At 30.7% G+C, this 128637-nt stretch overlaps 12 protein-coding genes and 1 long non-coding RNA gene across 17 annotated transcripts; 7 read left to right on the top strand and 6 right to left on the bottom strand.

The window, feature by feature from the left end:
- Nucleotides 1–14168: 14168 nt before the first annotated feature.
- On the top strand, nt 14169–45615 carry LOC103574537 (protein amalgam). The gene is made up of 9 exons (XM_008554004.2): nt 14169–15495; nt 32328–32437; nt 34874–35240; nt 37376–37552; nt 41264–41419; nt 42026–42164; nt 43503–43651; nt 43816–43851; nt 44061–45615. Exons 1-9 carry the CDS (start codon nt 15330–15332, stop codon nt 44177–44179), a joined length of 1419 nt encoding a protein of 472 aa, XP_008552226.1. The 5' UTR covers nt 14169–15329; the 3' UTR covers nt 44180–45615.
- Nucleotides 45616–47616: 2001 nt separating this feature from the next.
- LOC103574535 (ring canal kelch homolog) lies at nt 47617–51092 on the top strand. The gene is made up of 4 exons (XM_008554003.3): nt 47617–48147; nt 48726–48872; nt 49149–49553; nt 49746–51092. The coding sequence occupies exons 1-4, from the start codon at nt 48074–48076 to the stop codon at nt 50986–50988; spliced, it is 1869 nt and encodes a 622-aa protein (XP_008552225.1). The 5' UTR covers nt 47617–48073; the 3' UTR covers nt 50989–51092.
- Nucleotides 50992–53843, top strand: LOC103574583 (probable cyclin-dependent serine/threonine-protein kinase DDB_G0292550; the record flags this gene model as incomplete). Its single annotated transcript, XM_008554058.2, has 1 exon — nt 50992–53843. A coding segment is annotated over one exon (1800 nt), but the record flags the coding sequence as incomplete, so codon positions are not given.
- Nucleotides 53844–57909: 4066 nt separating this feature from the next.
- LOC103574534 (protein spaetzle 3) lies at nt 57910–69172 on the top strand. 2 transcript variants are annotated; one of them, XM_008554002.2, is made up of 7 exons: nt 57910–58645; nt 60049–60944; nt 63273–63513; nt 67589–67713; nt 67795–68064; nt 68351–68490; nt 68580–69172. In XM_008554002.2, the coding sequence occupies exons 2-7, from the start codon at nt 60394–60396 to the stop codon at nt 68813–68815; spliced, it is 1563 nt and encodes a 520-aa protein (XP_008552224.1). In that variant the 5' UTR covers nt 57910–58645; nt 60049–60393; the 3' UTR covers nt 68816–69172. The 2 variants fall into 2 exon arrangements, with proteins under 2 accessions (XP_008552224.1, XP_008552223.1); XM_008554001.2 differs by having other exon boundaries at nt 57917–58645; nt 68351–68476; nt 68554–69172.
- LOC128667425 (uncharacterized) lies at nt 61349–62429 on the bottom strand. The gene is made up of 2 exons (XR_008403387.1): nt 61889–62429; nt 61349–61400 (listed from the first exon to the last, which is right to left on the bottom strand). It is a non-coding gene; the product is annotated as an uncharacterized LOC128667425 (long non-coding RNA).
- A 2239-nt stretch (nt 69173–71411) lies between the features above and the next one.
- On the bottom strand, nt 71412–75478 carry LOC103574533 (uncharacterized). Its single transcript, XM_008554000.2, has 3 exons — nt 75159–75478; nt 73385–73558; nt 71412–72512 (listed from the first exon to the last, which is right to left on the bottom strand). The coding sequence occupies exons 1-3, from the start codon at nt 75217–75219 to the stop codon at nt 72265–72267; spliced, it is 483 nt and encodes a 160-aa protein (XP_008552222.1). The 5' UTR covers nt 75220–75478; the 3' UTR covers nt 71412–72264.
- A 1267-nt stretch (nt 75479–76745) lies between these two features.
- On the bottom strand, nt 76746–80066 carry LOC103574532 (uncharacterized). Of its 2 annotated transcripts, none has more exons than XM_008553999.3 (3): nt 79903–80066; nt 79611–79772; nt 76746–78051 (listed from the first exon to the last, which is right to left on the bottom strand). In XM_008553999.3, the coding sequence occupies exons 1-3, from the start codon at nt 79946–79948 to the stop codon at nt 77831–77833; spliced, it is 429 nt and encodes a 142-aa protein (XP_008552221.3). In that variant the 5' UTR covers nt 79949–80066; the 3' UTR covers nt 76746–77830. The 2 variants fall into 2 exon arrangements, with proteins under 2 accessions (XP_008552221.3, XP_053593423.1); XM_053737448.1 differs by having other exon boundaries at nt 79611–79775.
- Nucleotides 80067–80379: 313 nt separating this feature from the next.
- LOC103574531 (uncharacterized) lies at nt 80380–85395 on the bottom strand. The gene is made up of 3 exons (XM_008553997.3): nt 85209–85395; nt 82229–82483; nt 80380–81929 (listed from the first exon to the last, which is right to left on the bottom strand). Exons 1-3 carry the CDS (start codon nt 85273–85275, stop codon nt 81688–81690), a joined length of 564 nt encoding a protein of 187 aa, XP_008552219.1. The 5' UTR covers nt 85276–85395; the 3' UTR covers nt 80380–81687.
- A 9743-nt stretch (nt 85396–95138) lies between these two features.
- LOC103574529 (uncharacterized) lies at nt 95139–98502 on the top strand. The gene is made up of 4 exons (XM_008553994.2): nt 95139–95327; nt 95413–95471; nt 96730–96900; nt 96984–98502. The coding sequence occupies exons 2-4, from the start codon at nt 95420–95422 to the stop codon at nt 97199–97201; spliced, it is 441 nt and encodes a 146-aa protein (XP_008552216.1). The 5' UTR covers nt 95139–95327; nt 95413–95419; the 3' UTR covers nt 97202–98502.
- Nucleotides 98503–103035: 4533 nt separating this feature from the next.
- On the bottom strand, nt 103036–106781 carry LOC103574527 (T-cell activation inhibitor, mitochondrial). Of its 3 annotated transcripts, XM_008553993.2 has the most exons (9): nt 106198–106781; nt 106013–106127; nt 105372–105498; nt 105116–105272; nt 104733–105045; nt 104361–104461; nt 104153–104314; nt 103949–104080; nt 103036–103862 (listed from the first exon to the last, which is right to left on the bottom strand). In XM_008553993.2, the coding sequence occupies exons 1-9, from the start codon at nt 106218–106220 to the stop codon at nt 103628–103630; spliced, it is 1365 nt and encodes a 454-aa protein (XP_008552215.1). In that variant the 5' UTR covers nt 106221–106781; the 3' UTR covers nt 103036–103627. The 3 variants fall into 3 exon arrangements, with proteins under 3 accessions (XP_008552215.1, XP_008552214.1, XP_008552213.1); XM_008553992.2 differs by having other exon boundaries at nt 104153–104296; nt 105116–105498; XM_008553991.2 differs by having other exon boundaries at nt 105116–105498.
- A 12419-nt stretch (nt 106782–119200) lies between these two features.
- On the bottom strand, nt 119201–120330 carry LOC103574526 (endocuticle structural glycoprotein ABD-4). Its single transcript, XM_008553990.1, has 2 exons — nt 120287–120330; nt 119201–119778 (listed from the first exon to the last, which is right to left on the bottom strand). Exons 1-2 carry the CDS (start codon nt 120296–120298, stop codon nt 119299–119301), a joined length of 492 nt encoding a protein of 163 aa, XP_008552212.1. The 5' UTR covers nt 120299–120330; the 3' UTR covers nt 119201–119298.
- Nucleotides 120331–121457: 1127 nt separating this feature from the next.
- Nucleotides 121458–122151, top strand: LOC103574525 (endocuticle structural glycoprotein ABD-4). Its single transcript, XM_008553989.2, has 2 exons — nt 121458–121537; nt 121687–122151. The coding sequence occupies exons 1-2, from the start codon at nt 121526–121528 to the stop codon at nt 122065–122067; spliced, it is 393 nt and encodes a 130-aa protein (XP_008552211.1). The 5' UTR covers nt 121458–121525; the 3' UTR covers nt 122068–122151.
- Nucleotides 122152–125270: 3119 nt separating this feature from the next.
- On the top strand, nt 125271–127123 carry LOC103574579 (endocuticle structural glycoprotein SgAbd-1-like). The gene is made up of 3 exons (XM_008554055.1): nt 125271–125340; nt 125435–125571; nt 126835–127123. The coding sequence occupies exons 1-3, from the start codon at nt 125329–125331 to the stop codon at nt 127121–127123; spliced, it is 438 nt and encodes a 145-aa protein (XP_008552277.1). The 5' UTR covers nt 125271–125328.
- Nucleotides 127124–128637: the final 1514 nt, after the last annotated feature.

Here is a 128637-nt window from a genome sequence, read left to right on the forward strand (position 1 = left end):
GAATTATAAGGAATAAAAATGAAAAAAATCGAGAAAGAGGAGGAAGAAAAAAATTATTGTTAGAGAAAGATGAAAACTGAAGCATAATAGCGAGATGGAGAAAGTAGATGAGATATATATATATATATATATATGTCTCGGCTGGATTGAAAAGTTTTCTTTCATCGCGACTCTGTATAGGTGTAGGAGTAAAGGAAAATTGAGATTTCTCTTTTATTACTTCAACTCAAGTGTCACGACTAATAAAAGTAATCAAAAATTTATTTTTTAACAAATAACATTCCTCTGTATCGATTATAAGAAATTAAACAAAATAAATAAATCAACTAAGAGCTTTAGTTTATATGAACAAAAGAAGGAAGAAAAGACGAAATACTTTGACAAATATATTTTTCACGCGATGAGTTGCTGAAGAGTTTCCCCTCAACTTTTTTTTGATTTTTCGTCAAGAGTATACGAAACTTTATAAAGTTTTAATGCCATCTGGTTCTTCCGATAATTTCGAATCACTTGCAAGTTTTACTTTTCCTTTTTTACATTTTATTTTTATTTTAACTCTAAAACGTACACTCGAGTTTTCAGAATCGATTCGCCGACATTTTATTGCTTTTCAGAGTAAATGAACTACGATAAAACGACTAACGTCTATACTTCATTATATACGCTAACAGTATTTTTAAAACTTTTTTTTATTTACAGATTGCAATACTATCAGATTATACGAAAAAATAAAAAAAAATTTATATGTATTAAAATATTATCGTGGATTTAAATTTGAATATTTATAAAATTATTATCCAACTTATTTTAATCATAAGGGATATAGTTACCAAACATATGACACATAAGCAGCTTTAAATATTACGTAAGCCGATATAGTAATATTTTTTTTTTGCTACTATCGAAGACGTTGATTTTTTTTAGAGATTTTGTTGCTGAAAAAAAAAATTGCGGTGTAAATAATAAAAGAGAAGTCTCGATGCGAATAGATATTGAATCCGATTCCAGATATTCGAGTTGATTTAAATAAAAAAATGAAGAATTAATAAGACTACTAATTAATGCACATATCGAGTCCGGATTGCAATGAATAAAATTTAAATGATATTTAAAATTCATGACGGTATTGAAGCTACGAAGTATCCAATTTCTGCTAATAATTTGACACTTCAGATAAAATTGCAGTTATTAGTCATGGGATAATATTGGATCTTTCTGATATTTTATTGAATGGAAAACCTAAATTGAATTAAGTCAAAATTTATATGAGATAAATATAGCCGAGTGTAATTTTACTTAATAATTAATTTATGTATTATCATTGATTTTCTATAGGAGGGTACAGCCCATTAGGTCACCAAAAAATTTTTTCTTTTATGGTTTTCAATTCTAATTTATTAGTTTTGAAATTATTTCAAATAACTTTGATGTGTCTGGAAATTATTTATAGAATTTTTTTTTCGAAAATTTATTATTTTCGATATTCCTTTTCAAAATAGACTCAAAATCGTATACTATACCATAATTACTATATAAATCGCGTTTTTATTTACAAATACTTTTTAAAATTAGCGAACACGGAGTAAATCCGGAGTAAATGCGTCGCGGATGACTGTTTATCTATTTAATTCTCTTGGAGTGAAATTTACTTCCAAGAGTTTAATTAAATATTGAAAATTCGCTTCGGAGTAGAATTCACTTCTAAAAGATGTTTAATTTAATGTTAAATCTCTGAAGTGGAGTGGAATAAAATTCAGATCACTCCGAAATCTCTCAGCTGAAAAATCAAGCTCTCTATTTACTCCATACGTAGAGTCATTTTTTTTAAAACTCCGGAACTACGAGTTTAAATAAAACCCGAATTCACTCCGAATTTTTTCCAGTGTACTGTCATTTTGATCAAAAATTTTTTCCACCGGTAATTGAAAATTTTCTTTTTTGACAACAGTAGATAGTACATAATTTAGTGTATTGAGAATGAAAAGCATGAATTTTCTTTTTGATAGATTATTATGCTGTCATTACTATTATTATCATTGAATTATCAATAATTTTATTATTGAAACATCAAACACATGACACCAGCTCGTGAAACTCACGATTTCACCGGCTCTATTTACATAACTGTCAGTTGTCCATTTTAATTACTGACTTTAGGTAATTTTTATTACTCCACAACTTTTATAAACTAAATTAGTAACAGCACTGACAGTTAACAATTAGTTAATAGTTTTCAAAGCTTTTTTACTAATCTCCATTGCTTTATCGTAATAGCTACTGCATCCTGTGAAATGCAATCGAAATAATTCAAAAATGATCCATAAATAATTTTGAATTTTTGATCACATTATGAAAGTTAATCTATACTTTAATAAAATTTTTATGGCCGAGCTTGGTATTTTTAGTATGAAATTGATATAATGGCCTGATAAACAATAACCTGGAGCGAAATATAAAACAGATTTGAATAAAATAAAATAAATAATAATATATATTGTTATTATTTTTTATTATAATCCAAATATCATGTTTTGACTTGTCATTTTTTAGCTGGTAGTACATACAATTTAAATCCTCATAGTTTCAACCAAATATTATCCTAAAGTCGGAGCAAATACAGCTTGAAAGTGGTCGGTGGGAAGAAAATCAAGTGAAAGAGATGGAGGAGAGACAGAGGATGGAAAACGTAAGAGAGAGAAAGAGAGTAAAAGCTTATGCTCGAGGAAGCCGCGCCTCGATTCCTCATGTAAATTGTGTCGTTTCCGGTTGACGGATCACAGCCAGCCGGAGGGAAATATATAGTACTATAGACATAGACATAGATGACACAGCAGCAGAAGCACCAGCAGTGGCAGTAGCGGCAGCAGGAGCATGAAGAGAAGGAGGTAAAAGAGAAAGAGAAAAGAATGAACGGTGGGTTGGTGGCTCTTCGCGAGTATTTCAAGTCTTCCAGTGTCTCCACCTTTTCAACCCCTCTTTCACTCTCTGTCAACTCTCTGTTCGTCTGTTCTTCTTATATATCTCTCTGGCATCACTGAGACGTACTTTCAATCGATGCATCCTCTGTGTGTATGGGGGAGCAGGGTGTGGGGGCTGGGGGTGTTTCTTTTTATCCTCAGTAATCACTCGATCGATATCCTCTCACACTGCCGCCCGGCGAGTGCAATGAGAAGCAAAAAAAAACGAAAAGCAAAATAATAGAGGAAGAAAGAAAAAATGTAAAGGAAAAATAAAAAAGAAGAATGTAAAAAAGGTAAACGATGATGACGACGACAAGCAAGAGACGGCTCGCCGGCATGGCCAACAGTAAAGAGACGAATTCATTGGCAGGTGCGCAGCTGGCTCTCGGAGCTCTCTTTCTCCGGCTTTTTTTATTTTTTAATATATATATATATATATATATATATATATATATATATATATATGTAGCTCTATAATTTTTCTCTTTTCCTATTATGTATCCCGTCTGGCCGATGAAAAGAACGCCATTTCATTTCTCAAAACAACGAATTTCTCCATTCAGGCTGTCCAAAAAATTAACAAAAAAATAAATGCTACAGAAAAATTTTAATAATAAAGAGAAATATAAAATAAAATGATTGAGGGATTGCCGAGACAAAAATATCCTGGTGGAACGTAACTCTGCTGGAATAAAAGATTTTTCAATTTTTTTTTTTTTTTTGTCAAAGTTGAATTTTTTTTTTTTTTTTCGGTGACAAAAAAATTTTCTATAACAATAATAAGACAGAAGAATTTTTGGTAAAAAATTTGATTTTGTTTGGACAAGCTCGAATCAGAAATATTTTTAAAATAATAATAAATTTAAAACAAAAGAAAAATTTAAAAAAAATGATTCTCTGTAGTGAAAAAAAATTCTTCAACTTTTTATTGAAAATATCTCTGTTATTAATTAAAATTATTAAAAAAATAAATTTTATTTTTAATATTTTTTTCTTTAATTAAATGAATCTCTGGGATGATATATCCGTAATACCGCAAATGCTTAATTAATCCGTTCAACTGAATAAATACTCATCTCATCAGACGCAATGGAAATCACGAATGGAGCCTATATATTTCTGCTGCCGCAATATAAATTTCCTCTTTTAAATAGAAAATAATAATAAATATCTGTATGAAAAGTTCTATCCCCGCAATTACTTGAGCTATCAACAAAAACCAAACTAAAAAGTTGAAAAAAGTAAAATTAAATCACATTCCGAACTAATAACGTAAAAGAAATGAAATCATGAATTATCCCGCCGCGACAGAGAAACGACCCGGCACGTGATATATAGTCAACAGAATTGGATAAAAGGACGTCGTAGACTAAAGCGAACAAACATCCGTACGACGCAAAACAACCTGGCTCACCTATACCTATTACTATACCTACTTTTGGATGTGAGCGGGAAATGCTCAACTGAAATGTATAGACGTAAGGCACGAAGAAGTTGCTCTGGAAAAGTTTCTTCAAGAGTTTGTCTCCGGTCTTGGTCTTGGTCTTGGTCTTGGTCTTGGTCTTGGTCTTGGTTTTCTTGCCGCATCTACCAACAACGATTTATCCAACTTTTCACGAGGCTACGATATCGTCACGCGATCCGCACCAGTCTATCTATTCATCTTCAACTCGTCCGCGTATACTCTCTCTCTCCCTCTATATATATATTTATATACAAACCAAATTAAACCAACTTTACTTGTACCTTTACATCTACACGTTAACTCAAATTTAAATCTATATAGTATAGATGCAATAATACAAAATCAATCCGACAATTTACTTCAATACACAACGAACCTGGTATACAAACCAATACTATATATATAAGGGTAAGTATAGCCTACAGTGTACACATATACTATGACACTTAAATCCCGTTGACTACTATGTGATACGACGAAAACCGGTAACACATGCCCGCGGCGATGTTTTGTCCGATCGAAGCGCAAAGATAACACCGGCAACAACAACGACCTCTTGTCCACACGCCAAATCACATCTCTCCGGCTGCACACGCATATCCACCTCATTAAATATACAACTAAACCATTGGAGCATATCCCAAGTTGTTACGAAACCGCCGGATGCTGGGTACTCGTGATAATATAGGCGACAGATATTAGAGGCAGGACACAAAAGACCCAGAGATGATACAGGAGATATGAGTGGATGTTAAAAAAAAAAGAAAAAAAAAATGAAAAAAAAAATACGAGTCGAGAGGACGAGACATATAATAAGAGTGCACAATATGGCTAATGCCTGACATAAAAGTCCTTCATTCCCCTCAATTGCGCGCACTTGACTCTCTTTTACATTTTCTATACTCACAACCCCGTACTCCACACTATTTATATTTACTTTTTTTTGTTTATACAGCAATATCCCATCCCACGTCATGACCGACACACGGATCCCCGCATAAAGCGTGACTTCCAGTCTTTTTATTATGAGTTTTCCCATCGACTCGCTTTGTCCCCCGTTACGCTTGCCCATTCTGTTGCCTCATTTTATTTTAAGCCTTTTTTGCGTCATTACTACCTCATGCAAACTTTCTCCTCCTCATTGTCTCTCTTATCCTCCTGAATCCTCGTTTTGTTTTACTTCTCTCTTTATATCTCTTTAGCTCTCTTTTATACTCATTCGCTACTCTTCTCTTCTCAGCCCTCGAGCTATATGCACATTTAATTTTTTTCCACACCACTCTCTTAGCCCACTGGCATTCTCTCCTTCATACTATTTTACTACTACTAGAGCTTACTATCCCTCTTTAGCGCTCGTTTTACGATTTAATCTCATCTACATATCGGAATATCTCTCGCGCCGGATTCAAAGCTAAATTGAGATCTGAGGGTGACACACTCCAAGATAATATCAAGTGGTGAGAGTTGAATCACTGAAGAAAGAGGGATAGCCGTTGCTGAGACCGAGACCAAGAAGGCGACGAAGCAGGACTGAGGGCTGGATGATGACAGAGGGTGCGGTCGAGCTGAATACGGGGCTCAGATTACTTTTCCTAATAATTTTAGTGTCCTCAAGCTATATAATCGTAATAGGGGAGTATCTACGTAACAATATAGGTATTGTAGGTATATATAATATACTTGAACGCCAACGGACGTAGGGTAGCAGTCACCAGTGGGTGATGATCGCCCGGGTGTGCTCTAATTTCACCAGTCCAACTGCAGCGACACTGCAGCAAAAGAAGCTACTGGTGATACGTGGTCAGGTGGGCGGTTTATATTGACGTCAGCGTTAACTGCCGTTTAAAATGAATTTAAAATAATAATAATAATAAAAAAATAGAAAACAATTAGCACTAAGTCGCGCATTACTTTATAAATGTAAGAACAATGTTGATGATGATCAAGCAGCTTTAAAGCTGAAATTAAGAGTCCCGATGTTATAATAAAATCCTCTTATACTTTGGTCATTTTTATTTTTTATTACCACTTTAGCCCTTTATGTTCTTTAATATCTTTATCCTGAATTGGATAAATGGAGAAATGGGTATGGACGTAAAAAGTAGTGGAATGTTGAAAAACGTATATGTAGACAGATGGAGGTAGAGACGGAGATAGAGGTAGAGGTAGAGACAAAAGGGTGAAGTGAAGTGAAGAGGAAATTTCTTTTATTTAAACTCGCGCGCATTTAGCTAAATTACATTTATAGGATAAAATCACATCTATTGAACGCGACACGCGTGAAATTAACGGCTAAATTAACGTTTTTTTTAGATTAGTACTGTACTAATGATTACATTAGTAATAATTGTTAATACTGATAATAATTATTTATAACTTAAATTAATTACTACTTAAAATTTCTTTATAAAAGTAAAAATGGTTTTTTTAATTTAACTATTTATTTTAAAAAATAACTCAATTATCTTGCAACACGTAAGTAATTAAAAATAGTTTTTGAAAAGAAATAATTGGAAAATAAATAAAGCTTGATGATTTTTTTCTAAAAATAACTCGAGTTGAAAAATAAAATAAAATTTAAGTCTTGATCCTGGAGACCAGACCAGACGCTATAATTATTCATTTACAGATGAAGCTTCTTTACTTATTCTCAAAGCGAATTGTTTTACACAGCAAATGGTATCCACTTAAATACATAATAATGTGTACAAAGATTTCATCTCATAAAACTTATTTAGCAAATTAGCAACTGGGAGCAGTATAATAAATTAAATTTATAAAAAAAATAATTAAAAAAATAACATTGCTTTGTAGTTATACATGTATTTATGCATATTCGAGTATAATTAAGTATAAGAGTTGATTATGTATATACACCTGTTAACTTCTTTAAAGAAAAAGTTTATCCAAGCAATTAGATTATTCGATGGTGAAGCAGCAACTGCCTCTGCCTTCTCTTTTACCTCGTCTTTGCTACCTCATTCCATAGCTCAGGCAACTTGCTTCTAATTACGTCACTTTGACCTTATTGAAATTTCAGACTTCATACACCTATTTATCGCAAAGCATCAGAGATTCCGTTAGCTCTACCAAAGTCGCTTAACTGACAAAAAAATAACAACAGTAAAAAAAAAAAATGTATTAAATTGTATACTAAAAACTAAAAAAAATTACAGTAAAACGTGAAATTTTCGAAATTCACTCGCTTCGCCCAGTCATTCGTTTCTTCTTGAGAAACGTTGTCTCCTACATAATTGCTCACGTAGACACGATTGCACGCGACTCTAATGCCCAATTAAATGTCTCGTATCTTTCTTAACTTTTCATTCTGCTTCGTCTCGAGTCCGGTCTCATCTCCCTCGGTCTCTATTTTTTTTTTTTTTTGACTTTTCAATTCTCTTTTCAATCCTTTTTAACTCATAACCCCTTTTACTATCCACATAATAAGCTCACTTTAATAACCCGACTATCTCATCACACGTATTTCGTCAGAAAGCTCCGCGTCAACATTAATTACGTACATAATTAAATCTGTAAAATGTTATGTTCATACTAGTAGATAATCCGACATCATACTGCGTTGTGTATATCAATTTCCAAACAGAATATTCGATTATATATATGTATATTTATATATGTCTATGTACAGCAAAGTGTACTTGAATGTATAATTTGTCGGTACAAGTTGGTGCTTCCCATACACTGGTACATACTCTGCTAACTAGCATCATCCCTTGGCAACTCAAACCCTAAACCCTTTCCTCTCATCCCATCGAATCCAATCCCATTTCATTCTCTTAACTCATTCCATTCCATCGTAGTCGTAATCGTGGTGCTAGTAGCCGTGGTAGTATCAGTAGTAGTCGTCGTCGTCGCCGTAGTCTCACGAGCCGTCTAATCCTCCTTCAGGTGGCACTAGGTATATACTAGGATGTCGTAAAGCTTGGTAGTTTGTTGGTCATGGTTCGCGATCTCACGGAAGGTCGGTCGAAGCGTGACGTTACCCTCTTGTCGTTCCCTCACTTCGTGTTCTCTATCTATGTACTCTTCTCCACGAGTACTCTTCCATTCTAGGTACACTTGTGTGTATACACAATATCTATCTGTATATATTTATATCTACATACTCTGTAGGATGAATATAACAAGACTTGTGTGTCGCTTAGTAGAGTAAGTAGGTGTATGCACAGCCTCGCGTTAAATCCGTACTCAAACCCCTTGGATTCTAGTTCGGGACGCTGACGCCAGACGCTACAGTATATCCAGTCAAGTCTTGTGACTTAGACTTGACTGGCTTCGAGACTACAAGCTACAAGCTACAAGACTCGAAACGACTTCCAAGCTCACTACTACCTTGCAACACTGCTGTGATGTCACTAAGAAATGGAACTGTGTGGTAGAGCAACCTCGAGGCTACAGGCAACTCTCACTAACGCCACAAAGACTCTATTTATTATTCCACTCTGTCGTTTCAGTTGCGATCAATCGGGCCCTGGAGAAACGACGTCAGATGGAAAAATACTCCGTGAGTGAGCCAGTGAGCTCTATGCTGATATAACGGCCCGTTTATAGTCAGACTTGTTAGGTTTTGGTGTTTCATGTTTGTATATATGGGGCTTTTACATATTGAGTGTGAAGATCTATAGATGGCTTTTATGCTCGACAGCTTGCATCCTATCAAAGACTACTGGTGATATATATTTATGCAGCAGTTGAAGAGAGACAAGCTCAAGACTATTGGATTACAGTTGACAGGATATATAATGCAGGCAACCTATCAATTTCAATTACCAAACTTCTCATTGTTGTTAAGTCAATAATAGTGTTGTAAATGTCACCCGGATACAATTGATTTTATATTACAACTGATGGGAACATGTATATGCATTACGTAATATATTTATTGATGTATTCAATATACTTAATTAATAAAGTTTATTCAAGTGAAATATTAAAATGATAGATTTGAAGCTTTATATTTTATCGAAAACCATTTCCGGTGTTTGATAAATTTTTGAAGTCAATTTATATTCAAAAGTATTGGAATAATATCGAGCAGTACTGCTAGAATTATAATATCTTGATTATTATTCATTAACGTCTGATTTTTCAATCCCGATTAAGTAACTTTTAAAAAATTTAAGTGATTCTGGTGACCAAATATGATTTAAATTATTTATATAACTGATTTACTTATAAGAAATATTATTTTCGTAAAAAAACTTAAGATTTCATGGTAGAGCGACTGAGGTAATGTTTAGTTATTTATAGAATGTCTATTGCAAAATTTTTGACCCAAATTTGAAGACTTATAAGTAAATTTTCTATCAAAGCGTAATATAACCACGACTGATAAATTTTTAATTTTTCTGAAAGATCGAAAGATATTAAAAATTTTAATCTATTTAATAGCGTATCGAACTACTTGCCTTAGTTGCTGTTACTGTAAAAGGTATTAGCCGGAAAAAGTATAAAGCAATAAAAAATAAGATGTCGTGATATAAATTTAACTGGATTGACTGTCTAAATCACAGGGAAAAGCTTTAGGACAACAAAGAGATTTCATTGTGGTTTAAAAGTAGAGGTTGGAAAAAAAGGTGGGTTGGAAAACGAGCACAGCATTACCATCGTATCTCCTAAAGGCGTGTTAAACTAAGACGCCGTAATACAAAGCGATATTGAATGAAGAGGGACAAGAAACCACAGGATAGAGAGCAAAAGCGATAGCAAGGAAGTTTGTGCAAAGCCAGGGCGATCGGCGAGGGCCACAGAGCGGAATTAGTATCGATAGACCGCGAAACTACTTCAGCGGCTTTGTAGAGCTTCCATCTTTGCTCTCCGTCCCGCGGCACCCGGTCTCAACTCGAAAGAGAATGAACGAGTGAGTGAACAAGCTGCAGAAGAGAGCCGAGCCTGAGGGTGCCGAGGTTGATTCACGAGCGCCGTCTTCCGTTTCCCGTTCAACTCCCGTTTATATTCTCACCAGCTCCGCTAAAGTAAAGGGACTTACACACTTGCAGATTCACATAGATCCTACACATTTACATTTATATTTACATATACATATGAACACATTCCCCATAAATACAGGCGTCTTTCCCAACGGAGGAAGGAAGGAAAAGGAAAACTCGTTATTGGTAAGTTGGGTGGTGCACTAAACTAAGTAGCTGGATGTTTAATGCTGCGTTTTCCTCTGACGAGGATGAGGTTTTCATCCATTTATTGTTGGTATATTCTGCGAGATTATAAAGACGACTCACAAGTAGAATAAGGGGACAATAGAGTGTAGAAAATTAAACAGCGTTAATTCAAAATAAATAGCTACTTAAATATAGTGAAATAATAATAGTACTAGTAGGAGAAATAATTTTAAACACTCGATTCCCACATTGAGATCAACGTAAACTTACATCGATAATAGAATTACAAATTTATTGTCTTCAATAGTCTTATACACACTCGTACATGTACATTCTACAATAGTCTTACACAGACGATATATACAAGAGCTAAGACATCGAAACAATACAACTGGGGAGGTACCGAAACAGCGGTAGCACATGCAGCTGCTACGATATCAGTGGGTTTGGGTTCGAGGTTCGTAGTTCGGGTTCGAGTTCAACTCGTGTGTATCTTCAATATATATATACATATATATACAGGTATACAGAGAACTGAGTTGAATGTTCCGGTCGGAAAGGGTCTGGCAATTACGATTCTAACAGCGCTTCGCAGTGACCCAACTACTCGAGTTACTCCGCGTCGAATACGACCGTGATACAACTACAGAATTTTCAGTGTATGTTTTGGATGCACATACACATGTATATACTCTAGTCATGGATGTGTATCACAACTTATATGTATTTGTACATTAATAGATGGCATGTGTGTACAACAATAGTAGAAGAGAGATATTGTTTGTGGAAAAGGAGGGTGTGCGTGGTGGACAGCAAAAGCGAAGAGAAGAGTATCCCACTCGGACACGAGCAATCGGGTTGCTTAATGCCACGTATCGACAATGGAATTTCAAATCCGTACATAGGCTTGGAGCTAGGCGACACGTAGGAATCCACAAGAGGACACGTAGAAGTTGGAACTCTGATCGTGTGCTCACAGTCCCTACTGCTGGTCACTGTCGCTGCAGAGCTTATGGATTACGATGAGTACTCTATAGGATTTGAGGACTCGATTTATATGGATATACATGTATATCTATCTACAGATAGATGAAGTATTTCCACAGGAATTTAGTGTGTCGAGTAGCCTGTACAGTGTACGTAGGATTTCTGTTGGGAATTGGAATCGAAATGGATGATTATCTCCAATGTCCACTCTCTGATCTTACGTTCTCGGTAATACTCTGTTCGGCTGAGTATTATGGTAGTCGTGATAATGATGATGATGAGTGGTGTGAGTTGTGATAGATTTTGTGGGAATTAATGGGTATAATGCCATAAAGTAACAGTCGAGTTGAGTGATAATAGAGTCAAGTGAAGTGAGTAAAGTGCGCGAGTGAGTGAGTGAGTAAGTAAGTGAGTGAGTGAGTGAGTGAGTCGTTACTCGTTCGTGCTCAATCTCTTGGACAAGTCAATCTATTTGGGATCGACGTGAACCCGGATACGGGACTGCCAGTCACGACTTCCTTCCTGTCCTCCGGTTCAGTACCAGAACGACAGGATTCAGAGCAAATGAAATAGCGAATGAGTGAAAAAGAGAGAAAGAGGAAGGAAGTAAGCTGGCTAGATGGAGAATGGACTTGCATCTTGGACACAACGAGTTTTACTAAATATATGTGTGTGTGATCGTATGAATGTAGATCGTTAAAGTCAACGCTGCACATTTGCTCGGTGGTTGTGCGATGCTTCGGCGTTACCACAATGACAGGACAACCAGCGAGAGTGTCCTTGATATTCCGGTGAGCAAAAGCATCCGTGTTCGCTCATCCGACGAGTGAAGCTGCTACTGCTGCTGCTTCTACGATCCTTGACGCCAGCGTTATAAACGTGTAACTTTTGCGGTGGGTATTCTACTGCTGCTGCTGGTGTTAGTGGTAGTCACAATAGTAGTGGTGATAGTGGTGCTGCTGGTGGTGGTAATGGCGGTAACGGTGAATTCTCGGCCGCTGCTCGGAGAGATATTCATGAATCTAAATTTTTGCTTTTACTAATTTAACCGAGGAGATGAGTGACTCAGACGTCGGGGGAAATGAATGGCTGTGTCCTGGACGAGAAACCCCGCTAAAGCTGTAAAATGAAAAAAAAAAAAAAAAACACATTTTATAAAGATGGAGATTAAGATTGTGATAGATAAAATTAGGAATAGGTATAAGGATAAAAATAAGAAAACGAAGAAGATAGAGTAAAAGAAGAATAAGTAAAAGTAAGAAAAACTTTTAGATAAAAGTAAACCAAGTAAACGTTTCTAATCCGTGTAAATTCCAAGAATAATTCCCCCGGGAGCATCTCGAACATCATTCTACCTTTCTTTATTTTCCTATTTTTCTCTCCTCTTTATCCAGGATTTGTAGCCGAGACGACGTTAACTCGCGCGGCCGATCGTCAGCCGCGTGTAAGTAAAAATCTCTTACCGCATTGGGTATATGTGTGGGCTAGAAGCTCTTCTCGTACTGGGCCCGCAAAAGTAAACCAAGTAAACGTTTCTAATCCGTGTAAACTCGGAATAATTCCCGAGGGATCTACGTCATCGTACAGCGGTTCTTTCTCTCAACGTTTTACTCTGTAGAAGTCTCCAAGGGAATTTTAACCTGCCGATCCTCGATTTAATTTAGAGTAGTCGTTTAGGGACGTAGGGACGAAAAAAGGCCTTCAGGTTACGTTTATCCCTGTCTTTTTATTTTTTTTACTTTCACTATAGTATAATATATCTAGATCTATACATCCATATCCTCGATCGTCTCTCTTCTTACATATATATATATATATATATATTCTCTCTTCGGATGTTCCAAACGCTCAACTCCTCACGACCCGGCGTGTCTGTGCGTTGTAACGAAACTTGTTACGGCAGAGAAGAGATTTGTGAACCTGAGAGGAGGCAGCGGTGCCCGGGCATCAGGGCACCATTCCGGGCGCACGCGCTCTTTTCTCTCCTTCTCTTTCATTCTCGTATGTACATACAATATCACCATCGTTTTAGTAGTATTAGTACAGTAGTAGTCAGCCGTAGTAGTAATAGTAGTAGTATTAGTAGTAGTATTAGTAGTAGTAGTTGTGTAGCGATAGTTGTTAGTATGTAGTAGTGGTTACCGTCGCAAACGTCCAGCGAGAGTTGCTGTGGGTGATAGAGCAAGAGAAACAGACAGCAAGTGGATGCACTGAGTGTGAACGAGTCTGACGCTAAAGCGGTACTACTACTGGCATTAGATAGAGCGAGAGCATCAGTAGCGTGAGCTTTACTGGCGGGACCCAAGAGCTTGGAAGAAGATGAGAGTAAGTTGTCTGAGTGAGTGTATGTGTGTGTGTGCTTTGGGGATGCAAGCAAGACAGATGCTGGTGTTGGCGGATAAGAGGGGGAACGCCAAAGGGGATGGATAGAAGAGTAAAGAGAGCTGGTGGTGCCGTCGAGCGATTCGCAGGGGACACAAGGGAGTGGGAATGACAGACGAACGAAAGCGCGAGGCGAGTGGGATCTAGGGTGGGAGACGCACGGGCATCCTCTCTCTGTACTGCGAGGGTTTCCAGGCAGCGGCAGTCCACGGCCCGGGACAGCGGAACCAGGACCAAGCCTGGCTACTGCGACCAAGTTGTTACCGACACGAGTGTGATTGATACGCGGGTTGTCGGTGGCGCTCACCACGCACATTTTTCACTTAAAAATTAATTTTATTGTTATTTAACTATCATTTCATTTAAGTTTTTTTATTGTGTTTTCAAAGGATTTTTTTTTCACATGTGGGTTCTGTGTGATGCCAAAAATTGATGGATTAATATAGTTTTTAAATTATTTTTTTCGTATGGTTATTTTTTAAATTTCTTTCGTCAAGACGTTGGATGTACGAAAAATGAAAAAAAATAGAGCTTTAGTTGGCGGGAAAAAATAAATAGACGGGATGTAGTAGGTTAAAAAAAAATTGATAGTTACATCCCGTGGGACGTTAGGCAGTGCGGAAGCGTGGATATTATTTGAGTTTTAAAAAAAGTGCGGAAAAGTTCAGCCCGGAAGAGAGTCTGTAAGAACTGGGAAAAATATATGTATAGACACACATAGATATGAGAATAAGAGATAAAATAAAAATAAAAAAACTGTAGTAAGAAAAAAGCAAGAGGGTGGATAAGAAATAAAGGGTAAGAAGGTGGCTGAAGGGTTTGAGAAAAGAGCAAGCGGTGTAAGATCAAGCAAAAGTGTAGAAAGCGATCAGAGAACATGAGAGACGTGGATACGATCATCACGAGCTGCGGGCGCACGTGCGCCCCACGAGGAAGTTACTACTACGAGTTGTCGAGGCATCGCTTCATCCGCATTAGAGTGTAGTCAAGCCCCCGAGGTTTCACTCGTTTGTCGAGCGTGCAATTTAAATGATTTCATCATTTATATTTTTACTACCCTTATCAGTGTCATTGTTATTATTTTCATCACCACCGTCTTTGTTTTCTCGCACAAGAGGTTACAGTAATCGTTATTCTCCCACTAAAATTGCAACCCTCTTGTCACCGTATCCCGTCACAGGCTTTTGGTTAATTGTCATCAACAAGTCTCTCTGCTTTTGACGACTAAACAAAAAGCTCCTGAGAAAAAGTCATAGTTTATATTCAAATTAAAGAAACAATTGGGGTGCAATCACGACTATAATTATTACTATCATAATCATAAGTCATTAGAAATTGAAACTAAATATATATATAAATATATATTTTCTACAATCGGTGGAAAAGTGGCTTTTAATGCACGGACAAGGGATGAGAGACATTCGCCGCGAGGCAGGATTACCGCCGGTCAACAAGACACTCAACGCCGCGGTATTACTCAGACGATCCTTTTGTGTCCTTGTACTTGGCCTTATCGGACAAGCCATCGGATATGGAAGCTCCAAAACCCATCCGTATCAAGGTAAATCTACGTAACTTTACTCTGTAGTTTAAATTATAATCCATTCTACTTTTAATAAATTTTTTCTTTTTTAAATAAGTGTATTTTTCTTTTTACAAACACTTCCTCGCGAAATTTTTTCTCGTGCTTCTTCTGCTAACTTCTTCGAGATTTTTTTTTTCTATCTCATTATTCCGGTAACTAGATGAATGAGTTCCCTTTCAACGGCACTCGCGCGCAAAGTCTTTTTTCCATTTGGATATAGAGATTTATATATTTTTTCCGAATAGATATAGGCAGAGGAGTGTAAGAAAGAGTGAGCGAGAGATAAAGACAATGTCATTAATTTTTAATGATCTTTCCAGCAGGATGATAGCGATGCTTTATATTCTATGTTGGTATAGTATCCGAGCGATTCAAACCAGTGAATTAACCCGGTAACATTATAATTATAAATCCACTAAAATTATCCGTCAGATAAAGCTTTTTTATGTAATTCATATTATGTAACTTTATATCTTGATATACTTTCATACGCAGATATTATAATATTACGATGATAATAATAATAGTAATTACTATTATCGTGATGTGTATTTTTTCTTTCTTTCATTATTTTTACGCTGGGGTAAAAAGTTGTTGGAATATAAACCGGAGGAGGGGAGGGGTATGCTTGGAATTTAGATGATATTAAAAGTGGATTGGATCTTCGTCTCTCGTTGGTTGGTTGTCGTAATTTGTTTTTGCTTTTTTTTTTTTTCCACTTTTATATTTTTCACTCCCCACGGGTTACACGCTACATTACGTCGACGAATCGTAACTGAAGGGATCGTCAAAAAATAAAACATATCCTCGATTTTTTTTTTTTTTCACCCAACTTTTTTTCTTTCCCTTTTTCGGGATTTTTATTTTTATATAAGGTATTATATATTCCGATACCAATAGAATTTTATAAATTAAATTTATCCCTCGATATTTGTCGCCGACTATTTTTATTTCCACATAAATTTCATAACAGAAAAATCACGAACTAATTTTATATTTTTATTTTCACGTCCAGATTTTTTGTTACTTTTTTTTTTATATTTTTATCTTCCTTCACACTTAATTACCGTTTAATACATTATTTTATCGAGCTAATGGCTCATCAATATTATTTTTTATCAGTTGGATCTTAATTTTATTTCGATAATAATAATAAAAATAAATGAATCTAATTAACATTTTCAAATTTATTCCTCACAACAAGTCGAGTTATTATGACAATAATCATAATTATGATTGTAATAACAATAATAATAATAATAAACATGATTTCGTTGTTAACTAGATTACATATAATGCGAATAATAATCGTATTGTATATGTAATAACAGTAGCCGCTATAATTTATCTCATCACGAAGAAGAATAATTTTGAATTATGTTTATTTACAAAGCTCATTATGTTTTCAATTTAATAGTAAAACTTTTCACCCAATACCTTCTATATACAATTATAAAACCAATTGTGATATTTAACTGTCATATTTACGATATCTCACAATGTACACAGTAACAAAATATTGTGACTGTATTAAGTATTTTGTGTTGATTGTTTCGTGCTTGATCAACACATGTCACTGTGTTATTGGAAAATTAACATGAAATTTGTGTTAAAAAAACAATGGATAGTCACAGAAAATAATGTCAATTTTACTAAAAAATTTATGAGTGTAAATGTAGCAGACATCAGACAAATTTAAAATTATAAAAATATAGAGTAAATAATTGATAAAATAAAATTTCGAAAAAATCCGCATTTACGAAATTTTGAAATCAGTGCATTTTTTATAAATATTATTTTGTTAATTATTTATTTATTATTTTAAATTTTTCTGATGTCTGCTATATTCATACTCATAAAAAATTTGATTATTTACTGAGTCTGTGGTAATTCCAAGCAGTGTAGGTGTTGAAATTTTCGGTGTTGGAAATATTTAACATTGTGAATATTTTTACTCACTCGATCACTGCAGTTAAAGTGTATTTATTAATTAATTGAATTATTGGTGATTGAAATGATGGAAGTAAAATTGTGTAACTTTTAAATAAATTACGTACTCTCTAAAAATGAATCGAATTAGTGAATATTCCTTGGAAACCAGCTACAAATATACTATTGGTTAAATTAGTGGTATTCTTATAGCTGTGAAAATAGCGCCTATCCACGGATTCGCAGTGAATTTCACTAATTTATTTTTAGAGGGTATAACACAAAAATTTTTTTTCAATAAGTACATAGCAAAATTCATTTTTACACCAAAATTTTCGACAGCACGCAGATAATTTTTGAGTGAAAATTGTCCATAAAGTTTGGTACTTTACGAACATGTAGTCAGTAACAAATTTTTTACTATGTTGTTAGTAGAAATTGCATTTTATTTATATGCTATAAAGTAATATATTTCACAATGTGCATGAAAAAAATTTATATTTTCACTACATATCCTCAAAGTATCAAACTTTTTGGATAATTTTTACTAAAGCGTACGGTACAAAGGGAATGTAAAAGTTTACATTTTTTGTGTCGTCACTGACATCCAAAAAGTGTTGAATTTACTTCTCATAATACCCGAATTTCATGCTGAAATTTTAACACTGATTTTGTATTTAAATTAAACACAAATAGTCTGTGTTAAAAAATAACACAAATATTGTGTGGGCGGTTTATAACAAACAGATTGTTTTGACTTTAACACAATATTTATTACTGTGTATTATTACTTCTACAATTTTATAATATTTTGCAACTTTTTCTACCAGATATTGATGACGTATTCTCTTTTAAAGTTATTCAAAATAAATTATTGATCGCTACATTTAAACAAAGTAATCCGTGAAGCTAAAAAATTAATGAGATGAACTTTTAATTTATTGAACGCTGAAATAGAAGAAAATTATTTAAATTTTATTTAAAAAACCATTTCTATAAAATGTATGAAGACGTAGACAACTAAAAAGTGAAAATTATTAATTAATTGGAGACGTGATTTTCGGAATAGCGGTTAAGTGGTAAGATAATCCCTTTTAATATAATGACACTCATTCTAACTAATAACTCGTAGCTCGAAAAAGATAATATCATTTAATTAGTGAATACTTGTGTGTGCTTATGTGGCCAGTCATTTATTCCTCTTCTATAAAAAAAAGTTTACTTTTTTTTTCGTAATTCCACATTTAATAATGTGTTATTGCAGATGACCTATGTTCACTCGAATAAATCGGGAAGTGGAGAGAAAAATTATCTCCGTTAGTTCGTATGAAATAGAATGAAAGATGGAATTTTCTATGATTTTTTTTTTCACACATTAGAATTATTCACCCCAACGACTATTTATTGCGATTATTATTATAATTTATTAATGGAATTTGTGTAAGAAAAAACACTTTTAGTAAAAGAGAAGACTAATTAAATAAAAAAAATCGTGAAAAAATTGTAGTAATTTTTGAAAATTGAAAAAAAAATTGTGCAACGTCACTAGATAATTTTTGCGTTATTACTAATTTAAAAATTTACTTAAGGCTAGATAATTAAAAGAGAAATAATTAACTAATCGCACTGGGAACTTAGTTGATATGATTGTTACTTAAATTTTCAAAAATTTTTCAATTCATTTTTTCTGAATTTTTATTTTTTTAAGGCTCTGGTATTTTTTAATGATAATTTTTTTATCATTAAAAAACAAGTATTGAAACAAGGCTTGAAATAGATCGTCAGCATACAGAGATTTATTATTCTATTAATTATTGATAGACTGCTACTAAAACAAGATACTACAAATTATCGGTTTCGTTGATAAGTATTATGCTAACTGTTCAATTAACAGTACTTGCTTTTATATTACCCCTATTTAGTATTGCAACAATACTCATAATTTAGTAATAAGCTGTACTTAACATACTAATTGCTGTAATACCTCTTTATATTTCATATTACAATAGGTTTGTGGGATTGAAATTTTTTTTTTTTAATATTTTTAAGGCAATAGTAATATTTTATATGAAGCTTAAAAGTTGTAATGATGACAAAAATTGATGAAAGAAAAGGATTTGAAACAAAACGGTGGTGATGTATTCCAAATAATTTTTGCAAACAAACGTCAGTTATTGTCAAATATTTTAATTGGGAAAGTAATTAGTATTTTAATATTTTAATAATTTATAAATGCATATTTTTTACCTTTGTTATCAAAACTACAATTCAAAATTTCGACTGAAAATTAGTTATAGATTAAAAAATAAAATATGAATCAACTCAATTACGAATAATTTATCAATGGTACAACTAGAAATGTAATTAGAATTTCAAACCTCAGAGCATAATTAGTTTGTCATTTACTAAAATAGGGTTTCGGCAGGAGAGCTGTCGAGTGTTTAAATATTTGTTATTTATATTGAATATATAAACTGTCTGGGTAAGTTTGAACTCTCAAATTTGAATGTTTAATTTGCAAGTTTAGATTTTTCGACTAGATACTAATTTACTAAAGTATAATTATAGTAAAATTATGAAAACTTTTATATGTCGTTTCGAATAATTGAATACTTGTAGCAAGTAACTGTCAAAGTATTTAAATATTTTTTATTTTGGTATTGTAGTAACGTTTACTTGATTTGTAGGAATTTGGATAAGAAAGTTTTTTAATTTAATTGACAATAAAAAATATGTTATTTTGGAATCATAAACCGAAATAAATGAATTGATATAGAGATCTTTCAATTGTCAGATATAAATTAATTTTCGTGTCTATTCAAATCTATTCAGATCCGTGCAAATTTTCCCAGATTTTACATTTTCGTTTATCAGGATTCGAAATTTCTTTGAAATTTATAATTTGAAAGTTTACATTTTAGCTGTAGCCTACGAATATCTCCACAAGTCGAAATAAAATAAAATTAAATCTAGGTAAGTCCACAAGAAATCCGAAATTTCAAATCTTTATTATTTTCCCAAGCATATTTTAAGTTTCTCGTGAACTGAAAAACTTTTTATATAACACGAAAATGTAGATACTTATAAATAGTGATCTGAAAGTCTTAATTTCAGAAGAAGAGAAACAAAGTCATGTCACACAAATACGAATGGAATTATTTCGTTAAGATTTCTATTTTAGTCCAATCTCCCGATAATTGAACTTTCAATAAAAAAATTAGGTTAAATTGTATAAAAACACTGCTAAAAATCGTGAATGAATCTGGAGTAAATACAGATTTTATTTATCCGAGTTCATTCCGTTACTCGGACTTCCGGAGTTTGAAAATAAATAACCCCCACATATTGAATAATTAGGGAGTTTTTTTTTCAGTCGATTGATTTCGACGTGATCTGGATTTTATTTAAATCCGCATTCATTCCGATTCGGAATTTTAATATTAAAGTAAACTCCAATTTAGAGTGAATTTCACTCCAAAGAGATTAAATAAAACACACAGTCATCTACTCTGCATGTACTCTGCAATTTTTTTACAAATAAATTTTTTACAGTATATAAACTGTCAAACTGAGACTCAGGGAAATTACATTAATGATAGAACATTAAAAGTCTATTTCTTTAACTTCGTAAGCGTGAAAGTTTATATTATCAGCCGCTCATAATTAATTATTAAAAATTATTTGCTGTTACTATTAGAAAAGAAGCTCGTAAATATTTCTATACTCAATATAAATGTCAAAATGTAAAGGATCTAACCTCACTATATAATAATATTTTTTTTTTTTTATTACCAATATCTTTTAAAAATCCGCGTCGGAGTGAAATTGACTCCGAGGAATTAAGTAAATAAAAAATCATCCAGCCCGCGTTCATGTCGGATTTATTCTGGAAATTTTTAAGTATACCATGTATGTGGCCTCTTTAAGTGTCTAAGTTATTAGACTGTTGTACATAAAATATACTCTGAGATAATTCCTTACATTAAATTTATAATATGAGTTACCACAATGAAAGTTAACGTGTTTTATTATTTCTTATTTGCGAAAGCTACTATAATCTCGAGAAACTTCATAAATGTACTGAAAATATTTCTCATACGTAATTAAAATGGAGAGAATTTGTATATATACTATACATTGGCCGCAACTTTGGTAATTATACTGATACAAGGTTCATATCATATTGTAACGATACTCGACATACAATATCAGCCATATCCTTTCATCTCTTTACACATATTCGAACGCTTAATGAAACACAATGCAAGAGTCATAAAATATAAATCTGATCGGATGTATCAAATTTAAACATGAGACATATTTATTTACAAATAATTATCATTGCTATCAAAATATGTTAATATAAATTTAATTATTATTAAGTATCATAAAACAAATATATCATTAACCTAATTAATGTATAATTGAGGGGTGTTTTCATTTTACTGACTGAAAATCAATTTATTATTCGATTATTTTCCAATCGTCTAAAAGTTAATACATGAATAAGTTTCGAATAATTTTAAAAATAGTTTAAGGTTCAGCTATAGTTCAATAGTATTTTTCTGAAAAAATTTTTTATTGGTTTAATACTTCGGAAAACATTTTTTTTGCAACATTTTTTTTTCTCTCTGTGCAAATGAAGTGGATGCAGCCCGGGCTAGAATTTTTTAATGAACTAAAAACTGTGATTATTTTTTTTTTCTTTTACGTCGACGTCGAGAAATGGCCTACAAAATTTTTTATTTGTTAAAGTAGATTTTTTTTTTTGTCAATAACGGAATTATTCTAGTTTAGAATATAGCTACAAGTGTTTTAAACATAAATTAATTTTTTTGTTTTCGTTTTTGACAATTTGCGCTGGATAACGCGCGTTTTCATCCCCGACAAAATATCCTCCGACAAAATATCTCCCGACAAATTATCTTTCGATAAAATTTCCACAATTTTTCTGAAAATCTGGGACTTTAAATAAGTAGTTATTTTTTATTTATAAATTCCCACAATTTTCCTGAAAAACAAGCACCCAAATTAATTGTGAATAGTATAAATAAACACTTAAATTTTGTCGGAGATATTATGTCCGTAGATATTTTGTCAGGAGATTTTTTGTCGTAGGATTTTTCGTCGCGGGATGAAAACGCGCGGAACCTATGCGCTGACCCAGGTAGCACACTTGCCTTTGTGACATCTATAAGATATCAGTTTTTAGGCAACTTTTTGACTTGTCGATAAGGCATCAATATGTTGACAAAACGATCGGAAATTTATGTCACCGAAAAAATACCTACTTAAAAGACTTAACACAAGTGACGACAAAAAGTAAATTACAAATAGTGGTAAAATAAGTCATCTAAACGATTTTTGAATTGACATGAGACAGGAAAAACAACACAGCTCGTCTCTGTCTTCGGAACCAACATTTCCATGTCTTATTCATACCAAAAAAGATGACTTTGAGACAAAACAAAAATTTGTCTTGTCCATTTAAAAGACATCTTTAAGACATCTTAAAGTTGACTCTGCTACTTGGGGAGGTCGACGAGATAGCCTAAACCGCTTTTATATTTTTAAGAAAGGGTACACCGACACTTAACTTCAATAATAAATTATTATTACGTTATACAATATTTGAAAATTAGTTTATTAATTAAAATTAAGTGAAACTCGTTAAGTGAATACTAAATTTCACCAGTACACGCGAAGTAATTTGTTATGATTTAAAAATTTAAAAAAAATATTCATTTTCGTTAATTCTACAGTCAGTTATTTTATAGTATAATTATTTCAAGCTCAATTACGTGCACATCTCTTGACGTTGGGCTTAATAAAATAGTGAAACGATGTGTGGAGTAGCACTTTGATGATGACAACTCACTAATTCCATCACACTGTATATACATTTGAATATATTATAATATACAATATAAATATACATATAAAAATAACTTCAACACAATATAGTAAAGTAAGAATTAAAGCAGATGCCTGGTAAAATGTTTAATTACGTCGACTATTTTCGGTAAAAATACAGAGAATAACTTGACGAGCTAACGATTATCGAATGAGGTCGACGAGGTTTTTTCTCCACCTGTTTTATTTTTGCTTCATTTATTTATTAAATCTCCGGGTTTTATTCAGAAAAAAACTAAAAAATATAACTGAGTGAGTATACAGACTTAAGAAGGATTCTGACCCAACGTTGTCGTAGTAGTCGGTATCGTTTACAAAAAAACGGTTTGATGCGGGCACACTAATGGGTTAAATTCGTTTCCTGGGGAAAACCCCATTTCGTTAGAGTCTCCGTTAGGGGACGCGAAACTAATGGAAAGGTGGTGGTGTTGTACTAAAAGTCCCACTGGGGTTTCTCTTTTTTTCTCTCTCCTTCTCATTCTTATTCTCATTCTCGGTCTCTTTATAATTTTTTATACACACTTACCCTTTTTTTCTCATCTCTGTTTTATATACGTATCTGTTTCTCTTCTGTTTCGACGTTACTTTTCCACCTTTTCTATATAATCCCAGTATCTTTACTTCTGTCAGTATACCCTTTTTTACTTAATTTTATTTTTTTCTCTACATCCTTTCGATTTCACTGCTGAAGGGGTTGGCTTTAAAGAGCGTTCTTTAGTTAATACCCAAGACGACATTCGTTGTTACATTCACTGACGCTAAGTGGACGAAATTACACGAATAAAAGCAAACAAAATTATGTCAAAGTCAAAGGGATGATATTAAAAATAAAAATGAAAATAATAATAATAATAATGGTAAATATAAGAAGGCTAAAAATTGGAGATCAAAAGATTCATTTGCAGTACGTAGAAAAGTTACGGAAAATTTACGTCATATTTTAAAGCATGTATTTGTGGGTATTATAATTTATTAATGAGTACTTTACCATTACACACTCGTATACAAAGACACGGCATATATGTGTATAAATTTATATATATGTATGTAGATGCAAATATATGTGGGTGACATTTTAAAAAATATGAAAAGGGAATACATCTCTTTCAATTAAATGTGTGAAAAAAATCATTGCGATACATAACGCGCTAACTATGCTACATTTTTTTTTTTTTTTTTTTTTTTCATAATTATTGCGCTACATGCATTTATAAATTAATTTTTAATGGATTTGTAAAAATTATTCACGTAAAATATTCGTTATTTAATTTATATTCTGAATTTAATTGATTAAAACTTGATGATAATAATTTTAAAAATTATGAGAGAAAAAAAAATAAAAAACGTCAGAGAGAATCGGATTATTATAATGGATGCTCTCATTTGTCGGAACAAAAGCTGATAATTTCACTTAACATCAAAGGATAATTTTTTTTTTTGCGATTACTTGACTTTTTATTTAAAAAAAAAAATTTTAATTGTTTATATTGTTTAATTTATTTATTTATCTATTCAATGGATTAATCGCAAGCAATGGTATGTGGAGTTAATGAAATTTAATTTGCTGCCGAATATTCGGACAAATGAATAAATACACTTTTTTATCAGTAGTCATGAAATAAAGTTGGTACTTGTTGTATAATTTCAATTTTTTAAATTAAAAACATATTTTGGATTTAATGAATAAATATTGACTGTAATGAATTTTAATATTGAAAAATTTAATTAATAAAATTTTTTTTTTCAATTTATTTTTAATTTGTAACAAATTCCGTATTCAGTAAAACGATTTAATATCGATGAACAAAAAATTATTTTATTTTTTTTTCTTTATAAAGTAGATAAAAATTTAATTGCGTACCTGATGTTTAATCAACTCGACAATATAGTGTATAAAATAAAGAATGTAAAGTAAAAATTCAATAGACATGAAGGAGGCACTTTTCTATAATGAGTTTGTATGTAATTCTCATCGGCTTTTAAATTTCGTGCTAACGATTTCAAAATTATCTTTTATCTAATTCAAGTAATTAAAAAAAAAAAAAACATAATTACTGTAAAATTTGTTGATTTTTTATAATGATGTAAGGTAAGAGACCCAGTACCTGATCACTCATATATTTATTTATATATATATATATATATATATATTTCCGAAATTTTACTAAGTATAGATGTATAAATAAATGAAAGATCGGGTAGTAGGTCTTTTACCTCATTGGTGACATTTCGGAAAAGAATTTCTACATCATCCAATCACAATAGCGATTGCGACATCAAAGCTACTATTAATTAGGATATTCTCTTAAAAACCTGTGGAGTTTAATCCGTTTTTCATCGACCTGATCAAAGTGTAATAATGATGAATATATATACTGTGTAAAAAAATTTTCGGAATGAACGTGAATTGAAACCAGAGTGAATGTGAAGTGGACGACTGTGTATTTATTTAATCCCCTTGAAATTAAGTTAACTCCGAAGAGGAATTAATTGTAATATTGAAATACCGGTTTGGAGTGAAATCAACATACAAGGAGTTTATTTTAATATTAAAACTCCGAATTGGAATGAATGTGAATTCAAATAAAATTCAGATCACCAAATTCCCTCCCGATTGTTTGCGGTGTAGATATTAATTAATTAAAAAATTTATTGGTAATTAATTAAAATTGAGCTCTGTCCGAAAATTTCATAATTAATTAACACAGGTAGATTTTACGTAATTAAAAAAATAATTACTATAATTTTTTTATGCGAAATAAAAATTAAAATGAATACCATGAAAAAATAAATAAATAAAAAAAAAAAAACGTGTAGTAAATTCAGTGTACGCGTCAGTATTTTTTTCGAGAAGCGGAACAAATTGTTTCCGGTGCGTAAACGCCTGCCGCGGATTTTACTGCGGAATTCCTGTCTCTCACGTTTTACTCACTGCTCAACAAACTCACGTGTCGACTGCAAAAAAAAAAAAATAAATAATAATAAAAATAAAAATATAAAAATAAACTACACAATTTTATTTTTATTTTTCATTGTGCTCTATTCTGCAGCTGAGTCCCTGTAGACGTGTCCGTTTTACAACGTTCTTTAATTAAAGACAATATGACGTCATTATACAAAAAATATATAACAAAGCGTTGAATTCGTACTTTCCACAAACTCCATTGTAAGATATATATATACATATATATATATATATATATATATATATATATATATATATATATATATATATATATATATATATATATACTCATATATTTAAATATATAGGATATAACTGCAAAGCGACTAATCAAAGTTTTAACTCTCAGATAAAAATAAATTGCCAAGTAAAAAAAATGATAATTAGTTTTATCTTACTACGTAGTTTGTTATTTATGTACTTGATATTAATTTAACAAATTTTTAAAAAACAAATTTCTGCATTTAATTTCATTTAAAAAAAAAAAATACTTTATTATTTTTTAATTAAATTTTTTTTTAAACCAAAGCTTTGCCAGATATTAAATATTTTTTTTACTGCAGTTGCAGTAATAAATATCTTTAAAATAAAGTGTCTCAAATGCTTATAAGCTCAAACACTTTTAAACTATTATTAAATTAAACATTTGACAAACAGTGAAATTGATGAAAAATAAAATAAGCTTATTTATTTATATAAAATCCTTTGAACTCGGTTCATTCCACTACTGCGACTCCGTTTATTATATTTATTCAATAATCTCACCAGAGAATATATTAAGCAATAATAAAAAATGCTCCCAGAAGTATTACTCGAGTTTACAGAGAGCCAATTAAAGCGAACTGAAGAAAGACAGAGAAATGACAAAGAACTAGACGGGAAACTATGGGAAAACGAACCGACACATAAATAACAAAAAACAAAATGAAAAAAGTAAGCAAAGCTTTTAAAGCAATTACAGAGTAAAGTTGTAACGAGAGTATTATGTTAGTGGTGAAGTAGAAAAGCCGCAGTCTATTTACGTAAGATGAAAGGCGATGGAATCAAATGGCTTCCGCTGACTATTTTGTTAGATTTCATTGTTTTTACGGTTGAGCTCGAAGTAGTCGCCAAGTACAAAATTAACGGAAAACCTGTTGCCATTTCATCAAAATGCAATGTTTTATTTTATTTACTTCCTCTTCTTTTCATATTTTTTTTTTCTCATTCATAAAATTTTATTCATTCCGAAATTCCATAAATTCTATTCGTACAAACATTCATTAAAAATGACAAATATTTAGTTCTTAGTAATCGATCCAACATCTAGTTGATGTATATCTTTGTGTAATATATTTTAAGTGACATATTATCATAATGATATATAAGTTTAAGTCCTGCACGCAACAGTGCAACACAAATTTAGTTCAACAGAACATACTAGATCTAAAATAACAGCTAACCATTAAAACTTACCAACTTTATGGTAATAATAATAATCATAACAATAATATTAAAAATGAAAATATTAATGATGATTAAAACAATAACAATCCAAGCATAGATGTTTGATAAAAAATTTAAGCGAATGCATTATCACGATAAGTCGCTATTAAATTTAGAGGCTATATTTATATTGCAAACATTTTAAATGTTGTATCAGTAGGTTTTGCATTGAAAGTATAACGTCTGAGTAAAATAAATATGTACAGCGGGAAAAGAAAATAAAGTTCTAGTATATATATTGTATATATAGATGAGTTGGAAGAACAAACAAAAAGATAATCGATCAGTTTCAAAAGAACTGACGTTTCAGTTGTGCAAAAAATATATGAAATGTGGAATAAAGACGTTGAAGATCGCTGAAGTAGAGCTTATAACTTATAATGATAATAATAATAATAACGGTAATGATAATAATAAAAGGTAGAGAATAAAAATGAGTATAATAAAAGCTTTTAGGCTTTCTTGAGAATAGAATTGTATATCTTACGCATATGTATATTTTCCTTTATGGACCTGAGTTATCGAGGGATTTATCGGTTTTATGACTTAGATGCCTCGGTAAGTCTTATAGAATATAAAAGGATTTATCGTTAAATCTCAGATATCCTTTTGTATAGTAAATTCACGAGTATTCTAGGATCTAGTATTCCGCTACGCCAGTGCTATACTCTCTCGATCTTTATATTGTATAAGTCCTGAGTAGTAAAGGCTACAGTTACGTACAGTAGATTGTTTGAACATATATATATATATACATATATATGCTTGGCGTTTGCTCTGTGTATCAACCCTTTGCAACGAAGAACTGCGAGGTGCGTCGATGCACGAATAGAGTCATATATATACACGTCGGGTATAAAATATATAATGGTGTAGATGGTGAAGATAGAGGAATAGAAAGCTAGAGTTGAAAGAAATAGTGAGATCGATCGAGGCCACTGGAATCTGAAAAATACTCCCAAAAGGGAATTTTTACCTCTTTTTTTTTTTTATACTTTTTTATTTCTTTTGCTCTTTCTCGTTCAGCGTTTCTTTCTGGTAAAGCATATATATATATATATTATACTGACACGTGCATTTACACCTATTCATTCTTTCAACGGCACAACCACTACTACACTTACAACTACATACTGTGTGTACTTTTATGTACATTTCTTCATCCGATATCCTGTGGTTTTTTCCTTTTTATTCTATATCTAGTGTGTTAGCGCGAGAGTATACTGTAGCGTAGTAATAGTTGTGTAGCGAACTCGCGAAATCTGCGGCATTAAGAATTTTTACTCACGAGTACTACTGAGAGTAGTGTAGTAAATACATATGTTGAAACGAGACGTAAAAAAAAAAATATTAAAAAATATGTAAAAAAAAAAATAATAGCAATAATAGAAATAGTAGCGTAGTGCTCTGTAGTGTGGTTTGACGTAGTGAGTGAGATGAATGCAATGGAAAGCTGGAAGAGAAAGGAGTTGTTGAAATATTGGTATAGAATGGTGGGTAAAAATAAAAACAACAACGAAAAAAATAGTTTTACGTAACGTTTCTCGCAAGAGTTATTCTCGACGTTATCCCGTTGATTTTTCGAACCGGAAAACTCACGGCACTTTTGACAATATGGCGAAAATCCTTTTCCATCGGTGAGTTTAAACCTTTTTTGACGAGATTATACTTGTGTAAAGTATGTGTAGCTGCCGATATTATTTTTTTGTTTTTTTAACAAAATTTTTTTTTTTTTCGTGAGACCAATATGTAACGATTTGAATAAAAAAAATAAATTGATAAACGTTAAAATAAGGCTTTGGAGTATAAAAATAAAGCTAACAGAGTATGTGTCACGCATTAGATTAATTGGCGACGCGATGGATGTATACTATTAAAAACGGCTAAAAATAAGTTAAAAAATTTTATAAAATATTTTTTTTGTGACAAGTGTCACGAAAAAATAAACTGCTATTTTTTTTCCTTTGTCATAAAAAAATTTTTTCATGTTCTATCAATACAAAAACTTTTATAAATATTTAAAGAATCAAGTTTCCACAAACGATTTTTATCACCGTAATATAGAGTAAAAATGTACATTAGTTTTATTAATTTTATTGATCAGAAATAAAAAAAAAATCTTTTCTTTTCGATTTGATCCATTATTATTAATTTTAAAACTTCTTTGCTCCACCAAGCCTAATGACGTGTAAAAATGTATAAAATATAAATATTAATGCATATAAATTTAAAAGTAATGAAATGCTGTGTTAAGTGATGCTTAAGTGATTGATTTTTATCGAGATGACATTAAGCGCACGAGAGAGTGAGAGGGAGAGAAAGAGAAAGAGAGATAGAATGAGAGAATCTCAGAGAAGTCTCGTAGGTACATTATTGTTTCTGTCCAATCCTGTGCATCAACGGGAAAGTTTTATTCCCCCGGCGATTTGTCGTCCGCGAAGCTATCTCGGTCGAGCTAGGCAACGTTAAACCCCTGCACCGAGGCAATTTGGATATTGCTCGTTCTCGGATTTAAGCCGTGCTGTCACTCGTAGCTCGAGGCATGCCTGGTATGCTTCGTGATGGGTAGGTTATAGAACAGTAAAGCATACACAGTGTATACGTGTGAGTATGCATGTATAGAGATGGCGCATGAGGGTTAGAGAGCATCAGGAGCACCAGTACTGGTAGAGTACCGGTAGGTAGTAGGATGAGCAAAAGGATGGGTCGAATGAGGTAGCAGTGGATAAAGAGAAGGAGGAGTGAGAGGCACAGAATACCAACGACTGCCACCACCAACATCGTCCCAAGGGTATGAGAAAGTCGAGGATCGACCGAACGAGCAAATTAATGCAGAAGATGGAATATCGCGCGCGAGAGCTAAGTGTGGGGAATGTCAACGATGCTTCTCTGAGCATTGCTATTTCCCAGGATTTATAAAGCACCCTCGCTCGTATATTAGTGATAAAAAAAATATCATCACATTCTCGACAGAAAAAATAAATACAAATAAAAAGTTTGCTGTTTTATTTTATTTTTATTTTTGTTTGCATTAGAATTTTATTTTACTGTTTTATTTATTTTTGCACAGTCACTTGACTATTTCCCAAATGGCCATTCGCACCTCGCGTCCACATCAATTCCTGCGTAATCGCTCTCAGTCCATGGACTTTTGGATATTGATTGCTGTAATTCATTATTAATCTGCAACCACAGGTGTACAATGTTCATTCACACCAGTTTCATTACTCCCATATTTTACTTTTGAATAAATTTGAATTTGTCCCTGCGTATGTATACTGTTAATACAATTCTGTATTTATAGACATTAAATTTTAAATCAACTAGGCGACAGCGCACTATATTCGTACTTTAATCGATAGATTTGCATAATATATTATTTATGTATTATAAATAAAGTATTTATTTGCATTGCCAGGAAGTTAAGGTAAAGATGTCATAGCTAAAACCGTACTTTCAGTAGCTTTTGATTACAAGTCGATCGGATATTTTCTTATTCTATTCTCAGATTTATTAAGAACAAACACGTCCCTGTCATTTATCCCAAGAATTAATGCTCTTAATGATCGTTCCAATATTGGTGTTATTGATTTAGTGATGAATTAATAAAAATATGTCTTAAATATAATGTATGTCAATTTTGAATATTATTATTACTGTCCATTAAATTCGTTGATAAAATCTATTGATATTAATATATACTACAATAATATGTTTGTCCCACGGAAGATTTGTAGTATTTTATTATAAATATAAATTGACAGATAAAAATTCGGACGATCAAGATAATTTATAATTTTAAAAATGTATTTTTTTTCGATATTTCACTCACCGTTTCGTCCATTTCAGAGTATTGTAAATATTTACATTGATAAATGTTTACATATAAAATCACACATAAAAGATTTATAAACATGTATATATTTTTATCCAAAACATATGAGGCATTTATAAGACGAATGGTTAAAAAAAATGTGACATATTTTTTTAATATATTATTCTAAAGCCCTAATACATTAAAAAAAAAAAAAAAAGAACATTTTTCATTCTAAATATAAATATTATTCTTTTCATTTAAAAATAATTCTACAGGATAAAGTTTACCCCTCGTAGCTTTCATACCCTATTTTTATACTAATTGAATACCAGAAATACCAGACTTATTGCATTGAATATAAACTTAATAGCTCATTCATCAGAACATCAACGTTCATTCAGACTAGAATACCATAGAAATGTATAATCCACCATAAAGATATAAAGAGATATTAGACTTATTCTATAACCAATTAAATTTTTTAATAAACAGACCAACAAACGGACGAACAAATATTTTTAAAGCTCTTTCTAGATCATTTAATTAATAAAAAAAATATTCGGCTCACTAATCCCCTGTAAGTCCGTCTAAATAAAATCTAAAAGCTCTCTTTGAACTGAGGAAAAAAGTTATACAAAAATAAACAGAAATAAAGTAAAAACTGGGACAAGAATAAATCGAGTGATTTGTTATTTTTAGAGACATTCACTTCGGGTCCAGCGTTCGTCCGGCCCGTCGGCAATCAGACAGCAGCAATTGGACGTGAAGCTGTGTTTTCTTGTTACGTCCGTAACATCGGAAAATACAAGGTAAGAAAGTTTAAAAATAAAACTAAGACTAAAAAGATGGTCATCAAAACTAAAAGATAAAAACAAAAGAAAATAAAAATACGGGAGTAAAAAATAATAACAAAAAAGAAGTTACTCGACATGAGACATTTCACTCCTTCATCATTTGTCCGAACGACAAGTGATGCCGGGGGCGTTGAAAGAATCCATTATTCCTACTCACAGGCCCGCAAGGTGATACGCTTGGAAAACAAATAAAACCCCTTTTCTTCATCCTTACATCCACAAGATAGCCATCGGGTTAACTCACCTTTGGTCTCTTTTTTTCGCCACCATGCTGCTATACTATCATTGTTCCTTCTTACGTCATTCACAAACCTTCACCACCCGCAACAACAACAACACCACTTCTCACACCTTTCATTCACTCGGTCTTCAACAATCCTTCTATGAAATAGTCACGTTTTACGTAAACACGCTCTTATACCGTCAAAGTGTAAAGTGTCTTGTTCACTGTCCCGAAAATAATCTCTTGTATGTATGATAATAATAATAATAGAAATAATTTTATATTATGCACTTATTATTAACAAACATTTACTCTCTTAATAGATAGCAATTATAATAGTATCAGCTGTGTTATTTCTCGATTGTTATATTCATCAAATATTAGGGTGAATAAAACACGAGAGAGTATATAAGCGAGTAATTAATTATTATGGATTTAATTATCAGACAGCCAATTACCAAGCGCTATTCATTTTCATCTACTCCAAACAAAGCCGTGATCAATTTATAAATATTTTTAGATGAAATTTTTTTTTTCAAAGCACGAGGGTACTCCAGAAAAATTTCACTTACACACTAAAAAATCGGGAGTGATTACGAATTTTATGTCAGTCCGAATTCGCTCTGTCCACCAGAGTTTCAGAGTTTTAAAAAAAATCACTCCGCATTCGAAGTTTTAATATTAAAATTAAACCCCCTGAGTGAATTTCACTCCAAGCGGATTAAATAAATAAACAGTAACCCGCTACGCATTCACTCTGGCTTTAATTTACGTTCACCAAAAATTTTTCATAGTGTAATGAACGAATCTACAAGAGTTTTTAATATTTCTAATAAAAATAGTTTTTTACAGAACGCGATGATGTAACACGAAAAAAATCTTTTTTTAATTGCAACTTATTTACGTGCCACTGCTTCCTGTGTTTCAACAATATCTTTCAAAATACTACTAAAAATAAAATTTCAATAATTATTATTAAATAATGAACAAAAAATCATTATCAACAACAATAATAATAATAGTACTTTAGTGAAATATTATAGTTAATAGCATTTTCAACTCTTTCCTGTCATGCATTTGATATTTTAATAGCAAACACCTCGAGCTAATTTAGTACACAAATAACTCTCATAAAATAATAACAAGAATAATGAAATAATCAATTAAAGTTTGAGTAATTAAATGAAATAAAGCATCTACATCACATTATATCTTAAACTAAAATGCCATTGTAACTTGCACGGTATAACTTTGAATTTACGTAATTGCAATCATCTATTTGCAATCAAATTGTATGCAAAGGAGTCACGGAGAGCAGTAAGAGAGTAAGAGATGTGTCTACTATATATATGTATATATATATGAATAAATATAGATATAATAACAGTACCTGTATATATGCGCGAGTAGTAAGAGGAACCGAGAACTGTGTAAATCGGATTAATTGTAGATTATTGGGTGAATGACGAGTTTCGCGGTGAAACACGTTGTATTGAGTAATTCAATAGCAGCACATTTCCACCTAGAGACATTATGGATAGAGTATGAGCATCACGTATACGTATACCCTATATATCTAATATGTATGGATGTATGTGTGAGTATGTATATATACCACATAATATACATAACAAATCCGTAAGCAATGTAATGCGGTGTTGAGGGAAATCAGTACAAGTGAATGTGTCTGCTTTGCCTCGAAGCTGGCCTATATCACTACCAGCACTGGCTTTCTCACCGATTGTCGTTGCATATCAAGCTAAATGGAAGATTGTCATGCTAAAAAGTCTTCTCATCACATCCACCCTACACCTATTTACATATATATTTACATATATACACATAAAAAATAAAATATGTGTGGGTATAAAAAATATATGCTCTGTATATACAAGCTAGCGAGTTAGCAGTTTTTTATTTTATTTATTTTTTTTTTTTAATTAAAAATTTCCCGACGATATTTAATTAAATAGTGCGGTAACTTTTTAGTTTTCTGTACATATTTGGCTTGTAAAACATACGTATGTAGATGTGGATACACGATACTCGGGGCAATGGATAAAAAAGTTATTAATATAATATCGTTAATAAATAAATAGCGGAAGGCGTTTCTTGTATGAAAGAGGAGATGAAAATAATAAATTAATGGTCGGTGTGGTTATTTTTAGGTAGGATGGCTGCGAGCGTCTGACCAAACTGTTCTCTCGTTGAACACACGAATCGTGACCCACAATAACCGTATCGCAGTTTCTTATGAAGCTGGTGGTTGTGCTGGCACGTCCAATGGTATCTCTATGGGTTCTGGAAACACGGGTAGTATTGCCAGTGGTAGCAGTGGATCGGTACCAGTAATAGCGGCAGCAGTAGCCGTACCAGTTCATGGCGTGATTGGGAGCAATCAGGTGATAGACGAGGGCGTCAACTGCACGTGGCGGTTGCATATTCGGCATCTGAAAAAGGCTGACGAGGGATGCTATATGTGTCAAATCAATACATCACCTATGATCTCTGAACTCGGATGTTTATCTATTTTAGGTAAGAAATATTACTGACAAACAAAGACAATCAATCTTTTGTTTTGCTTTATCTAATTTATCATGATTTATTGCGTTTTCTATAAAAACTTTTTAAGAGGAAAATAATACTTTGAGGGATAAATCATGTTTCTGATTCCATAATGGACGATAATTAATTATACGTCCTTTAGAAGGTTTTTTTTTCCTGTCAATTTTAACTTCAGGTACAAATGCAAAAAATTTATTACTTTTTAAATTATAGATAAAACCAAATTTTTTTAATTTATCAACTACTCTAGCTCTCTCTCTCTCTCTCTCTATATATATATATATATGCATATTTATATACCATTATCAATTTTATGTATGTATAAAAACAAATAGATTTTATGATGTGCCCTTATGACCTCTGGCTCTATCTGCTCTACCTTTATAACATCAGCAACGCAGAAAAAAAAAATGATAAAAGAAACAAAGGATGTAATTTTTGAGTAGATAAAATTTTTATGATACACTGAAAAGCAATTTAAAATTTTATGGCTATTGATTTTTGGTTGAATCAAGTTTGAAAAGGAATTTCAGAAATTACAGACCTGGGCAAATATAAAACATTGACAGATTTTATGTGATTCGGACTGAGAGTATCCGCATATATGCATAGCGGTTACTCTCCCGCTTTATATATAGTACTAGAAATTCCAATATATGGTATCCTGTGAGATGGGTAAAGAGAGTGAGTGAGCATGAACCGCATGAACGTGCAATGAGTTGGTAAGCAAAGGTGTAGAATGAGACAAAATACGAAGAGTGGAGTAGAGAGTAGAGAGAAGAGAGGATCTACTATGGAATAGTATGATGTAGATATAAAGGGGGTGCTGCCGTCGAAGCGAATCTGCGAGTCACATTGATTGGCTTCGAGTCTTCTCGGCAAATCTCACCAAACAAATATACCCCCCCCCCCCATCCACTCGGTATATATATGTACATTGATGTACATCTGTAAACGTCCACAGAAGCATCTCATTCAGACCAAATCTGCGCAGTGAGAGTAGAAAGTATGCTACTGCTGATGGTAATATGGAATATTTTTTTTGATTGCTATGTCCTTTATGACCAAACTTTTTTATTGCTTATACAGGAAAAAAGGATTCATTGGCGGAAGAAAATTATTCATTACGAAATGAAAACAAAAATTTTCTTAGGACTAGAAAAAATTTCTTATTGCTCGAGAAAATTTTCGTTTCCAATTCATAAGCAAAAAATACTTTTTTTTCACATCGAGATGAACACTTTTGGATTTTCCAACATTTTTTTTCTGTTGATACTTTTAAAATCAAAGAGAATAAAATATATTTCAATAGGTATACTTTTATTTTAATAAATGTATGGGATTTAAAACTATCCATAAATATTTATGTGGTTTTATTTGATATTGATGTATGAATATTTTTTAATAAATAAAATTTCACATTACCGACAAATGAACTTTGGATACTGTATATTTGTTTGGCACGTATTTACCGTTAATTTTCAGTATTGGATTTAATATTGAATAGTACCACACATTTGTACATGTGCATATCCTTGTACATATATATATATATTCGATAATAATAAACAGAGTCCATACTACCATCATTTCCTGGTATTTAAATTTTTTGCATTTATATTATTAGATTATTTAAAGCAAATGAATAATTACATTGATTACATACAACTCTAAATAAATACAAAATCTCTTTACATTTGTATATCCATATGCATATTTTAATACCTCACATGATCGTCATGAATTTTAAATAAAAATAATCTATTCAGATTCAAATATTTATTTCACAATTTTAATAATTCCTCAAAAGCTGAAGTGCCGCGGAATAAATATTTCAATTAAAATGGAAGTATAGAGTAATTTATTATTTGTATAAACGATTGTGATTAATGAGCAGTGGGATATTTTAGAATTAAAAATAATGCCTACATTCATATGCACATTTGAAAAGGTATTATTCATAATACGAATGTCATGTGTCATGCGATGTGTTCATTTGTCTGACAATGGACATAAAATTGAAATTAAAAGAAAAAAGTAAATAAATACAATAATGATATATTATCAAGTAAATTATCTTATCAGTACTGTTGCAATGATTGCAGTTCCACCGGACATTGTTTATGGGGACGAAACGAGCAAGGACTTGTCAGTATCGGAGGGCGAAAACGTCACGCTCAATTGTCAAGCCACAGGGACACCAAAGCCGAGAGTTTCTTGGCGACGGGAGGACGGGCAGCACATCCTCATCAGGAATTCGACCTCGTTCTCGAGTTCCTACAGTTCGTATCTATTGTCTGTCTACTATATACACAGAGCGTATACCCTGTTCCCTACACCCTTCATCCTACAAATTTCTATATACTACTCATCTGGCTGCACGAAATTTCTACATCAACTAAGCCCCAGTCCAAATCCAAACCCAAACCAGAAATAGAGACAGATAGCGAGAGGAAAGGAGATAGCAGGAGTAAGAAGATTCAAATCTCTAGCTTTTCAGCCCTTGATTCCCACTCCAAAACATCGAACAACCCACCGCGTGTTATATTCCAGGTTTACCCCCGTGAGATTTCTAGACGACGGACTAGTAATTTTCGCTTGTCAACAGCGAATCAAATCCCACTACGGGATCGCTATTTTACGACTTACCCATAAGCTTTAGCTCCTTTCCTCCTTTCCTCCTTCTCTTTCTTGAGCTCTCTCGCCTTATTTTCTGGCTCCTACATCATTTGGCATCCCGTTACTCGCATCACTACTACTGTTACTACCTACTATACGGCCTCATTCTTCAGCAGTTTGATCTCCTCGTGTCGCGTCTTTACTCTTTGCTCTATTCTACTTGTCTCCGTATATATAATCGAGCATCCTGTTCATACCGCGTGTGCCACGTCGACAATCTCGCTCCATGACTCTCTGGAGTCTCTGCTCTGGCTTCCCAAATGGACCCTCTGCATGCACAATTTTCACCGAGACATTATCGTTATTTTATGGCTGACACGAGACACAAGGATCGTTATATATTTCATTAATGCACATGATGTAGGAAGAGATATATATATTAGTGGTGCCAAAGTTGCCACTCTTGGAACATTTTTCATTTCATTTAAAACATTAAATACTTAAAGCCCCAGTAGTTATTTTATGGTGGTTTTTTTTTTCTTTATTCCGTGGTCTTAAAATGAGATGTGTAATTTACTCCACGGAACGTATTAAAAATTTAAATTGAGTCTTGGCAGAAAATGTAACACACATCTCATGTTGAGAAAATTTAACCGGAAATATACATATGTATATACATGTACATATATACTTAAATATATATATGATAAAAACTCGTCCTGTGTGAATTTTCAGAGTCACTTTGAACTTCTGGACGATTCGCGGTGAGTTTGGGTGCGAACTGCTGCGGAATACCGTCAAGTTGAGAGCGCGGAAAAGTTAAAAAAAATAATATTAAAAGGGGTTGAAGTAAAAAAATAAAGAAAAGAAATAAAATAAAACAAAGCAAAAAGAAAAAGTCGATTGTGAGGAAAAAAATAAAAAGACGAAGCAGCAGCAGCGTGTGCCAGAGCGTCGTCGTTCCCGCTGACTCATCGAGCATGCACGGCACGGAAAACCCCGTGCGGTTCCTCTACCGCCGTAGATTTCTCTCTCGTATTCGCCGAGAATAATCGTCGGGAGATCGGTACCACCAGAGGTGTGCACATACATACACACACACATACATTTCCACGTTACACACGTATACATAAACACACACCTTGTCTATTAACAGTACCGCACCATTCGTACTGCACCATTCGTGTCCAGTATACACATAGCATCCATACCTGTATTTATCGACCTGAATTTATATATTATATTTTTCTCGCTCATCCCCAATCTACACTCCACATCCCTGGGCTTTCTTCTTGTTTTATAAAGAAAAAAAAATAATAACGACAAAGACAATGACAAAGGCAAAGACGACGAACAAAGAAAAGAAATGGCGTTACCGTTATTGAAGACTCTCGATTGAATAATCCTCAGCAGTCTGGTCGTGCACAGCCAACTACTACGACACCTTCGACATTTTCATCGCCCGAGCCATTCTCTTTCTTTACTATTTTCTTCTTTGTCTTGCTTCCACTTTTTCTATTTCTCGCTCTCTTGAGATAATTGAAAACAAAAGGACGCGGTGAAGTTGAAGATTTAAAAATAAAATCAAGATTAACTCTCTACACTCGATAAATACCCTCTCCCCTTCTACAAAGTCGAGTTCACTTGGTACAGATAGCTGGGATATCTTTACAAATGACATAAAAATAAATGAAAAACCGGGCGAAGTAATGCAAAACAACTGAAGCGTAGACGAATTGCAATGTGGGTTCTTATTATATATATATATATATATAAGAAAGTACGATGGGGGTGTAGGCCATAGTCTAGAGTTTAGCAGAAGTCTTTTCGTAATAAGGTATATACATAAAGTGTACTGGTACGTATATATAGATGTGCATACCAGTACAGAAGTAGTATTACATAGTGAGGAGAGTAGATATAACGAGGAACGCGGATGTTGTGAAGTAACCAGTTTCTCTTTGAACAGAAGTTTAGTAAAGAGGAAGCTCCTTATAGGCTGCCTTCCTTCGCCTCCTTGTTCGCCGGCCCAAACGGATTCACTGCGCCCAAACTACTTTACTCTATATCTCCTCCTCTTTCTCTCCTTCTCCTTCTTCTTCTTCTTCTTCTTCTTAGTCTCGGTCTTCATCTTCATCTTCGTCTATCTACTCCCAGCACATGGTCTTTATCCTCAGTATCCTGTACGTGCATGTATACGATCGCCAAGTTTACAGTCGGGGAAAAGTTGGATGTGGAACAACCAAGTAGGAGTAATAGTGGTCTTACTAGATAGTGTTTGGTCGTTGACGTCCACTAGCGAGGGAAAAAATGGGGTGGGAGGGTAAAAAAGGGCTGATAAAAAGGGAAGGAGAGTAGTATATAACATAGAAATACATAGACACGTTGAGTATAAGTAAAGCCAAGTTAACTTTGAATTTGTTTTCGACTACTGCTGTGTACATCCAGCCAGCTCTTATTTGGCGTTTGCCTTTACTTACAGTTTCACTCGGGACTGCAACTTACGTAGTGCTTGTACTTATTCCTCGGTTTGTTTATCTTGATCGATCTTTCACGCGAGTCTTGTACTCAACTGAGGCCGAAATAACACTGCCACCGAGTATTACGCTTCAGCATCAACACTGAGCTCTATAGATGTATGTATGTATGTATGTATGTATAAGTATACGAGATGAGTAAGTGAACAAGCGGTGAAGTGAAGGAAGTTTAAAGTAGAAAAAAAAAGAACCTGGAGATAACGAGAAAACAGCTCATGGGTAAAAAATAGTTTGAAACTCGTTAACCGACGCATATTTATTTTAAAATTTTTTAGTTTAGTTTTATTTGTTTTGTATAGACGATACGGTATAAAAGACACGCGTTTATGCAAATGAACAAAGTGTACAGAAATAAAATGTATTTTGAAGGATGTTGGGTATTGAAAAAGACGAGAAGATTTAAACGTTTGTTTGAATATCATATTTCTTTGCCACCGATACGGTTGTACTTTATATATATCTATATATATATATTTTTTTTTAATTTATTTGTGTCGTTGAAGAAAAAAAAAATTAACTGTACACTTTTCCGTACTCAAATTGCTGCTACTGCATTTTCCCAGAGTACGAGAGACACTACTGCTCTGCTCAAGTGTTTCGAAAAGTTTGCGCTAACTCGATACACAACTGTTGACGCTCTGACTGATTCTTTTTTTGCTTTTGAGACCTTTGCTCTTGAGATTCTTGGGTTAATAAAAATAAAATAGTTTACAATAACAATAATAATGACGTTGAAATTGAAATAAAATATAATAAAAAATATATAGAATAAATTTATCGCGGATTAAAGTCGACAAGTACGTACTTGTATTGATAATAATCTTGACTGTGTGCTAGGTGGAAAAAGCTACAATTTTCAAAAAGTTGAAATTTACAATGAGTCAAAGCTGCATTTTTATCGAGTGGATAGACAGCAAATGGGTGTTTATATGTGTATTGCAACCAATGATGTTCCACCTACTGTCAGCAAACGTGTCGCACTCGAAGTAAATTGTGAGTTGATTTTTATTTCCAATTATTTTTATTTTTCCAATTCACTCTATTTATATTTGCACAAGTTTATAGTGACTATTTTTTTATCTCCTTCAAGTATCATTTAGTTTTTTGTTCCGAAATTTTTATTTTTATTAACGTATGTTTTATTCAAAAATAATTAATATAAAATACCTTTTTAAAAATATAATTCTATTCTTTTCACTTTGACCTTTCTAAAGGTATATTAACTGACGTTACTAAATCATCATATTTAGAAGCTTTAATATTTATCGAAATACTGTCTCTAAATGTCAGTTAATTTTGATAATATAAAAAAAAAATCATACTTAATTCTACTTAATTAAAATAAGAGAAGTGACTTAATGAGAGCACACTAATAAATTTAGAAAAATTAAATTCAAATAACTTTTAACATTTAATTGACTTAATGTAACGATGATGTCAATAGCAGTCAAATAAATATTTGACGATATGAATTTCATGTACTGACTTATTATTATCACTATTATTATACTTTTGGAAAGGTTAATTTAAACGCCCGAGTCGTTGTTCTTCAATTATATTCTATCTATTTCTCATCTCGGGGGGGATTCTGTTATACAGTTGCACCGACGGTGCAAGTTCGGAGCCAGCTGTTGGGAGCACCATTGGGTACTCGAGTGCAATTGGACTGCTCTATCGAGGCACATCCTAATACGATAAACTTTTGGGAGAGAAACCGAACGGAAATGCTGGTCGACGGGTGAGATGTGCAGCTTTCTGTGTTAACTTTAGATTTATTTATTTGTCTTTAAAACTCTTTAATTATTTGTCTTGATATATAACTGCTTGTTCAAATATTTTTTGAGCTTCGAGTATTTTATTCTATTTATTTATCGTTTATCAAAATTAACTTGCTTTTATCATAAAATACTCGTTTTAATTTCAACACTTTCTGCTGCACTTAAATTGGAGATGTAAAGAAAAATGTAACATTTTTTTTTTTTTTTTTTTTTTTTTTTTTTTTTTTTGTTGAGAAGATATTGGATACTTTAAAGTAGTACCCATATGTGTATAAATCTTTTATAAAAGTAGGTCTATTCAAAAGTTATGTGTGTTAAACTGTTGAAGTTAAAACTTGTTCAAAAATGTGATATGTACTTACGACAAGAAGCTGTTAGTATTCCTATCGACACTTTCTTACTTTATTTCATTTTTGTTTTTATGATAAAAAGAAAAAAAAATTTCGTAGACTAGATTTACAAAAAAAAAAATTTTAGCTATTAATTTTTTTTTTTAACTGAGTACTTTCTTACACTGTAAAAAGTCAGGAGTGATTACAGATTTTATTTAAAATCGAATTCTCTCCGTCACTCGGGGTTTTGAAGTTTTTTCAAAAAAATCATTCCGCATACGGAGTAAATAGGGAGTGTCTTTTCAGCGAAGGGATTTCGGAGTAGTCTGAATTTTATTTAGATTCGCATTCACTCCGATTCGGAGTTTTAATATTAAAATAAACTTCCCTTAGAGTAAATTTCACTCCGAGAGGATTAAATAAATAGTCATCCGCTGCGCATTCACTCCGTATTTAATCCGCATTCACTTCAAATTTTTCACAGTATATAATATTGTCAATAAACATGGCGAAAAAACCAGACAATTTTTTTTTTAGTTGCTTAAATTTTTGTTAAATTATAAAGAAATAAATTGTTTCCATTTGTCAGAGTTCACAAATTTTTCTCGAAATTCTAATTAAAAAAAAAATGAAAATAAAAAAAATTTTTGCAGTGACAATTAAAATTTTTTTTCTTTACTTCAAACATAAACGTAAATTAAAGGATTCACGTAATCAGGATAAAAAAGTTAAATTTTTTTCTTAGCCTCCTCATTTTCCCGGGCTCTCCCTTATTACTGGCTTTCAGATTTGACTTACTGATTTTTAAAATATAATTTAACTGGATATATTTGTAAGCCCAGTTAGTAAAAAATCAATAGAGATTCTTTCTCTTAAATCTGTTGAATGCCACCGAAAACATTAACGGCATAATAAATTCAAATAAATTTAAATTTAAAAACTAACATAACAATTGATTTTAAATAGGCCAAAGTACGAAATCCATGAAGAACGTTCTGGCTACCAAGTAGTAATAGCACTTGTGATAAAAAAATTTACCGAGCAAGATGTGGGTACTTACGTCTGCATTGCTTCGAACATTTTAGGAAAAGCCGAGGGTACTTCAAGACTCTACAGTAAGTATTATTAATAACCCACCGGTAAGCATCCAACCGTCCAACCAACGTACCAACAAACTTACCAACTAACTAACTAACCCTCTCATATACACATACTTAATTCCACTTACTCATTTAACACCTGAATAAAATAAATCCATTGACAAAATAATATTTTTCAGAAATAAATCTCACCGACGACGTGTCAATTATCGGCGGTAAGTACTCAAAAAATAAATGGATATTTTATCTTCCCTTTCCACCCTCTATTTGAATAAAAGCAAACAAACAAACAGACAAACAAGTAAATAAATAAACCTCTTTCAAATGATCGTATCAGAGTATAAAAAAATGTAACGATAAAAAGAACAGTAGAGTGAAAGTAAAAAAAGAAATATTTTTGTTTACAATATTGTTGTTGTATCAGGATTGGCAGAGGCAGCTCGTGGCTCGAGATCATCATCGAACACACGGCCAAGCAGCCTGTTCTTTATATCACTCGGAGCGATATCACTATTCTCCCATGGCCTCTGTTCGCTGCGGTGAACAGAGTACAGTAGCAGTCAACCTTTATTATCCTGATGAAAGTGTGTGTACGGCTGGGGTGCATATCGCGCTAAAACAACGGCCGACTGATCAACCACCGAGTGAGCGAGCGAGGGAATAAACCAACCAACGAGTAAGTCAGCAAGCTCCAAGCTACACTGACTCTACATCAAGAGTATGCACCACAAACCAGCTACTCGTCTACTCATCTACTCATCTACCGCAGATAGTAGCTGCTCTCATACATATATGCAGCATCCACTGTAGAGAAAACAAAACAGTTGTGTGCCAAAGATCGATCGGAGCCTCATCATAATCATCGAGGTTCCTCTCTCGTGCACCACCACCAGCATCCCTTTCAATCAATCGGCATTATATGTATCTCGCCTGTGCTTCGCGCCTTTTTTCTCATCTCATCTATGCCTCTCTTTACGTTACCTATCATCATTAGACACACGCACGTGTTAACACACGCGAATCTATTTATAAATCTCCCATTGATTGCCGTCACACTTTATCAACAAAGATTTAAAAAAAAAAACGTTATCGACATCAGCATGTGCCAAAGAATAAATAAATAATTAAATAATAATAATAATAATAATAATAATAATAATAATAATTGAAAGACAAAGGATAGAAATTATTTCATATCACGAGACGTATCTTTTTTAAAACATATCGTTTGTTTTACAAAGTGAGTAAATAAATAAAATTATATTATGTTAAATAAATGGTATAATGGATCCTCTTTAACAATCGGTTTATACGGGAGTACATAATAAATATTAAATGATAAAAGTGGTGGTCGGTTTGCTCAGAACTTACGATCCCAGAGGATTGCATTTGTTAGAATAATTTTACGTGCGATTTAACGTTAATACCAAAGCCGCGGAAGTTTATTTGTAGCCGCAATATAAGCTATCGCAATGTAAAAGCGACACATTTTATTAATGTACGTTAGAGTTGGAGAGGACAATATGTATATGTTGCTGTGTAATTTAATCGTATGGATCTGTATTTATGTATGTAAAAATTTTGAATGTTTGTGTTGTATAAGTGTGTGTATATATATACATATATAATATATAAAATTATTTTACGTTGTATGCATAATAGTATTGTTTGTATATTTATTGAGCAGAAAACTCCATTACAACGTTATGTTATTTTTCTGTGTTGTATGCTCGAGTATAGTCAACTGATGAACTTTCATATGTACATATATATATATCAACATATATATGTATTGATGTTCCGTTTAAACATTGAGATATCAGCTCTCTATTTTATTTTCGCTTGCCCAGTGTTCGGCATACGATGCACTCGACTGATACTATCAAACTGAATAAAAAAACTAAAATAAATATATAATATACAATAAAGTGAAATAAAATGGAATAATAATAATAAAAAATGAATAATATAATAGAATATGGCTCTGCCTTTGTAAGTGATGCTTCGTTTTGAAATAAAAAATAATAAATTAATTAAATTTAATTTATTGAATAATTTTAGTTTTAATAATAATGATAATAATAATATAAGTATATTTATTAATGTATGTAAAAGAATAAAATAATAAATATAAAAACTAACGAGAGGATAGGTATGATAATTAGAATTAAAATCGATGGTAAGAAAAATTAAAAATTTTGAGATAAAAATAAAATAACGAGAGTATGTTTATATATGTGTATATATATCAGGGTGGGCCCAAAAAAAAAATAATTTTTTTTTTTAGTTTCCGTGTATTGTTAATATTAAGAGGTGGGTTTTCGTGATTTTTGATTCTCCATTTAAATAACGCGGAAAAAAAATTCAATTTTGGAATTTTATAGCTCGGAAATGGCTCATTGTAAAGTTAAGCTCAGGATATATTTTTGTAGAGAATTAAACGCTCTACAAAAAATGTCTCTTATAATTTTTTGATAAATCCATCTGTTTAAAAGTTATCGGAGCTCAACGTTAAATTTTGAGATCTTTTTACTTTCCTGGCTAAACTATCAGACTTATTACAAAATGTCATATAAACTTTTTTGTAGACAATTTTATTCTCTACAAATTATTTTCAGTAAAGTTTTTCCAAATTCCGCATTGTTTTCTAGTTATTTTCATTTTAATGTCAAGCTCTTGAAATCGATCAGAACTACTTTTTTAAGAGCTTGAGATTAAAATTGTTTTTTTTTTTTTGGGCCCACCCTAATATATATGCATAGTATGTATATGCATTTGTCGCTTCTTTGGCTTTATTACGTACGTACCATAAGGTACATCTTTTCTTATCGATCGTTGTAATTTAGGTAAAAAATATAAAATAAGTAAGAGAAAATAAAATAATAAGAGTATTTAATTAAAAAATAATAAAAAAGGGAGAGAATGATAATTCAAAAAATAAAAACAAAATAAATCTACTTTTTCCACTGAAAATTTGTGCAACGTTAATTGCGGGTAAACGTAGAATGAGAGGAAAATGTGCCGGAGGAGCAAAAGAATAATAAAAAAATTATAAGTAAAAAATAATAATAATAAATATGATTATAAAGAAAAAAAAAAATTTTGTTTCTACGAAGTGGAAATTTGGGCGGCGAATATTTTATTGGTTATTTTCTTCAATATAAATAATTAAAATGGACGTCTATCATTTGAGAAAATTTTCAAATTATTAATTGCTGTTATTGTTAATTATAAATTTGTTATTTTGTAATTTAAAAATATTCAATTATTTATTGGTTTGCGACAATATAACGAACAAAAATAATTATAATAATAATAATAATATTAATATTTAAATAATAAACAAGACAATGAATTTATTTAAAAAACTCCCACCCTTTTTTATTTTTACATAAACATATTTAATTAACTTGTTAAATAATTATTTGTTCAGTCTACATTGTAAAGGTAAGCAAATATTATTCTATACTAGAAAAAAAAATAAATCTTATAAAAATGAAAAATATACTCCAAGTTGTAATTTAATTTTCGTTTCGAGTCATACTGTTTATTTTTAATTAAACCCACGTTTAATTAATTAATTAATATCTATTTAGTTTCGCAATTGCACAAATGAAATTTTGAAAAAAAAGTGGAAAAATTAATTAATTAAGAAAGTATTTAAAAATTAATGATGAGACCGGAAATTTAAATAATTTTAAATCAGGGTCCTGCGAATCTGCAGCTCTGATTGCGGATCCTTTTGAATAAAAAGGATCTCGAGGGTTTTTGTTGTTTGCTCAGTTGGTAAAACAAATTGAGATCTTGTAGATCATAAAATGGGAACCACTAGAGACATCTAGTTGTGGGTGAAAACTATTACGTGGAAACAAGAATTTTCTGCAGATGTCAATGAAAAAACGGAGTCATGAACAGCTGTACAAATTCTACACACACATATATACATATATATATATATATATAATATTTGTAGTGAATCTGTCTGTCGTTCAGAAAACATAATAAACTTTTGTTGTTACAAACTCTAGTCTTTTATTACTCTACGTTATTAATAAACTTAGTTATTAAAATTTTTTCTCATGCTGTTATTACTGTCATTATATTGTAATAATAATAATAAAAGTAATTATTATTAGTTTTCACGTGATTCGCAAACTAAAATAAATGTCATCGTCAGTGCCAGTGTTAAATTTTATCAAACAAAGTGAATAAATAAATAAACATTTTAAAAAATTAATCAATTTATCTGACCTAAAATTAAGTAAATACTTAAATTATGGAGTACGTCATGTTATTAAAAATATATAAAAAAAATACTGTAGATAATAATAATAATAATAATAATAATAATAATAATAATAATAGTAAATAATTGTTTTATCAATGACGTCTTTATTATATTTAATATAACAATTATTTATTAACTGATTTATTAAAATGGAGCAAAACTCTGGACCGAATCAGAGTCAATCTACTAATAACTCCAATAATGATTCTGACAATGTTGGAAGGTACGAATATAAATAAATATTTTAATAAATAATTTATTATTTTTTTGATTCAAAATGTCGTAACTTATTTGTAGTATTTGTAGTAATTTATTAAATCATTGTTTAATTAATTGAAATTTTAATGCTATAAATATTTTATATTTTTTATATTGGAATAGAAATTTCTTGTCATTTCATTAATTATTTAATCATTAGTGTATTGACTTAATAAAAAGTTTAAAGATATTATTTCTGAATGTTATTATCAATAATCAATTGCTAATAAAAAAAAGTTAATTATAAATGTAAATTAAAAAAAATAACTCATTGATAAATTTATGTAGAGTTTATTGAGATGCAATTAATCGATAAAGTAAATTTATTTAACAAAAATTAAGGACCGAAGATAAAATAAATTATTAAAAATATATTTAAAAAGCAATTAAATTAATCTCATTGATAATAATTATCAGTTAATTAATACGTATATACACAAAAATAAAAATCTGCAATAACAATTATTAAATTAATTAAATATTTTTTTTTCTTTATGTAAGCATTTAATATTAATTAAAAATTAATTAATTAATTAATTGCAGTTGCCTGTTACTACGATATGCGAGCCAAAATTCACTCGACGAAAGTTCACAAAAGCATATTCCCAGGGAAAGTGGTAAAGATAAACCACCTTATCGTAATCATCATCATACAAACCGAGCTTTTGACGTGATAAACGCTATGAGAAAGTAAAGAAAATTTTATTTACGTATTACCATTATCTTTATTATAACTGTTATCTTTATTATCAGTAATGCATAATTCATAACAAGTTAATTAAAAAAAAAAAAAAAAAAAAGATTTTATTTGTTGATCGTATCATCGAAAATTACCTATTACTTATTTATTTTAAAATCCAATACGGTGTTGTGTTTTATCTATCTGCGATTAAATACTTGTACAATCAGTTATTGATTAATCAGCATTTAAAATGAAACTGTTATTGTCATTATATTATTCAACAGACAAAACCTTCTGTGCGATGTGATACTGGAAGCTGATGGTGGTAACGACGTACCTGCTCACAAAATGGTACTGGCGGCTTGCAGCCCCTATTTTTACGCCATGTTCACCAGCTTTGAGGAACGCGACCAGCGGCGTATTAAATTGCAAGGAGTTGATCACGCAGCCCTGGAATTACTTGTTGATTATGTTTATTCGGCTGAGGTCCATGTTACTGAAGAAAATGTCCAAGTTTTATTACCGGCAGCTAATCTACTCCAGCTGACTGATGTACGGGATGCATGTTGCGATTTTTTACAAGCGCAATTACATCCATCCAACTGCTTAGGAATTCGCGCATTTGCTGATCTTCATGGCTGCTTAGAACTATTGGTGCACGCTGACAGTTATATTGAACAACATTTCTCGTAAGAATTTATTTTATTTATCTAATGGATTAAAATTTTTTTTTTATTCATTCTTGCGTTCTTTTAGATTCATTTTTTGGTCCAAAAGCCTTTTTTTTATGATCGGTCATTAGAAACCATTCCATTGAAATTTTCTGTATCATAAATTACTATTAGTTTAATTGATACTTATATTTATATTTTTGTTTTTAGGGAAGTTGTTGAAGGTGAAGAATTTTCAACGCTGGCACCTCAACAAGTTGCTAAACTAATTTGCAGCGATCGACTTTCTGTACCGTCAGAAGAAAAAGTATTTGAGTGCGTAATATCTTGGGTTCATTCTGATTTAGAGAAACGTCAAAACTACCTTGCGCAGTTGATGGAACATGTGCGTTTGCCTCTTTTATCTCAAGACTACCTGGTCCAGCGAGTCGAAGAAGAGCCGCTTTTGAAAGCAAATCTTCAGTGTAAAGATTTTTTAATAGAGGCATTAAAGTATCACTTACTTAAGGGCGAGCAAAAGTCGTTATTTAAGACGCCACGGACAAAACCGCGGCAGCCGCGGGGTCTGCCAAAAGTTCTATTAGTAGTGGGTGGACAAGCGCCCAAAGCGATACGGAGTGTAGAGTGTTACGACTTTAAGGAAGAAAAGTGGTATCAGGTAGCGGAGTTACCTACACGACGATGTCGGGCTGGGATGTCAGTTCTAAATGGACGAGTGTATGCCGTAGGAGGGTTTAATGGCTCTCTCAGAGTACGCACAGTGGACGTTTACGACGGGACAGCGGATCAGTGGTCAGCATGTGCCGGAATGGAAGCACGTCGTTCAACTCTGGGCGTTGCAGTCCTCGGTAATTGCATCTATGCCGTAGGTGGTTTTGATGGCACAACTGGATTAAATTCAGCCGAAGTTTACGACCCACGTACCCACGAGTGGCGCATAATATCGTCAATGGGCACCCGACGTAGCAGTGTCGGTGTGGGAGTCGTTAAAAATTTACTATACGCCGTCGGGGGTTACGACGGTGTCTCTCGACAATGTTTGTCGAGTGTAGAATGTTATAATCCGGAAAAAGATAAATGGAAACCAGTTGCTGAGATGTCTGCGCGTCGCAGTGGTGCGGGCGTTGGAGTCTTGGATGGTATTCTGTATGCAGTCGGTGGTCATGATGGTCCACTAGTTCGTAAAAGCGTCGAAGCCTACAACCCGGAGACGAATCAATGGACGGCAATCGCTGACATGGCTCTGTGTCGACGCAACGCGGGCGTTGTTACTCTAAATGGTCTACTGTACGTCGTAGGTGGGGATGACGGGACATCTAATTTAGCTTCAGTTGAAGTCTACTGTCCACGGACGAACACCTGGACTACTCTGCCAAGTTGCATGAATATCGGACGCAGTTATGCGGGAGTTGCTATTATTGATAAGCCACAAATACTGGCGACGACATTGTGAGGTTTACAAACCGCTGGGCATGCGAAAGATCAACAGAACGTTAACAGCAGTGCGTCTTTGGACGCTGAATCGTCAGTTGAAGCCGTGCCCAGCGGTCCTAATGCTCCAGCTCAAGGCCAAGTTGCTGCTGATCAAGTGGCACGTTATCGAGCGGGACACGATTGCGAAGGCTCGAGGTGTGTTTGCCAGCGTTACGAAAACGGAGAACTTGCGGTCGTCGCTATGGGACGAATGAATCGTAATCCAAATAATAATAACAACAATAACAATCAAGAACAACGAGATGATTATCAAAATTTACGTATTTATCAGTATCCAAATAATCGCGTATATCAAAACAGACCAGCTAATTTGAATCCGCATTATCAAAATCCAATCGACTTGGTAAGAATACACGAACGTAATCACGGATCTCAGGAAAATATTTATGAACGATTAGACAATGATGAGGACGATGACAATAATAATGATAATAATGAAGCGGACCCTAATGAAAGAGAGGCAGTTGTTGTGAGAAATGAACCAAATGATCAGAATGAACGTGATCATATGTACGAACGCATCGATAATCGTCCCTGGTATCGCGGGGGTGGTTGCGGGAACAACCATCACCATCGTGCGCCAAATAATTTTCCGGCATCGTCAGTGTTTTGGAATGCGATTGAGAGAAACGCTAATCGTTATGACCCACGTGATATTTATTCTTCTAACAACGCATACTTAAACCGTCTAAGTTTGTCGCGCAACTGTTTCTCGACAGACAACGTAGCGATGGCGGCCAACGGCGGCCGTTATGTTTATCATCTGGGTCACAACTGTATGTGTCAATTTTGCACGAGACTGCCATTTATACGCTATCACATGTGTCAGCAGTGCAGCAGTAGTTTTCACGACAGACTGAGATGTTACGACGAATCGGGAAATCCTGCGGGAGCTTCTGGCACCTCGAGAAACTACATCTATCAAGTATCAAGAAGCTGTCGCTGTGCTTACTGTCGCGGTGGGGATTATTCGTACTCAAGATTTCCCATCAGTGCAGCTAGTCGTCTCGTTGATTCACTGAGACGTGATTGTCATCATTGTGGCAGAAATCCTGCGCAGTGTAATTGCCGAAATAGATTATTAACAACAGCAGCAGCTACTTCGAATTCGGCTATTTATATTGGTAGGATTGATAGAATTGGATTTGTAAAGACAGTTAATAACCCGTTGTATGCCAATCCAATGATTTATGTCGGGAGGATTGATAGATCATTAGCTAACCAAGATACAGGTAATGAAGATCCGTCGACTTCGGCTTCTGCTGCTACTGCTGCTGCTGGGGGTGCAGCGGCAAGTGGAAGTGGAAGTGGAGCTGAAGGTAATGATAGAAATTTAAATCAACCTGGACCATCAAATCAAGCTAATGACAATGGAGATAATGCTGCTAATAGGCAACATACATGTGATGATTCTTGTATTCGTAATAATTCAAACAATGCTTCGGGTATTTGTCAATTTATTAACAGAAATGAAAGATCCAATACCGAGTGCAATAGCAGCAGAGTTTCTTATCATTGGTGGTTTGTCAACAGGTGGTTACCACCTTGGGGATCGCAAAATGATAGAAACTCAGATACTGGTTCTACTTCCAATGGTAATTCTGGTACTAGTACTGCAGGTACTAATGCCGGTCCAAGTACCAGTGCCGGTGGCTCTGGAGGAACAAGTAGTGCTAGTGCTAGTGCTAGTACCAGTAGTGCCAGCGCTTCCCGAGTTGAGGAACCAAGAGATCCTCGGGGTAGTGACAGTGATGAACCTTAAATTGAAATCTATTCAATGCGGTCGGTCGTAAAAAAAGTTTAATATCGAACTGGGGAAGTAAAATGAAATTTCTTAAAGCAGCTACGGATAAATCATTCCAGTTATTTTTTTGTATGATATTTTAAGCGGTTGAGGATTATGGAAAGGAATGAAAAGGGCAAAAGGAACAAGAAGAAACAACTTTTTCTTCAATCGGATAATCATTATTGAAATCTACGAAATCAATTTTCGAAGACAGCTTTTGGAAATAGAAGCTTTGTGTTAAGATAAGAATTAAGAAATAAAAAATATTTTAATAATAACACATTATTCATTATTTTTTTAAAAAACAAAATTTTAAATATTACTATTTAAAATTATAATTATTTCTCGCTTGATTACTTTATCAGTGATGTGAATTATTAATTTAATTTTAAATAAATAATTAAATAACGAATTCAGCCGCAGGTTCGCTAATTTTGTAATTAATTAGTCCATAATTAATTAGCTAGTTAATTAATAGTGTTACACTTTATTGTGATTCGGATAAGTTTTTAAAAATGACACTACTGTAAAAAATATGCGGAGTGAACGCAAATTAAATCCGGATTAGAAATTAAATCCAGACCACTCCGCTGAAAAAACAAACTCCAAGTTTACTCCGTATGTGGAGTGATTTTTTTAAAATACTCTGTGACTCCGAGTAACTGGATTTAAATGAAATATGCAATCACTCCCGATTTTTTACAGTGCATTGTCTATCAAAAGCAATTTATTTTAAATTTAAATTAATTAAAGACTGTCTAAAGTATAATTAGGATATCAACAGATTAATATTCAGTTAAGATAATAAATGATATCAATAATCATTTATAGTTATAACAAAGTAGCATTTGTACATATAGATAATAAATTTACTTATGATGATTAATATCAATTGACAATATTATTGGTAGTTATGATAATAACTATAAACCAATTAAATAATTTTCATTGGATCCATTATGATCAGTATTAGATTTAAATTAATTTACAAAAATTAAATGTCTTAATTAATTAATTAAATAATTATAAGTGGCTGTGTATGAATATGTATACTTTTTTTTCTATAAATGTTGCGTAAAATAAAATTGTGTAGGTGTGGAAAAAATTTATGAATAAAGTAATGAAATTAAAATTTATGGAAGTTATTTAATATACTGGGGCATAATATATATACCGAATTTATCATTACGAAGTTATGTATGCATAAATATGTGATTCAGTAATTAAGTAATTGAATAGTATAGTTGAACTGAGATACTGGAGTAGATCGTTTTAAAGTTTAATTATTCACGTATGTAAGCTTGCTTTTGACGTGCGAAATTAGTTTACTTATCAAGTTCATTAAATCTATCACGGTCTTAAATAATAAAGGCTATTTATGGCATGCTAATTACTAATAATTTAGTTTACTGTTTTTCGATTTAATAATTAATAATTATTATAAACTCATAGCATAATAATTCACAAAGGCGACTAATGAAAAGATATCTATTAAATTATTAATTCAAATTTTATTTATTTATTTTTTAAACTTCCCGCTAAAAAGATTTAAAATTTAAAAACAAAGGAAGTTGTTGGTACCGGTTTGACTATCGAAAATCGAGTTTTTATCAGATCTCGACGTTGAGGTCCTAGGAAACTTTTCTGGCTATTTTTTGAAAGACGTTCGCCCGCGTGTGTGTGTATGTATGTGTGCGTGTGTATGTGTTTATGTAAACTTTTTTTGTCTGATGATATTTTTATCAGAAGACTTGCCTGATACTTGAGGCCTCCAAACATCCCACGGACACCTTAATTTTGATCAGGATTCCCGTCTTTGAAATTCTATTAAACTTCTACAGATAATCTAGACTCAGCTCTCTGAGTTTGAAAACAGCGGGAAGTTTTGGGGTTTTCCCTTAGGGTCAACCGTTTTTCAAATTTTTTTTCTGTTGGCATCATTAAATTCCTTTCTTATTAAATTACCATCGTAAAAAAATTATTCGATGTTAGAAATAAATATCTGAGATGAATATTCAGCGAAATCTAATTATGAGTGATTGAAAAAAAAAATTAATTATTTACTTGCATAAAATAAATTCATAATTATAGAAATTTACCTACGAATCAGAGGTCAAATGATTATTTTTAACATTTTATTAAAAGTGTTGAAAATAAATTTCCGAGAAAAATTTCGAAAAATATAATTTTTCAATAATAATTTCCGGCCACCTCTGTACATAAAAAATCAAATTGATAATTAATTTTATGATTATTACGTATTATTAATTTTTTATTTTACCAACAAAAAAAAATAATAAATCATTACGATATTTTTCTATCGACGAATGTCGTTTCTTATATCAATCGTCCGTATATATTATCGCTTGAATAGTCCACAATAATGAGTATTTGTATATAAAAAATTTAATACCGATTGAAATAAAAAATTAATAACATATAAAATATAAAATTTAAATATCAGCAATAGTTTGAATCTTAAATTTCATTCCACTTCTCTTGTCACATATTACACTTTCACCAGATATAAATCAACGTAATAGTTCGAACGTACATTTACATCTAGCTTTATCTGAACCTTTTGGCTATTCACACTCACAAGTATCGTGTGTGTATATTTTCTCGCATACAAATATGTCTATATATGTATATATCAATTCAAACATCGCAAGAATGTGTCTACACAAATCCGTCATTTACATATTATTCTAATGCCTAAAAACCGTTGACTACTTATGTAATATAGACAAATTATATATATGTATATATATCTATATATATGCCTGAGATTCATCCATATGTATTATGCACAATATAACACCCTCTACCATTAGAGAATTCTCATATGACATTAGGCAACGCTTAATTTCTATTCACCTTCAGTTTTATTACTTTTTTCTCACTTTCAGTTCTATTATCCTCAGAACAAATAAAACAAATTAATTTCTCAATAAATGTAAACTTAAAATAATAAAAATTCAATGGATGGTTAAAATATTTCAAGCGTACGCTGTAAAAAATTTTGAATCCCCGGGTTGTGTCAATGATTTGGTGTTAAAATTTTCAACACTGTCGGTGTGAAAGTTACACGATAGACGGTGTTGAATTTTTTATCTATGTAACACCACCAATGGTGTAAGTTTAAAAGTTATTTAAAGTTTTCAATTCATTTGACTCCACGCTGTCAAAAATTTTGGTGTAAAAATGGCCGCCGAGAACTTTGCACCCCCGAGTAGTGTAAAATAACGGCGTAAAAAAGCCTTGGTGTACATTCGTGTAATTTGAACATGGTGTATTCTAGTTTTTTTACACCATTTCGTGTTACTCATTACAATTTTGATTAATGAGCAACAAATAATCACCGAAAATTTTTAACTACTTAATCAATAACTATATTAATTTTTGCGCATTTACACGGTTGACGGTGTACAAATTTTAAATTTGCACCTCTTTAATTTGACACGATATTTGATGTAATTTTCACACCGTCATTTACATGACACCGATTCCAAAAATTTTTTACTTTCAAAGTTTTTTTTTAAATTTTTACTTCAAAATAATCCACATTGATAATAATATCGATAAGTTACAGCTGTACCCTATATATTATTTGATAATTTTTAACTGCAGATTATATTATTGTAAAATATTGCGGTTAATAACACCGAACGGTGTTAAAGAAAACATTAATTCTGCATTAAAAGTACACCGCTTGAAATTTCACAGCGAGTAGACCGTATTTAGTTATCGGTAACTATTTTCACACCAAAAATTGTTGACAGTGCACTCGACATATAAATTTTATAAAAGTGCAATAAATGGATTATTTTTTTTTTATTTATAATTCCAATATAAATTTTAAGATGTTGAAGAATGCCTTAAATGCTTAACCAGTGAATCACTGGTATATGTAAGAGAATTAGACACGTGTGACGTTAAGAAATTATGAAATCTCTAGAAACTCGTTTGGTCTACAAGTGATATAAAGAGAGCAATTATTTATTTGCAAAAAATGTATCAAGAATGGAACCTTGTCTTATTAAATAAATATCACGAGTTAATAAGACTATTGTGTTATATTGGTGTATTGTATTGTATTGTACTGAACAAGTGGTATATAACAAGTTACGGTTGAATTATTATCAGCCGGGGTTGCTATATTAATTGACATAAAGACAGTACATAAAACCAGTAATAAGAATTAATTAATTTCCAATCCTCAGGTATATGCCAAGTCTCCGATCTTGTTTATCTCGAGCATATAATAGTTTTATTTTTATCTTGCTTTAAATAATAAACTCCACCCGCTGATCGACAATCGATTGTGAGCCCCCGACAGTCTTATCTCGAGCCACTCTCCACTCTCCACACCCTACACTCAGCACTCAACACTCCGAACTCCATACTCTTTATAAACATAATATAACATTCAACCGGATCTACTTTCATTTCTTTTATTTTCTTTTAGAAATAAAAAGCTTTCATGTCGAGGACACGCACGCACGTTTTGCGACTATGTTCGGCACGTTTATTTTTTTTTTTTTTTATAATTTTTTCATTTACTTCTGACAAACCCAAAGGAATTAGGTAAGTGATTAAAGGTGAGTGAAGTGAATTAGTCTTGCTATTATTATTTCAAAAGTACATTTGTTATACTTGTCACTATTATTAATTTATATTATAGCCTTTATTTTTATTCACCATGTCAATGATTGATTTTTATATTTATTTATCATGATCGATATACATCTATAATGATCAGTTTATAAAACCATTAATTTATTTAAATTATTATTATTAAATAAAAATAATAATTTATCATTTTATTAATAAAAAAAAAAAAAATTGGCATCCGATATTTGAAACCACGTATGAATCTTGTCGTTCTCATACATTTCCTTTTGTTAAATTTATATCATATTTATCATGACTAACCACATACATAAAAAAATTTATAACGGAAATCCTTTTACATAAATCATTCGATTTATTTTTCTAATAAATGACAAATATTTATTTATGTACTTTTTTTTATATATTTAATGAAATTTCATAATCGAAACGAGATTCTCAGATACTAATGAAGCTGCATACCTTCGGTATGGCAAAAAAATTTTAATTAATATCGAGTAAATACAGTAGCGCAATGTAATTAAATTTGAACAAACGAAAGAGGAGATTCTGTAGGCACTGGGCTGTTAAGTAGGGATTGGTAAGCTGGAGGGGCCGAGAGTGAGAAGTTTTAACTAAAGGTGAGATAAATATATGTATTTGTATATAAATATATCAGTATATGTGAGCATTATGTCGAGAGACAGGAAGAGGATAGATATATAAATATATATGTGGTGATGTGTTCTGTAAAGCCAGGAGCCTGGAAAGTATCTACACTAAAGTTAACTCGTCTTTACGATCAAACGACTCTCTGGAGACACGTCTCTGGGTCTCTTATCCCCGTTCGCCGTGGCTGAACTTCCTTCAGTTGTCGTTCGCCATTCGAGCGTTACGGGTTATCAGTTTTGCGGCTCACTTGGCTTATACACGCGATCCAATCACCGTGTCAATCAAATCCCAAGTACCCATTACATCACTGAACAACTTGGCATCTAACAAACATCAGCTGCCACCTAAAACCATCAGCCGGCTTGCAGGCATCAAGCGATTAAAGATCTGTTAGGATCAATCAAGGATTTGATTCAATATCTTTTTGATAGAATTGTGTGAAATTGCTGCTATTTATACACGATTAAGTTTTTTTTTACTATCATTAATTTTACGGTTTAATTACAAGACCGAAAATATCTAACGTCATAAAAAAAATAATTTAAAGGTAAAAATTTATTTTTATTTATAATTAATATTTACGTTTCCATGAAATATTTATATGTCTGGGAAAATATTTAAATGTCTTAATAATTGTCGAGCTATCAGTCAATGCTAAATGTATAAATTTGTTGGGTGGAATAATTTAAATGGGTTTATAAATATTTATGGATGTGTGGACGTAGTAGTAATACATCAGGAATTACATAGGCTGTCAATTGACTGGTAGCTCCCGGTAATCATTTAGGACTCGATAAATTCACATACAAACGTGCAAAGCGGATGGCGTGTCCGGAGTCAATTAAAAGTATGTTCGAGTATGTCAAAAAATTTTTAAGGGAAAAATAAGATAACAGTAGACGAGCCGGTGCATATATGAGTTGGTCTTTTATACATAATATTTCAAACGGCAAACAAAGTTGAGGAAATTTTCGTCGACGGTTAAATTTGTTTTTATTGAATCATAATAATTTTTTTTTAACTTTGAATAAAACGTGACTTTGAAATGCAAAGTTTAGAGTCCAGTTTGGGTAGGCAAGTCACGTGAAAGGCCTGCAAGAAGAAAGTAACTTACTTCTTATTGGTGATGTGACGTCTACTTATTTTGTCGATGTATTTTATTATACAAGTGGCTGCTCGTGCGTTAAGTACATTTTCAAGGTGTATGTAAATAGATCACTGAGGGTTTTACCCAAGTCAAAAATTAATATCATTATTATTTTCAAAATAATCATAACAATAAAAGCGTTCAAATTTACGATAACGTTAATGACCTCTTGTAATTTGTAAATAACTAAATTTTATCATATATATATATATATATTCATATAAAATTTTTTTTCAATTTTTTTATCAAAGCTATAATTATTTTGGCTGATGATTTTTTTTTTAAATGTTTAGTTGAGTGGATCAAAGTTTAATGAGAGTTTAAAAATTTTTGAATGGTTCGAGCCAATTTAAGATAAAAAAAAAATTTTTTTTACCATCTCTTTAATCATCGGATAAAATGAATCGTGAAGAACAGACAAATATATGAAGCCTGCAAAATTTTTTCGAGTCGAAATTAGATGCAGCGAAATTTTCATTCGGCTATTATAGACAAAAGAAACTAATTTGCTGGTGATAATTAAAAATACTGAATACTATTTTAGCAGATTAAAATATTAGACCCTTCCACACATAATATTTTTGGACATTAATTTAACTTGTAGTCAAGCTTAACCCAAGAATATTCAGCGATTAATTACCATTACAATAATTAATAAATCACCAGAATATTTTTGTTGCCGTAAATATTTTTTATCAACCATTGATATATTATTTCTGTATTTACATTCAGCTGTATTTAAAAAATGAATAAATTAAATTTAAAAAAAAAAAATTAATTTTTTTCATTCACTGGTTTTACAGATCTCAGACGTGGATAAATTTCTGGCGCCTGTAACCGGGGATTAATCTTAATATTCAACAGTCACGATATTTTATAAAATTCAAAATAAATGTATTATGAATACTGGAATAAGTTTGAGCAAAAAAATTGCCAATGAACTTGCAATTATAAAATAATAATGGAATTTGACAATTACCCTAAAATTTATAAATTTAAATAATCAGACAATTAAGCATTGAAATAAATTTAAATGGCAATGTCACTAGTCTGCTATTAAAGTAATTTAAGTGCAAAAAAAACAAATAGTTTTTTATCTCCATAAAAAAAAAAAAAAACTTTTAAAACAAAATTATCTAGTCTTCAAAATGTCATTAGCAAACTTTAGCCTGCCATTTCCAGTGGCCACACCGTCGCCTTACTTATACACACCAAGTATTTCTGAGTCTGTGAATAATTTACCATTGAATGGAGTGTTACCGTCACCTAATTTTAATGAACAGAGTAACTACCATAATCAACCATATCTACCACCTGCTTATCAACGTTCACAATATCCAGTGCAATCACAAAACCCAAGACGTACTCAATATTATAACAATATAAATAATAATAATAATAATAATAACAATAATAACAATAAAAATAATAATAATAATAATAATAATAATAATAATAATAATAATAAACAGCATCAATACGAAATACAAACAACTCAAGATTATTTATCCCAAGACATTAATTTTGATGATTACGACCAAGATTATTCAATAACTCAAGCAAGTAGAAAAAATGACAATAAAAATAATCCGCAGCGAGAGATAAGGCCACCCCTAGAAATAAATCAAGACGATAGAATTGCTAATCGTAATGCTCCGCGAACTCAACCACAAGATCTACATAATCCTCAGCCTGATGGGTGAGTTTTTAATCAAGCTAATTGTTAATTAAAATAAAAAAATTTTTATTATAATAAGTAAGCGCATCTTATTTAGTAAAAATTGATAATTAATATAAAAAAATACGAAATTTGTTTTCCATTATTTTGAGTAATTTAACATTTAATGTTTAATTAAATGGTGGATTAGTAATGAATTGATTTATTATCTGTGAAGTATGTGTATGAGGATTACACGTGAATTTTATTACACGTGCCGCAAAATCATGATTGACATTAATTATTATCATAAATGTGTTGTGCGCTAATGATGATAGACATTTATTATTTTTTTTTATCACCAACTAATGGCCTTAAGTGATTGAGGTTTTCTATCTTTTTCGAACAAATGCTTTGAGCTGCTTTTATACTTTTCTATGTCATAATTATTTTTTTTTTTTTTTTTTTTTTTTTTTGTTATGAACGATTGTTATCAACCTGTAACATTAAATATCAAGTTAATTAACTAAAAGTTTATTAAATATTTAAAAAAACAAAAAAATTTATTTGGTAAAAAATTTTATTTCCCGTACTTGGAGGTAATATTTTTTAACAAAAAAAAATTATTTTTATTTTTCAAAATGGCGTCTTATCTTTCTCTATTTCTACAAAAAATTGTCATAGTAACCGCATTTATTTCATTCGAAATTTTTAAAAATATTGATTATTGATTATTAAATTAATGCCAATTTTTTAAATTAAATTTGAATTTGCAGATTTATTTCTGAGCTCAAAAACATATTCAGAAAATAATCAGCAAATCATGTTTATAAGTTAGTTTTATTTAAACAAACAGGAATACATTTACGGAAAATATTTGAAAAGGTATGAAGTAAATTCAAAATATAAATAAATTTAAATAAATATTTTTCAAGGAAAAAAAACTATATATATTATTTAATTATTTATATGAAATTACCACTGACCTTAAATAATTTTTTTGTTTCGTATTGCGGAATTTATAATAATACTTGTTAAGAACATACTGAAAAAATTTCTGAATAACTGCATGAATTTTCACAACAATAATTTAGAACTTCCATATTTCTTTGAGAACTTTCACAAAAATATTCTAACATTTCAAGTATTTTGTTTTTACAAAAGAGTTTTGAATTATTGGTTGGAGCCATTTTCACAATTTGTAGCATCAAAAAAATTGTAATGAAAAATATGATGTAGCTCAACTGTGATACTTTTTGTTTCCACATTTTTTACAGTAAAAGAAAAATTTCAGTTATTAAAATAACGAAAATTTTTTTTTAATGAATTTTGTAACAATCGATGATTTTTTTTTAATTGAACGGAAGCCGAATAAGCCGATTGTTAGAATGTCTTACGATTCACTAAAAACAGTCGTTAAGTACTGTAGTACAGATAAGAAAAAACTAATAGTATAACATTATAGAGTGGGGGTTATTTATCGTTTTTCATAAATATTTTATCAAAATTTTCTTTACATAATTTATTATTTTTTTAACAAAATGAAATAATGTGGGAATAAAAATGTGAAAAGAAAGTACTTCAATACAATCATCATTTATTTTTAATAATATAGTACATTATAGATTTGGAGCCATACATTAATTTCAATAAATAATTGTTTTTAACAGTTTTGGTAAAGAGTAATATAAGCAAGTGTAATTTTTAGTAAATAAAAATGAAAATGATGTATATTTATCTATCTAAAAATTTTCCACTCAATGTTTTGCGACGTTTAGTACACGTTAAAAATAGACGTATTTACTGTCAGCGATACGAATCTGTTATTTCAACATTAATCCACAATTGAAATTTTTATTTTTTTATTGAGACAATTTTTTTTTCTTGTTATGACTTTGTTGTGACAAGTTTAAGAACTGACCTAAAAATATAAGTCATAAATTCGTTAATAATTTTCATCTAAATAAATGTTCGAATAATTAGATTTGAAAGTACATCTAACAAATAATTTATTGAAAGCTTGAAATAATAATTAAAATTTCCTTAATTGCCTTCATTTCTTTGAGCGCAATCTTTTATAAATGGAATTGTGTTGGGAAAAAGTAGTGAGTGAAAGAAACGGGAGTGCCTAATTGAATGTATTCATGTAATACACAGAAAATTAATTTACAGAAATTTTTCTTCTTTATATTTATTTTTACTCACTGTATTCCCGTAAACTTAAACGCGAACTTGTGAAGCACTTGAAGATGTTAAAATAATTGACCGGTTAATTGACGTTTTTTATATCAGGAATGTCCGGGTATTTTTTTATCGGTTAGTATAAAATTTTATTTTTTAAATATATTTCTCTGAATTACATTTATGCAGGTATACGAAAGTTAATTCATACGGAAGTTCCGGCGCTAAAACTTCAGTCCATGCAGTACTTGATTATGATGACGACGATGACGATAATAATTCCAGCGATGAATATTACGACGAAAATGTTCCACGTGACCCGCGCGTTACACCTATTCAAGGACCTATTTACATAAAAAACGGGTCCGTTCCCGTTGTTCCACTTTACTCATATCAACAATATAATAATGGAAGTTTTTTACAAATACCTGTAAGTACAATTTAATAATTCAGTCATTTTACTTACCTTAATATTATTATTTTTATCATTTTCAAATTAATGCCCCTGTTATTTCTTCACGTATCACTTATTTGTTTCCATGCCCGCAGGAGTTAATCACATAAAAATAAGTGTTGACGTGTTACGTACTTAGATTATAAAGATAATTGATAAAGCAGTAAAATTTTGTCAACTAGTAAAATATTGTCATTGATGTCGTGATTTTATTTTTCAATTTCAAGTCTTTATATTACGTTTAGATTATTTTAGCACATAAGTAAATATAAATGTAAAAATTTACGAAAAATATTTTTAGTAAAAATTTATTTTGATTGTTAGTTTTTGTGTAATTAGTTTTTGTGTAATTAGTTTTTGTGTAAAATAATTCAAAATTTAATAGAAAATTATTTAGTATTTTTTTCAAAATTTACGGCTGATATCTTTCATTAGAAAAAAAGTTTTTACGAAAAATAGACAGCTTATGAAAAATAGTAAATTTGAGAAAAAAAAATCTAATATGCGTTACAAAAAAAATTTTTTTTTTAATGGGGGTGGTCGAGTTGCCTCAAAGTAAGTGAGTATTGTTTGATGAAAAAAAAAAAATTTCGTCAAAATGGTATTTTATTTCACCACGATTTCCCTTATATATATGTATATATATAAGGTCAGTAAAAAATAGTGACCATTAAATGTAACTCGAGTCTTCCGTTGCCTGAAGGTCGTAACACCCGATGACATTGGTAAACAAGATCGGTTCTTTGGCCCTTTCGCTCTTTAAACGCGTTGTCGAGATTCCAAATCTCTCGATACTTTTTATTTCTTCGTACAAATAAAAATAATAATGACATTAATAAAACTAAAAAAAATTATATGTTCCATTAATGTCAAGTCGTGGATATAACAAGATATTTTTTATCTTATTTTTATTTTTCATGACAGGAAGGACGTTATTTTGTATGGATAATTAAGTACGAAGTGTTACGGATCAGACATAATTATCTCTTATTTTAAATTTAAATATTTTTTGCCAAAGTAAACAAATTTTTAAAAATCAATATTAAACAATAGAATTTAATTGAAAAAAAATTATTTTTTTTTCTTTTACAATTGATCTTTTTTTTTACATATTTCTTTTCAAAGATAATAAAGTGTATTCATAAGAAAAGAAAGCGAGTGTGACCTTACTTTTTTTGTTCTCATTTTTCAGTAATTTCTCTGCCGTCTCTTCTTCCTGCGCAATATAAAAAAGTTAAATAAAAAACCTTCCATTAGTCTTGGCACGGAATCAGTTTGTATAGAATTAATGAAACAAAAAATATAAATCAAATTTATATACTTTTAGTTCAGATTAATTTGAGCTTACCGTTATAATTTTTAAGCAATCATCAATTAAAAAATTTAACAAGTTCCCATTATTTTACGGGTGTAAAAAAAATAATTGTGAAAAATTTTATTTTATTTTTATTGTCAAAAAATTTTTAATGCGTTGAAAGTATTAAAGATTTGGCGCCGCCGATCCCAGATGTCTGAGCGTATAATAAACTATAAGCAAGTACAACATAAAAATTTATTTATAAATTTATATCTATATCTGTATGGTGATAAAACACGTCGTATAATATATACATATGTATAGATCACAAACAAGAACATGAGAACTACCAAACAGATCGTCTAATCGGTTCAATGTCGATTTCGATCCATTCCCGCGCTTTTATCCTTTCACCATTCGGACCGACTCGTAAGCCGATTTAATAGTAAGCCTTGCTACCAGATATTACATGTATCATATCCACTGATTATATCATTTTCACCAGTGGGTGTTACATTATGTCTCTACATTTCACTATAATCTAGGGACGCACACAAACAATAACAGCCCTAACCCACTCGAAATAAATTTTTAATCACTATTATTAATTAATTACATTTTGCATGATTACATAGGCGGGAAAATATGAGTCATTGTTTTTAATTTTTTTATATTAATATAAACTCAGGAATAAAAGAAATCATAAATTTTAATTAATAGACTAATGAACAGATTTATTCATTTTTAAATTCAATTATTCAAATTTAACGTTCAAAATATTGGGATTTTAATTTATTATTCATGTAACAATTTTGATTATAATTAAAAATCAGATAAATCTAAATTGACAAAAAATTTGGTTTTTTTTTTTGTTTCGATTCATTTTTTGAGGGAATATCAAAAATTCTTGAGAAACGGGTTTTTGTGTCAGAATTTTTATTCTTGTTACTTATTAATTTTTATTCTATGTCTAAATTAATTGATAAGCGCCAGTAGCATACCAGCATATACATATTACTATATATTGTAGTATATAATAGTCTTATTAATTTATTTTTTTTTTTTTTAATTTGTAAATTATGAGTTGGAATTTTTTTGACTAATATCGTGTCTAAAATAAAATTAAAAAAAAAATACAATAGATGAAGTAGTAAACAGAAATAAATTATTCATTTTTAAAATATGAAATGAGTAATATATATGATTTTTTGTTGTAACCAAATATTTAGTCGTTTAAATTTTACTTTTTGAAAATAGACGTGAGATGTTTTTTGATCTATTATAAAAATGGAATTACCCATGGTAGGAATTATTGTATACAGCATAGATGTTTTTTTTATACTCAATGCTTTTATACTTGTACGGGTACTATCGATATACGTCAATGTCTCATTATATATGATGATGAGACTGGATAGATCTTTCGGAGTAACATTGATGTATCCCATGTTAAGTAGATTTGTGATTGTGTAAAAGTTTGTTAGTATAATGCTTGCATTTGCGTGTAACGTAAGAGTAATGGCTCGCCCATTTATCAGTTTGTACTCCAACTATTAACTTAATTCAAACTATAAATGGCGAGTTTAATTTCTATTACCTTCACTTTAAAACATTCATTATTTTAAAAACTTTTAAATGTCATTTAAATTTATGCGCCATTTTTTCGCAGCGGTCTATACATTTTTAAATTCACTCACAATAATTTTTATTGTTTTGGTATCATAAAAACTACATTTTAATTTTTTCTGAGCTCGTTTGAACCAAAGTTTTAATTAAAAACTATTTTCAATTGTAATTCGAATTTTTTTGATATATATTTTCAAAAATAAATATGTTTATGTTGTATTTAATCAATAGAAAAATGTAAAATAAATAGTATTTTCAAATTTTGGAAAAAACTTGATTCTTTTTTAAGCAAAAAAAAAAAAAATTGAATCATAATATGCCCAAATAATTCATCTTAAATTGAAGTAAAAACAGTATTTGAGCCTATTCTATAATTTTTTAATTTAAAAAATTACAAAACATATTGAGAGTAAAAAAAATTTATTAAAACAATACTTAATAACAAATATATTAATTTGTTGTAGATATTGTTTAAGTAATCCCACAATGTATGTAGTAACAATTTTTTAAAGGATGTATGCACAATATGCCGCAATATTCTCTCTCAATTTATGAATTCTCCATACGGCAAATGAATCTCGCAATAGGGTCATTAACGCTCGCCGACAAAATTAACCCACCAGTATTGCTTGCCCATCCGTATGTATATAAATATATAAATATAAGTTAACATACAGCGCATATTAATATGTGTATTCAGTTGATGGTAAAAGTACCGACATTTCTATTACTCAAAGTCGAGGGCACATGACATAAGTCTTTCACAAAAAAATTTTTAATCGTCATTTACTTATTTTAGCCATAACTTATATTTTGAAATTTATTTTAAATTCCGATTTTGAAAGATTTTATCATTCATTTTTATTATCAGATCAGTGAACCCGGAATAAATCAACATTTTGTTAAGCTTGATTGACGCTAGCCTTGAAACAACTTGTAAACTTATGGTATATTTACGCTCGTTTCTTAACTCGAGGGTCGCATAGGACAAGTAAATATGGATTGTATACGTCCATTCATAAATGTCACCTTTATTTACTATAAATTACATTATTTACTCGCATATACTTTATGCAATTACTCTTTTTTTACATTTATAATTTATTGTTTCTGTAAATTTTTTTTTAGATCCTGTGGACTGCATTGTCAGTGGCCTTAGGAGTAGAATTGCATGGTGACGTTGTCAAAGGCACACCTTGTATTAAAAAATACCATCAATTATTTTGCCCAACTGCTGGTAAAACATATCCAAAGTACGATATTGCAGATAAAACCGCAAATAAAATTAAAAAAAAAAAATAATAATAATATTATCTTTGTAAAAAATTTTACAGAGCAAGAATTGAACATTTTATTGATGAAAATAAAGCTTTGATGAAACGTATGTATGGAGACTTTGAAACTGACAGAGATCATGGTCCAGTGTCAAGTTCAGATTCCAAAAGAAGGAAAAGATCTTTTGACCCTGGTCTTCCTGACGGTGGACCGATTCTTGGAAATAAAAATATGAGAAATTCACAGTTTATTCACGAAGGTGATTCTTATTTTGAGCACATTCGTAATACTCGTCAGTTGCCAAAAAATAATCATAATGACAGTGGAAGGTAATTTTATTATCTCGTGTAAAAAAAAAATTATTATAAAAATCTTTCGCAGTGAACTTTAAAATTTATAAAAATTCAAAAAAATAAAAATAACTGATTGAGTAAACGTTTTAGAAAATTTTTGTACAAACTACTTTTGAGATCGTTCACCCAAACGTGTTTTTTTTTTTTTTTTTCAAGTTCATTGTGATAAACATTCTTGTAACTAATTTTTTTACACGTGGAATTTTTTGTAATATTTAATTTTGAATCGGCAAATAATATATTTTTTATTTTACTGCATTAGACTTGATGTCTGTGAATCAAAAACTGAAGTTGTAACACCTTATTGGGCAAGTAATAGTGCTGGAAAAGTACGAGCTGTTGTTAATACCCAACATTTCGAACAGGCTATTCATCAAGAAGTTTGTTCGTATGTATTTGTTGGTAAAAAAAATTTATTATAATTAAATATAAAATAAATAATCGAGATATTTTTGACATTACAAGGAAAACTCAAACAAATCGTTGCACAGGAGGTTGTGGATGTGAACAAAAGTACAAATGGCACAGACTACTCGCTTATGACCCGGATGATGACTGCAAAGGTATTTTTATGGACTGGTTTCTCTTTCCGTCCTGTTGCGTTTGTCGTTGTGATCCACATGCCAAGTTTCCCGGTACTGGCACTGGCACTACCACTAATGCTGGTACAAGCGCGAGCACCAAACTTAATTCCAACACCAAACCCATCACTAATCGAAGCGGTTAATTCGACTGTATTATTCACTTTTATCAACTTTAATTTAAACTTTTGAAAACTTTCAGAAAACGTTTCTCAACTCAAAAGTTTTTCAACTTATATTATTTCTATAATTTTCAATTTCTCTATTACAATTAATTATATTTTTTTTTTTTTTATTTATTTAAGGAAGTAATTAAATACTGTAATTTTTTTTTTTTTTAGTCTAAATATTTTTTATGCGACTGTTGTCGTTGGAAATTATTTTTCCACTGATAACGTCGTGATTGCGAGTCGGGAATGATGCAATTAATCATATGCTAGATAATTTGTATTATAATTGTAAGAAATATAAAAATCATCCATATTTTTTTATAAATAATTTTTAAGGAGAAATAAAAAAAATTCGAATTTTTAAATAAATAATTATGTTTTTGTAATCAATAATTCATATGTATATAATTATGATTATTATTTACGTTATTATAAAACTCGAAAAATTTTTACTGAATAATAAAAAGTAAATATTAATAAAAAATCTTTACTTCAATATTTTTTTTTTTTTTTTACTACCAGTCTCATTTGCGTAATTGAATTATTTAATTAAAAATTTGTTACATTTTTATCATAAAAAAACCTGAAAAACGGTTGAGTCAATAGGGCCAATCCGAAAATTTTTTATTGTTTACGAGATCTAATTTTCTTTGTGGTAATTGATAGGGTTTCAAAAGGCTTAAATTCGATTAAATTTTTGAACAAGTCGGTCACACGAATTTTGAAGTATGCAATAAAAACCACAAAATACATTTTTATAAACTGTCTAACACAGAAAAAAAAATCCGGGCGTCGGTTGATCCTGCGAGCCAGCCCCGCAACTTCCCGCTGTTTTCGAGCTCAAGAAGCTCGACAATATTAATGTAACTAGACTTTCGAGCTCTTCGAGCCTTATTTATCTTTATTTAACCTCATTTATCCGAACATAGGTCTCACCTCAAAAAATAACTTATTCCCGGGACTTTTTATGGCTTTTCCTACTGGAGGACATCATAAAGAACAAAAAACGTTAATGTTGTGATGGGTTATTCCCAACAGGATCAAAGTTACGGGCTACTCTTCATGGAAAATCGTCTAAAAAAACCGATTTTTACCATTTTTTTCTTCAACGATATCTCTCGAAAAAATTAACCGATTGAGGTGGTTAAGACGGCATTCGACGCTTTTTATTGAGTCCTAGAGCTGATTAGATTTCGGCGTTGATCGTTCAATTTGTTTCTGAGAAATCAAAAAAAAAATAAAATAAGGAAAATTTTTTTTTTTTTCGTAATTCGCCAATATTTTCAAGTCTACTTGAGCAAACGATTTGAAATTTTTAAGAAAGTTGATGGCCAACAAGCTATTCCGAGTGCCACCTCAAACATCTAAATCGATTTATTAGTTAAAAAGTTATAGACCATTCACACACATACATGCACACACACACACACACACACAAACTCGGACATCATTTTTAAGGTTGTCAGAATAGCTTCCTAGGACCTCGAAAATTCGACATCTGATGAAAATTCGATTTTCGAAAATCGAACTGAAACTTTTTTTTAAAAATTTTTAATTTTTATAACGGGAAGTTAAAAAATGTGCATAAATTTTTAAATGTCACTCATTAGGACATAAAAAAATGTTGATGTCAATAAAAGTTTGCGGGAATATAAATAACGAAATTTAAAAAATAATCAATAACGTAAGACAAATTATTTTAAAGTAATTTCGTCGACATCGTAAACTTGGTCATGTACTCAGTCAATACACTCACGTCTTCGTAACTCAATGAAATTTTAAAGCTCCGTAGAGTCTGAGAAATCATTTTAAAACAAACTAATACTTTAAATCAAAGTGTCCAAGAATAAAACAAATAAAATAACTTAATGATGTAAAAAAAAACCTGATGACGTAACAAATAAATATAATAACTCCTTAAATTAAAAAAATTAACTTGACAATTTTTTCAATGTCATCATAATTTATCAAGTTATTAAAGTCTAGTGTCGTGTATTGTTTTAAGACACGACATTGTATATATTTAATATGTCAGGACGTATTTCTGCGTTAGAGGAGAGAGTGATGTGTAAATACCTGGCTGTCAACTCAACAGATGAACAACTGTCAGTAGCCAGTATAATTTTACGTAGATGCCGACTCCTACGTTAGCATTTGGCTAGCAAAGAGTAGAGCACACGCATATTATATATATATATATATATATATATATATAGAGATCGTATCAATGTAATCGACGCTATTACTTTTGCCAGTGGCCTTGGCACAAAAATTATCATATATATATAGATACTGGCTAGACGCGCAATTTCATTTATATTAACGAAAAATTTACAGCTACGATCTATGACAACAATAAATACTATGATATTTATTATTGCTATTGGTATTATTATTATAGAATAATAAATATGAGAAATGTGATAGTTTATTTTTTGTTGGCTTATGCGAGCAAAATTTCGATATCTCACACAATTTAAATTATTTGATTAGTATTTAATCTGGAAAGTGCTTTATTTCGTAAAATTTTACAAATATATTCTTATTAAATTATTACAATCCTGTAAAGTAATACTTTAAATAAAATTTTATTAATTAAAATAATAAAATAAAAAATTAAAAATAAATTTTATTTATTAGAATTTTTTTTCGATCCACGGATGCAAAATTATTTCAGAATTTCGTAATTATTTTGCCCGCGGTTTTACTTGGACGGATTTCTGATAAGCCACATTTTTATATATTTTTTTTATTTAACTTTAGTTTTGTTTAATTTTATTGGCATGTTGTTTTGCTGTTTATTTATTTTCTATTTCACGCATAAGAGCACTTTCGTTTTATGTAGTGGCTGTTACGAAAAAGGGCGTCGCGCAGGTGTTGTAAACAATATCATAGGAGGAAGTATCAAATATACATATATAAATATAAAACAGTCTACAAGTAGGGGTGATAATATAGAAGACTAAAAAATATCAAGATTTATTATTGTTATTATTTAATGTGAAAAAAAAAAATAAAATAACTGTTGTGTTAAAGTTTGTACCTGCGGTGCAAATTTGCGCCCATATTTAAATAATAAAATAAATTTTTGGTATATAAATATACATAAAATAATTATTTTTAGTATTAAAAATAATTTTTTCTAAATTAAAAAAAAAAAAAAATAAATGTACAATAAATTTCCCATGATTTTCTTATTGTAATAATTATAATATATATTCAAATGACGTTAGTGATTAAATATATGTTATATATATTAAATACTAGACTTGAGAAAATTTATTTACTAAAAAATATCAATTTTCACAAGTCATTTTTATGAACTTTTAATTTCTTAAGCTAAGTAACACTCGGTAGGTGTAAACGCATTTGGAAAGATTATAATTTATATATAGAGAGTGACATTTTTATTTTCTGTCATTAGTTTAAAGGCTGAATGACTTGAGAGCTGGCACAAAACGAGACCCGATAAAAACTGCTGCGGAAATTAAGAAAACTTTTGATCCAGACAATGAAGTTGCTGAATTGCAGAGATCGGTGCTGCAGATGTGACAAGACACCATGGTCACGTGGCTGTGTGTTGTGTCATGTGCGACACATTTTCCGTCTTTTATGTCACGTTCTTCCGGTCCGGGAATCTCGCACGATCTACGTACAACAAGTCTTCCATTTTCTGTACAAAGACGTTATTATGATTATTATTCAAACAATAAAACTAAAACTAAAAATATATTTAACATAACATTTAATCAAATATTTTTTTACCAACGAATTTTTAATTATTTAAAGAGTAAAATGAAACATATTTCAGGGTGTGGCTGAAACCTTGAGAAGACACTAATTACTAATATAATCTAATGTAATGTACTGATGAGTCACTCGAAGAACGCAATAGTTGGCATAAAAAAAAAACAATGTGGTTGTGGTTCCGGTTGGATTGAACGATTCTAATTGTTAATAAAACACGAACATTTTAAATAGAATATATAGTTTCAATACGTGAATAATTAAAAATTATAACAAGTGAGTAAGAGATAAAATGGAGGATATGATTTAAAAAATTCATTTTGTCGTAAGCGCATACAAGATGGATGCGTCATTCTCAGAATTAAATTTTCTCACGTTCAAGAGCAGTTATGAGACAACTCCCACATAATATTTATTGAGACGTGTTAATTACTAAAATAGTGGGTTAAATTTTAAAGATAAATAACAAGTCGCGATTTTATGTACATATGGAGACATTATTTACAGTACAGCAAAATTAAAAAATAATAAATTAAGCAGGAAATTCACTAATTGTAGATGATAAATAATAATGACACAAGACATTATTATGTATTAAGTTTTATAGGTTTAAATATTAAATATGATCATTTGCATTGTGAAGGCTAAAGTAGTTACGGCTGAAATGGCCGGACAAATTTATTTTGCAATTATATTTCTTAAGTTATATTTATTTATTATAAATGAAAATATTAATTGATGGTTTTTTTGTTCTTTAAGTATCGATGAGTAATTAATTTAATGATTAAAATAATTTACCTCTTTGGACGACTTTTTTGCAGACAAACTTCTCGTTGTAAACGTAAGAATTTTGATTGGCGGTAGAATCGCAATCACGAGTATGGAAAGTTTGATGATGGCTGGTAATATTCAGCGGATCGCCACAGGCTCCAGGCTGGTCGGAAACGCAGCTCCAGCATCGCAAAGACTCGCCTGTGTAGTTTAAAAAAATCTCAAATGTCTTAACTTTATTGCTTCATCCACTTTATAATTAAAAAATTCTTAACTTAATGCATTCCATTGAATACTCCACGGTTCATAACTTTATTACTATTATTTTTATTATTGTTTTGTTTGGCAAAAAATATTACCTCGAATTCCAACTATTTCTCTTTTAAAAAATTTAACTTTTACTTCTATGCACTTTTTATTTTCATTTTATATTATTTTGAAAAGGTAATACAGCGTTAAAATAAAATAAAAAAATGTAACGAAGAAAAAACTTTGAAAGACCCGGTGTTATGCAAGAATAAATACGTCGAATGCAATATAAATTTAGTTACATATATATATATATATATATATATATATATATATATATATATATATATATATATATATATATATAACGTGGAAGTAAATAGTTCACCAAGAGTCCAATAAATGTTTATCGTTTAAAATTTTGATATTTTAAAAATAACTTTTTTTCGCTAGCTCATAATTTAAATTTATCATTCGAGTTTATACATAATTATTACTTAGTAATAACAATATAAATAATTGTGATGATAAAAAATAAAAAAAACAATTGTATAATAATGTCATGTATATTTATACGCAATAATGATGGCTGCATTAAAGTGGTTTACCTTTGCGTAACGTTTTTGCGTTAGCTACACCCGATTGCTACGCCTTTGGTATATAGAAATATCTATTATATACATAGATACACGCACACATAAGTATATATATATACATATATATGTGAAGAGAGAGATAGAGATAAAAACTATTTCTGCGGAGAAGCAAATTGTCTATGAGTCATATTTATTTTTCTTCTCTAGAAGGTCCATTATTCTTAGTTATTTTTCAGCTTAATGTTATGATTATATATCTATATATATAAATGTTATTGTTTTATTTTTTACTTTCATTAAACTCACGGTCTGGTATTTTAGTTTATAATTATATACAGAAGCATAATAATAGTTTAATGTACCAAGTATTTAAAGTTACTGTCCTCGCGCCCGATTTACATCAATAGTTTTGTAAAGATAGCAAAAAATGTGAACACACGTAATATATATATGTATATATATGGTATAATACTGAATAAAAAAAGTGGATGGTTTTTTGCGGGCTTTATATATCCAACCGCAACCTAAACTATTTTATTACTTTTTTCCGTTGTAAATTTTCATTTTTCGAAGACATTAAGCGATGGATTTTTTTGTTAACAGTATTGACTCTACTTTTTACGAGGATTTTATGATACATAAGATTTGTGTTCTAATTATTTTTGTAAATTTTATCCAAACTGAATTTAAATATTGTGATTAAAAATAATCAATCAATATTTAATTTTTTTTTTTTCGGTTGTCAATTCAACTATAATTCACGGTTAGCTATATCAGAATTACACGTGATGAACGGGACGTAAAATAAATCATAATCCAATTAAACAGTAAATTTAATTTTAATTTAAATTCATAATTTACTTGTAAATAAATTAAAAAAAAAAAAAAGTATAATTTATTGCCAAACAAAACAATATTTTACAATTAAAATAAATAATGATAAAATGCATAATTACCTGACTGTATGAGGAATGCAAATGCAACAACTGCAAAGATCCAAACGTAATTTGATGCCATTTTACTTTAAAAAATTTTTTATGCACACAATAAATGTTTTAATAATAATATTGTTATTATTAAATAATCGACTGCCGATGAGACCGAATGTTTAGTAGACAGTGGTCACGCTCGTACTGATGCTATCCGCGTATTTGAAACTGTCTGTAACTGGACGCGACAACAAGTAGTATAGTAGCAGAAGCTAAACCAGGGACAGGGATCAGACAACTGCAGCGTGGAGGAAAGCGCAACTCACGACACTCCCTGCCTTCTACGATGGTCATTTACTATTATACCGTAACACATATGGTGGTGGACTATAGTATATCAAACTACTACTACTACTGCTACTACTACAACTACTACTGCTACATATAAATACAGCTCCTCTACTTAATAATCAACAACCACCACATTCGTTTATTCACGATCACGTTGGCCTCGACAACACCAACATCTACCACCATAATATAATTTCATAACATCTTATTCGTCATACTTTTATATTTGTAAGAATAATAATAATATGTAGTACGATATGAATTATGAGAATTATGAATAAAATGTAATGCTGGTGAAGAAGAGTCTCCACGATTTCAGATATCCGTTGATACGCTACCAGAATTAACCAAGGAATCGTCACTGACGGAGCGGAAATTTTTCAATCGATGCGTCATAACTTAATTGATGATCTGTTCGTTCTACCATCATACTACATGATTTATGAAATTATAAATTTGTAATTTCTTAATGCACTATGGAGTCGTTTAAAAAAATAACAGGACAATTTGGGTTTACGATTCATATTTTTATTTATTTATCTATTAAATAAACAGAAAGTAAGCGGGAAGAGCTGGATGTTATTGATAGCGTACAAATAATATATATATATATATATATATATATATATGAGTTATTTATGTAGATTGGACACTTCAATTTATATCGAGTGATTGCGCAGGACGGTTTGATGAATATATTTTGGTTTTATAAATTTTGTTATTTTATTTGTGATCCTTATTTACTGTAGTAATTCATTTTTAAGTTTTTGTTGTTGTGTAAAATTTTTTTCTTTATTTTTCGAGTAAAAAAAAAAATATTTAGTTCAAAACTGTCAATTACTTTTTTTTTAATTCACTTGAGTCTGCTCTATCGAATATTAATTAGTTTATGTAAGTCCATTAAATTACAGGCAAGTAATTACGAGAAATAAATAGGGGATAAAATGGGAGTGCTATTGACCTTTCGAACTTTTGTTTTAAAATAGCCGACCTATTAAGACCGCCAGAGTGTATTTAAGTTTGTATGACATTTAATTATTAAACTAAATTTACAAATTATCGATCCAAGTGTTGGTATTCAGTGCTAATTAATTTTATTCAGACAATTAATTAAAATTGTACTTAAGTAATTTCATTTATTTTCCTTTACATTTTTAATTTACATAAAAAAATATTTATAAAAATTCATAAATTATTATTAAAATACTTTTGATAAATTTTTCAAATCACGTTAACAATCCTACTGACTGTTTATAATCTATAGCTAATTAATAAATAACAAGGTACGACAATAAGGATTAAATAAATCACCGAGTTATAGCAACTCAATAAAGTTAATAAATAATTAATAGTAATCAGCTGAATTCGTATACAATCAGTAGAAATATCCATTCATCTCTGACGCTTAATTCGAAATAATTAGACACGTAATACTAATTCATGCGTCGTCTCTCTGCTATACTTGACTCCCATACAATTCTCATTTACTCGGTGGCATCCATTAAACTCTCTACCTCACACTCACACACCCCTCGCCAATATGGACGACTAAGCCCATTAATTAATGTAAATTAATCCACGTAATCATTGAAAAAAATAATAATTATTCAAAAAAATTTTAACACATTTTTTTAAATGCGCTATCGTAATTTTTATAAATTATAAATAAATAAATAAATAAATAATAAATAAAAGTATAGAAAAATAAAAAATAATTTTAATCATCAGCTGGCTATAAGATGTTAAGGTCTCTGTACATATATACTTATATATATGCATGTATATGTATTTAGAAGTCCTCAGAGCTTGTAAGAATTAGCCGACTTATATATGAGGGTCACGATGTATTTAACCCTGCAATGTATTATCAAATTGACTTGACCATTTGACCTCTTCTACAGTTTGTTTGTGTGCTTACTTGAGAGTTGTCTACGTTAACTTAAGTTTCTGTATGTTACTTAAACAATAACAGCGTCTTTATCTATTCATCTCTGTCTTAATTATTCTCATTATTGTTATTATTATTATTGTCATTATAATCATAACAATAATAATTATTATTCTTATCAAGTCTCTAGACTTTACTAAACATGAGCACAAAACTTGTCGGGCTGTGGCACTCAATTTATAACTCCTGCAGAGTCAAATGGTCTTTCCGGTCTAGCCTTAAATGTCAATACTTTGCTTCCTTCATTATTGACCGATGACATTTGGAACAATTATAATTATAATTACAATTAATGGTTAGTTAAAAAATAACTTTGCATCAAATAAATATAATTTAGGATGCTGAATTATTTATCTCCCCTTCAAAATAATGATAGATAAAATATTTAACTCGGATAATGTCACAGTTTATGTAAAGTAAAGGTAGCAATGAGTGTCCAAAGTGAAACTATTGTCAGTAATGTTGACAAGGGTGCTTCTAGACGCGGTGATCGATTGCAACCATTTCCAGAACAAAATAAACAAGTGACAAGGGCCTCAGGATGTGTTGTTTCAAAATTACAGTAAGTACTTTTAGATCGTGATGGCACGCAACCTCTTACTGTAGTGTGAATATGTTTATCTAAAAAAAAAAAAATATAAAATAAAATCGAACTGGGTGATATATATATTTATATGTTAGCTTTGGGCAAATATTTAATAGATATATACTATTTATAAGTTAAGTAAGAAGGATAATGTTATTAATGTCTACATATATATATATATACTTGTTTGGATGTAAAGTAATTTGACTTGGGGATTGTCACGCAAGAGTTTAATATTTACTGCTCGCGTCAACAACACGGAAAAGGAGTGATTAAAATATATGATTGTTGGTATGTTTGTTTTTACTTATTCGTTAGTTCTTGTCAGAAGCTAACGTAGAATTACTAACTCAAAACACCTATTTTTAATGATAAACTTCATTTTAATTAATTAATTAAATATTAATATTTTGGTAATTTTTGAAAATTGTGACATCTGTCATCTGTCAACAAATTGATAGTACGAGAGTAAATAATAAAAATAATCTATGTAGTAGAGTGAAAAAATGATAGATAATTAGTATGAATGACAGAGTTGAGTTTTGAGAAAATGTCATACACTGAATACGAATAAACGTTTATTTTTAACCCACGTTTATTCAAACTATTTTTTCAAAGCGTGTTACTTGCGTCACGTAAAAGATAATTAAATGTTACATATGTATATATATATATTTAAATGTATAATGTTTATCAGATACTGGGGTCCACGATGGGAGATAAAGTAAGTTATATAGATATATATGTCATGGAGTGTAGAACAATCAGAAAGAATTCTAAAAATTTAAAACACGTGTATGAAGGTAATTCAGTTGACACTGAACAAATATAATTCTCACTAATGGGAGCTACAGATATGAATAAATAAAATTTAGAACACGTAAATAGTTAACAAAACCTACACTAAAACGCAGTTATAGATATATATTAACATATGGAGTAGAAGTGTTGTCTCTTTATCTTTAGTTTGAGTCACTTTGCACGTTGGCGAGAACTAAAGTAAAATATGCAAAATTAAGTAATTCTCTTTTCCCGTTTCACAAACGTGTCTTTCATTCTTCATTTTTATTTCCTTATTATATATATATATATATATATATATATATATATATATATATATATATATATATATATATATATATATATATATATATTTTTTTTTTTTATCTATAGGTATTTATTTTTCACAACACGGAAGTTTCATAAAAATTTTTCTGTTTATAAATGAAATATTTTTCTAAATTTATATGATAAAATTTTAATAAAAATATTTAAAGTTACGACGGATATTGAACTTCTTCCAAAACTCCCACGTTATTTATATTTATAACACTTGTCCATCAGAAACTAGGATGATTAAATTATTACCTGGTTTCCAACTAAAATTTGATGTCACAAAGTCAACTTTCATTGACACGACGTTCAAATAACTCGCACTTAAACTATTAATTAATTCAAATTACAGAGTAATTACCAAAAAAAAAAAAAAATTCTTTTTCAAAAAATCCTTGATTAAAATTTTCATTAACTTTTTTTTTGAAAAAAAAAATTGAATACCCGCAGAGTAGATAAAAACTTAATTAAAATTACGTACAATATACAAAAGCTTTGAGACAATAGTGTGACTCATTGTCAGGACAAGCGGCAAGATCGATTGATGGTGCTGGAGCGTACGGGTCATTGCAGTCCCCTTTGTGCCCCATCGATAAATCTGCATTACATTTATAACACCAAAGCTTTCCTTCGCACATTTCCTCTACTTGATTAACAAAAAGACAATTAATTAATTAATGATAAATTGTAATTTAACCAATTACTCATGCTATTAATTATTCAATTAATTTACATATCTATCTGATTAATAACAAACATAAATCAGTACTTACCCGATATCAATAGAAGAAACAAATAAAAAGTATAACAATATTCCATACTCTTTGAGTTGGAAGTGAATCAGATTTTGTACATTAAAGAAATAAACACGAAGTGGCGCCTTGTTACTTACGTTGCGAACTGATAAGGTATCACACACTGGTTAATGATTCAAACATGGGCCAACCTTCTGACAAGGATAAACAAGCACTAAAGGTGGGAGAGTAAAGACGACACTTTAATGTTCTCTGTTTTGTTGTATGTGTGAGTAAGTAAATCTCATACACAGGCGACAACATGGAAGTATAAAGTTTTCTCAAGTTTATATACCTATATATGTATATATAAAGAGAGAGATAATAGTGGAAATCCTCTGGAAATGCCGGAGAAAGTGCAAAAAGACAACTCCCGCGAGACGTTACAAGTTATTGATAAATGTAACTTGTAATCGTGATTTAAGAATAAAATAAAAATAAAACACAATATCATGGGCATGGGTAACCATTTTTTATTGCTTGATACAATCGTCTCTTGGTACACTCAGTACAATATTGTAATTGTATTTATTTATTTATATTTATTTAATCTTTATATTTATAGTTTTATCAGAGTTCAAAATTTTATACTCAATAATATATTTTGTTATGTAACTTTCATTTATTTATACATGAAAACTTTATTTATATTCCATTAATTGTTATATATGTACCATCGATCCTTGCACAAGATGTTTTTTTAACGCGTAGGCTTTTTTTTAGGCACGTATTTATGTCATTTTTTGAATATATATATATTTATTATTCTTGGTATTCAATAAATTGTTTACCTAATTTTTATATTTTTGAGTTACTTGTTAACATATTTATTTTTTTTTTATTTTAGTTATTTATTTACTTTTTTATTGAATACAAAGAACGAAAGTTTTATTTTATCGGAGGATATAATGGAAGCTGTGTGTTGCGAATTTATTTGGAAGCATAATTGTTTGCTATTTGATATTGATAATGATAACGATAACGATGACGATAACAATGATGGTGATGATGATGATGATAATGATTTCGATAATTATTTATTTATTTTTAATGTCTACCTAGTGTAATAATAAATAAGTTTTAACTTATATCAATAATAATACAAAAAAGGTATTTATATATATTTATAAATATCAATATAAAGGCAGGAGTATAATAGTTATATAAGTGCGAAAATATACTTTAAATAGAAAAATTATTCAAATGTGAATATTACGTATTTTAAAAATATTTTTTTGTAAATAATTGCTTAGCAAATTTTGTATTTGCTTAGCCTGCTTGGCCAAAAAAAAATTGTTTTTTTTTTTTTTTTTTTTGAGGGAATTAAACGATTGTTATGACGCAGGATTATGTAAACAACGTCGTCATAATTTTCGACATCTTGTTTGTAACAAAAATTTTTAGTGATAATAAATTTATGAACGAAGCAAGCACTTTTTTTTTACTTTATTTATTTTAAAGTTAACATATTATTGTTGTTATCATTGTTACAAAGGCTCGTTTCGCATGCTGTTTGTTAAAGGCGTCATAATGTGAAAAAATTATATGCCGGCAATTAGATGTACAAAGCCAAGTACGAACCATGGTAATTGAACATGAGTGCGGACAAGAACCAGACTTCAGAAATAATATTTTATATTTTTTTAAATGACCAGACTTCCTGTCAACAGCCTTTGCCCGCATTCATGTACATATTTTTTGATTACTTTATATTTTTTTTTTTTTTTTTAAATTTTAGTGGTTTACTGGTGAGCACTGAATACGTTACGCCATCCGGTAAAAGAGACCTGTGAGAGTTGAGGCCACGAGAGGAAGGAATATCGCGATAAATGTTGCCGATTTAATACCAGAGCCATTGCATTTATCGCCTTCACAAATATCACATGATATTACTGATGCAATATTACGATAATCTTTTCTGGCTTTTTCTTCCATTACTTGACAAGGTTTTACTGTCTCTGTTGGTGCTGACTGGCAGGTTCTCACCATCACATTTTCAGCTTCAACTATTTTTTCAAAAAATTAAATAAATAAATAAAAATTATGAATTTAATTAATACAGCTACAGGGTATCCATTAATATCGCGTAACTGAGTTGAAAAGGACATATTTTCATACGACCTTATAACTTTAGTCACTAAGTTTAAAAAACAAAAGGGCGTATTTAAGCTATATGCCCTTTGAGCTTTCGAATTATTTTTTTAAATTTTTAGAAATGAAAGAAATCTACAGAACGAATGGCAACGAAAAAAATATTATAAGCTCTTTCGGAATTGTGACGTGATATTTTTATTTAAAAATTTACCTTTAAGACGAAGCTTAAGACAAGACATTGGCATTTTAGTTTGTGATCGATGCTGCTGAGGCGTGTCAACCGCGAAAAGACTTGAAATCTGATTCATTGTCGGATTATCTTGGATCTTTGAGTGAAACGCTTTCATTGTTGATAAATCACAATCCACGACGACATTTTTGTCGTCAGATTTAACAACAATGTCACCCTCACACTCGTCAGTACCTGACCCTACGGCTATACATTCGTAGCATTTTAAGGCTTCACCTGAAGATTAAAAATAAATAATCAGGATAAATTTGAGCGTCTCGACGAAACCTTAGATAATTTACATCCGGAATGGATTTTTAATAAAAATAAAAATAAAAAAATGTAAACAAACCTTAAAAAAATTAAACCGTTAAAACAAAACTTAGAAAAATATTTTATAATTTTGATTAATTTCATTTATATCTCGATAGCTTTGCGTGATTACTTTATATTAATTCATTAATGATTATCATCAGCAATTAATAAGATATATTTATGTGCATACCCATTTGATTGTCACATTTGATAAAATACTCAGGACTAGTGATAAGTGTGGGGTTGAATTATTTTGTTTGAAATTATATATATGTATATTTATTGGTCACGATAAAATACTCGAGTATATTTAACTTATGGTATAAAATTAAATAATTTATTAATTAGTTAATAATGAATATTTTTTCATTATTTTTATTATTTTCGTTATTAAAATTATGGTATTTTTTTTTTTTTTTGGTTATGGTAAAAAAAGTAAAATTGCATTGGACACAAGACAATTTATTATACTCGTGTTACCGTATAATTATCAAAGTGAAACTAGAGATTTGTAATGTGAATCGCAACAAATCTGCTTTTTTTTTTTTTTTTCAATAATCATAAGTATGTGAAAAACGATACAGTGAAAAAGTATATCATAGGCATATAGAAGAGCTAGAAATTTTATTCTATAATTATATTGAAAAATTTTCAATTGAAATGAAATTTGAATTTTTATATCAATTGACATACACAGAGAAAAAGGATTTCTTGGTGCAAGAAATATTTTGCATTTTGAATTGAAGACTAAAATTTTCCGAGGACTAAAAAAAGTTTCTTGGTACAAAAAATTTTTTTTCGCCCCAAGAAGATTTTCATTTTCAATTCATAATGCAAAATTTTTTGGAGCATGTAAAAATTTTGTTGAGGTGAGTTAAATATTTTTACGCCAATAAATCCATTTTTTCTGTGTATCCTCTAACAAATGATATAAATTAATTTTATGACAATTTAACAAGAATGAAAAATGATAAATAAAAAATATACAAAAACAAACTTTGTGTATATCAAATTGCTTACAAATTGTTAAAGTTATAAATTATGATTCAAAACTCTTTTAAAGTAAAAAGAATTTTACCCAAATTTTTTGGTACTTAATTATGCTCAGCCCTGTTTAAATATATATGAGCATATACTAGTTATTAAGAGTAATAATAACAACCATGATAATAATAATAGTAATAATAATAATATAGTTAATAATATAGATGACAATTTTCCAATTTACATGATGTGATTATTTAAATGTCAATGAGTTTTAATCCCCCACAATAATTGGAGTTCATAGTGTATGACAAAACCGCACACATTCAATTGTGGTTTATATAACGTGCAAATGTTAACGATTTAATCCATTTTCGGTATTACATATAGCTCAGAACGGCACTTAAAACTGTCTTGCCTAAAGTTAATGGCAATTTAGGGACGTTAAATTACATCTGACAGCGGCCTATTTAAAAGAGCGTCAAATACACGTGAGCGAGAGAGAGAGAAAGATTAAAAGGGCAAAAAAAGAAAAATCAAGAGTCACGAGAAATAATTTTTTTTAATTATCATTATCGATTATTTGGTAGAATTATTACTGTATGAATTTAAATAACTTTGTAACGATGTTAATCAAGCTATGGGTTATAAAGCTTTTAATATTCTGAAAGTTATTCTTGTTTTGGAAATGTGTATAATCGAGAGTATATAGAGCGGAGAGTATAGACTGTAAGGTAATCTTTATTATTGTCAAGTAAATCTAGGGGAATATTAGATTGTTATGAGTAATATATATAAATGTATGTATATATATAAGTGTGTGAGTGAAGATTCGTTCCCCTTTGGCTTTATTTGATATAAAAAAAAAAAACAACACACTCATCCCGCAACCTAAGCTGTCAAATGAGGCCCACGCGAGGGTTTAAACTAATCGATAATGATAATAATCCATACGAGCACTGAAACCCCTGGTCGAAGATCTCACCAACTTCAAACCATATTATTATCGCTCACTTTTCATGTTCGTTAGTTTTTCTATTGTGTCACATTATTATTATTTTTTTTTTTTTTTTTTTTTCATTTGAATTTATAATTTTTGTTTACGTTTAATTAAAGATAATTTATCACATCAGGGTTTGTTACTGTAAATCTGTTAATTTATATGATAATTTACTCCTGAATTTTTTTGATTAAAAAATTTTTTTTTTCGAATTGTCATTAAAATAAATTTTGTGAAATTTTTAATTCAATTGTTATGTTTAAAACGATATTTAAATTTATAAAGTTTAACTTGGAATATATTAACGGTAATTTTGTTTCGACTGTTTAATTTATGGATAAATTTGAATCTCACAAAGACTTAATGAAATTGATAATTTTGTTAGGAAGTTTATTAACTGACAGCAATAAATTTACTAATCACTTTATTTAAATTTTCCTGGATAAAATTTTGTTTTAACGGAAAAAATTTTAGTTTTAGTTTTAGTTTTATTTTAACACACAAATGAATAAAAAAATTCAAGCAAATAACTGTCAGTCCACTTAATATTAATAAAAAAAAAAAATATTCACAAAAAAATGCCAATAATTTAAAAAAAAAAGAAGAAAAAAATTAGCAAACAAAAAATGTGAAAATGTCAAAAAATACAAAACAAAAATTCACCTGAATAAACGGCGAGTGTAAACACAAGCACAAAACTGAGTAGAACTTGTGTAAATTTGGATTGCATGTCTATCCTCGTGTATTTCCCACAGTCGACTATGAAACTAGCGTCCGAGTTCGAAGGAGGGTGAACAGCGTATATTCGTGGGCGTCGCGGTGGTGGCGCGGCAAAAAGAGTCTTGGTCGACAAGCCGGCGAGGGGCTGGAAGAGCGGGCCGCGGCATCAAGAAGCGCGAGCGTGATAGCAACTGAGAAAGGGAGCCAACATACTCAATAAAAGGGAGAGATGCTGTTTCTTACTTACATGCATATATAAATATACATACGTATATATATATTATGTAAAATATATGAGCAGCGGATTTAACTCGCGAGTGTTGCCATCGCTTTTCGCAGCTCAAAATTCAAAACTATACGCCAATTTTTTTTTTACTAAATCTCAAAATATTTGTTTTTTTAATTGATGACCGTTTTTATTATTATTATTTTTATATACGAAATCAATGAGTAGTAGACAGATGAAAATGTATATCCAACGTTTCTCACTAAAAAATCTCGCTCATTTTCCGATTATTCTACACGATATTTTTTATTCGTCACTTACACACCACTAACTTCTTCTTCTTCATCTTCTTTTTCTTTTGCTTCTTTTTTTCTGTCCATTCTTTGCTTGCACTATTTTTTATTTACGTACCAAACATTTTCTCCCCCACTACCACTTTTGCCCCATCTACACCCCCCACACATGAATCCGCCTATAACGGATGCTCTTATAAGCCTTCCTCCGGCGCGTGACTTAACAACTTTAGTATAAACACATAGGTATATGTACTCAGGTGTCACACACGCAACAGAGTTTATGTTCCAAAATCCACTGCCAACATCAGATACTTTGCTCATCAAAGTCATACTCATGTTCATACAAATATGTTATACAAACACGAGACACGAAATTATGTACTGGATTTTTGTTAACCAGCCAACAGATTCAAAGTATTAATAAATTTATTAATTTATATCAATTCAAAATTTCCATCAGGATTTTTTTTCCGACATTTATGGGTGGGGTTTCACTCCCAGTATGGCTTTTAGTTTTTTTTTTTCTATTTTATAGGCTATGAAATTACTCGGTAGTTCTAGTGAAGTCTTAAAAGCCAATAAAAGTAAAATTAGATTTTTAAAATAGATTTTTTTTTATTTTAATAAAATAGTTGATATTAAAGAGAGACTCGGTGAAGAAGGATAATAAAAAGGAGTCAGAAGTGTTTCAACAAAAGACTTTAGAGTAATGCTGAGTGGGGTAGCATAATATATACATCTATCTGAGAAGAAAAAGACCGGAATTAAAAAAAAACAAAGAGCTCTAAGATATTTTAATTCACGAGTTCACTGGACTAAATTTTCTCTAGTACTTTTTAAAATATATGTGGATAGAGTTTCTGTTGCTATATATTTTATTAAGCTTGTGTATTTTGTATGAGGATAAAAAGATACGTTGACGGCGCCGGGACGTCCAGCAATCGGAGCGTGACATACATACACACATGTCGGTGGGTTGAAACGTTAGGAAATGACAGAATTGCAGGATAACGTTCATTTTGTTAGAGGGTCGTGCGAGTGGCAGTAGTGAGTATTTAATGCCGATAGGATATTTTGTTTTACGAGTTAACTTACTTTTGTGTGCCACTAAACTTAATGTACATACGTAAGCACCGGCATAAGATTGCAATGGAACGAATTGTCTTTTATTTCATTTTTAAGAACCCGGTCTTTGTTTGTTGTTCGCTATTGTTTCGTCAGTAAAACGATCAGCGCAGTTCTGGTACATTAGTTACTTTTAAATCTTTGCGAAATTTTAAATGTAATGGCGTATGCATAAAAATTTTATTCAATTCCGAGTAACCAGTTTTTGTTAAGTTTCAAATAATGATTTTAAATTGCTTTTCATGAATTATTTATATAAATATTTTAATATTTATTATTTTATTTATAAATATTAAAATTAATTTAATTTTTATTTTTACATATAGATGGATTTAAATATTCATAAAAAAAAAAAAAAAAAAAAAAAAAAAAAAAAAAAAAAAACAAATAGATAAAATTATTTTATTTATATAAAATATATACTTTTTTTAAGTGATGAATGAATAGAGTTTGACGAGTGAAAAAAGAAAAAAAAATTGTTTCATTACGTCTATGTAAGTCTAATTTAGCTGACGGTACACTTCCTTCTGTCAATGAATATTCTATTTTACTTTATTAAAAAAAAAAAAAATAAAAAATAAAAGTCAGCAAAGGGATGAAAAAAAAAAAATGGTCAGCTGTCAGGTTTAAATTTGAGTAGTTGACGCCGCACGATAGCTGGTGAGTTGGTAGACGACAGCCGAGCAAGACAAGAGCGTCAATGAAAATTTTATGACCCCTGCAGCTGTTGTCCTCATTTCGCGAGTTTGCAAAACTTAAAAGATCGTTACTTAACTATATCGCGAGCCAAATGAGGACAGCGACAGCTATCACGGTGAGGACGAATAGAGAGCCAGGACAATGATAAAAGGACAGACCAAGAAGTTGTGGTCATATGGACGAATCCAAGACACGCTGCGGTAATTTAATTTATATACACACTCACATATCTTCACGTATGGATGTATGGATGTATGTTTGTATGAAGACATAAGTTTAAAATAAATATCCGTTTAAACAAGTACATAAAGTTTATGTAAACCCGTATCATGCGCAAAAGAAGCAATTACACTTTGAGTTTAACGAACTAAACTACTCAGTCTGCAAAAGAGTCAACGAGGCTAAAGTAAACTAGTAACCGTGAGAGTTACTTTGGCAAGCTTTCCAATATATAATTTAAAATTTATATAAATATATTATGCCAATATTAAAAGTGAACTGATGTGTAAAATATGTATTTAAAAAAAGTTTCAGTTTGTCGGAGATTTATACAGAAGTAAAATAAATGTATCTGTGTATCCGTATTTATCATTACTTTTATTATGCATTTTTTCCAAATAGCAGGCTTGGAAAAGTAATTCCATTAGCGAAAGGATGATTCATCAAGGGAGGGGTTGTTCCGTATTCCCCTAGACTTCCGCGAGGGCAAAAAATAAGTAAGCCAAAGCTAAAGGGAGAGACGAAACACGAGTCAAGATGTCGACCTAAATCGAACGGCGATCAGCATTGTGTAGTCATTCATGTGTGTGTAATATTATTATTACAGTTGTAGTTGATACAGCCGTATAGTAGGAGCTCAATGATATACAATGTGCTCGTATGTCATAAGAACACGGGCGAGGGGGTGGCTATGGGTTTGGGGGCAAACAGTTTCCATCCCCAAACCTATTGTGCTTTATATAATGTCAATATATGTGTATATATATTTATATATATGCGTGTGTATGTGTATGTGTGGGTATGTTTACGTGTATAGTTTTGATGATATCACGCGTAACGGCACTCAGCTTGCGAGGGTAGGAAAAAGACTTGGATGTATATACCAACTGGCGCCAACGTGACCATTGACGCTGCTATTGGGCGCCGACGCGCTGGACTCGTTTAGTTAGTATTATAGCTATCCTACAACGTGATTTTTCATTATTTTACGAATTTGTCCTTTTATTTTAACGAAATTAAATAAAGTGGCTATAACTCGATTATTTACTTTTTTATTAACTCGAAAAATGATTAGACTTTTTATGATGTGCTATCACATTTTCACTGTGGAATAATTATTTTTTCTTTTTTATTTACTTGGTATAGAAGAATTAAGAGTAGATGTAAATTATTTGTTTTAGGTTTCATAAAATTATTTGGTAATAAATTTTGAAATTTTTATTGAGGTCTTAGGGAAGTAAGGGGCGAGTCTGAATATTCGCGTGGGATTTGTTTGAAGATCGGGGAATGTAATTTAAAAATAATAAATTTGATGTATTGATAATAAAAAATAAAATGATGTAAGCATTCTAGAGCAATATTCCCCAATAAAGTACAATATATAGATATAAATCTTTAACGACAGCATATCAGCTAGACATTAGGGTCGAATATTATTCTTCTGAAGCAATGTCCCTATTGGCCCGCCGAAAACATCTAAATGTTTGGCATCGATTCAGAAATACTTAATATTTGCACCTAAGATAAGATGAATTGCGTCGAAGACGTTGTGTTGTCGTCATATTTTATGCAACAATATAAATATATTTACATATATTAAAAATATCGATGGTAAGAAAAGTAAAAAAAAAAATAGAAAATTATAATATTGGATTTTAAGATTAATAAAAAATTTTTCAGGCGACTTAAGATTTCTCAGGGGGATGTTTGTATTGGACGAATAAGGATGAGAAGAGATGAGATGAAAATTCTTTTGAATCCTGGGGAATTCAAGTGTGCGCGGCTCTGTAGTGTGGGATATACGGTTTTGTAACAAAAGGGGACAATGAGAAAAATACAGGCGCTGTTGCAGTGGGATAGAGTGAAGAGCGCAGACGGCTGCTGAAAAGGGCGGGTTCGAGAGGGACAGAGACAAGGGCGATATCCAAGCGTCGAGACGCTTGGCGCCACTTTGCCGCGACCCAAATAACAATAATACCCAATGGCGAGTGCGTCTGAACATCCATGAAAAACTATGAGAAGATAAAATATCAGACATTGTCTTCTGTCGAATCATAATAATATTATTATTTTATCGGTATTCTTCAATGCAACAGTAACCGAAATTTTGCAATAATAACAATAAGTAGGACAATGACCTAAAGATTGTCTGCTAAGTCAAATATATTTTTTAATCTATTGAATAATTATGTTAATTAAAAAATTTTTATTTTGCCTCTACTCATTTTCCATTTGTTGTTATAAAAATTTATATAGAATTAACATATATTAACATTTTTATTATTAAACAATTAAATAGTACATTTTTTTTACTACCGAAGAGTTTTGAACTGTAGTCAAAAATAAAAATAATTAAATTCCATAAATTGAAAAAAAAATTATACTTTATAATTGAATAGAATTTTTGAAAAAAAAAAAAAAAAAAAAATGCATTTAAAATATTATCAGCTATATATTTCTTATGACAATATGAGTAAAAAAAATGAAGTATCTTCTAGTGATAAAATAGAAAAAAATACCAAGTAGATGAAACATCGATAAGTCAGCCGGTTTACTTTATCTACTTGCGCCATCTGCGTTGGTGTAACTACTGAATTTATGGTGAAAGACCGATAGCAGATACAGGGACAGTAGATAAAGTCCTAATCATCCAGACAACCTTACTAATTTATCACTCGTCATAAATCACGTCAATAAAATAAATTTAATTCTCATAATCTCATTTATTTGAAATTCATTTGAAAAATAAAAAAATCCACATGAAAAATTAACTATTCCAAATAAAAATATTTATATTTATATTTAAAACTCTTTACTGCTTATCAACCAATTAGCAGCTGGATAAAAAAAATAATTAGTTAGTATATTTAGCGATCAGGATTTAGCAGTTCTTATCAGATGTCCTTGACCGACATACTATCAATTATTAAATAGCTTTATTTACTTACTTTGCTAACGTATTTCTCTATGGACTGACATTTACTCAGCGATTATTTTGTCATTTTATAGTCATACAATAAATTGTAAATCCCAAAATAAATAAATAAGAGTATTTTAAATGAATTATTAAACAAATATTTCCTAGTCAACTAAAGTAATCTGCTTTGTTACTTGCATCATCATTAACAATGATTATAGTAACTAAAAAAAACACATGTTAAAAAAACTACCTTCAGGCTAATAGTCAACTAACTTCTTTTTTTTTTTTTTATAAATTGATAGATAAAAAAAAGTTGTAAGAAGTAATTTACATGGTCATGAGTAAAAGATACCGCGATAATATCAATTGTACATTTAGTAACTAGTCTATACAAGATATATCTGGAAAGTTAATTAATATTATTCAAAATTCCAAAGTAAGCAGATAAAACCCGAAAAAACCAGCTAACGTCAAACTTACTAGTTATGTTACTCAATAATAACCTAAACTGCTTATTGTTTGTATCGCTTATTTTCTACAAAAGTAAGTTATGATTAATGTAATTTAAAGTAATAACATTTAAAACCCTATTTGAATATTAATCTTCCAATCTACGCAATTGTTATTTGTATCAATTGAGAGCGTGTTGTTTTCCAAAATTTTTTTCATATAGATAAAAATCGTTTAGTAAAGAGTAGAAGAAAGATTGTAGTCATAACCTTTAATTAAATTGAAAAAAAGTCACTCGAGTTTCGTTTTATTTATTGCAATTATTACTGTCTAAAAATATTTTTACATTTTTTTTGATTAGCTATACAGTTTTGTACAACATATAATTTTGTACTCAGAGGAATTTTTAATTTTAGTACTCTCTAAAGCATGAATAAGTGAAATGAGTGAATATTCACCAATTCTGAGTGCCAACCGAACCACTTTTTAAAATTACTAGTTCAATTTGCACTTGGAATTAGTAAACATATATCTTTATTCTCACCAATTCATGCTTAGAGAATAACTAAAACACCTGACCTAAGTATTTATACATTTAGTTGAGGTGCTTATGGGCGTTTAATGCCGGAGTGAATCCGGATTTTTTTAGAGCGGTGATTTTGGAGTGACGCGGGTTTTATTTAAACCCGGTCACTCTGGTCCAGAGTTTAAATGCTTAAACAAATATATATTTAATAGAAATAATTGTTAATAAGAAACATTATTACTTCAATAAATAATTTGTTCAGGTGTTAATAATAATAATTAAACATGTTTTTAATTTATAAAATTTTTTAGTAACCTACTAAATTATAATTTCATATAATTCATATTGAAAACATCAAATTATTCAATGGTTACAGTGATCTAGTTTTTATGGGAATATTTTATATTTAGGCACAATATAAAATGATAGCTTTAACTTCGTAAGCGAGAGTTTTTATTATCATTATTATAGTTTTTTAAAATTATTTCGCGTGAATATACTCTCTAAACATGAATAAGTGAAATAAGTGAGTATTCACTAATTTTGAGTGCCAACTTATTTCAAAAAGTGGTTCGGTTTGCACTTGGAGTTAGTGAATATTCACTTATTTTTACTTATTCATGTTTAGAAAGTATGAAAAGGAAGCTTGTAATTATTTCCATGCTCAATAGAAATGTCAAAATATAAACTAATGTCATTAGAAATTTTTTTTCAAATTAATATTTTCCAAAACTTTCCTTCGGAATGAAATTTATTCTGAGGGAATAGAATAAAAAAAAATCATCCACTTCACAACTTCGGATTCACTCCGCAATTTTTTCAAAGTATATTTATATTTTATACATATATATTTTTTTGATGTAGCCTGTCACAGTATTAAATGCTATCAATGCAACAGTTTGGCCAATTTCGATTGTAACATTGCACCCGTCAGCAATAAATATCTGCGAGATTGCCCAGCAGTGTTCCATTGTTGCCGCAAAGTAACTTCCGCATGTAACATAACTTACTTAATCACTGATTCACTTATGAGTGTGAATGTAACTGACAAGTGGGAGTTAAAATTTTTGAATAAATAAATAAAATGTAAGTAGGATGAAAATAAAAAAATGCGTATTTAGATCAATGAAAAATCCATATGTGGATTTTTTTAAATTTCATTATCGCAATTAATTTATTTATTTATTTAAAATCCATAAAATGTCTCACTCATGTCTACTACATTCACACTCATATTGAATTAATTATAAATAAAATATTGATTAATATTTTTTTTTTGACAACAGTTTATTTCAAAGAACCGACACAATATGTTACGATAAGAGAATGCGCATTTTTGTTGACGGAAAAATATGGGTGCTACAAAGGAAGACAAACCCGAGGAAGCAGTCAGACGATTTGTGAATGTAAAGACCAAGACGGCTGCAATAGATCTAGCATTACTTTTTGTAACTTATTTATTATTATTGTTATTCAATTATTAATCGTGTTTATTAAATAAACGGATTACAAATTTTTTATAAGTACACTCGTAAAATAAGTAGAACATTTAAATTAATTCGAATCATCGCGATAAATTGAGAGCAATAATTCGTACCGTTCATCCAGCCCTTAATCTTAGAAACTTTTTTTCGTCATAACTTTCAAGTTCATAGCAATTATAATATCTTATCTTTTACGCAATATATAATAATTATTATGAAAGATAATAAATTAGTTTTTTAAAATAAATATAATTTATTTTTAATGGAAATAATTCAATTTAATTTATCATTTATTTCAATTAAAAATAACGGGCATTTTTTTTTACTTTTTAAATTATTACTGTAATTGATTAATTAAAAAAAAATATTTATGATATAAATTTAAATAAAAATACTTATTAACAAAATAATTTATTAATTTTCTGCTCAAATAGATATTGAATAGTAATGTTATGATTATCAAGTGATAATACTGTATGAGCCCTTTTGTCTTGCGTGTTTCGAGGTCATATTTATATATATGGTACAGAGGGTACATCTTTATATATATTGTCATATAGTAAAGTATCCACCGGATCCATTTTATTTTGCGTGAGTAGAATTGGCATTGACATAAAAATGAATCTCGGAAGATTATTGTATGTTGTATTATATCTACAATAAGTGTTGGGGGAAAATTGTAGAATAAGTGATTCAATAAAATAATTCAATAAACGATTCAATCATCACAATTTATCATTATAAAATATTATATATTTATACAACTATATTTGCGTTGACCCGTGAGAGTAAGCAGGGAACAACGATGCCGATAAATAAAAAATTAGTGTACAAGACATAACGTAATACAAGGCGCGATAAAAGTTGTCAGTGCATTCTCGGCACTCAGATAAGAGGATCAACGTCGTCGTTTGGTCGTCATCATCATGTACGCAGCAGTAACAGAAGCATCTAGCCGTCATCGTTGGGTTCCATGTCACAGGAAAAGAAACATTATCCACTCAGAGCTCTGTCGGTTCTCTCTTTCGAGCAACCACTTTACTTTGTGCTCTAGTTTAGTTGTGTATATTCACCACCTACCTATTTTAACCCCTCCCACTCTCTCTTGTCTACTCATTCGTATATATCTATATATATATATATCTATTAACAATTTTCATAATGCCACTTGTCATATACCATGCATGTATTTTCAATATCATTCTTTTCAATAGGTTTAAATTTAAAAAAAATAAAATTTTTTCATTTATTACACTGTAAAAAATTAACGGAGTGAACATGGAGTGAGGGGGAGTTTATTTTAATACTAAAGCTCCGAATCGGAATTAAATAAAATCCAGTTCACTCCAAAATCACTCTGATGAAAAAACAAACTTCCCATTTACTCCGTAAGCGGAATGATTTTTTTTTTTCAAACTCCTGAACGAGTCAGAGAAAATGTCAGGTTTATTTTTAGTAAAAAAATAATAATATGCCATATCTTTTTACCGAAAAATATTTTATGGTAATTGAAATTATGTAATATTACATAAAAGTAAAAATTTTCTCCAAGTCTTTGACGTACAGAAAATAAAAAAAAATGCATTGACAAAATGTATGTTGTATAGTGCTGGTGAAATGAATATTCATAGAAAGAACTCAAAACAAAATATCGATCGACCTTTGGGTCTGACTTGGTAGCAACGAGATTTGAGATGATCCCCACTAGCAGTAGTAGAAGTACAAGCAGAAGTAGAAGCAAAAGCAGCATAGAACAATATAGTTCCATCTCTTTTACCCGCATTACCTCATCCCGATATTAACGTCTGCGTCGGTTCCTAGTTTCTGTGCACACACCGTTGGCTGTCCCATGCACATTGGTCCCTCGATGTGGTGTGGGTGTTGGGAAACGTCGGTCGTGGGGTGGCAGAGCGGTGCCAACCAGTGCCGACGACATCAACAGTTCTGTCTGAGCTCTCGAAGTCGTGGGGTCGCTCGGTCGGTAGGTCGGCAACCCCGCTTTGAGAATTTAAATCTCTCTCATTCAATCTCGAGTCTTCAGCTCGTTCTATTCGGTTTTCATTGTGCTACTCTCAAGTACACTTAATCCTCTTGTGATACTCGATACGTCTTTCGTCGTAAGTACAATACTAAATTGTCGATAACACTCTTTTATACTGTGACATATACTTTTATTTAACGAAATACGATTTTGTGCTAAAGGGTAATCATGAAGGCCCATACACTTGTCGTGGGCGCCTGCTTCTTACTCAGTTTATCTGGTAAGTTAATAAATTTACTCATTAATATAAAAATTTTTAGCTTCACAATGAAATTGATTTAAAATAATTGGCGGTGTTAAATCAATTTTATTGTTATTTTTCTTTGTCTTCCGGGTTGCTAAGTCGATTTAAAATCGTTTTTATTTTTTTAATTAACCCAAGTAAATAATTTAAGTAGGATGTTATCGAATCTATTAAACAAGATTTTAATTTAGTTCGGGGGTTGATTTTTATCTGATAAATTTGTGTAATACCTGAAAATATATATTTTAAGTAGTTTGAAATTATAAAATCTGACGTCCCTTTGTCTATATCCGCACCCCTTGGCGACAAGGGCGCAAGCGTCTGTCGGATCGATGACGATGTTTCGTGCGCGCGTCCCGGCGCGGCAAATAGAATAAGACATGTCTGTACCGTATCACTAAAAAATATACATATATGCATACATGTCCTTTTATTCAATATTACATAAATATGCATTTATATATTTATGATTTTTAGTGTCTTTGTAGAGGAATTATTTAATTGCAGACAATGCTCTTGAAATGTGTTATCACATAGATGTTTATTATCACACGATTGTGATTATAAACGATACAATTGTGCTAACTGGAGCGACAATTACTAATGTAGTGTCTATACTAAACCCAACGGAGATCCACAAGATAGTTAAAAAATAAAACTTACCTATAAGTAGACGGAATATAAAAATGTATAGGAAAAACAAGTCGGGCGGAGGGTAAGAGTGGAGGCGGGGGTCAAAGAGAGGAAGTAAAATAATCTAAAGCCAATGGTTTTATATATTTTCATGATACGGGAAAAATAAAGCGAGACAGAAAAATATGGAGTTTAACGAGAACGAGGCGATCGCTTCGACGTCATTGATATACCGACTATACATTTTCTAGGCCACGTTTGTAGGTATACACCTAGCTACATTGATTTTCAAGCAGACCATGGCCAGGGAATCATTGGTGATCCGGTTCGTTCATTCAACCCTCAACTACTTATTTAAATTATCAATAAATCGTTACATAATTTTCTTTCGCTGACTAAGTATTTTTTTATAGACTAGAAAATGTTAACCGGCAGTGAGGACTTTTGTAGGCTTAGTTTATAATGGGCTATTTTTATCTCATCGTCTAGGATAGTAAATATTAATTTTATTGTAGGGAAGATTAAAAAAGTAAACTCATAAACTTTATTTGTTATTTTTATGATCTTTTTCCTTGTAATTTTTTTTTTTTTTTTTTTTCAGGCATTAATGCACTTGAGTGTTACGTTTGTAACAGCTACACTGACAGTCGGTGTGCTGACAAAGAACCACATCCAAGTCTCATTCAAAAATGTGACATGCTCTCCAGTGGTGGTACCAAGTACACGATGTGCAGAAAATCTGTCCAGTCTATTGAGTTTGTAGTAAATGGATGTATGTATATATATATATATATATACTTTAAATAAATATTTATATCACAGTTGAATGTAATAAATAATTTTAAAAAATTCTAGTACCACCAGAGGTTCGAGTAATAAGAACCTGCGGTTACGACGAATCGAACTACAAGGGCCGATGCTACCAACGAGGAGGTTTTGGAGGCCGACAAGAGGTCTGCTCGTGCTTGACTGACCGTTGCAACGCAGCGACGCCGATCTTTGATAAAGCACCTCACTTTATTTTAATGCTTTTGTGTATTATCGGTAGTGCCGTGCGCACCATCGGCAATTAATTAAACACAGCTCTTGAGCTTGTCGTAAACGGGCCGTCGAGATCCGGCCGATTATGATGACGCCGGACTTAAAAACGTAATGTCATCATCATCGTTTCGGACTCGTAGAGAAAATTTAAATAATAATAAAATTTTAAATTTAACAACCAGAGTACCATTTATTAATGGCAACGAAAAATATTTAAAAATAATTTTCGATCGCGTCGAATGTTCATGTTGTTGATTGCGTTATTGTTGCCGGCGTGACGGTACGTCCGCGCCTCTCCTTAAATACAATCTCATTGATACCAAAAAAATAAAATATATTAAAATAATAATAATAAAAATTAAAGAGATAAGATAATGATATTGATATTAAGGAGAGATAAAAGGTGTATGTATAAATGACCGTATGAACACGCTTAAAATTATTATTGCCGTATAAAATGCACAATTGAGAGGTGGTTGGGCCCTGGTGGAGTATTAGAGTATGTGAGGTAAGTGTGCGCAGTGAGTAAGTGCGCCAATCCATGCATTTCCGTCCGAAATGAATGAGTTTGCGTACACTTACCTACAGCGCGCACTTGCCCCACCACTCTATCATCAATCATCACTATTAATTAATAATTAAATATTAATTATTAATTACGGGCCAATTCGCATGCACGGGGAATTTAATTGTGACCCCGTTGCCTCGAGCATTACTCACACTGCCTCGAAAAAAAATATTCTCTTTAAATTACTCTTTATTATTTATTATTTATTATTATTTTTTCCTTTTTTTACGATAATAAATATTAATTTATTCTTGATCATCATTGTTTTTATCAAATCGTTGGCTTAGCTGACTTGTTTAAACATACGCGGTAATATAATTATTAGCTTAATATGTGATAAAAAAAATTGAGTATGATATTTTGTATTTTTTTTTTAACGTTCCGATGATGCTCGAGAAAAAATTAATGGAAAAAAAAATAATAATAAAAGTAAATTTAATTTAATAGGGAGTCAGCTCGGGCACTGTTCACACTTTATTAAATAAAAAAAAAAGTAATGTTCTGTGTGTAGAGCTTAATTAAAATAAAAACTACAAAATGAATGCGTTATAAATTTTAAGAGAGATTATTGATATAAATAAATATAAAAATTAATAAAAAAATTAATAAATAAATAAATAAAATATAAATATGACTAGAGAAGTCTCCTTGTTCTAGTGGAATCAATGTGTATCGTGGATATTATCATCGCGATATTTCATTATTTAATTGATTAAATTTAAAAAGTTCGAACAAAATAAAGAGTATATTGTGTTAATAGATAAATCCTTTAGAGATTAATTTCTTTTTTTCTTTTTTAGACCTAATATTTGATTACTTGTTTTCCTGACCACTAGTCTAGTATTAATTTATTTTATTTAAAACGTTGAAGTTGTGGATTTTTCAAAAAAGAACAACGTGATTGCGGCTCAATTGTTTTGTTATTAAAAAAAAATAATAATTTCATTTGTTATAAATTTAAAAACACATTTATATATAATTTGTCGATTGCATAATCTTCGTCGTGTTTTTTTCTCACGCCAATGGGATTTATAATTTAATATCTAGGAATTAAAACCAGGACTCCGTACAGGATTGTGAGAGATAATTTATTAGGATTTAAATATTTAAAAATAAAATAAAAAAAAAAAATAAAATCACTTTTAAAAATTAACTTCCATACATTTAATGTAAATTGTTTGGCTCAAGTTAATTTAAAACTGAAAATGAATTTTAAAATTACACGGGCGTTTGTGAAAACGTACCTGATAGTGAGGTAAATAAAATCCTTGGACTTTTACTAAAGGTTAAATGTCAAGCTGTCAATCGATAAAATAAATATACGTAAGGTAATTTTCACTAACAAGATTTCTCATAGGTTTCTATTATTGCTCTAGATGATTTAGCTGTTGGAGTAGAATAGTAGACGATAATTTTCTTCTGATAATGGTCTATCCTGTCCAACCAGCGGACTCGTCAAATCGATCGTATCCCAATGAAACCTACGCTTACTGTCAAACTCAATCCCCCTCAATTTTTTTAAATCAACCACAACAACAGCCGCAGCAACAACAGCAACAGCAATTAATTTACACTCATTATAACTCTATTCCAACTTGTACAACATCAACAATCCCACAATATATTACTCATACACGGAAACCTGGATCCTTAAATATACGCGATCAAGGTTAGTTTTCCTGATAAAAAATTTTAAAAAGTATTTCAAAAAATAAACAACATACATGTATTTTTTTTTTATCTAGATAATTATCGTGGAATAAAAAACCAAAAATTAAATAACAAAACAATTAGAATAAAAGAATTGTCTGGCCCTATTCAACCATTAACTTATGCGCCACCACCACTGGTTATATATGACCCAGTTCAAAATCACATATCATCTCCCCTAACTCCGGTTTACTTTAGTCAATCATCGTGCTTCAACCATGCCCCTTATCCCAGTGAATCATACGGCAATTATAATCACAATGTGGCCTCGCAGCCTTACTACAAGACTTCTGAAGTACAAAATTATTTGATACCTGAGCCGAAACTTCCCACTCAGTTTACCGCAGTCCCACATAATTATTATGCTGCAAATGTACAGAAATCCGTTTTTCCTTGTTCTGTTTACTCTAACAGTATCAGTGAAGCTCATTGTAAAGCTCCAGGGCAATTGTATACCAGCTCTAGTCTAAATTTGAATCCAAATGGGAAATTGATACCTGCATTATCAATCGCAAATGAGGTGACTAAGTACTCAGAGAAAGTATTTCAGGAACATCGTCTTCCTTACACAGAGACTCTTGTAGATAACAGAAATATTTCAAAGCCACATTCAAAATCTGACGTCAGGATTTTGAAAAATTTTGGGAATGAAGAAAAATATTCAGATGAGTCATTAAATTTTGATTTTACTATTGAAGCTGAGAAAATGGTGTCGGCTTTGTGCAACACTTCTGCTCATGAAGATAAAGACGAAGATAATAAAGCTGAAAATCAGGATAAATTAGTAATGACAAATGACAGTGAGAGTGATAAAAAAAAATACAAGCCCTGGTATTTAGAAGAGTATGACGAAGAGATAACGACTAAATCAATCGCTACTCAAACTTTTGATTTATCAGAGGAATCTACTTGTCCAGAGTTTATTCGTAAAACAGTTAATTGGGGTTGCAATGAGGCAGAAACAATCTTGAATGATTTATCAAGCTCACGACAAAAGTGGCTCACTAATTTATCTTCAGCGACTAAAACAGCTCTCGCCAAATCATCAACATGTTTTCCTGTTTTTGCAGGTGACAAAATTTTTTCCCAGGATTTAATAAACTCACTTTTGCGTATTAGCAATGGCTGGCTGATTCTTGATCATTATTTAAACAAACAGCACCATGCTAATTTAAATGATAAATATGATAATGATTTGCTGAAATCCTTCAAAAATTGGGAAGTATTTACTGGCGATCTTTTAGAAAATGTTATTAAGACTTTTGTAAAACTGGATTCTACTTCTAAAAATGACGACGACCTTTCTATGAATCCTAATATGCACTCATTTCCTGGTGATGTTTCTCTATATATAACTTATGGACTTTTTGGAGATACATCTACTGTTGGTACTAAAAATAATCCTCCTTCAGTAAAATCTCTTAATCGCTCCTTACTTAGGAATACTTTGAATGACAATGAACAGAAGGACAGATTGTCAAATTTTGGCCGTGAAAGTAAATTACGGACAAGATGGACTATAACTGAGCAGACACGCTCCAATGATTGCTTACAAAAATCTAACAAGCCTGATTGGAATTTATTTACAAGGGAATTACCGACGCAAATTGGCTCATTGAATAATCAATTGTCGCAGCAAAAATTACATTACAATTTTTTAATAACTCCTGAAGAATCTACAGACATTCCTACGCAGTTTTTTCAATTTAAACAGACATACGAAAGTCAACCATGTGTACCAAAATACACATTTGATTTAACTTCCAGTATAACAGAGAGTAGTAATTTAATTCAGCCAATTTTAACCAATGAAAATCGTACATTTTGGAATTCATGTATTACTCCTACGCCTATTTGTAATACTTTTCCGTACAGAAGTGGAAGTTTGAGTAACTTAAATAATAAAATGACGTTGTTGGGTCAAATGGAGACTAAAAAAACAGAAGTTAAAAATTTAAATGAAGGAGAAACGATAAATTTGTCTGCTTGGTTCGCGAGTATGAGAAATAAACGTATAGGAAATGGATCAGAAAATTCATCAAACTCAACATCTAATTGGTGGAAATCCTCAAATAGCATTTCATCAAAATTTCGTGAAGAGGCAGCTAAATGTGGAGCCAAAAATACAGACTCTACTTCAACATTGCGAAATGATATAAATCGTCAATTGCGTACACTAAAAAATATGAGGACCATTCAATCTGCTCCATGGACAGCTAATCATCTGCTAGATGATTCTCCAAAAAGTAAACGTCACGATGTTTATGACAGCTGTGAAGATTTACGAGTTTACATGAAACCCGGCAGCTACAATGTCCCGAAAAAAAAATGTCAGAGTCGTCGCAGTCGCCGTGATAATTCAAAGTCAAGCAATACTAAATCAACACAATCTTTGGAATGTGATGTTGCTAATAAATCAGTTAATAATGCTTCGTCGTCTTCGTCGACGTGCTCACAAGATATTTCAAAAGATTTCGCTTGGAAAGCTGCTTGCGCTTCGGCAGAACTTCTGCTGGATGCTTTAATTGTCAAAGAAAATTCTAAAATTAAAGACAATGAAACTTTCTCTGGACTCGTGAATGACAAAGCTGTTGAAGAAGAAGTTTGTGAAGAAGTTAGAGTTGATAAAATAATTGAAGAAAATTCTGATGAAGTTAATGAAGAAAAAGAAGAAAAAATAAATGCAATTGATTATAAAGATAATAAAGTTTCTGATGTAAAGTGTAAATTAGTTGATGCAGATTCTAGTCCTGTATTACAAGGACATCAAAAGACTAATGTTAAAACAGATTCTTGGTTGATTCGCACCCTGAGTAATGCAAATGAAGCAAAAAATACTGGAGATGAGGGAGAAAAGATTAGAACTGAAAAAAATAATGACAGCGTTGTTTTGTGGAAAAAGGACGACAACAAAGAAAGAAATTCAGATTTTTCACTAGAAACCAGTCATACAATTGCGGTAATGGCTTTGGTTGATGTAGTTGGCAAAGCAACGTACTCAGAAACTGTCAGAAGATTCTCAAATTCCGGTAAACCGTGTGCTCAAACTACCCCAAAGTCTAATGACAAAAAGAAAGCCAGTAAAAATTTAAATGGTGGACTGGGCGTAAGTGATGGGAAAAACGAGTCAGACATTAAGAAGGCGGCGACAGTAACGAAGCAGGAAGCTTTGAAAGCAAGGTGCGATAAAGTAACAAAGAATAAAAAAAAATTAAATAAAAAAGAAAATGGTCAATCCGTCTGGTATAGTTCTCGAAGGAATAAACAAACGTGTAATAATAATACGCCTGGATTTAATTATCCAGTACCACTTGATTGAATACTAGTGAGCATTCATCGAGCGCTGTGGCGGATGGATGTAACTCGTGTATTCTCGGTTTTTTATTACTTTTCGAAAGCTTACTGTTGCTTTTTTGTTAAATTTTTAGAATTGAGTGTCGAAAACCACCAGAAAGCCGAAAAAAATCAGCTAATCTACCACGGAATCGATGGATACAAATCAAAAAATCATGTTTACTTTAAATTTTACACTTGTGTTGATAATTTTTATCAACATTTTTATATGATTATTTATTGTTTTTAATTTCAAACGTTATCACAAGGTTTATATTCTATTTATTTACATGCATCTATTGACAATAATTTATTCGTTACTTTACTATAATTTTTTATTTTCAGAATGATAAAAATATTTAACTGATGAATTGTCATGAGAAAATTCATTTTTGCCAGTTCAAAATAATAATCGACAATTAAGTTTTCTGTTAAAGTTTTAAATAGTTGCGAAAATTACTAGAACTGTAATCACAGTTTGGAGATAAAATAATTTTGTTTATCATTGGAAATTATCAGCGACACTTGTCAATGATAATTTATTTAGAATGTGTCAATTATAATATTTATAATTATTAATGTCTTATCAGACAATTGAACATTATTACAACTATGTCGTAGAAAAATTTCTACCAAGTAATAATGTAATTTTTTCTAGATTAAAAAAAAAAATATTTAATATAAATATTAATTTTTTATGAGATAAAATGATAACTTATCTCGTGAAAAAATAAAAAAAATTACGACAGAAAAATAAATAATTTAAAATAAAAAATTTTGAATATATAATTGAAGAGTAAAATCGAGTTTTTGATTTTCTGTTCGTGTAATTATTATAATAATTAATCTATAATTTCCAATCCCAAGGAATGCAGAGAACACCATCACTCATTACTGAGTAATAATGGGTTATCCAGAGCATTACTCCTTCTAAAATAGGCCCTAAAGTTGATTTATGCTTGAGTAGATTCTCGCAGCTCTTGACCATCAGATCAGGAGTAATGCTGTCGTCTTTATTTAAAGCTAATAACCCTAGTTCTTTAATCGTCCTATCATGCAGTTCACGTTCTACATGTTTTATTCTGCAATAAAATATATTATTTTATATTAATCTATTTACATAAATCAGTATATTAAATTTTAAGTATCAAATAAATAAATTTTATACTTATTGTAATGATTTAGTCTCTTTGTAGCTTCATCTAAATTATCAGTTATAAAATTAACAAGAAGAAATCCAGGACACGATGATGGCACAATAAACTGCCCAGTGGGTGACAACATGAGAGGTCCTGCCTCTCTAAGTTTATAATTTTATATAAAATAAAAATTATTTCCGTTAATTTGCTGAAATTTTTAATTGAAAACTTACGCTTCGATTACTATTTCATGGGAAGACAAGCTGGGAGGCCATGAGCTCGGGTACTTGGATCTACCGCGATAGTCTGATAGTGTTGTCGTCAACTGTCGCAGCTGAGATTCATACTGGCCGACCATCACTTTCGGCATGAACTTCCTGCACATATAGAGCACTCTGAGCCTTACAATTACTCTGTAATAATTTAAACTATAGTACACACCGTCGGCCGATTTTGATGTCCAGCAGAACACGTGAGACAGCTTTCTCAAATGCTGGAAGTCGCAGTAATACTGGATCGTATTTTTTAACATTTTTTATTAACTAAAAAAAAAATTCTATTATAATATTTCTTATTGATAAAATTTTCTAATAAAAAAATAATAATAAACCTGCGGCTTTCGTGATCTATAATATTTTAATAGACACGTTTTTAAAATTCATTCATCTAATTTTTATATCCTACTTTTATTAATCAACCTTTTGATTATTTTATAATCGGTAATTTATTTCAGCAACTTTTTTAATTACGAGTCTAAAAATCTCTAAGTAAATTATAATTTCTATGTAATTGCTTAATTAAAAAAAAATTTACATCTAGCCAATTATGTCGAACTTCTCCAGAATTCAACATAACACTTCCTTCCAAACTGATTCCCGTCCCATTGGCGAAAACCAGCGTCCGATTTTTCAAAACATCCATTTGTTCCGGATGATGTCGAGCTAAAGCTTGAAATGCCAGCAAACATCCACGATAGTGTGCAATATTCCACCCGCAATCCCAAGTGATATCTTTGAGACCTAAGTCTTGGCACAATATTTTTTCTAATTTTTTGACTTCTTCTCTGACCGGTCGGCATGCTTCCAATTTAATGTGGGCTTCGTTCACATGTTTGTCCACGTATGCCCTTGAAAAATTATATATTAATCAACAATATAATAATTAACAATACTTCATAAATTAACAGAATATCATACTTAAAAGTGTCAGGCTCCGCATTCATTTTCCGTCTCATAAATATCGACATAAAAAATGGATCATCTTCTAAATCTGAAAAATTAACCCCATCCCTCTCGACCCGTGGATCGTACCGGTACTTAAATTTATTATCTTTGACGGGCTCTTTTATCTTATCTACAAACGTCGTCGATAAATTACATGTTTTCAAAATAGATAATATTGTTTTCTTAACATCGACTTGGTTTAATTGAATTTTGACTAAAGTAAATTTACCAGCTTTTACTTCTTTTTCATCCTTTGATCTCAAGTAAAATGGTAACGTTGTAGGCTTTATTGGCCTCTGTTGCTGCAGAGATTCCAACAATAAACTCAATTGTTTCAATGAATTTTCATTGACAGTCTGCAGATAAATTTATTGAAATTAGTGTTAATAATTATTAGGGTAAAAGTACCATTTGAGGCCACTGCTCTATTTTTGGACATTTAATACTTTATTTTAATTAATGAAAAAGTACAAAATAAAATTTCTATTGTAACAGTGAGGTAGAGGTATCTTTTTATAAATTTTCAAAATAAATTATCTCATTAGGTCTGTTACAAATTCTTTTATTTAAATTTTTAAAGTATCCAAAATATGATCCTGAAGTTAGTAGACAAATAGTAATTTTTGGATTTTTTTTTTTCACCAAATCAATTACAAAAAAAAAAAAAACTAAAAATATGCGCATGTAGAAAATTTTAAAAACTACAAGTGCAATTTTTTCAAATATTTTTTTTTATAGTTTATCGTCTAAAAAAAAAATTAAAAAATTATTAGACGTCTGCTAACCAGTATCATTCCAAAACTGGCCAAAAATGCTATCTCACCCTACTTAAAAAACAAAAAATAAAACAAATAGATTAAAAATTTTTACTCTTTGAGTAGGAAATTGACCAAATAAATCTGGATGAACAGTAAAATAAAAAGGCCGAAGTGCTGTTGAAATTTCTCCAGTACTTAAAGCTCTGACTGCATCATTTCTGCACAAACTAATCAACAAATGTAATTAAATATTCTATATTATTTATTAATAATTAGGAAATATTAAATATGACATACCTTCTTCTAAGTCTGCACAGCATTTTATGATAAATAAAATATCATTGATAATCATAAAATAAATAAAACACTCTTTGTTTTACTAAAACACACCGCACTTGTGTATACACTGATATCTGAACTGTATTTAATCGACTGAATGAATAATTTTCTTGTTTCAACCGCGTAACAATTAAAAATAATAATCGTCAAACAAAATAAAAATAATTAATAACTACTCATGTAATTGAAAAATACGCGATATGAAACGCAAGACACAATGGATTATCGCGCCACTGTTGAATTTATTTTTAGATAAATACTGAGGATCATTTTGTGTGTGTATATATGTATATACAAATGATTGAAATCAAATGATTGCAGACGTCATCAACAAAGTAACGTACGATAATTGAAATTTTTTAAATTTTTATTTACGTAAGCTTACAGTCAATTGGAAGTGAATACTGGATCGAATTGATTGATGATAATAATAATAATTGCATTGTAATTGTTGTAAAAAATGATTAATTATCACATGATTAATTACTGGGATTTTAAATATAAATAACCTATGCTAATAAATAAAATAAATTGAATGTCAAAATGAGGGGACTTTACTGCTCCCTTTCATGATTTTATTGAACTAGAAGTCACATGTTTATCAGCTGATTTACGTCAGCTGTGTAAAGTTTTTTTTTAAATGTCATCAATGTGTCAAGTTAAATGTCAAATTCATGCTCCAAAAATTTTAAAATTTTTTAAATTTATAAAAAATATTTTTTTAAATTGGATTTGAATTATAGAAAATTTTTCTGAGATTTGTTAAATTTTTTCTGTAACAAATTAATATTTTTAATGAATTAGACGTTGCCAGTGGATGAAAATATAGCCAACTTTTTGATCAACTTTGAGAAAGTTGTAGAGGGCGCAACTATAGACGTTATCTGTCAGTTTGACAGATAAAAATATTGGAGTATTTTATTTAAAAAGTTTATGGATCAATGATGTGAACAAGTTTTTAGTATTTTTAAAAAATTAAATTATGTCAAATAAAGCTGATGACCCAGAATATGTTTTGGTTGTTTTAAATTCTCTGGGTTTTATTAATGTCACTGCAGAAATGTTGAAAACTTTTATGAAACGTAATTAAATAATTTATAATTTTAATTTAGTATTTATAAAAAATAATCTATTCAAGTATTTATCGAATTTTAGAATTAAAGATGCATCGTAAATTAAAAAAAAATAATCACAATGAATGGAAAGAAAAAATGAAAAGAAAAATAATTTCGAGAAATCGAAAAGATTTAGAAAAATTTTTAAATGAAATTATACGTGATGATCAGAATTATTTACCCGAGTCCGGTAACGTCAATGAAATTAAAACTGCAAATGATAAAAAATATTCTGTACCTTTTCAAACAGAACGTCATCATGAAATTAGAGTAAATAAAGAAAAAAGTTTTGATGATAATAATAACAATAAGTCGAATTCGTTTATTGAGAAAACTCTAAAGCAAATCAACCAAGAAGATGCAGAAAAAAAAATTTTCGAAATTAGTAGAAAAGATACAACAATTAAAATCGAGTATAAAACTCCAGATGATTCGCGTAAAAAAATTTCAAGTTCTTCTAGAAAACTTCTATATGAAAAATCGGTAGATCCGAGTAACAAAATATTTCAAGTTGACGAAAATATTTCCACAAGTAGTAAAATACAACACAGTATGGATTTGAATTTCAAGAGTGACGGCGACACTTCTCATTCTTATAAGCAACTTCCTGCAGCAAAAAATACAACCAGTGTAAAAAATAAATTTAAACCATCTGATGAAAATGAAATTCCGATCGAAAATCTATACCATGATAATTCTATTAAAAGTAACTTAGATCTTTCAAGTTCTTATAAACAACTTCCTACAGCAAAAAACACAACAGCTGTAAAAAATAAATTTGATGCGTCTGATAAAAATGAAATTCATAAAATAGAAAAAACAAATCACGAAAATTTTAATGAAAATAATTTAGATATTTCGGATTCTTACAAACAATTGCCTGAAATAAAAGCGAGAAACCAGCAAATAGACAAATCCGTTCCATCTCAACAAATTCAAAGTCAACGAAATGATGTCAAAAGACAATCCAATAATAATGAAAATTTAATCGACAGTAACTTAAATTATTCAGACTTCTACGGTAATTTTTCTAAAGCAAACTTCAAAAGCAGTTCTTTAGAAAGAGTTAGTTTGGACAAAACTCCTCCAGAACAATATACTTTGCGAGATATAAGAGAACGCAGCCATTTGTCAAGTAGTTCAGGCAGTGACACTGAAACTGATTCATCTTATCAGCAGTTTGCACAAGCGACAGTGAAAAAAACTTCAATGACAAATGATAAAGCAGCTGGTGAAGAAAATCATAGACCGTTTATACCTAGTGGATTGAACGAAGTCAGTAATTTACGGTACGGTGATGCCAGTACCAGCGAATCCAATGATTCATATCGACAAATACCTAATAGACAACCTACTAAAGGAAATTCGATAAATAAATCACGAAATTCCGCACACAGTGTTCCCAATTTTAATGAACGTAGTGTATTAAATTTCAATAGTGACAGTAAATCATCTTCTGAACCACTTTCTCAGTCGAATGCAAACAAGAGAAAGGAAGAAAACACAAAAATTTATAAAAAACCAACTCGTTCACAACAATTGAAGCGAGACGACATTAAAGAGCGCAGTGTACTGGAGTACTGAAACTGATATAAAACAAACCGATGGCTTTTAGATTATTGACAAAGATTGAAAGAGGGCTACAAATAAGGATTAAAATTAATAATTACGATTTTAAATTACATAAAATATTTTCGAAGGCAATAAATGAAATAAGTTTACATTTAAACGAAGTTATTTATTTTTTATTTATTAAATCATTGATATTTTATGCATAAGCTCATACGCTCTGAAGAAGCCGCAATAGTGCGGCGGTAAATCGTAATAAGTAAAATACGTAACGATCGAGTGTAGCCTAACAAAATTATTATATCGGCACATCGGGTTTCCCGAGTGTGCTGAAAGTACGTTTATTTTTTTTTTTTTTTAATGGACGTTTTTCCCGGCTCATTATGGTAAGTAAAAGTTAAAATTCCTAGACGATTAAATGAATATGTAATCTTTACTTGAAATACATTTACTAATTGAATTTGATTGATTAAATAAATTTCTGTTAGAAAAATATAGAGAAAATAAATCAATTAATCTTGTAATTTAATTAGGTATTTCATCTGATTGGGCAAGTGGTAGGTTTTATTTTTTACGGACTCTTAGTAGTAGAGTGTAATGTAATTATTCGAAATCAAGACATCTGTAGTATCCATAACGGGCGCCGAGTGTACCTGGAGCTCGGGGAACAGGGAATAGTTTACGCTAAAAATGTGTCATCCGTTAAAAATTTGCCAAGACAACAGCAAACAGGTTCGCGATTGTACGCAACAAACAGTTCTCACGAGCAATGTAGCTTGGAGCTCGTGACCTGTCCGTCCTGTGCCATCACCGTGACGTTCAAGAGCCTGGCCTTGCCTCATTCCTGCGGTGACAGTGGCATGATGATGGACAGCCCGTGCAGGTGATGCCCTACGACATTATCATTTTCAACCTGCGCCAAGAATATTTTAAATCTTCAACCTTTTCCGTAACCGCGACCACGACCACGATAAATTTAAAAGTTTATTTTATTTTAGGTGCGACTATGTCTGGATCTCAGAGCCACCTTACGAAGATATCTCGGGAACACCGTACTGCGGATTGTATGCACCGATCACTTATAGATCCAGCACCAGAACTGTTTCCATTACTCTGCTATATAGTCAGTCACATAATCACGCTTTCACAATTGAATATGTTTCAGAGAGTATGTTTGTTGAAGACTAATTGGTTATTGATTATCAATTTTCAATTAATATGTACGACATTAAATTACAGGAAATAGAGTTAATTTGAAGGGCTGGGATCCTACGGTTACTAAAGGATTTAATGGAACTGTTGGTGGTATTCTTACGTCTCCATTTTTTCCTGCTAGATATCCAAGAGATTTAGGAATGGAGTACGTAATTACTTGTCCAGCTGAAGCACCTTTTTGCCGGGTCCGAGTACTTTTTAGTGACTTTCAATTGGCAACTGTTTCTATCATTGAGGTAAAAGAAATAAATATACAAATATGGACATCAATTGATCATTTATTGTATAATTTTGTAAATTTTTTTCGCTGCCAAGTTTTACGATTGGAATGGACAAAGATTGGACGTCAGCAGTGGCGCGAGATTCCGACCACCGATAATTGTAAGCTCTGGACCGTCATTGCTGATAAGATTCTACGCTAACGGAGGAACTGGTCTTGGTTATAAGGCTTTCTATTCTTATGTAATTGGACATAGATATGACAAAGCCATTCAGCCAATTACTGACTGCGGCGGATATGTGGAAAACTTGGGTGGCACTATTACCATGATTGATATGGTAACTGAAGGAGTAAAGACTTATGACTGCGTTTGGCTTATCAGACCCCCAAAAAATTTTCTTCACATGAAAACACATATGTATCTCAAAGTCATCACATTCGCAGACATGGGTAAAAAAAAAATGATATATTTTATTGATCAAATAAAATTTATTTCACTCTTTCTGCAGCTGGAAATACCGAATTGATAATTAGACAAGGTCCAACATCAGCATTGCTGCCATTGGAAATACTGAGGCATCCAGCAAGTCAACTTCTACCTCCGAGAATGAGGGAGCATATTACTCCAATAGTCAATGGGTTCCATGTCAGTTTACGAGGAACGTTTGGTGCTAACTCTAGGGTCGCGATTGCTTATGCAGCTTTTGGTTACATGGGTAAAAAAATCTGTTTAATAATTTGATGAATAAATTTTCAATCAGTCAACTTTCAAAAAAATTTTTTTTTAATTTTAGATTGTTTTTCTGGATCTGATTTTCTATGTCAGAATCATCGATGCATTCAGAGTCAATTGAACTGCGATGGATTTGATCATTGTGGTGACAATAGTGATGAGCCAACAACTTGTCTGAGAGGTGAACTATTTATTTTAATTTAATTAATAATCACTAGACTTAAGTGATGAAAATTATTTGGCAGATTGGGGAATGGAACCGCGAGACGGAAAATGGCATATGAACAAAGCAAATTACTATTTCCCTAAAATAGATCGTTATCCAGATTTAAAAACTGCTACACTAGTATTTGTAGCCAGTAGTTTAGGATTAATAATCCTCATTTCCGCACTGATTGTTTTGCTGTACCGGATGGGCGCTCGGTCGCGTCAGCAACGAGAACTTCAGTCACGTCTGCAGACAATCAGCGAACTATTAGGTATTTTATATCAAGTAACAATAATATAGAGGACAGTGTTCCAAAGTAGGTGAAAATTATTTCACCCTCAGATCGGACAGTCTTCGATATTGCAGATGGCGCCCGGATCGACGAGGCCGCTGTTCACGACGAACCGCCTGTTTACGAAGCGCCGCCGGGTTATGACGAGGTCATTAAAGTTGGCTTTGAGAACGAAGGGGTTAAATGCAAAAAAATACGTAACTTTCTGTGGGGGTCAAGAAGCAGGAGCTCCCCTCAATGCTCGTAATTTTTTACTTTCTATAAATGTATTTACCATTTCATTGAATAATTGTAATTATTTTGTGGTTTTTTATAATTATTATTCAAGGCAAGAATTACCCACATCATCAAATTTAGTCGTAGACCTCGCAGGAGCGAGTAGAAATCGTGAAACAATACCAACGACAGCCACAACAGTGGCATCAACTATTACGACAGTTAATCCCGTTGAGAGAATCCCTGAAAGTCCACCTCCACCTTATGTCACACCTCCTGGAAGTGTTCTAGATAATTATCGAATATGTCTATCACGACATAATGTCACTCGTAAATATTAAGCAACATTATTATTACATAATATAGATTCAAGTCTTATAATTTTTTTTACCACTCGCAGTATTTTAATTAAATTAATAAAGCCATTAAAAAAAAAATTTCAGACACTTCAGTTCCACTAAGCGTCCGAGGTGACCATACACGTCGAACCTGGAACCGAGCGACTGAATTACGTCGTTCATTACCAGATCCAGACGAAGTGGCGGCATTCCAACCTGATGGATCTATTGACTACGAGGCACTTGGTGCGTATCTTCGGAATTACGCTCCTCGAGGGAATGCCTCTGTTGAACCGTTTGATTCACAGCCGAGGAGCTTGCCAGATGTTGGTCTAATCACGAGGCCAAGATCCAACGGAGACTTCGCAGAGCGAGGGGACGAGGATGCGGACAGAGGCGGGGACGGGGACGTGGAGGACGAAGTAGAAGCAATTAGCTACGACAGTCGGTGTATCAATCTCAGTCGTAGCAGTGACAATCACCAATTACATGGATGTACTTGTGAAGGAGCTTGCGGATGCGCAAATGACCACAACACAGTTGGATCAGAAACCAAACAGGGGAGAGATGATAAAAATATAAAATCTAAAAGTACTATTATGAAACTATTGAAGTCTACATCAACTTCACAGACATCGACGAGCGTGCCAGAAGCTAGTGGACCCGAGCCGTCTACTGAAGAGTTTGAAGACTGTAGAAGACGTTCAATTTGTTCTGGAGACACTTACTTGTCTCTCGGAACAATGTTTAGCACTTGTAGCAGTCCTTATGAATTAGAAGAACACGATTTCACGTCAGAAACAAATAGTATTATGGAAAATATGAGTATACTTTCTAAAACACCATCTCGCACGCCTGTAAGAACTACGAGAATCACCATAAACACTACGAGTGACTTTAGATTTAAAACACGCAAGCATGTACGTAAATATGCGAGTTGTGATACTGACAGCTTTTTTGAAAGTGTCAAGGCGTTGGATGCTTTTTTGGAAAGACGTAATACCACAATGGTGCAACCGAGAAACACGTCCACGGTTGTTACACTCTTTGGCACGCCGGGACATCATCGACGCAGAGCTTTGCGATCTCATGGTAACCAACATGGAATTTTTAATTGCGTGCGCGGATGGAAATCCAGTGATGACACTCGTTCTAATTGACTTTTTAAATATTTATTTAATCAATGGCTTTATTGTTTTAACTTCAATTGAGATGAAAAAGTACAATTTATTTTTTTGTTTAAAAAAAATCTATTGCTATAATTTATTTTTTAATTTTAATTTTAATTTCAATAATTCCTAATAAAATATCAATTTATTCCACTGTTATTAAGAAACAAATTCAAATAAATAGACTCTACTGTACCTCAAAGAAATAAAATTATAGTTTATTTTAAAAAAAATTAATTGATTAATTAATTATATAAATTAATACTGAAGTAAAGTAGTGACCTCTTGTAAATTAAAAGGCAATAACGTTTTCACCTTGGCTTCATCTTCAGAAGTTCTCAGTGACTAGCATTTTACTTTACGCTTAACTCTAATTGAATTTATTATTATCCAAATGAAGTACTAATAATAACTATCAACGATACCATACATTATTATTTATTATATGCAATTAATGATAAACGTATCCATGACAGTTTGAATTACGCACCAATTACTCACAATTATGACCCAACAATTAATTTATTCACGTAAAATAAAAATATTCATTTTTATTGTCTATCAGGGAAGTAAAAAAATCTAATATTTTCAAATGTCCTTCACTTTCTTACACAACGATCATAATTATATATTTTTTTATTTATTAATCTCGCTCATTTTTTTTTTTTTTCCAATTTTCTTTGCCTCTACTCTTTAATTACTTCGTTCATTGTATCCAACAATTTTTATTCATCACCTACATGTGTACATATTTACATATATATGACAGCAATTACAAATGTGCATCAACAAGTTGAGACATTAATCACTAACTTGTAACTTTGACAGTCAATTTGCATTGTATTAATAAATAATTATTTAACTGTTCATTGTTTGATAGTTTTTAAATAAAATAATTAAATTTTTTTTTTATTTAAATAGAAAAAAATTGCTATTATCTATCACTTATAGTGTCAATTAATAATTTATTGTATTTAATTTTATCGAGTATTGTAAGATCTTTTATTTAAACAAATAAATACCTGAGTGTAAATACCACAACATAAAACGTCAGGTCGTTCATCGAACATCGCAATTAACTCGTTGCCACAATAAACGAACATTCGTGATCAACAATTTTTTTTTTATTTACTGCCATTATTTTTTTTTGTTTAACAATCTTGTGATTTAATTTTTTAATGACGAATTTATTATTTTTGCTGACTGTTAAAAAAATGCTGTCTATTTATGAACATAATATTCAGTGTCCCACGCGGTGTCATCATAAGGGATTGACACAGTACTCATTAGCGCCATTACTATGGATTCATATTTAATATGTGCTGATATATTTTATCGATAAAAAATTTATCAGCTCAATTTGATGTTGTGTATGTGTGCAATAGTTTAAATGAAAATACATATTTTGTTTGAATTTGATCAGGCAAAAGAATCTTTTAATATTCAGCGAAGTTATTTAGAATTTTATTAAAATTTTTTTTAACATATCACGCGATCTAACCAGCTCACGAGTCGATAAATATCAAGAAAAAATGTTCACTGCAGTTAAATTTATGTGTGCAATAAATTAACAATTAGAATTATTTTTAAAATGTTTACACGGCTTGTATCTGTGTACTGGATATTGTAATGTGGATGTAAAATGGTAAAGCTAGTGGGATGTATTATTAAATGATTGACGAGTAAATTATGGTGGTTGTTTAAATATTGAGGTGAATTACGAAAACGTGAGTCTTATGCTGATCTAACGTTATACATAAATTTTATAGCAAATTATAATCTTTCAAATTCTATTGCTTTTATAATTTTTTAATTCTATTTAAATTCAAAAGAAGTTAAATTCAACGGATTATAAATTTAAATAATTATTAAGTACGAAATAAATTACAAGTCAATTTCAGTATTAATTACTAAGAGAAGGCTGGATATAATGAAGTTATCATCAAATTTTTTTGCAAAGAATTTTTCACAAAGTGACTTTAAATCATCACTTACTGTATTTATAGATTTTTATGCCAATTGAGATCACTGTACGGAGAGAAATGTCAAGTAAATATGCCTATGCAGCATAGTAATAATTACATTACTCTATAGTTTGTGTATAAGAGCGGGAGGTCACAAACTATAGAGTAATGTAAATATTACGGTGTTGCATCGGCATATTCACTTGACGTTTTTCTTCGTGTAGGGCTTATTTTTTCCCAATTTTTTATTCAGATGCTTTTACTTCCAAATTGTATTGTAAGTCATATTATTTTTTAAATTTATAAGTAAGTACGATATTTTGTTAATAATATTAAAATAATTATTATTTTTAGGCAGCCCGATTTCGTTCAATATTGAAACAAAAAATTCTTGATTCAAAATTAGTTAATCGATTTTTACGTTCGTTGCATCAATCAATAGGGCTACTCGAAACATAAATTTGCTACAATGTAGAAACAAATCGGTCGCGCAAATTTCTAGTTATGCACCAAAAATCACAAGAAAAAATTTTTTTAATTCAAAATTTTTTAATTTTCAGAACTCGCGCGCGCGTGCGGACGTCCACCCGGAAATAGTCAAAATAACTTCCTAAGACCTCAAATCGTCGAGATTTAATGGGAACTCGATTTTCGAAAATTGGACCGAAGCCAATAAATTCTCTTTTTTGTTTGAAAACTTTCAATTTTTATAGCAGGAAGTTAAAAAAATTTTGTATATTAAAAAAGAAAAAAAAATAATAAATAATATTATTTTTTTAAAGTCATTATTATGCCCGACCTTCTTCTATATTTTTTTCAGATTAATAATTAATGACCAATGGGTACATATTAGACATTTAAATATTTGAAAGTTCAAATAATTAGTAAGACACCACTATATTTTATTTCGTAATTTTTTTTAATTGCCTGCGTAATAAAATAATAATTATAAAAATCTATCATAATGGAATTTAATTACGCAAAATAAACTATAATTCATAAAAAACCATTATTCACATTTTGCAAGCTCATCGCTGCTATATCTAATGGTAATTAAATACTTTGTTAAATATATACCATTACTTATCGATTACCGTTTTCAAAGTATAACTTTCGTGAAAAAAATAATGAATAACGAGCATTTTAGCTCATTAATAATTATTAATGCTAATTTATTTATGTTTACTCCTGTCATAATTTTATAAACTAAAATGTATGAAAAAAAATATGAAATTAATTAGCAACTAATAATTATTATTATTTAATAAAATGTCACAATGATTTAATTTACCTATGTCCTATTATGAAATCATCGTGTATATAAATGTATTTATATAAAATGTGAACGATATAGTTCGACTTATTTATCGAGTCATTAAATTGCGCCATAAATGAATAGAAGGATAAAAAAGAAGAATAAGTCAAGACGATAAATGGTCAGACGGATAAGTTGTGACCTCAGGTGAGTTTCGGGATGGGCAAACATAAAAGTAAATATTTAAATATTTTTTAACACATTTAAGGGCTTTGTTATGTTTCTCGAAATATCCACTTTCTTTATTTTACACATCGTCTTTACTTTAACTCACTTGAAATTACAGCCGCGTTTTAAATTTTTAATGTCTTAAAAAAATAAACGTCATTGCGCAATGGAAATTAAACTAATGGTTTTTAAAAATAATAAAAATTAAGCTGTGAATTCGAGATTGTAATTATACGCGAGACCTCTTTTAAATTAGGTACAAACTAAATTTATTTTATTACAGTATTTATTAATTTTTTATTTAAATTAATATTAATTTCGGAGTCTATATAGCGAAATATACAAATGACATGAAGTGGAAAAAAAAAATAGTTTACCCCGAATTGGTTTCAGTCAAGCTCGTGTGGCAATCGTATAAATTAAAGGTGATTTGGATGAGGCTAAGGTTGTTGCTTCACATTCAAAAGATATATATATGTATTTTTATTTTTTCATGTTTGGACCCATCCCAAAATTATGTAACAGGTTTCTTGATCACGCAAATTTTATTTGTAAACACGTTAATTTTTTAATTTTAAAATGAACTAAAAATATTTTATAGCACTTTTTTTATGTTATTTATGATAAGTACAATAAAATAAAAATAAAATAAATTATCCTTTAAAATTTAAAAAAGGATAATAATTAAGAATATTATTATCTATTACGAAAAATTAATCAATTCGCTAATAAGGTATTTAAATTTATATAACATTTTTAAATTTATTTTATGTAATAAATTACTGTGAGTTAAAGGTATTATATTATTTATTTAAATTAAAAAAAAAAAAAATTGGCAAATCAATTTCTATATGAAATAAAATATTTAAGTATATTTATTGACCTCGTCGACATTTGTTATTCGGTATTTATAAGAAAATAATTGCTCATCCCATCACGATAAATTTCATTAAATTCGCGGATTGTAAAAAAAAAATATAAAAATTTAACCTTCTCAATTTACTGTCTGTCATAGCTGGAGGCTGAAGAGTAACAATTATAATGAGAACGTCCGCTGCAAAGCATCTTCAGTACCTTGCATTGCATGATTATAACGATTTGATTGGTTTGTTTATAAGGATCAAGTATTATATGAGCCACTGACGCACTTTAACGAATCTGTGGGGGGTCGGAGTAAGTTTAGTTGACTATGAAAGCTTATGAATGTTGTGATAGGTCTATTTATTTATTTAAAATTACCAATATTACTTAATTAAATAAGTAAATGGAATAAAAGAAATGATAATGGGTACACTGTAAAATATCGGGAGTGAATTCGGGTTTAAATAAAATCCGAAATCACTCCGTCACTTGGAGCTTTGGAGTTTTTTGAAAAAATAACTCCGCATACGAAGTAAATAAGGAGTTTGTTTTTCCAGCAGATTGATTTCAGAGGGGTCTAGATTTTATTTCAATCCGCATTTACTCCGATTCGGGGCTTTAGTATTAAAATAAACTCCGCTTCGGAGTAAATTTCACTTCGAAGGGATTAAAGTCAAATTTTTATTAAGTGAAATTTTTATTAGTACTCATTTAATCGACGCAGCTTGTAAATACTCGAACACGAATCATGATACCGAAAATATATGAGTCATGTAAAAAATGAATACAATATACATATATATTAATAAGTGAACAGACATGTTTGTTTTATCGAATGTTAATTTGCCAATAACTTTCTGGTGCTGTGTAGCCAGAGCTGAATTATGTGGAATTTAAAAAGACGCCGACTTCAAATGATTATGAAAATAAATGTAGATGAAGAAAAAAAATAAAAGTTTAAAGATAAGCCCTTCACTTGGACCGTTACCTTTCGGATATTCTCCGGTATAATGTAACTGAGACTTGTACTCGTGAGATGAAAGAGAGTCTTAAGAAGAAGAATTGACACGCTCACGCATAATCAATTTTATCCTCATAATTCTTACGACGTATAACGACACACGCATATAGAGGCACACACACACACACACACATACACACACCTGTCATTTGTACTGCATACATTTATTTAACATTTAGTACACTCTCTCTTTCTCTTTCGCTCTTTTTGATAAGACTTACGACAAATATTTCTTCACAATCACCCAAACTCATCTTTCACTAAATTTTACAATCTTATGAAAAAAATATAATTAATGACCAAGTGATTATTTTATTATGCACCGATGAGTAAAAGTTAAATTTTAATTTTACTGTAATATATATTTTTAACAAATAAATTTATGTCATTTAATCTGTTATTTGATGAATTTTAATTTTTTTAATGGTAATTATTTTTTTTCAAATTTATCTCTACTTAAAAATAATTAGAGGTAAAAATGTTGTAAGTAAATAAGAAACAAATATTTTTAATTAAGTAAAAATAGATTTTAATCGTTGAAATAAACATTTAAAATATTCAATTACACAAATGAATAATAAATGTTTAATAAAACAATACAATAATTATTTTTAGCAATCAAATGTATGACCCATTAGTTAATTAACTAATTTATTTAGAACCGGCGGCCGAAGTTGGGTTTAGCGAAACCCTGGGATACTTGAGGAGTTGGAACAGTTTTGACAGAACTTCCTGGTTGGAAGCTACCGCTCAAAGTACCTTCGTTTTCTTCAGGGTGAGCTGCGTTGTAGTCAAGAGCGCGGAGGATTTCTTCAGGTACTGGAGGAGCCACTGGAAGATGAGCACCTTCTGGGTGGAATCCAGTCTCGTCAGCGGTGTAAGTAACTTGGTAGGGTGTACCGTCAGGGCCGGTGTAGCTGAATGATCCACGGGCGACGATTGCTGGAGTTCCTTCTTCGCCTACTGGTCCAGGCTGTCCTTGTTCATCAACGTGGATTCCGTGCTCGGTATCGTAGCTGTATTGGTAAGCGCCCTCGGGCGATTGATCGTGGGACTGACGTAAAATGGCAATAGGCACTGGTGTGACATGTTGGTGTTGAGCAGCAGCTACTGCTACCAAAGCAAAGGCAACGACCTTAAAAAAAAAATTATTATTTAATAATCAATCATCGAATGGATTTTTATTTGCTGATTAATGAGATTTTTTTATTTTATCATTGTCATTAAAATTGTTGGCTAATTTAATAAAGAAAGTAAAGACTTTCATTTTTGAATTTAATTTTAATTGTTTTTTTTTTAATCGCCATTTTCTCTATCACGTGTGTTGTAACAGTTTACTTTCTATCCACGTTTATCATCAATTGAGATACGAAACTGTCAAGATTGATAGGTGATGGCACACCCTGAGTACGGGCCCAATTGTGAGCAACATTATGTGCAAATTGAGTTCAATGTGTAGAGATCGCGAATGATATTGTCACACGTCTTAACGATTCGATGTTTAGAATTTTAATGATTTTGCAGCCAATAAATTATCTATGTCTCTATTATTATTAGATTTTTTTTTACAACTCATCCACAAAAAAAAAATATTAAATTAATTTTTAAAAAATGATTGAATTATTTTTTGAAAATAAACTCACAAGGAATTTCATGTTGACGATTGTATGAAGATCAACAACTGACTGTGATTATTTTGGCTGCTAAGTCAGGGCTATTTATACAAAAACTTTCTCATAACTTATGAATAGGCGGATTACTATAAAGTAAGAAGTTTTGGGAATGTCACGCATCTTCTCAGAATTATACGATTAACGAGTCTGGTATAGGCAGAGGGAGTGGGAGGAAGGAGTTACAGTAACCAAATGATAATATCAATATGTGCAGTAGACTATTTTGACATTAAGGAATTTATGCATACGAAATTTTCAGCAAATGAATGAAACAGAAAAAGGAGACTAAAGTTAAGATTTTAGAATGAAAACGAATGTGTTCTTGTTATTCCTTCATAAATTTCAAATTTACTTGCTAACATAAAATTGTACTTTCGATTTCACAGATCTATTGATAAAAAAAAAGTTTTATTCTAAATAGACGAGTTTCATTGGAGCTCTGTAGTCTTCACTTTCAAAGACATCCTTGATAGTCATTAGTCATTAGTCATTATCTATCGCACTAAATACCCGTATAATACTAATAATTTATTGCTGTAATTTTTAAAATGTCAAAACTTATTTGTCCGAAAATAAATATTTAAAAACGTTATTAATATTTAATATGTATTATTTATTATTTATGAAATAACTTAAATAATTTTGCCTCTACCACGACCATCTTTAACTATATGTTAATAATTTTTTATGCAATATTTCATAAAAAATAAAAAAAAAAAAGAAGGTTATTAAAAAATTAACAATTCTTATTTTTTTATTTTATTCATAAAAAATTTCAAAAGTCACTGGGATATTTTTAACGTTACAGGTAAATGCGAGGGTCGTAAAAAATATTCATTTATTTATCAGATGTACCGGAGCCGGTCCTATTATTTAGTAAAAGACAAGTAATTATACATGTATATGTATATGTATATGATGATGATGATAATAATAATGAAATAGTAGAGAAAAAAAAAAATAAAAATTTCGGGTGAATGTTATATAACATCGACTAGATTCTAAAGGTCATGGCAATAAAAAATTCGGCATCCCCACTCTTAGAAAATATCAGATAGCTTCTTTTCGTAGCTGTCTAATTTTAATAAGTCCCGAAAGTGGGGTCCACAGGCTTAGTATAAATAGTCACGGGATTATTCTACGAAATCAATCTTGGTTGAATACTCATCTTTGTACGGACTTGTTTGCTTTATAATTTTATAAATCAACATGAAGTTTCTTGTGAGTTTTTTGTGATTAAAATTTTTTTTATTAATTATATTTACTCATCTATTTTTTTACGTTTGTGAAATTTAATTTTTTAATAATATATCGAGTGCAGAATTGTTAAATATTTTAATATTAATAATAATTTTAAAACAATTTTTTAGATAATTTCATTGGCTGTCATTGCCGCAGTATCTGCACAGCAATACAACCAGCAGAACCAGCAGCCGATTGCGATCGTAAGACAATCCCAAGATTCTTCCCCCGATGGTTCTTACCAGTACAGCTACGAAACTGAAAATGGCATCAGCGTTGACGAACAAGGACAACCCGCTGCACAAGGACCAGATGGAGCAGCTGTTGTCGCTCAAGGAGGGTACCAATACGTCGGTGATGACGGTGTTACTTACCAAGTGAGATACACCGCTGACGAGACTGGATTCCACCCAGAAGGTGCTCATCTTCCAGTGGCTCCTCCAATCCCAGAAGCTATCGCTCGTGCTCTTGAGTACATCCGCACCCACCCCCAACCACAAGAACAATAAACCAATAATCCAATTCTGTAAATTTATTATTGTTAAAATTTCATGTTTAAATAAATTTTTTTTTTAATAAAAAAATAAAATATACATCATTTTTTTATTTTTATTTATAATTAATTTAATTAAGTTATATTTTAGTAAATTAATTACCTTAATTTTATTTTCTCACTGGTCTAAATATTTATAATAAATTCACAAACTTTTAGCAGATAACTCATCCATACCATCCATATTCAAGGACACCAAGTTTTTGAGAAAACAAAAAAACTAGTAAGAAATATCGTCTTTTTAAAATTCTCGGCACGCGTAATAAACTGGTTAGTATTCAAATTTATTTACTAAAAATCACATCCGGGTTTATGGTAACATAAAAAATAAATTTTGAAAAATTTTGATACATCTATCAAATATTTAAATTAAAATGAAAATTTAATATCAACTCAAATATATATATATATATATATATATATATATATATATATATATATAACAACTCAAATATATATATATATATATATATATATATATACATATAAATATATATTATTAATATTCAATAATAAAAAATAATTTATTACAAATTGTTTCTAACACTTGTAATAAATACTTCGTGGGTTATAATAAGCCAATAAAATATATATACAATATACAAAACGTAATTCGCGAAGAATTCAGCCCACTGGATTATTTGTGTCGCAAGAAACAATAGAGGAACCCTGTATATTATTATAAATTCCTTGTACCTTACGCACGCCACTTATTCTTCATATTCATCAGCTTCTTCGTCTTCGTATTCACACGTATACTCTAAATCAATTTGTGTATAAGAGATTTACACCTTTCAAAATTATAAGCCATTATTATAATATTAATATATACAAAGGAGTCGTCATATAGATATTCCGCCCACGGATTTATAGACATGATTAGAACATCGGGATGTGTATTCTCCATAGGTCACATACACTTTAGAAAAATTATCATTTCCCCCCACCCAGAGCACACAGTAATTTTATAGCCTATTTATAAAAAAAATCTAATTATTCAAAATATTATTGACTTTCAAAGCAAGTGAATAAATTAAATAAAAATATTTTAACTCATAAATTTCCTATTCAATAAATTTTATTTCCATTAAAATTCATACACTCTAATAATTAATAAAATATAAATTTTAATTACCCATTAAACATTACAAAGTATCAGTAGCATGTTTTCAAACCTTTACAAATTTATTTACTTACATTATCGTCTAATGTACATGCATTAAGATAACCGTTGAAACAGACTTGCAATTTATTTACTGAAAAGATAGTGGTTAGATTTGAAATGTAATTTATATTATATTAAATTATATGCAAGCAGAGCGCAGGATCTCTTCCAAGAAGATTATTGATGTAGATTTTAAGTCAGGGCACATTTGTCTCGATGAGTATTGCTATTGAGTAACCAGAAACATTACTGGGAGGTTACACCTCGCGATTAATATGATGGCTTTTACTCACTACGCCTCATAGCCATCGCTCGTATAGCAGCAACAGCAGGAGCAGAAGCAGGATCGTAGTTCTCATCCTCACAATCATCATTATCTACATGCTATATAGGATAGTGTAGATGTGCCATCAGGTATGGCCAGAGGAAATACTTTTTAATGTCAAGGCACCTTTTATTGTTGGAAGTTTTTATATTCAAATAACCAACAACAGCAACAACTTATGTTACATACTTTTATAACACATGCAACACAGCTTTGCTTTGTTTTGTTGTTATTCTGCTCGGGATGTTTTATTTGGCACGCGGGGTACGTCCCTCTTTACTGTACTACACTTGTACTGATATCCTAGCCAGTTGGATACTATCAAAGCTGAACAAAACACTAGACTACACTCTTTCTATGGAAAATAAATATACACATGAGGTTTTGAGCAATCTCTCTATCTTTTTATTTAACTTTTTTGAATTAGCCAATAGCTCATGGACCGTGATAAAGTTACTATTTACTCAAGACCGGACATATGAATTCGGAGCCTCAAACAAAAACAATTAAACTGTGATGGTAATCGATGTCGCAAAATTTCATTCCATTGGATTTATGTTTTCGATATGGCGGAAAAAAAGGGATTTTTTTAAAATTTATATATCCCGGAAGGTTGGCGGTCAGTACGAGTATTTATTTCAACAGTTGAATTGCTCTCGATTCTATTATAAATCGAGAGTAAGATTGTTATTTAAATAAATAGGTGATGAGACTCGGGAACATAAAAACTATTCGACCGACCTCGAGGAGGTTTCTCGCTCAAGACAATGGTCGCATGATTATCTCTAGCACGCATCTTGGCTTCATTAACATCGTCTAATCTAATCGTTTGGTTAATTAAAAAATATAATATTATAATATTATTTACAAATTTTTTGCTAAAATAAGTATCGGGTAATAGTTAATAGCTAATGGCCAATAGACAATATGAATGTACATATTAGTATTTCATGCACGACAAATTATAACACCTCGTTAACTAAAGGTCACGTCGATGAGTTTATTAAGCGAGAGTGTGATGAGAAATAGACACATCCTTTTTCATGTTTTATGATTTAATAAAAAATATATGAATGTAATTTTTTTTTTTTTTTTTTTTTTTGTGTTATATTAATAATTATAATTAAATTTAAAAAATGAAAAATGTTAACAGTGAAAGGAATACGCCCTTAGATGTGGCATCGATCTAAATCCGTTCTCGTTGGATTGTAGTAAGACATGGTAATTAGAATAGTAATAACTGGGGTCGAGATGGAGATACAGACGCAGACGTGGACATAAACGTAAATGTAGATATAACCCCTCAAGAGTCGGGTAATAGAGTTAGATGATATTATGTTAGACGTAAGATTGTTATGTGTGGGTCATAATAATAATAATGAGCATGCATGGCTCATAAAAGACCTGGGTACCACCTACCAAGCCCGCTTACGTCTCTTACACACAATGTCCAAGGTGCATTTACTGCTGCGTGCACCCCACTTTGAATTAACAACGTACACTTATATGTGTATATTGTAATGCACGTTTTAGTCCTTCCACCTTGTTTTGTGTTGGTTAAATCCCCCACTGTTGGCATAATCGAGCCACCAAGAAGGAAGAAGCTGCATAAGCCCTCGCTGGTATAAATTCCCTACGGATAACCGGCATGAGGATACTTGATTCGCGGTAGCTACTAAGTTTCGTCTCTTGTCGAGTTACTAAAATTTTATAAATTAACTACAGACATGAAAGTACTCGTGAGTGTTACCATTTATTTTTAATCTAATTATTTTTTAATTGTGTTTTTATTTAATTAATTACTAAAATTTTTTTTAAATATTACATTTACAGTTTGCATTTTTGGGTTTGGCGACAATCGTTAGCGCGCAATTGAAATATCCTCAATATAATCCAGATTACTATGGACGTCGGTACGCAATTCTTCGGCAAAACCACGATCAAAATATCGACGGTTCTTATGCCTACAGGTAAATTTTTTTTTTTTTTTACAATTTTATAAAAAAAAAAAAATTATTTTTGTAATACAATTTTATTGAGACATTGGACAGTCGCCGATCGGACATAAGATATAGTAATAATAATTATAGTAATGCTCGAAACAATAGTTAATTAATAACGTTTTCCCATGCAATAATCTAATCAATCTTTTCTTCCTGTTCGCGAGCATCATCGTCAAATAATAATGAAAATAATTAAATGCAGTATCATTGAATACTTAACCAGCTACTGTGTACAAGACATGACACTAGTAAAGACAAATAGACGTAGAGTCATAGATTATTGCAATAGGTGTGAAAAACGTGAGCGAATGAGTTAAGTCTCGCGACGACTTGTTTGTCGCGTGTGATGAATGAACTGTCTTTCACTTTATCCATACAAACTTACTATTCTCATATAAATATCTCATACTCAAAGTGATTTATTGACTTGTTAACATTGTTTATTTGTTTAAATTATCTTGAGATTAATTAAAGTTTTGTTTCATTATTAAGAACTTGACTTTTTATTTTTTAAAATTTTAATGTAAACTGAATTTTATCACGATCTGACTTTTTCATCATTTATGGTAACGTAAGTACTTGAATTAAGATTTTAAATTACGTGTATACACTTATTCACAATTCAGTCGTGTGTAAACATTTTAAGGCGCGCGTCTGTATTTACGGCGTTATAATACTAGCAGGGTCAGACAAGAACGAGAATAAAAAATATAAAAATTGAGTAAAAAAAAAAATTACATGCGAAAACTAAAATCAACACCTAGTGTGGAAATAATTAACATTGATGTTAATCATCCCGGGAATTACCGTATGTTGTTACGTAACCTACAATTAACTTCATTCACTAGCTGTTATTTTTGTCTATCTCAGTGTTTTTATTTTTACATGTTCAAAATATTGCAATCAAATTTATTGCCTGCGAATTTTCTAATTATTATTAAAATTTAAATCATTGTCCTTATTTTTCATAAAAAAAAAAGTTAATGAATTTGAAGATCTCATTGATTAAAAAAATACTTTCTAGTAAAAAAGTAAATTTATTCCAATTCCGAGGCATTAAAAAAGAACTATTTATCAAACGAATTTGTCAATGTTTAGAATAAAAATTTCTCTGAGATTCAAACAACTTTTCTTTCGAAAGTAACTTAATCATCATTGTATTTTACGATTTAAAAAAAATGAAAATTTTTAAAGTGATAGATAATAAAAATAAATTTACTATTTGTGTAGTTACGACACGGAGAATGGTATATCTGTAGCAGAGCAAGGGAGCCGAAAAAACTTAGGCGTGGGAGGTGAGGCCGAAGTGGTAAGAGGTCAATACAGTTACACAGCCCCAGACGGTACTCCGATCTTAGTGACTTACGTGGCGGATGAGAATGGATTTCAAGCGGCCGGTGCCCACCTGCCAACACCACCACCCATACCCGTCGCTATCCAACGAGCCTTGGCCCACAATGCGGCCCATCCCGAAGAGGAAGAGCCGTACAACCGAAGATACTACGGCCAGAAAAAGTAATCCGTCGAAAATGAAATATAAAAAAAATTAAATAATAATAAGCAACAAACGACGACAGAGGCAACGACTTATTTCCCGTATAATTTCCGTACTACAATAAATTCAATTATTTCATTAATTGAAAAAAAAAAAAAAAAAAAGTTTTATTCTAACATTTACTGGTTGAGTTGTAATGAAATTTGTCAATTACATCTACGGAAAAATTGAATTACGTCTAATTCAAATTTAAATAACCCGGAACTGATGATTAAATAATTCAAAAGATTAATTTCGCAAGTGATTGTTTGTTTATTTACTGCATACCATTATTACTTATTTATTTATTACTTTAGTTTGGCATGTCAAGTGTTACCCCACTTCGTGTCTTATTTTTGTTCTCCACCCAAAAATATTATTACAGTTTGTATGAATAATTAAACGGATTAAAATCATTTAAGAAAGTGATTAATGAGATTAACTATTTAGACTCATAGAATATATTTTTTTAACGGATTGGAGTCCCACTGACGAGTACTCCAATTTATAGATGATTTATGAAACAAACAAATTAATAAAAAAAAAATAATTTACTTTAGTACGGATAAATGCACGGGAAACTTGTCTTAACGACTTTCTTTAACCGCGGATCAATATAATAATCTATTATTCTCCGATACGCTTGCATATTTCCATCTTATAACGAGAAGACTTTTTGCGCATAATCCCATGCAATCATCTTCATGCTGTTGCACATGAATTTAAAAATTTTAACCTACGTATATATAGCATTTAATTAATAATATTGATAATATAAAAAAAAAATATATATATATATACATTTACACAAATAACTAAATTATTAAAATTTTTATATTAATAAAATGTTATGATTATTATCATTATTATTAGTTATTAGATGCTGTTATAAGGAAGACACTAAATTAAATAATTGATTTTACATCCACTTGGAATGTAACTCGATTTATTTAAAAGGAAGAGGAAGATCAAAATCACGCAATTCAATCAATATTGCGGAAATAAGTTTCCTTATGCTAATAACTATTTAAAAAAAAAAAATACACAAACAGTAAATAATGGTATATATTTAATAACTATAACAGAATATATTTTTTTACATTATAAAGTATACATGTTACTTATTGTATGTAATAAATTAATAAAGAATAAAATTGCAAATGTTATACTTACGAATGGTTTTTTTTTATTTTAGCACTGTTCAAACACTTTTTATTCATTTGAATAAATAAATATTCTTAATGTTGCGGTTAAATTTTGTAATACGGTTTTAATAAAAGGATTTAAAATAAGTACGCGTAATTAAATCGATAATAAACTGATGGAGAGATAGATGTATTGCTCATAGTAAAAATAAAAATAAAAATATTTATAAAGTTCTATAGTTATTTTTATGATGGTAAAATATCAAGATGCTTCGTGAGAAGTGCAATCTAATGCTCTTAAACTAGCAATTATAATTGCACTGACTTAGACGTCTGGAAATTGGTATTTATATA

The sequence above is a fragment of the Microplitis demolitor genome, chromosome 3 (assembly GCF_026212275.2).
Source record: "Microplitis demolitor isolate Queensland-Clemson2020A chromosome 3, iyMicDemo2.1a, whole genome shotgun sequence".
Classification (NCBI taxonomy): Eukaryota; Metazoa; Arthropoda; class Insecta; order Hymenoptera; family Braconidae; genus Microplitis; species Microplitis demolitor.

Bases quoted from the DNA above. Each gene is read 5' to 3' on its own strand.
- LOC103574537 (XM_008554004.2), top strand. From the start codon at position 15,330: ATGCACGGACAAGGGATGAGAGACATTCGCCGCGAGGCAGGATTACCG. The intron at 35,241-37,375 runs GTAAGAAATATT...CAATGATTGCAG, and splicing joins CGGATGTTTATCTATTTTAG to TTCCACCGGACATTGTTTAT. The intron at 43,652-43,815 runs GTAAGTATTATT...AATATTTTTCAG, and splicing joins GGGTACTTCAAGACTCTACA to AAATAAATCTCACCGACGAC.
- LOC103574535 (XM_008554003.3), top strand. From the start codon at position 48,074: ATGGAGCAAAACTCTGGACCGAATCAGAGTCAATCTACTAATAACTCC. The intron at 48,148-48,725 runs GTACGAATATAA...AATTAATTGCAG, and splicing joins GATTCTGACAATGTTGGAAG to TTGCCTGTTACTACGATATG. The intron at 49,554-49,745 runs GTAAGAATTTAT...TTTTGTTTTTAG, and splicing joins TATATTGAACAACATTTCTC to GGAAGTTGTTGAAGGTGAAG.
- LOC103574534 (XM_008554001.2), top strand. From the start codon at position 60,394: ATGTCATTAGCAAACTTTAGCCTGCCATTTCCAGTGGCCACACCGTCG. The intron at 63,514-67,588 runs GTAAGTACAATT...ATTTTTTTTTAG, and splicing joins GAAGTTTTTTACAAATACCT to ATCCTGTGGACTGCATTGTC. The intron at 68,065-68,350 runs GTAATTTTATTA...TTACTGCATTAG, and splicing joins AATCATAATGACAGTGGAAG to ACTTGATGTCTGTGAATCAA.
- LOC103574533 (XM_008554000.2), bottom strand. From the start codon at position 75,219: ATGGCATCAAATTACGTTTGGATCTTTGCAGTTGTTGCATTTGCATTC. The intron at 73,559-75,158 runs GTAATTATGCAT...TAAACTACACAG, and splicing joins TGCATTCCTCATACAGTCAG to GCGAGTCTTTGCGATGCTGG. The intron at 72,513-73,384 runs GTAAATTATTTT...GTCTTTGTACAG, and splicing joins CAAAAAAGTCGTCCAAAGAG to AAAATGGAAGACTTGTTGTA.
- LOC103574532 (XM_053737448.1), bottom strand. From the start codon at position 79,948: ATGGAATATTGTTATACTTTTTATTTGTTTCTTCTATTGATATCGG. The intron at 79,776-79,902 runs GTAAGTACTGAT...TTGTTAATCAAG, and splicing joins GTTTCTTCTATTGATATCGG to TAGAGGAAATGTGCGAAGGA. The intron at 78,052-79,610 runs GTACGTAATTTT...TTTTTTTTTTAG, and splicing joins TCTCAAAGCTTTTGTATATT to ATAAACATATTCACACTACA.
- LOC103574531 (XM_008553997.3), bottom strand. From the start codon at position 85,275: ATGCAATCCAAATTTACACAAGTTCTACTCAGTTTTGTGCTTGTGTTT. The intron at 82,484-85,208 runs GTGAATTTTTGT...TTTAATCTTCAG, and splicing joins TACACTCGCCGTTTATTCAG to GTGAAGCCTTAAAATGCTAC. The intron at 81,930-82,228 runs GTAAATTTTTAA...TTGAAAAAATAG, and splicing joins TCTTAAGCTTCGTCTTAAAG to TTGAAGCTGAAAATGTGATG.
- LOC103574529 (XM_008553994.2), top strand. From the start codon at position 95,420: ATGAAGGCCCATACACTTGTCGTGGGCGCCTGCTTCTTACTCAGTTTA. The intron at 95,472-96,729 runs GTAAGTTAATAA...TTTTTTTTTCAG, and splicing joins CTTCTTACTCAGTTTATCTG to GCATTAATGCACTTGAGTGT. The intron at 96,901-96,983 runs GTATGTATATAT...AAAAAATTCTAG, and splicing joins TGAGTTTGTAGTAAATGGAT to TACCACCAGAGGTTCGAGTA.
- LOC103574527 (XM_008553991.2), bottom strand. From the start codon at position 106,220: ATGCTGTGCAGACTTAGAAGAAG. The intron at 106,128-106,197 runs GTATGTCATATT...TTTGTTGATTAG, and splicing joins CTGTGCAGACTTAGAAGAAG to TTTGTGCAGAAATGATGCAG. The intron at 105,499-106,012 runs GTAAAAATTTTT...ATTTATCTGCAG, and splicing joins GTCAATTTCCTACTCAAAGA to ACTGTCAATGAAAATTCATT.
- LOC103574579 (XM_008554055.1), top strand. The intron at 125,572-126,834 runs GTAAATTTTTTT...CTATTTGTGTAG, and splicing joins GACGGTTCTTATGCCTACAG to TTACGACACGGAGAATGGTA.